The sequence below is a fragment of the Muscardinus avellanarius genome (genome assembly GCF_963383645.1).
Source record: "Muscardinus avellanarius genome assembly, chromosome: 6".
NCBI classification, from domain to species: domain Eukaryota; kingdom Metazoa; phylum Chordata; class Mammalia; order Rodentia; family Gliridae; genus Muscardinus; species Muscardinus avellanarius.
Genome location: NC_137791.1, coordinates 5470469 through 5614647, shown reverse-complemented (window position 1 = coordinate 5614647; position 144179 = coordinate 5470469). Strand labels below are relative to the sequence as shown.

The 144179-nt window shown below is 46.2% G+C and overlaps 4 protein-coding genes across 5 annotated transcripts in view; 2 read left to right on the top strand and 2 right to left on the bottom strand.

The window, feature by feature from the left end:
* Positions 1 to 10444: 10444 nt before the first annotated feature.
* Positions 10445 to 26532, top strand: PGRMC2 (progesterone receptor membrane component 2; the record flags this gene model as incomplete). The annotated part of the gene is made up of 3 exons (XM_080697989.1): positions 10445 to 10941; positions 24406 to 24561; positions 26435 to 26532. The coding sequence occupies exons 1-3, from the start codon at positions 10527 to 10529 to the stop codon at positions 26530 to 26532; spliced, it is 669 nt and encodes a 222-aa protein (XP_080554115.1). The 5' UTR covers positions 10445 to 10526.
* A 17817-nt stretch (positions 26533 to 44349) lies between these two features.
* On the bottom strand, positions 44350 to 87864 carry LARP1B (La ribonucleoprotein 1B; the record flags this gene model as incomplete). Its single annotated transcript, XM_080697146.1, is given in 18 exon segments — positions 44350 to 44592; positions 48108 to 48235; positions 48562 to 48671; positions 49819 to 49963; positions 50812 to 50972; positions 55455 to 55561; positions 56939 to 57033; positions 57036 to 57146; positions 68998 to 69391; positions 70134 to 70306; positions 76751 to 76925; positions 77949 to 78093; positions 80171 to 80333; positions 80517 to 80660; positions 81972 to 82112; positions 83055 to 83229; positions 86871 to 86930; positions 87811 to 87864. Coding segments are annotated over 17 exon segments (2652 nt in total). The 5' UTR covers positions 86913 to 86930; positions 87811 to 87864.
* Positions 87865 to 107623: 19759 nt separating this feature from the next.
* Positions 107624 to 127556, bottom strand: ABHD18 (abhydrolase domain containing 18; the record flags this gene model as incomplete). The annotated part of the gene is given in 13 exon segments (XM_080697830.1): positions 107624 to 107675; positions 109425 to 109587; positions 110705 to 111083; positions 112649 to 112750; positions 113324 to 113413; positions 115505 to 115643; positions 118704 to 118721; positions 120921 to 120931; positions 120934 to 121017; positions 121090 to 121168; positions 124231 to 124331; positions 126282 to 126366; positions 127465 to 127556. Coding segments are annotated over 13 exon segments (1395 nt in total).
* Positions 127557 to 136350: 8794 nt separating this feature from the next.
* MFSD8 (major facilitator superfamily domain containing 8) overlaps positions 136351 to 144179 on the top strand; it is a gene marked incomplete at both ends in the record, with an annotated part of 19699 nt that continues 11870 nt past the window's right edge. For both annotated transcript variants that reach the window (XM_080697315.1, XM_080697316.1), the window contains 3 exons: positions 136351 to 136415; positions 139138 to 139229; positions 141296 to 141339. In XM_080697315.1, the coding sequence (XP_080553441.1) occupies positions 136351 to 136415; positions 139138 to 139229; positions 141296 to 141339 (201 nt within the window). The remainder of the gene's footprint in view (positions 136416 to 139137; positions 139230 to 141295; positions 141340 to 144179) is intronic.

Below are 144179 nucleotides of genomic sequence, written 5' to 3'. Positions count from 1 at the left end.
ATAAAATTAACACAGGGCTCACGAGAGTGAAGACACGGATGTACGCTTTGTGGGTGGGGGGGGGGTACTGGGGATGGAACCCTTCTACCTCCGGGCTACACTCCCAGACCTATTTTATAGTTTATTTGGAAACAGGGTCTCTTAAGCCAGCGCGGCTGGCTTCGAACCTGCGTGGTGCTCCTGTCTCCACCTCCCAAGCGCGGGGATTACAAGCGTGCGCCACCACGCCCAGGCCAGACAGGCCTCCTTTAGTCTAGGTTATGTCATCACAACTCCCAGGAAAGGACAGATCCCAAGGAGTCTGGGAGGTGAAGCCAAGATAAAACAGCCAGAGACGAAAGTTACCAGAGCCCATTAGGCCCTCCAGGCAGTGTCTGGAGCATTCCAGGACTTAAAGGAGAGCTGCCTAGAACCCATCGATTTCGATAAAGTCAAACGCCATGAAAAAGAGACCAGCAGATTTGACCCCATGAAGATGAAATGTTTCAGCCCGGCATGGTAGCACGTGCCTCGCGTTTCAGTCCTTGGGCGGCTGAGACAGGAGGATCACAGGTTGCAGGAGAGCCCCAGCAACTCAGAGTGCCTCCGCAACTTCACGAGACCCTGTTTCAAAGTAAAGAATTAAAAAACAAGGTTGGGGGTGTAGCTCGGAGGTAGAATGTCCCTGGGTTCCATCCCCAGTACCGCAAAAATAAATAAATAAATAAATAAATAAATAAATAAATAAGTAAATAAGGCTGGTGATGTAGCTTGAAGGTAAAATGCCCATGGCTTCAATTCCCAGTATCACAAAAAATAAAAATTAAAAAATAGGGCTCGCGGTGTAGATCACAGGTGGAATATCCCTAGTTTCAATCCCCAGTACAAATAAGTAAATTAATTAAGTAAGTAAATGTTTCTAGAAGATATTCCTGACAAAAATCAAAAAGCCAATGAATATAGATGAGGAGCAAATAAAGGGTCAGTACTGTTTACTATCACCATAAATATTCCCAACACCCTCCACCAATGGGATCAAAGACAAGCAAACCAACAACAACAAACAGACCGGAGGGGAAATAATAAACAAGCACATCATGGGAGAGAAAATGTGAGCGCCCTAGAAGCACACACAGAAATGTTCAACCTCACTCGTGGTCAGCAGAGATGCAAATCAAAAAAGGCATTTAGTGTTTTTGCTGATCACACTGCTGAAAACAAAACAACTAAGTCAGGCGTGGCGGTGCACACTTGTCATCCCAGCATTTGGGAGTCTAAGATGGGAGGATCTCGGTTCGAGGCCAGCCTCAGCTACTTAGTGAGGCCCTCTGCAACTCAGTGAGACCCTGTTTCAAAATAAAGAATAAAAAACAGGGCGGGGGGTGTAGCTTGGAGGTCGAATGCCCCTGGGTTCCATCCCCAGTACCGCAAAAAATAATAATAACTAAAATAAGCGTATCAGAATTTTCTGGGACTGATGAGAGCAAAGGAAACCAGATGCCATCCCATGTACTTGAAAGTTAAGACTGCTACAAAATCCTTGGGATATAATTTGGTATGTCTAATAAAAAAGTAGTTATGTCCTTTGACTTCAAATCTCACTTTGTAAAATTGCATATTGAGGAAATTTATGTAGTGGAGAAAAAAACTGACGTTCATTAAGTGGGGAAATGATTGGTTGAATTCTGAGCAGACATATGTGTAACGCTGAAATTGAGTTGGGGGTAACCAAGGAGGCAAGAACCAGCCAAGCTATGAAAGGCCTCTTTAATTAACTGGCACCCTTGGGCGAGGTCTGCCAACAGTGTGGGAAGGGACCGAGGACAGAGCAGCGGAGTCAGGGTCAGCAGAGACACGCGGCAGAGAGGAAGTCAGGGTATTTACCTCGGGGTGGAGCAAGCAGTGTGGGAATGCCCTCTCGCCACATCTGGAGTCTCGTGATCTCTGGAGTCTGCCCTGCCACGGGGAGATGTCGGGAGTCTCGCAGGGCATTTCTGCTCTGGCTTCTGGAATTCTGTCTCCTGTCCCTGCTGCGGGTTCTGTGGGGGAAAGGAGGGACTCAGGCTATCAATATGAGTATCGTATAGCTATTAAAAAGAACAAAAGTAAGCTGGTCACGGTGGCACATGCTTATAATCCCAGTACCTGGGAGGCTGAGACAGAAGGATTGCAGGTTTGAAGACAGCCTCAGCAAATAGTGAGGCTCTCATCAACCTGGCGAGACCCTGTTTCAAAGTAAGAATAAAACAGGGCTGGGGGTATAGATCAGAAGTAAAATGCCCCTGGGTTCAATCCTCAGAACCACAAAAATAAAAAATAAAAAAGAACAAAAGTAATGTTACCAGGCAGTGATTTCCTCAGTTCTTGTCTCCTGGAAAGAAAGGTTTCATTTGAAAGATACAGATAGGAAAGGCATAAAAGATTTACTTAGTAATGTGAGAATATAATTAAATCTTTTCTATTAAAGGATATGCTTAACACCAAATACCTCCCTTTTGTAAAACTACCATTTGGGAACCTTGTCTAAGATCCTGAAAACGGTAAATGTCAACCCCTTCCTCATTGGTTCCTTCTAGATGGAGTAGCCAATCAAGTAAGACTGTGAAACCTCACTCCCACCAATAGGAGTGCAGTGCAGATGTCAGCCTTAGCTATAAAATCCCAGCTGACTTAAGGCTCAGTGTGCTTGCTTACCAGGCCTTTGTTGGTGCCACACCCTTTTTGCAAAAAGTAAAAATGTGCTTTGCTGAGCAAATATTAAGTGTTTCTATCCCCAGTTCTCATTTCCCAGAGTGAAGGGAGTGGACGGTATTAGGTGAGGAGGGAATAGAAACCAGGCGTGGCGGCGCTCGCTTGTAATCCCAGCATTGGGGAGGCTGAGACAGGAGGACCACAGGTTTAAGAACAGCAGCCTTGGCAACTTGAGACCCTGTTTCAAAACAAAAAAAAAAGGTCAAGCAGGGCATGGTGGCGCACGCTTGTTATCCCCACGCTTGGGAGGCTGAGACAGGAGGATCGCACAGGTTCGAAGCCAGCCTCAGCTACTGAGTGAGGCTCTCAGCAACTTAGTGAGACCCTGTTTCCAAATAAAGTATAAAATAGGTCTGGGAGTATAGCCCGGAAGTAGAAAGCCTCTGGGTTCCACCTCCAGTACCACCAAAAAAAAAAAAAAAAAAAAGAATAAAAAAATCAGGCTGGGAGTGGAGCTCAGAGGTAAGATGCCCCTGGGTTCTATCCCTGGTACCAAAAAAAAAAAAGGTCTGGGTGTAGCTCAAAGGTAAAATGTCCCTGGGTCCAACCCTCAATACCAAAAAAAAAAAAAAAAGCAATATCTGGCTATAAAGAAGGTGGCTTCTGGGCATTTATGGGGCTCGCCATCACCTAAGGTGGGGTGATTTTCCGTCACTCCCAGCAGAGCATACTTTAACCCCACCACTTGCAGATATCTGCCTAACTCCCCAGTAGCATTATTTGGGAGACAGGCTAGAACCATGGCAGCCCTTTGGACTCAGGAGCCAGTCTGGCCAAGTTCACACTGCTGATCCCACAGTCAGGAGCCTTGTGACCGTTCGCGAATTAATCTCAGCTCAGCACCTACTCCATATGATAGCTGTGGGGTAAATGAGATAAGGCCCAGCGCCTGACTTCCAGCAGGTGCTGGAGCAATGTCCATTGCCGGGGGAGGGGGAGCACAAATGGACTAGTACAAACCCATCTGGTGTGTTTCATGCTGTTTGGGAGGGGGTATGCAGGCACACACACGTGATGGGGGGGAGTAGAAAGCTTTATTTTTTTCCACATCTGTGTGTGTGTTTGGCTTATTGCAAAGAACATGTACCTCTAGTGCAGGGGTTAGCAAACTATGGCTGACTGGCTGTTTTGTTCCAACTGAGGGTGACATTCTTAAATGATTGGGGGGGAAAAATCAAAAGAAAAATAAATACTTCATCACAACTAAAATTAGCCAACACTGTCTGCCATAGGAAGGAAGGCTTTTTCTCTTATACCCTTAATGAGATGTCTCAAGGTCTTCACAGCTAAAGCCCCACCCCTCAGAGCTCTCTGCTAGACTATATTCTTGTAAACACCCTGAACCGGTCTAGGAGGGAGTTCTTTCTTTTTTGCCCTGAGATGATAATCTCTCCCAAGAGAACGCTCCAGTTTGGAGTCCTGCAGTACCTTCCTAACTGCTAGCTTGGTCTCAGTCTTCTTCCACTCCATTCCCACCGGAAGGGACAAACCCTACACTCTTAGCCCTTTCGCTCAGACCCCAATCTCAAGGCGATTTAGAGAAGACAGCTCAAGAAAGCTCAGTTTGCACTTGAGGGTCTCCAGAAATCCACATGGCTTGCTTTCCCCTTCCTCTGCAAACTTAGTCCCTCAAGCACCCTCCTTGCAGTGGTCTGTCTCTCCTGACAGTACCTGGTTCCAGGCCTCCCACTTGCTGTATTAATTCTCCACCCAAGACTTTACTCAACACTCCTCCCTCCCCACGGGCCCCCAAGACAGGACAAGGTGGGAAAGCACTCCCTCCTGACCCTCAGCCTACAGCTGGGAACTACATCTCCACACTCCAAGCCATAGATATTTGGGGTTGTTGGTGTCAACTCTTCTAATGTAACAACTGGTATCAGACACAGGGCACCACTATAACAAAACCTCAAGTCGAACGCATCAACAGAGATACCAGGCTACGGGTGTTAGTGCTTGGTTATTAGGCAATGTCCAACTCTGATTCCTCACGAATCTCCCAGGGAGCCTGTCCTGGAAGAAGACCTATTTCCAGAAGAGGGTTCAAGGCGTTCCCAGAGAGAGGGCTCTCAACTCTGCAGCAGCGATCCTTTGATATACGTGAAGGAAAAGGATTCCAATGTATATCGAGGGGCACAGAAATTTGTTTGGGCAAGAAAGGACTCAACGTTCAAGGGAGACTGTGGGCCGTCTCCAGAGAGAGAAAGGGGTGTGTGAGGGTCCATAGCTTTTATTTATTAATTAATTTATTTATTTATTTATTTATTTTTGGTGGTACTGGAGGTGGAACCCAGAGGCTTTCTACCTCTGGGCTATACTCCCATACCCATTTTATATTTTATTTGGAAACAGGGTCTCACTTAAGTTGCTGAGAGCCTCACTAAGTAGCTGAGGCTGGCTTCGAACCTGCGCGATCCTCCTGTCTCAGCCTCCCAAGCGCGGGGATTACAAGCATGCGCCACCACGCCCGGCTCTATCTATTTATTTCTTGCAGTGCTGGGGATGGAACCCAGGGGCATCCTATCTCCAAGCTACACCCACAGCCCTATTTTATTATTTTATTTTGAAACAGAGTCACTAAATTGCAGAGGGCCTCACTAAGTTGCTGAGGCTGGCCGAGAACCTGCGATCCTCCTGTCTCAGACTTCCAAGTACTGGGATTAGGAACGTGCACTACCACACCCAGTTTATGGCTCTCTCTTTTTAAAGAAACATGGTAAGGGGTGAGTATGGGAAGGTACCTGAGAATGACATCAGTCCAGTGATCACGGATGGCTTATGGTGATCTGGTCATATTCTTGATGCTTGACATGGTGTCCATTATCTGATCAAATCCTGGAAAGTTCTCTACTAAAAGGTTCCTCTCTTGCTTAAACTATGTATGGGAGCCGGGCATGGTGGCGCACGCTTGTAATCCCAGCATTCTGGAGGCTGAGAAAGGAGGATCGCGGTTCGCGGACAGCCTCAGCTACTTAGTGAGGCCCTCTGCAACTCAGTGAGACCCTGTTTCAAGATAAAGAATAAAAAAATAGGGCAGGGGGCATAACTCGGAGGTAGAATGACCCTGGGTTCCATCCCTAGTACTGAAATACACACACACACACACACACACACACACACACACACATATATATACATCCTAATATATAATATATATATATTATATATTAGGAGAGTTAATTAGCAGTGGTGCACGCTTGTAATCCCCGCGCTTGGGAGGAGGAGACAGGAGGATCGCGCAGGTTCAAAGCCAGCCTCGCTGGCTTAAGAGACCCTGTTTCCAAATAAAAATATAAAATAGGTCTGGGAGTGTAGCCCAGAGGTAGAAGGGTTTCCAGGAACCGGTACCACCAAAAAAATATATAGTAATAATAAATAAACTAGACGTTTCTACTTGTAGTTAGAACTGTTCCTGTCTGATGTTGTGTGGGTTTTTCCAATTAGCCACAGTACGATCTGGAGTGGGTGGGAGGGTACCTGTCTTTTAATAAGAAGGAGGAAGAATAACTTTTAAAGGGAGCTGGAAAATAGAACTGATGTGACGGCTCAGCCTCAGTTACATCTCAGGCAGCTCCATCTGGGGGAAGAGTAGGCAGAAGCTGAATAAATGGAATTGATTTCCTTAAAACTCTGACCAGCTTGGGAGACCAGAAGATTGCAAGTTCAAGGTCAGCCTCAGTAGCTTAGTGAGATCCAGTTTCAAAATAAAAAATAAAAGGCTGGGGTATAGCCTAGAAGTAGAGCACCCCGGGTTCAGTCCCCAGTAGCGCACACACACACACACACACAAAAAAAAAAAAAACCACAAATCAAAACAAAAACAAACCTCTCTGGCTGGGCACAATAGTACACAGCTGTAATCCCAGCTACTCAGGAGGCTGAGGATGGGTGCCAAGTTCAAGGCCAGCCTGGGCAACTTAAGAGGACCCTGTTTCTTTTTTTCGTTTTGTTTCATCGGGGGTGAAGAGGCAGCGCTTCAGCCTGTGCAGAGCTGCAGGTGCACAGCACAGTCTTCCAGGACCCACAAGCCTTAGCCTGGCACAGCTGTTGTGAAGAACCTGAGGCCGGGGCAGGGTGCAGGGAGAAGGCTGCAGACAGGGCTCCTGGGCTTAGCTTTTGGACTTTCTCCCGTGAGAACCAAGGGGGGGCGCTGGAGTTTTCATTTGTCAGGGAGGTGGAGTCCATCTTCCTGGTTGCCAGAGGGCAGCCACGGCTTTCCTGTCTTTCTTTCACGGGAGTAACATCCGTGCTCCTGTTCCACGAGCACACAGCCCTCCCCCTACTGACCCCCCAGCTCGGTTTGCTGTTCTCCACCACGCTCCTGCTGGCACCCTTACCCGCCCACTTCCAAAGCACAGACTGAGTTCTCTTCTTGGCACGGCATCCTGCTGCGTTGCCCAGACTGACCTTGAACTCCTGGGCTTAGGCAGTCAGTCCTCCTGCCTCAGCCCCCAAAGTGGCTGGGACCACAGGAAAACACCGGGAGGTACAACCAACACTCCTCGCCCCAATTCCTGGACAGTACAACTTTTATATATGCTCTTTCTCGCTTTCTTCCAAACCAATCAAAGAAGAAAAAAAGGAAACACCTGCACACACCTAATTCAGCTCCAGGGTTAGCAGTGGTTCTCAACCAATCCCTCTAGGGACACGTGTGTTGGGTGGGTGGGGAAAAAGAGGGTTTTTCTCAGCGTCACAAGGTGATGCTGATAATTACTGAGAAAAGCCATTACGTGCTAAATGTCCACAAATTCACGGCAGAACAGTTGTGCCCAAGAACTCCCGAAGCCGGTAACACCAAACAATCATGGCGTGCCGTGTTCCTTGTGAGTTACAGCTTCGGGCTAGCTAGTGACAGGTCTGACAAAGATGTGTCTTCCTATCAATGTTACCTCAGTTGCATATGAAGCTTGGAACTGCCATGGCCATCTTGACCCTGAGGCCAGGTTCTTCTCACTTTCCCTATTTCCATCACTGGTACCTCCATTTTCTGTGACCAGGTACCAAAGCAATTTTCACTATTTTTTTTTTTTTTTTTTTTTTTTGTGTGTGTGTGTGTGTGTGGTATTGGGGATTAAACCCAGGGGCATTCTATCTCTGAGCTACACTCCCAGCCCTGTTCTTTATTTTTAGTTTAAAACAGGGTCTCACTAGGTTGATGAGTCTCAGTACTTGCTGAGGCTATACTGGAACCTACGATCCTCCTGTCTCAGCCTCCCAAGTCCAAGTACTGGGATTACAAGTGTGCACCATACCTGGCTAGCGATTTTCTTTTTTTTTCTTTTTTTTTTTTTTTTTTTGGTGGTACTGGGGGTGGAACCCAGAGGCTTTCTACCTCTGGGCTATACTCCCAGACCTTTTTTATATTTTATTTGGAAACAGGGTCTCACTAAGTTGCTGAGGCTGGCTTCGAACCCGTGCGATCCTCCGGTCTCAGTGTGATCCTCCTGTCTCAGCCTCCCAAGCGCGAGGATTACAAGCGTGCACCACCACGCCCAGCTAGCGTTTTCACTTTTAACCCTTAATCTATGTGTGTGTGTGTGTTACTCGGGACTGAAGCCAGGGGCATTCCACCTTCAAGATATATTCTCATACTTTTTTTTTTTTTAAACAGGGTGGGTCTTGCTAAGTTGCTAAGAGCCTCACTAAGCTGCTAAGGCTATCCTCCAACCCACCATCCTCCTGTCTCAGCCTCCCAAGTACTGGGATTACAGGCCTTGACCATCACACCTGCCTAACCTTTGATGTGACAATTCAATTAGGTTTCCCTGTGAGGATCTGACTTTGCTCCGATACTCCCAGTGTAGTGATTAAAAAGTACCCACTTTCGCTTCCACAATTCTTCTGTTATTGGGAGCTTTTTTGTTTGGCTGTTTGATTTTGGTATTTGTTATTGCTGGGGCTTGAACCCAGGGGCATTCTACCTCTAAGAATCACCCCCAGGCCCTTTTATTTTGAAACAGGGGTCTCACTAAATTGCTGAGGCTAGCCCTGAAACATCAATCCCCAGCTCAACCTCCCACGCGTAGGATCACGGGCTTGTGACACGATGCTTTGCTCCAAACGTCTTCTATATTGTAGGATAGATTACCCGCTCACTTAACCCCAACTGAGTCCTGTTTACTCTGCCTCAACAAGTTTCCTCTACGCAGGAGCCAGCAAACTGTGGCCTGCGGGCGGTTTTTGTACCAGAAGGCTAAAAACTGTTGTTTACATTTTTAAATGATTGGAGAAAATCAACAGAGTACTATTTTGTGGCAACTGAAATTATCTTTAATTAAAATTTCGGTGTCCAGAAGGTTTCATCGGAACATAGGCAGTTCGTTCGTTCAAGTATTAAACAGAGCTTTCTCTTTTCAAAGCGGAGTTGAATTGTTGGGATACAGACATGATGGCCCACAGCCCCTACAATATTATCTGGCCCTTTACAGAAAATCTTCGCCAATCCCGGAACTACCGCAACTAGTTCACACACCAGCCTGCTTACTGGTTTCCCCTTCGTTTATCTCTGCCAACCATTACACACCTGGCTGCCACATACTCTCTTAGGAAGAGTTTCATTTGCCCCATCGGTATCTTCAAGGTTCCACCCAAACCCAACAGTACTACCCTATTCCTTCACCCTAAAGGCAAGAACCTACTTTCCTAGACCTTGCTCCTCTTCACTTAAAACCAGAATGGCCGACCTTGTTTCCCTAGCAAGCGCGCCTTGGCGCACACCCGGCCACTGCTGGCCCTGGCTCTGCTCCACTCCACGGTTCCTCCAACTTGCCACGTTAAAGGCTCACTCCCTCGACCCGCCGTCGTTCACCCGTCCGGGAGAGGGGAGCTCGGAGACACAGCCCGGCGGCGGGAGGAGCGAGCCCGGGGACGCGGCGCGGGCGCCCGGCAGCGCAGCTTGAGCGCGCGTCTCGGCTGGAATGCTCGGGACTGCGCATCCAAAGCTCGCCCAGATGCTTGCAGCAGGTGCTCCTACAGCGAACAGGACCACAGGGCCGCCTCATCCCATCCACGCCCCTAGGGCCGCGGACACGGCCCGGAACGCCGCGACCTCTGGCCTAAATCCTTTAAGAGAATCCTACAGCAGCAGCCGCGGCCCCAACCACCGCGAGCGCAGGGCTCGGTGCCGGGCACGGACACCGCCATCCCGGGGTCCAGGTGCGGGCTCGGGGCCCGGGGTCGGGAAGCCCAGCTCGCCCGAGGGACTGGGGGCTGCGCGGCCCGGCGACCTGGGGAGAGAAGGAGGGAGAGACGGCGGCCTGCAGTTAGGACGACGACGCGGCCCCGCACCTGGCATCCCTGCCCGGGAGCCTGGCGCCCGAGAAGCTCCCGGTCGCAGCAGCACCGCCAAGGCGGGAGGCTACCGGCACCAAGCCGGGACCAGCCGCGAAGCGACTACACGGCGCAGGCGCGCTGCGGGGACGGGGGCGGAGCGCGCGGCGCCCGGGGACCCGCGCACGCGCCGTAGCGTCGCCCCGCCTACCCCGGCGCGTGCGCGCGGCCGGCGCCGCGTCCCGGCCCCGCCCACTCCGCTCTTCAGCCCCACGAGGCGCGCGGCCGCAGCGGGGAAGTGTGGGGCGAGGTGGGCGGGGCGTCGGGCGCGCGCGCGGCCCGCCCAGGAGGGCGGGGCCCGAGCGAGCCGACACAACGTTACCGCGTCAGCACCCAATCCGGAGCCGGCCCGGCCCCGCCCCCTCGGCTCACGCGATTGGCCGGGAGGCCCGGGTGGGCGGCGCCCGCCGTGGGGTTGGGGAGGGCAGGGGGCGGGGCGGAGAGGAAGGCGCTGGCGGGCAGTGATGGCGGCGGGTGATGGGGACGTGAAGCCCGGCACCCTGGGGAGTGGCAGCGAGGGCGACGGCGGCGGCGGGAGCCCGGGCGGCGCGGGCGCCGGGGCGGCGGCGGCGGAGGGGGGCGGCTGGGCGGCGGCGGCGCTCCTGGCGGGGGGCGGGGAGATGCTGCTGAACGTGGCGCTGGTGGCGCTGGTGCTGCTGGGGGCCTACCGGCTGTGGGTGCGCTGGGGGCGGCGGGGTCTGGGCGCCGGCGCGGGGGCGGGCGAGGACAGCCCGGCCGCCTCGCTGCCGCGCATGAAGAAGCGGGACTTCAGCTTGGAGCAGCTCCGCCAGTTCGACGGGTCCCGCACGCCGCGCATCCTGCTCGCCGTCAATGGGAAAGTCTTCGACGTGACCAAAGGCAGCAAGTTCTACGGCCCGGGTGAGGAGGAGGAGCGGGAGCGGGGGCCCCGACGGGAGCCGCGGGCGCCGGCCCGCCTCGTCGCCGTCGCCTGCCGCCCCCCTGCCGGTCGCAGCTCGGGGGGCTGACATTTTCAAATTCAGGTTCACAGCGGCCAGTCACGCCGGCTTTCCACCTTGGCTGAGCTTTCTGATTGCTGGGGTGAGCAGGGGCAAGAGGGAGGGGCGATGTCTAAAGTAGGGACCGAAAGTTTTAGGCCTTGTGATTCACAGCTTCCTTTTATTTACAGCCCTTTTCTCCTATCTTTCCTTCTTTTTCTTTCTTTCTTTAAACCACGCATCCTCCGTTTCCCTCCGTGTGCAACTCCCCATAAGGCCACGTTTAGGGACACGTAGTTCCAAGCCCCAGCCCTCCAGTCTGGAAGTCCGGGCGTACAAGCAACACCTTGGACTTTTTTTTTTTTAAAACCAGTTTTGGTTCGAAGATGCTTTCCAAGATTAACACTGTATGTGGGATGAGGACAGACCAGAATGCAGATCTTATTAAAGACTGCCAAGGATATGAGCCCTGAGTGTGGGGTGGAGCTCATCCACCCGGCAGGCGTGTCTGTCTGGTTTCTTTTTTTTATTGTTTTTTTCCTTTCTCTGCCTCTTTTTACTAGTAGAAAGGCAAGTTACCGATACGGGTTGATAACGATTTGTTTATTTTGCACTTAGAGCTGAGGAGAAAAAACTTAGGAGAGCTATAAATTACGCACACACACACCCACCACCAGTTCTGCAAGTTACGGATTTTTAAAAGTTTAATTTCAGAGACCTGTGTAGGTAGAGCGGTTTTTTTAGAAGCCTGTCTTTGACGGTATAGTTGTAACATACATTTCAGATTATGCAAACTTCAGACTCATGGAACCTGTTAGTATCCCATAATATTGAGCAACATGGTGCATCACGGTTGTACCGTGATTATAAGCTTTAAAAATGTGGGGGCTACAGTAAGAATAATAAAGTTAGAGGCCTAAAGTGACCTGTGATCGAGTCAGGGGGTGGGCCGTCGGGAAACAACTGGTTTCCTTCTTGATTTAATCTGTTAGTACATGAGAGAGTTACTGACACTTGCAAATATACGCTTCTGATTTCAGTGCTTCATGGCTAGGTGATATTTTAGCAGTGCTGTGGTTTGTTGTTTGTTCATTGGAATGCAGATAAGAAATTGGGGGTTGCAGTTGTTGATCTATTTCATTATTTCTTGGTGGGTCGTATTTCTGTGTAGATATAGGTACGTTCGTCCAACCCAGTCATAGATAACTTGTAAGGTATTTATTTCTGGCTCTCTAAATAAAAACACCAGATGTCTCCTTGCCTATATCAGCTGAAATGGTTAATACTTTTTGTTGTTTATTTACTTAAGAGCATGTGGGACCAGAGAATAGGGCCAAAGTACAGTATTTAAGCAGACCAAATTAAATAATTTTTAAGTCAAAGACTTACACAGTACTGTGTACGTAGTTGAAGCTTTCCCCCCATTGGTATTAAAACCTGTGTTCAGTGATTAGAGTTCTTAATATAGAAACTTTTTAATATAGAACTTCATTAAAAGCTCTACCTTTGTACCCCATGCCTAAACTGACTGAAACAGAGTACCAGTACAGAATCCTACTAGTCCTGACATATTATGCCGTGGGACCAGCTGAAAGTAGCTAGGAGAATCACAGACATCAGTTGGCAGCCTCCAGTGGTAAATGTTCTGTGACAGAAAGTAAAAATTAAGATAACAGTGCTGTATAACGTGGATTGGCTTCGTGTGGCGTGAACACTGAGGCGGTCCCTCGGCCATCAAGGGAAAAGTCAGTTTTAAGTGGGCTGCCCACCCGTTGTCAAGTTCTGATGAACTGCCTGAGAATATGTTGATATTTCACAGAAGTAGAAAATGTGGTAGCACTTCCCAAAAGCCTTAAAATCAAGTTCCTGGCTATCAAACAAATATAAGTTAACTGTTGCTTTTCACTTCCATCCATAAATAATTTGGTTGTGGAAACAGTAATCCTTATCTAAAATTCTTGGCAACTTTGAAAGAATGAACTTAGCGAGTTAGAAAACCTACTTTTTATGCCTAGCCAATAACTATTCCCATTTCACAATCCTAGTTTTTAAAGATTATTTTGTGAGATTGTTCCATAACGTTGTACATATTTATTTTCTCTTAGTCATACATTTTTAAAATTCTGCTTCTTGTAAATTAAATAAAAATATGGTATTGACAAATGTAGTTAATACCAACTGTTTGCCAAAATGTGTTAACTACCTTAGTCAATATTAAATTTAGTAACAGGTCAGGCACTTGGCCAGCATGTGAGGAAAGTGTGATCATATAAGAAACAATAAGTAGAGAAAAAGAAAGGAAACCAGAATTGTTAAGCTCTCTTATCGGATCCATTCATTTGTACTCTCCTTAGTTGGTCCTTAGAGTTGCTAAACTTTCCTGCCTTGCCATATAGATGAGGAATCTGAGGTTTAGGTAAATTGGCTTGGGTCACACAAATATATATGGTAAATCAAGATATATTTGAAGCCAGGCATGGTGGTGCATGCTTGTAATCCCAGTACTTGGGAGGCTGAGACAAGAAGATTACAGGCTCCAGGCCAGCCTCAGCTCCTTAGCAAGGCCCTCCACAATTTAGTGAGACCCTGTTTTAAAATAAAGAATAAAAAATAGGGCTGAGGGTATAGCTCTAAGGTAGAATGTCTCTAGGTTTAATCCTCAGTATCACAAAAAAAAAAAAAAAAGGTACATTGGACCACAAAATTCATCTACATTATCTAGTGAACTGCATTGGGGATAAATTTGTAGGGATCTTACTGTTGTCTTTATTTATACCTTCTCTTGGTTCCCCTAAGGATTAAAGCTTCAAACAACCTTTCCAAAGTTGTGCATGTCTATAATCCCAGCTACTTTAGGCTGAGGCAGGAAGATCACAAGTTCAAGGCCAGACTACACAACTTGATAAGACCTTGTCTCAAAATAAGAAGGGCTGGCAGTGTGACTCCATGGTGAACACCACTGGGTTTAATCCCCAATACTACAAATAAACTTTCTGTTATGCTGTCCAGTATGGGAGCCACAAGCCAGAAATTGCTAAGTTAATATAGTTAGAAATTGAGCTGGGCTTGGTGGCACATGTCCTTAATCCCAGTGCTTGGAGGCTGAGACAGGAGGGTAGCAAGTTCAAGACCAGCCTCAGCAACTTAGTGACCCTGTTTCAAAACAATAAAAAAAAAAAGGACTGGGGGTGTAACTCGTAGTGCTGGGTTCAATGCCCAGCACCACAGAAAGAGAGAGGAAGGGAGAGTTCTGTGTAACACTAGCTGCAAATCAAGTGCGTGGTCGCATGGCTTCCACGTTAGATAGCCACTTTATCATAGAGTACTGTATTCCATCTTCCCAGAGAGCTCTCTTGAGCAGCAGTGATTCTAGAGGTCAGAGAAAGAGGAGGAGAAAGCCCTATTTCTGGAGCTTGTTTTCTTGTTTAATTCTCAAACAGCCCTAGAGACAGATAATATTCTCATTCTGCACTTGTGAAAGCTGAAACTCGGCGAGGACTTGCTGAAAGTCATGCCCAGTGAGTAACAACACAAAGCACCAGGTCTGCGCAGCTTAGGGGTCTCCCTTTCCCGGTGTCACGTTTTCTGTCCAATCCCACTTGCTTATAGTCTTAATAGATTTTTTAATGGCACTAGAGGCTGAACCCGGATGCATTCCACAGGGTTCTACTTTTATTTATTGTTTTGAAGCAGAGTCTTGCTTGGTCCCTGAGAACGTCGCTAAATTGTTAAGGCTGCTCTCGAACCTGTGACCCTCTTATCTCAGCCTCCCAAGAACTAGGATTATTACAGGCATGCACCACCAGGTCCAGCCATAATAGACTTTGAAGACTCAAGCGAGTAGTATAATTTCAGGTAATAGTGCTTCAGAGGAACTCTGCCACTACATTTTATTTATTCTTTGGAATGACAAAAAATTATTCACTCTGCCTTGTGGTTTACCCTGCATCCCCTGAACTTCAAATATCATCTCCCCTATTCCTGTCCATTCTCCAGCATATATAAAGCCATATCCAACTTCTCACAAGATGCCTAATATTTAGAACATTGAAAAGGAAAATATTCTAGACTCTCCTGAACGAATTGATCATATTAGAAGGTCCTACCGCCTTTATTGGCTCTGACCTGACCTCAGCCATTGATTGCTATCAGATAGCTCATTATTCTTAGTCCAGCCCTTTCTTCTCCACCAGTGTGTGTGATGTTTTTATTTTCTCTTACCACCAACCATTTTTCCTCCATTTTCATTATATTAGTTTTTACTTAATACTTTTGAAATTGCAAATGTAGCAAGAGTTGCAAACGTCACAAGGCCTTACGTACTCCTTCTGGATGTCCTAAGCTGGACTCCTCAGGTGTCACCGCAGCTTCTCGCTTTGAGGCCCATGGGGCCTGTTTTTTGGGCTAATGTCCAGATACATCCATTATCTACCAGTAGGTAAAATAATCAGACACGTTTCTGAAAAATGTTGGTTGTTTGTACATTATCTGCTCAGTTGGCCCATTCAGCATCATTCTGTATTTTTATCCTTTGAGGGAATTGCATGTCTTTAAACACTAAAGCAAATTAATAAGAAAGCCTAGCTTAAAACGAGTATGAGACCAGAAGGTGTTCTTCAGGATAGTGACATCTGGGATTCATCGTTCAGATTCTTGTAATTGTTCTTTAAATGTTCTGCAGCACATACCTTCTGCTGGGTACCCTAACAGACATAACTGGGTAGCTCTTGTAATCCTTTGGACCCCGTGGCCTATCTTGAATCTTTACTGTGTAGGCTTTCAGGTCCACTAAGAAGGAATTCCCTGGATTTCATTACAATAAAACCTTAAATAAGATGTGAGAAAGAGTGTTAACTGACTTGGAAAATACGTCCCTACCCTTGTGGAGTTAAAGGCCTATTGAGGAAGACAGGTGGTAAACAGGCTTTTCAATACATAACTAAAATCTAGAATTAAATATGCTACGAAGAACTAATAGGATTCATAAGAAAGGATAACTAGGGTCACTTGCAAAAGTACCTTCTTTATACTTGTTAAGGAAAAAAGTCAACATTTAAACAGAAATCTGAGGCAGCTGACCACACAAAGATTGAGTGTGAGAATATTCTGAAACCAGATTGTTACTGTGCTTAATATTCTACGACTCTCCTGATCGAATTGATATTAGAAGGTTCCTTATCACCTTTATTGGCTCTGACTGACCTCGCCATTGATTGCTATCAGCTCATTATTCTTAGTCTAGCCCTTTACTCTCCGCCAGTGTGTATTTGTTTTTATTTTTCTCTTATGAACAGCACATACCCGGGCGTTTTGTTGTTGTTAAATACCACCCTTTGTCTCGTGTTGTCTCCGTGCTGGTGGAGTTGAGCTTGTGATCTCTCTCCCTGGGCTCCCAGGCTCCGCGCTGTGCAGTGGTGTGAGTACTGGTGTGAGTACCGGTGTGAGTACCGGTGTGAGTACTGGTGTGAGTACCGGTGTGAGTACTGGTGTGAGTACCGGTGTGAGTACCGGTGTGAGTACCGGTGTGAGTACTGGTGTGAGTACCGGTGTGAGTACCGGTGTGAGTACCGGTGTGAGTACCGCAGGAAGCAGCGCCTCGCGTTGAGGCACGTTCGCCGCGGTGTCGGGGGAGCAGAGGCCTCGGCCCGGGCCGGGCTCCAGCGGCCCTGCCGGCCCTGGGCCGGCGGAGGCGGAGTGAGCGCTTTTGCTTTCCAGCAGCCTGTTTCTGATGCGCTTCTCGGGACGCAGCCCGCAGTGAGCGGAGGAGCATCATCCTCGCTGCCGCGCGTTCCTTCTGCCCTCTCCACTGACTCGGGCGCCTTCTGCTTTCTGGCGATCGACCTTCCCATCCTCTGGAGCAGAGTAAGGCGTTTAGCCAACCATCATTTGCGTGGAGGAGAAAACGCTGCCTCTTTAAAAGGTTCTTGGCCGCCATCGGGCAGACATGCAAAGCTAGCATGACGACGCGCGGGGGCAGGATCCCCGGCCTCGGGTAGTGCGGAGCCATGTGTCTTGCCCCTGGCTACAAGGGCTCATCAGCGGCCCTCGCCTACCCTACTGACCTCAGGATCACCCTTAACCTCCAGGTTCAAGTGCAGCTTTTAAACACATCCCACCCCCAGCTGGCGCATACCTTCTTTTGGTCTCTGTGTCACCGTCGTGGTGGCCTCTGTAAAGCATTACTGTTTCTTGCATCTCCCCGTTGTTTAGAGTTCAGTCTTCATCTACTGAGGGATCTCTGTCCTCTGGTTCTTCTGTCTCTGCCCCAGGTTCTGTTCTGTGGCATTTCTCCGGGCTGGATTTGGCCTCGGTGGGTGCTGGCTCTACTAACCCACGGATACCTGTCGTCCATTATTAAACAACCTTCGCCTCCCAGGCTCTGCCCCTCTGGGGCTCTTAGGGACGTGCACTACCTGTTCAGTCTGCACTTCATGTCTCTTCCCTTTTCCTTCTTCCACTTTTTTCTTTTTCTCTTCCTTCTTTGTATGCAGGGGATTGGACCTGGGCCCCGCACATTCTAGGCAAGCACTCACCACGGAGCTCCAGCGCCAGCCCCATTCCTTAGTTTTGACAGTTTGCGTCCGCTCTGGGCCGCTCTGGGCAGGTGTGTCTGTGGCGCGCTTGCTCCGTGTGGTTGGTCTCTTCGGGTACTTTGTCTTTTGTATTGTGACGGCATCTTCAGCAGTTGCTGCCTTTGTGCTTCTTGGGTTTCTTAGAATATTCCATAAGCCTTAGGTGCAGAAGTATTCTATAGAGTACTTTAGAGATTTTTTTTTTTTTTCGGGTCTGGGGATGGAACTCAGGGGCATTCTACCTCCGAGCTACAGCCCCTGCCCTATTTTGTATTCGTTATTTTGAAACTGGGTCTCACTGAGTTGCGGAGGGCCTCACTAAGTAGCTGAGGCTGTCCGCGAACCACAATCCTCCGGTCTCAGCCTCCCGAACGCTGGGATTTGCGCCACCACGCTGAGCTTAGAGTATGTTTAAAAACAAGGCCTAGTACAAGTTTAAAACATGGTTTTTTAATTAGGTAATACATGCTTAAGGTAGAAAACTTAGAAGGAGACACAGTGAAAAATAAGTCTGCTTTCTGCAACCCACATCCCACTCCCAGAGGCAAAGGATGAAGGTTCGGTGCTGTTCCCGAGCTAGTCCGCAAAGTAAAAGCGCCTAGATAGGAACCGTATTCTCCCCGACTGACCAGAGCAGACTGTACGTACCGTTAGCAATATCCGACTTTCTCGGGAGCTTTTCAGACCCTTTAGAGCTATCTCCTTAGCAGTTCACCATTAATGAACACTTGTTCCAGTCTCTCATTACATGATGCTGCAATAAATACTCATGTACATGTCATTTACATGTGTTAGTAAAATTACTGAGGCCCATAATACTGGGGATGGAACCCAGGGGCATTCTACCTCCGAGCTACACCCCCAGCCCGATTTTTTATTCTTTATTTTGAAACAGGGTCTCACTGAGTTGCAGAGGGCCTCACTAGGTAGCTGAGCTGGCCCTGGACTGCGAGCCTCCTGTCTCAGCCTCTCGGATTCTGTGATTACAAGTGTGCGCCACCATGCCCTGCTCTATTTTTATATTTTATTTAACAGGGTCTCACTAAGTTGCTGAGAGCCTCACTAAGTAGCTGAGGCTGGCTTCAAACCTGCACAGTCCTCCTGCCCCAGCCTCCCAAGTACTGGAATTACAAGCATGCGCCACCACACCCGGCTAAAAAATTTTTTAAATATATGAAATAAGAATCCAAGCCGGGCGTGGTGGCATACTCTTGTAATCCCAGCATTCGGGAGGCTGAGACCAGAGGATCGCAGTTCACGGACAGCCTCAGCTTTTTAGTGAGGCCCTCTGCAACTCAGTGAGACTAGGCTTCAAAATAAAGAATAAAAAATAGGGCAGGGGGTGTAGCTCAGAGGTCGAATGCCCCTGGGTTCCATCCCCAGACCCGAAAAAAAAAAAAAAAAAAAAGAATCCAATATTCTGTAAGGTTATTTTGTTTTGCTTTTAATTGACTATTCCCAGGTCCCAGTATCATTTATAGAATAATCCTTGTTACCGCCAACACTTAAAGTATTATATTTGCTATTTAGTTTCTCCAGATATTTGAGTCCTTGCTGTTTTTTCCCCTTAGATTCTCATTCCTCCGGGTTGGGTGCAGGTGGCACCGCCGGCTTCTTTCAGTTCTCTTTTCCCGTCTCTACCGTGAGCCCGAGGCCGAGGCTGTGAGCTCAGCCATGTGTTAGCAAGCTTCTGGTTTAACTTTTTTTTTGGTAGTATTGGGAATTGAACCCAAGGGCACTCTGCCTCCGAGCTACTTCCCAGCCCTATTTTACTCTTTATTTTGAAACAGGGTCTCATTAAGTTGCAGAGGACCTCATTGAGGCTGGCCACCCACCTGTGATCCTCCTGTCTCGGCCTCCCAAGTACTAAGATTACAAGCATGCGCCACCACCACGCGTGGCCTGGTTGAAAAGACTGGCTCTTCAGTCCCTTGTAGAATCTTTCTATTGAAGAGGTGCTGTAGTTCAGCTCAGCCTTTGGCAGGTAAGGTAACGTCCCTATCTTCTGTGGGCCTATGAGGGCTGTGGGATGGGGACGCACCAGCACACACTTGTTGGGATGGGTGCTCTAGACTGCAAGTGTCTCATTTGTTGTCCTTTTTGTTTTGTTTTGTTTTCCTCTGATACTGGGGATTAAACCCAGGGGCATTCTGCCTCTGAGCTACACCCCAGCCCTATTTTATTTTTTACTCTGAAACAGTGTCTCACTAAGTTGCTAAGGCTGACTACAAACCTGCAATGCTCCTGTCTCAGCCTCCCAAGTTCTAGGATTACAGGCAGGTGCCACTGAGGCCTCAGGATCCCATCTTCTTGGGAAGGATTTGAGCTTTACCATACTGTTTCTAAGTCTCGGGACTTCTTGGACTGGGCCCAAGAATGTATACTTAAAATATATACCCAAGACATATAAATATATACATATGGGGATCAGTTTGACTGTCTTCATTATTTTTATATATTGTTTGTTCCTAGGACCGTTATAACCTTTGATGTAAGTTACCAAGTATTAATAGATATAAAAAAGACTTATAGAGCCGGGTATGGTGGCGCACGCTTGTAATCCCCGCGCTTGGGAGGCGGAGACAGGAGGATCGCGTGGGTTCGTAGTCAGCCTCGCTGGCTTAAGAGACCCTGTTTCCAAATAAATAAAAAAATATAAAATAGGTCTGGGAGTGTAGCCCGGAGGTAGAAGGGCTTCCAGGAACCCCAGTACCACCCAAAAAAAAAAAAAAAGACTTATAGAAACAGGCCAGAACACCAGACTATTGATAAACTTTGATGAATTAAAGTTTGCCTGTGAGAGCTATGGTTTTAGCCCATAGACATAAAATATCCATTATGGAATATTTTTCCTCTTTATAAATATTTTATTCTCTATGGTTTTTTTTTTGGGGGGGGGCAGGTTGCCGATGGAACCCAGGGGCAGTCTACCTCCGAGCAACACCCCAGCCCTCTGTTTTATTCATTATTTTAAAACAGGGTCTCACAGAGTTGCAATGGGCCTAAGTAGTAGCTGAGTCTGTCCGAAAACCGCGAGCCTCTGGTCTCAGCCTCCTGAAGGTTGGGATTATAAGTATGTGCCACCACGCCCAGCTATAAATTTTTTATTCTTTCATGAAATATTTCTTCTCATTTTGTAATCCTCATTATCATCATCGCAGAAGTACCCATTATTGCATATTCTGTTCTTCCTGGCACTTTCTGTTTGCTGTTACTCTTTTTTTTTATTTTATTTATTTATTTATTTATTTATTTATTTATTTATTTATTTTTTGGTGGTACTGGGGATGGAACCCTTCTAACTCTGGGCTACACTCCCAGACCTATTTTATACTTTTTATTTGGAAACAGGGTCTCTTAAGCCAGTGCGCTGGCTTCTAACCTGCGCGGTCCTCCTGTCTCCGCGTCCCAAGCGCGGGGACTCCATGCTCGGCGCTGCTATTCTCTAAGACGTTGTCCTGTCCTGAGCACACATTGCTCTCTTTACAAAAGTCCCCTATTCTACTCGACTGTACTAGAGCGAGCGGTTTAGGGTAGAGAAAGAGTAGGTTTATTGATTATATACATGCACTTAAGGGAATCTGCCTTTATCTCTGATAAAGTGATATTTTAATTCTCAATTTACCATGAGGTTACAACCTGACAAATTGAAAAATCAAGTCCAAATGCATTTTCTATATTCAAACCTACCAGACATCATAGCTTAGCTCAGCCCACCTCAGATGTGCTCAGAACACTTACATCAACCTCCACAGTGGACAGAGTCATCGACCAATGCCTATAAATACTAAGCTGTCCACCGTCCCACGTAGCGAATGGGATTCCTCAGCCCAGGGAATGCTGCCCTGTGGAGCGAGGCTTCCTCCCCGCAGGGCTGGCTGGGAGCTGCAGTGTTGACACTGCCCGCAGCCGAGTGCGCACCACCTACTGCTGGTCCCAGGAGAAGCTCTACTCAGAATATAGTTCCACCATCATAAAGATGGAAAATCTGGGGCCAAGCCATTGTTAAGTTGGGGACCATCTAAATAATGTCAAGTGAGTTGCCAGCCAAAAATAACCAGGTTAGTTAATATAAGCTAGCTTTAACTTTCTTGGTAAGTTGTACTATATCTAAGGACAATGCTATTTCAGGCTTGCTTTCTTCAGGTGGCTCCCTCTGACAGCTTATTGGGATATTAGACTTGGTAATATTTGGTTTTCTGTAGAGGAGAGAGGAGTGGGAAGATGTGCTGATTTCGCAGGTTGCTTCTGGTTGTAGGGTAGGTACGGGGAGACGCCCTTTCATTAGACGTCACAGCCTCCCTTTGTCGGGACAGCCTGTCTAATCCAACTCTAGTTCTTAATCTCGGTGTTAAGTTCTTTAGTGGTTTTCTAGGAAAGCAAAAGGAAACCAAAAAGACCTTTTCACAAGGAAAATTCTAAACATAGATTAGATAGCTCAGTATGATTTGGGAAATGAGGGAATATGTTAATCACTGAATCATTCTTTTCTGTTGAAGAGCTAACATTTTGTGTAGAAATTGGCTTGGATTAGCCCGGCGTGGTGGTGCACACCTGTAATCTCAGTACGCGGGAGGCTGAGACAAGAGGATCGCAGGTTTGAAGTCAGCCCTCTGTAACCTGTTTCAAAATAAAAAGTGGATCTGGGGATGTACCTCAGAGGTGAACACACCTGGGTTCAATCCCCAATGCAGACAGGTGAACAGACAGACAGACAGAAGAAGGAAGGAATGAGCTTGGATTATCAACTGTTGATTAACGCCTGCCCTTACCAAGATGTCTGAAACCGAAAAAAATAACATGTATAAAATTTTGTTTGGTTTTTCTATTCATTGATGTTGGGGAAGGTTGAAATTTACTAGAGAATGCACTGGTGTATGTTAACATGCACAGAGATCGAGGGTTTTCTGGTGTGTGTGTGTGTGTGTGTGTGTGTGTGTGTGTGTGTGTGTGTCTGGGGATTGAGCCCAAGCCTAGGTTGAAATTTACTAGAGAATGCACTGGTGTATGTTAACATGCACAGAGATCGAGGGTTTTCTGGTGTGTGTGTGTGTGTGTGTGTGTGTGTGTGTGTGTGTGTGTGTGTGTCTGGGGATTGAGCCCAAGCCTTGGCTCTTTGCTATTTGATCTTTCCTTTGTATCATTTGAATCTGTTTTATGATTTAAACTCTGAAGGGCCTGACGTTAGTTTTGCAGGCCATGGAGGTACAAACCCACACAGAATGCTAAGGAAAGCTATTGATATTTATGGCTTTTTGTTCCTTCTCTTCAATTTTAATTTAACAAGTATTCTAAAACTCCATTCCCCTGAAGCGTCGTAATTAGTACAGTGCCCCAGTTCTCAGGGCGGCCGCTCCATCTTTGGGCTGTGGGTCCCCTGTGTGTTTTCTTGGAATACAATGTTTGGAATAGCTAGAAAGGTGGAAGAGAGTGCTTCCAGTTCTGTCGGCAACTTTAAGCAAGTCATGAGTTCCTCTGCTCCCGCTTTTCATCTGCCAAGTGAGAACGAAGGCAAAATCTGTACCTTCCGCTTGTGACTAGAGAGCAGTGTGGTTGCTGAAAATTCTTTAAAAAGTGCCCATCGTTCTCTCTCTATGGACTGGTACGGATGTGGCCCGTTTCATTTTTCTTTCTGTATGTTTCGCTCATCGGTTGGCATTGTCCAGTCAGCCTTAAGAGGCTAGAAATTGTGTTTGTAATTTTGGGGGTCGATCATTGTTCTTTGTGTGTGTGTGTGTAGTACTGAGGGTGGAACCCAGAGGCTTTCTACCTCCAGGCTATACTTCCAGACCTATTTTATACTTTATTTGGAATCAGGGTCTCACTAAGTTGCTGAGAGCCTCACCTAGTAGCCGAGGCTGGCTTCGAACCTGTGTGATCCTCCTGTCTCAGCCTCCCAGCACAGGGATTACAAGTGTGCGCCACCACACCCTGCGATATTACTGTTTTAAACATCAAAAACATCCTTTTTTTTTTTTTTTTTTTTTTTTTTGCTTTTCTTTTGGTACTGAAGATTGAACCTAACAGTACTCTACCTCTGAGCTGCGCTCTCAGCCCTATTTGTATTTTGGAACAGGAGCTCACTAAATTGCAGAGGGCCTCACTAAGTAGCTGAGGCTGGCCACAAACCTGCAATCTTCCTGTCTCCGCCTCCCAAGTACTAGGATTACAGGCATGCGCCTCCACACAGGGCTCTAAGTATCTTTTTTTATCATAAGTGAGTCAGCTTAGGGGTCAGAATCTTGAGTTTCTCCTTGTTTGAAACTACAACTAATTTATTTGAAAGAAATGTATTATGTTCCTCCTTCAGGCCAGACCCGGTGAACCTGTTCTGGGCTTTTTTTTTTTTTTAATTAAACCCAGGGGCATTCTACATTCTACATTTAAGCTATACCCCCAGCCCTATTATTTTATTTGGAAACAGGGTCTCGGTAGGTTGATGAGAGTCTCACTACTTGCAGGCTCACAGTGCGCCTGGACGTTCACAGTTCTCTGGGGCGTTTATAGGTTGCACCTCACATAACAGCAACCAGCAAAGTATGTTTTCTCAAGCCGACTGGCTGCTAACCCTTAATTCTTAAGTTTCCTCCGTCCTAACTGCCTTACAGTCTTCATTTTGAATGTAAGTTTGGGAACATCCGAAGTCATTGAAATGTAAAGTTTTAGTCCAAGGGCAGGTTTCCAACAAATTCTTTCTTATCTAGTATGCGCGTATTTTGAAATGAAGGCTGAGTTCCAGTATGAGTCATGGTGAGGCTTTTATTGGAGCTTCTGAACTATTGCTTGGCTGCTAAATGGTCTCTCTTCTTTTGCAGCGGGCCCGTACGGGATATTTGCTGGTAGGGATGCCTCCAGAGGACTGGCAACGTTTTGCCTAGATAAAGATGCGCTTAGAGATGAATACGATGATCTCTCAGACTTGAACGCAGTACAGATGGAGAGCGTTCGAGAATGGGAAATGCAGTTTAAAGGTACCTTCATTCTGCTGGGGTCTTTGGAAAATTAAGTCCACATTCAGAGAAAGTGTAGACTGTCTCGTGCTTTAACACTACGGATGTCATCCTTTAGGGCCATCATTATTAGATATGTTAAGGATAGGTAAATATTCATAAGACTGTTATATGCAATAATTATTTTGAAAGTCCACATTTTACCATTGACTTGTCGCCAGACGTGTGCATTTGTAGGCCCAGCTACTCAGGAGGCTGAGGCAGAAGGATCTCATGAACCGAGGAATTGGAGACCAGGCTGGGCAACCTATGAAGACCCCAACTCAAAAAAAAAACTTGTTACAAATTATGAGTCTCAAAGAATGTGATACTTTTTAGTCTCTCAAAGACTTTCTCATTAAGGTCTAATGTTTTTGTTTTTTTGCTAAAAGCAGGCTTGGATTTAAAACTGAGCTGAGGAATGCATGGCCCAAGGGTAGATCACATGCTTAGCCTGCTTGCAGCCCTGAGTTCAAGCCCTGGCGCCACCAAAACAACAACACTGAAACCCCTGAATTGACCAGAGATGTTTATCCGAATGCTTTTGTCCCTCTGACCGAGCGATACAGAAGGAGAACGTGGCTCCTCTTTGCCCCTCTGGTGTCAGTGCCTGCCACCCGTGTGCCCTGTGCAAGCTCTTCCCTGACTGACCCTTGGAGTCCTTGAAACCGCTTTTCTTATATCTTGGCACTTGTACTGGTTCTACTATAGGAAGTAGTCCTTTATCTAATCCTCTTAATAGCTGGTTGACTTAACCTGGGTTGTTCTTTTTGTTTTGTTTATACTAGAGATTTAACCCAGGGGCAGGCAGTCTACCTCCAAGCTACATCCCCAGCCTGATTTTATTTCTTATTTGGAGAGATAAAATCTCACTAGGTTGCTGAGAGCCTCCTAAGTTGCAGGGGTTGGCTTTGAACCTGCGATCCTCCCGTATTTTAACCTAGGTTAAACAAGGAAAGTACTAGATCTAAGAAGAAGTCTAGAGAAAGGAAATGATAGTGTTATAGGGGCACACTCAGGCCTCAAAAAAGACAGGGTAACAAGCAACAAATTTTTATTTCCTCATTTGGTTTCTTTTCTTGAGGACTACTAGATCACATTTTCTCCCCAAGAATATGTCTCAGTTGAGTCTGCACACACGTGACGCTCCAGCCCCCACCGCCTTCCTCCGCCCAGCAAAGTCACTGTTTTGTTTTGTTTTTTTTTTTCATGGTCTCTACTCTAAAATACTAGGTTTTTTCCATTACACTTCTAGGCAAAGCCCAATATATTTATAGATCTTAGATAATTGTTAGAAATTCCCCACATTGCCAACTCATTTTTTAAATGATAGCATTTGGAGCTATTAAAAGTTTAAAAAATGGACTGGGTGAGGGGGTACAGCTCAGTGGTAGAACGCTTTCCCAACATTCGAATGGCCATGCATTCAATTCCTAGAACTGTAAATATATATTTACAGTAAATATATATATTTACAGAGATAAAATACTATCTGAGACTCACTGCATATTAGACTCACTTCTGGGTGCACGTCTCCAGGCCTAACCCGAGGGCCTGGGCTGAGAAGGGTCCTGTACATGAATATTTTTAAAAAGATGCGCAAGCCATTCCAGTATGGCGTCTTGATTAAGAACACTGATAGGAGCACTCTTCTCAAAGGAGAATCCCCCAGCCCGTGAGCCCCGCCTGCTGCCTCTCTTAGCCGAGGCTTTGCGTGTGTATAAAGGCCCACCGTGCTGACGCACTGGGACACTGAGCGTATTCTGAGTCTAAAGGAGGCGAGCGCCTTCCCTCTGTATAATGAATATCCAAACCAATTTGACCATGACTGATTGTCTTTTGATGTATCTTTCAGAAAAATATGATTATGTAGGCAGACTCCTAAAGCCAGGGGAAGAGCCTTCAGAGTACACAGATGAAGAGGACACCAAGGACCACAATAAACAGGACTGACCTTGTAAAGCACCAGTCAGGGCCTCCAGCGCGACTGTCACTCCCTCCACAGAACGTCCAGTGTCTCTGGGTTTGATTCACCTGCTGCGAAAAACATTCAACAGATGTGCATAAGATACTGAGTCTCACTGAAGATCTGAATACTAGGCATTATGCTGCCAAACTCGTTTGTGATGTCTGGTGGGGCTTCAACATCCTGAAAAGGAGGAGACAGGGATTTTTAAACTACAGGAAAGTCACAGGTTACTTTTGCTTTCTGTCTCTGTCTGTCTGTCTGTCTGTCTCTCTCTCTCTCTCTCTCTCCCCTCTCTCCTTCTTTCTCTCTCTTCTTCTCTCCCTCCCTTCTTCCCTCCCTCCTCCTCTCCCTCTCCCTCTCCCTCTTTTTCTTTTCTTTCTTTTTAAAAATATATCAGAGACAACCAGATACGTATTTTCTACTCAAGTGTACAAATGTCAACAGACAGCAAGGGCCCCCGTTTCACATGCTATGTTTGTATTTTAGCATTGAGGAGGGAGGAGACCTGGCCGGGGAGGTGGGAGTTACACATCGGCGTAGTTAAGGCTACTGAAACGTTCAAATGTGAATTCCTAAACTCGTCTTTTTGGGCTTTGTCAGGGAAAAAATAAAAGCTAATTTCCAAGGAATCTTTGGAAATTAGAATGAGTTTCAAGTGGATTAAAGTCAAAGCAATTCTCCAACTAAGATCATTTGAAACTAGTTGTATTTCTTCCCTTCCTTCCACTAGGTCAAATCAATATTAATTGTGCCTTATTTCACTTCCATAGACTTGAATTGTTTTTAGGGTAAGCCCCTATACGAATTCAAAAGTCACTACAAGCAGCATTGAGACTGAAGTTGGAATATTCTGTTGACCACAAAACCTTGATGTCATTCTGTGTATGTAGAATGTAAAAGGAATATTCAGTGTTAACTGCCATATATGTTCATGTACACAAACTCAATTAGCAAAGTAATGGCCAAATGCATTCCCCCATGCTTTTCTCTTTAAAAAACAAAAATTGAAAAATCAACAATTCTTACCCCCAACAGCTGCCTAATTTTAGGAGTCTGACCCTCACGTCTCACTGGTGGGGTGCATGGGGCCGTGGTGCGGATGCCTGTGTGGCTGCGTCTGGGCGTGTGAGAGGACCTTGGAAGGGACTCTTTCTGCAGATATTGTAAATACAAGTACCGTTTTAATAAAGCATGTACAATAAACCAAAATAAGCTGGAGTTGGACTTTGTGTGCAAAGTAAGCCAGTGCGCTGTGACGGGGCGATCGAGTTGCGCCTTTGATCACGATGGGGAGAAGTCTTGGAAAGGAACAGCACTGGCCCCACAGCACACATGTCCCACGTTCTACAGAAGGTGAAGACATCCGCTCTTGTGAACGTCCTCGAGAGAGGCTGCTCCCCGCAGCGCACACATACCATTCTGTGTAAGGTGACGAGATCCACTCTTTGGAACGGTCTTAAAAGAGCTGAGATTATTCAGGTAAGAAGAGATTATTAAAGTAATAGTTTTACTTTATATTTTGATGGGAACTGATTATACTGGAGGTGGTAGCTCTCCAGGCCTTCATTTTGAACATGAAACAGTGAGGGATATTGTACTGATCGGTACCAAGTTACTGGGTTGAGAATGCCCTTACCAAAGCCCCACCTAGGTCAGTGATTTGATTCATCAGGACTAGGTTTTTAGTTGGGAACAAGTTATATACACACACAAACTCTATTTAAATCACTAAAGAAAAAACTTCTGCTTAGTGGTACAATAATGCAGAATCCATCAAAGAAAGGGGAACTTTTAACTGCAACCATAAGCTTAAAGTATATAAAACTACATTCTGTTCAATCTTGGAATATTTTGTAGAAAGTTATGATCTCTGGCCAACTCTTGGCTAAAAAATACTTGAAGACTGAAGAGTGTTGGTAAATGCTGTGTGTGTTTCTATGTAAAATATTTTCTAAGCAGTTGTTAAAAGTGCGCACCCTCTATACACCAGTATGCACATATGCACATACGTCGTTTGAGCCTAATTTCTGTCCTCTGCACTTGTGAATAGAGAAACCCTGAGTATTCATGCAGTAAAATGATGCGGTCTGTAACCAAAAATGAGTGATGTTGTGTTTGGGACTTGGAATAAATGTTCTATAGACGATTCCTTAATTCTAGTGGATGGTTCTCATTCTCAGGACGCGAGGCCGGCAGCCCTTTGAGAGGGAAATGCGCACTTGGCGGCCCCTCTAATCAAAGTGGCAAAAACCAAAGGTAGCCGTTGAGCATGTTCCATGTAGGATCATGCTGTCAGTTTGGTAGGTGATCGTAAACCAGATTATGATTGGCTGTGGCAAAAAATAAAATTTCAAATAAAACCCAATCTGTTTTTCTTTTTTGGGGGGTGGAGTGGGGGAGTGGTACTGGATATTGGACCCAGGGACATTCTAACTCTGAGCTACACACAACCCCCAGCCCTGTTTTTAATTTTGGAGCAAGTTCACACTAAGTTGCTGAGGCTGGCCCTGAACCTGCAAACCTCTCGTCTCAAGTCTCCCAGGTTCCAGGATGATAGGCTGCTCCACCACACCCAGCTTGAGTTTTGGAGCAGAATTCTCAGGCCATGTCACAAGTTCCTGTACCTCCTCACCACACTCAGGGGAGGCACATTAAGGAAGCCCTGGGGGTGACAGCAGCTCCCCGCGCCTCCCACCCTCATGAGCGAGTGGGCGCCGGGCCACCTGGGGCTGCCCAGCGTCACTGTCCACCACCCACCTAAGCCGTGTCGTGAAGCTTGGTGTCACGGCCTGCTCGTATGCCTGCTGACACTTGAAAACATGGTTCTCATGGCTGCAGAATATTGCTCCCAAGTAGAGAAAGACGTGGAAGTGCAGGCTTTCCTACACAGGGTAGCCCAGGTTTGATTTTAAAAGAAAATAAGAAAAATCTCTAGAAGATAAATATAAAATATGCTCTTGCTGGACATTAAAGATACACATATGAGTTGATCAAACATCACAGTTAAGCAGGTAACATTGTCTAAAGCCCCTTTTAACCCCGTGCATGTGGGTTATTCTCTTATTCCAAGGCTTCAGGCTCAGGACACCCATCCAGGCTTACTGGACATCTCTGCCTGGCTCTTCTGGAACCTCAGAATGAATGTTATCCTCCCTGTGAACTTGCTCCTGCCAGGAGTGAAGGTCTCACGATCCTCTGCTGCACTAAAATTTGGGAGACAAAAGATTGTGAAGAAAATGGGTTTTTTCAGAGCCGGCCATGAGGGAGAAAGGATCTTCAAGGAGCTCAGGCGCCTGAGCAGCTTTTGTAAGAGGACAGGGGGGCTTGGTGCAGCCCCTGGGCTCCCTCCCTCTGCAGGAGGACACGCCAGGCCAGGAAGGCAGCTGTCAGGCTCTTCAGCCCCTGCTCGCGTCCTCTGCCAGACCCCGACCCCAGCCTCCCCGTTGTTCTAGGGAATCCATTGGCTCTGTCGACCATGAAAGCCCAGATTTGGGCACCCACTCTCGCCCTTGCCCAAAGGCCGTCTCTGGCTTGTCCTCTAAAGAATCATGACACACCAGGCCCTCTGCTCCTGCCTCTGCGATCCCCACCTAACTAGCTGCTACCTACAACTACTTCCAGTTTAATGGGGTAGACAGACTTCCAGACAACACCCCAGCTACTTACCCATTCCATTTATCAGCCTGGGCTGTACGCTTCTGCACACCCAAGTAACTGTCCTGCTAGCTGAGAGCTCAGCCTGACTCGGGGCTCCTCAGTACTCCGACCTCCTAGGGAGCCCCCACCCCACGCCACCAGAAGATCAGGGGCAGTTTTATCATTGACTCTTGTCATCTGTTTCTCCTGATAAACCAGGGGCCAGATTTTCAAGTCCTGTTTTAGGTCCAATGTTTTCTCCTCTTGCTACTCTGCTACTACATAATCATTGCCCAGCGCGTTCCTGTCGAGTGAATCTGAAAACAATATAAACGGGGGCCCCAAGGACGCGTCAGAGCCTCAGGAGACTGCCTAGGAGCTGGGTCACAGCACTGCCTAGTCTCTGTTTATGGGGCTTGCGACTTTTGAAGAGTTTTGTGCTACCAAAAAGAAAGAAAACATCAGAAAACCGCGAACAAGCCAAACATGCGAAGGAGGGAGGGGGAGGGAATGGGTGGGAATTGGGGAAGGGCCCAAAGAGTGGTGTGCGCATGTGTGCCTCCACCATCTTCATTAAGATGTGTGACTACAGTGCACCAATAATTTAAAAAAAGAAAACCGTGAGACCAGATGATTGCTAGTACCCTTTCAGTTGATGACTCCAAAGGTGGCCCTCTGGCCTGGCTATATAACCCAAGAACACACATTTGTCTTCCACACAACTGTGAAGGTGGGAGCGCCTCAGCCCAGCACCAGCCTGGTGCCGACGTGACCAGATTCTGCAGCGATCCCCGCAGGGAAGGACAGAGCGTGAAGTTGTCCTTATAACCAAAAACACTCAGCAGCCCCTTAGAAATCTCACCAGGTGAGCGCCTGCGGGGAGTCCGCCCCAGACCCATCACTGACCACTCCTCGCAGGGCTTTGTCTGTGTCCAGGGTAACTTAGAGAAAGAAGTTAATCGTCTAAATTCGGTCTGCCCAAGAACAAATGATAATAGCCCAATCAAATGTGCTTTACTGGGAAGGCATGCCTCTCTGGGGAAAGACCTGTGCCCTTAACAATGGCCAAAAGAGAAGTAACTCTTCTTATGGAAGAAATGCAGGAGCGAGAGTTTTCCCTCCTGTTTTTCTGAGCAGGTGTCTGCAGGGGAAAGATTAGTTTTGGAGGGGATCAGCTGCTCTCTGTTGAGCCTTAACTTCTGGGCCTTGCTTTCCCTGGGTGTAGAAAGGGATTGCTGGTAAGCATCTGTAAGTGGCATATAATTTTCTTTTTCTTTTTTTTTTTTTTTTTGTGTGCTACTGGGGGTGGAACCCAGAGGCATTCTACCCCCAGCCCCTTTCTTTCTTTCTTTCTTTCTTCCTTTTTTTGTGATACAAGGGGTGGAAGCCAGGGGCTTTCTACTTCTGGGCTATACTCCCAGACCTATTGTATTCTTTATTTTGAAACAGGGTCTCACTGAGTTGCAGAGGGCCTCACTAAGTAGCTGAGGCTGTCTGCAAACTACGATCCTCCTGTCTCAGCCTCCCTAATGCTGGGATTACAAGCGTGCCCACCACGCCCGGCATGATTTTCTTATTTAAAGTAACACTCTCAGTAATACTGTTAAACTGTATATACTCACATAAGATCAAACAGCAAAGCTCGGTGAATAATGCTGGGAGACTGCTCCACGTGTAGTAACATGCGCACTTGCGCAACTCGTGAGGACTCCGGCCTTCTGGGGCTCAGCCCGGAACCCTTTGCCGATGGCGACGCTGTGGGCGAGATTTCAGACAGAGCTGAGCAGTTGAATGGTGGCGACACCTGATGGGCGGCCATCTTCGCTGGAGAACAGCAGAGACCCTGGGCGTGTTAACCACCATGCTTAACCAGAGCAAAAGCAAAAATGCCAGGAGGTGGCCGGGCGCTCCTGGCACCTCTCTTGAGCCTCACAGACCCAGCTGCGTCCTCACAACGACCTTCCAACTGCCGCAAAATGGCTGACAATCACTGCTCAGCTCAAACCGTGTGGAGCAAAACTAGTGATTAGAACGGCTAGGTCCATCGCGTGTGTACTGCTCAAAGATTTTCCTCAAGTGATAAACCCAGCCTCGTAAAGCAAATGGAAGCCTGTCTCATCCTAAATCTAAACGTCAGTCTCACACATCTGCAGCATATTTAGTTCAAATTGGAATCTATCCGTGATGGCTGTTTTTATGTTGATTTGACCATGACGGGGACATTGGTCAGACACTAGTCTAGACACTGCTGTGGAGGTCTTGTAGAGGCGGTTAACATTTATAACCGGCTGACTGTCAAACAGATGGCCCTTCTTACTGTTGGTCGACCCCATCGGATCAGTTAAAGGCCTTCAGAGCAAGACGGTTTCTAAAGGAAGCTCTTCTGCCTTAAGACGTCCACAGAGAAGCGCTGCCTGTCTTCAGCCGCCAGGCTCGCTTTGCAGACCTAGGACTGCAGCCCGCGTGGTCAACTCCTGCCTAAATTTCTAGGCTGCCAGGCCTTGAGATTGCACACTTCACAGAAATGGAAGCCAAATACTTAAGAGTCCCCTTCTCTCTCTCCCCCCCCCCCCACTGGTTCTGTTTCTCTGAATACCTTTACCAACCCTGTTACTTTCTAATTATTAGTATTTTATGAGGCTTTGTGGGGGATTGTTTTGGTTTCTGTTTGTTGGTGCTAGGAATTGGACCCAGAGGTGTTCTACCTCCAGCCCTTTTTATTTTTTAGTTTTGAAACAGGGTCTCAGCTGCTTGTAATCCCAGTACTTGGGAGGCTGAGGCAGGAGGATGGCAGATTTGTGTCCAGCCTTACTGTGCAACTTAGTGAGACCCTGTTTCAAAATAAAGAATAAAAAATAGGGCTGATGGTATAGCTCTGAGGTAGAATGCCACTGAGTTCAATCCCCAGTCCCACAAAAATAAAAAATAAAAGAGAAAGAAACAGTCTCACTAAGTTGCCCCAGCTGTCCTCGAACCTGTGTCCTCCTCAGTCTCCCAAGTGCTAGGATAGGATCACAGTCATGCACCACCACACCCATCTACTTTATGAGATTTTTAAAGTTTTAATTCATATTTTAATTAAGTAAAATTAAAAAAAAACTCTTCTTGCCAATTCAGGGCTTAATATTTGATCTGATATGGCCCCCGAGCTTCCTTTTTTGAACTCTGCCCTGCGTTTTAACCTTGAAATAATACATTCGCCAACATACCTCCCATTGTTCCTGATAAAAGTAGAAATAACTCTTCATCTAATCTCTGAAATAAGATTTCATCAGATGTCATGAGACTGGCCAAGAGGAAAAATGAAATGGTTATTCCCTGAGATCTCAGTGACTCCAGAGTCAGTGTGACAATCAGGTTGACAAAAATAACCTAGTAATTTTATTAAGAATCGCTTGCATGGACCCAACATTGATTTTTTTAAAACATCTAAAAATTATTTATAAATATATTTAACAACGGGAGTAACATGAAACCATTCTCTGGGAGTGAAATAAGAGAAACCTCCGTGACTGTAACTAATGGAATGTCCGATTGAACCTTGCCCCAATTCCAGCTCCTAGAACTCTCCAGAGATTGCCGCCATTTTCCGTTTAGTTTATACACTTCTGTCCTTTTTTCCAAGCACTTATATTCATATAGCTGTACCTGTGGACATACAGAAGAGGTTAAGGGCCAGAATCTATAGACAAACTGCCCGGTTTCAATCCTGACTCCAAGCCGGGCATAGTGGCACACACCTGTAATCCCAGTGCCAGGGAGGCGGAGACAGGAGGATTGCAGATGTGAGGCCAGCCTCAGCAACCCCGGAAGATTCTCAGTAACCTAATAAGACTGTTTCAAAACAAGCGATCAGCCAGGCATGGTGGTGCATACTTGTAACCCCGCGCTTGGGAGGCTGAGACAGGAGGATCACACAGGTTCGAAGCCAGCCTCAGCTACTTAGTGAGGCTCTCAGCAACTCAGTGAGACCCTGTTTCCAAATAAAATATAAAATAGGTCTGGGTGTATAGCCTAGAGGTAGAAAGCCCCTGGGTTCCACCCCCAGTACCACCAAAAAAAAAAAAAAAAAAGACTGGGAGTATAGCTTAGAGATAGAATGTCCCTGGGTTCAATTCCCTGGGCCACATTAAAAACAAATAAATAGCCGGGCGTGGTGGCACACCCTTGTAATCCCTGCGCCTGGGAGGCGGAGACAGGAGGATCGCGCTGGTTCGAAGCCAGCCTCACTGGCTCAAGAGACCCTGTTTCCAAATAAAAAAAATATAAAAATAGGTCTGAGAGTGTAGCCCAGAGGTAGAAGGGTTTCCAGGAACCCTAGTACCACCAATTAAATACATAAGTAAATAAATACAAATTATGACTCCACTGTTATTAAGCTCTGTGCCATTAAGCCAAACACTTAAGTTCTCCGTGCCTCAGTGTTCAGACCTGTCAATTGGAATAGTAATAGTACCTGGTTTATAGGGTTGTTTTGAGGATCAAGGGAATACCCCGTTATGAACCACACACTCTGGTGGAGAGTCAGCACTGGCTGTTACAATTACCCCCTCTGCCTGCGCCCTTCTTTTCTCTAACTTAAACAGCACCCTGCTAGATACTATTTGGCAAACTTAACTCATTACCTTGGCAATCATTCCATAGTATTGCAGAGAAAATCGACCTCTCCCCACCCCCATACACTCCCAACAATTTCAAGTCTTATTTTCCATGTGATTTCTGTCTTTATTTATTCATTTATTTTTATTTATTTATTTTGCAGTGCCGGGGATGGAACCCAGGAGCATTGAACTGAGATACACCCCCCCAGCCCTATTTTTTTATTCTTTATTTTGAAACAAGTTTTCACTGAGTTGCAGAGGGCCTCACTAAGTTGCTGAGGCTGCCAGGGAATCTGCGATCCTCCTGTCTCAGCCTCCCAAATGCTGGGATTACAAGCGTGCGCCGCCACGCCCAGCTCACTCTATGATTTTTTTTTTTACTATGGATTTATTTATTTATTTATTTATTTTTGGTGGCGCTGGGGGTGGAACCCAGGGGCTTTTCTACCTCCAGGCTATACTCCCTGACCTATCTTATACTTTATTTGGAAACAGGGTCTCACTAAGTGGCTGAGAGCCTCACTCAGTAGCTGAGGCTGGCTTCGAACCTGTGCGATCCTCCTGTCTCAGCCTCCCAAGCGCGGGGATTACACGCGTGTGCCACCACGCCCAGCTTCACTCTATGTTGATACTTGACCACCAACATAATGGTAGTAAGAGGTGAGGTCTTAGCAGGGGTGACGACACCCCCATAATCCCAGTATTTGGGATGCTGAGAAAGGATCAGAGGTTTGAGGCCAGCCTCAGTAATTTACAGATTCTTAGCAACTTACTGAGATCCTGTTTCAAAATAAAAAGACTGGGGCTGTAGCTTGGAGATAGAATGCCCCTGGGTTCAATTCCCAATATCCTCCCCCAAAAAAGAGGTGAGGCCTTTAGGAGGTGCTTAGGTCAAAGGGGATCTGCCCTCCTGGTGGGTTTGTGCCTTTTAAAAGGGCTTGAGGGCCGGGCGCGGTGGCGCACGCTTGTCATCCCAGCATTCGGGAGGCTGAGACAGGAGGATCACAGTTTGCGGGGAAGCCTGAGCTACTTAGTGAGGCCCTCCGCAACTTAGTGAGACTCTTTCAAAATAAAGAATAAAAAAATAGGTCTGAGGTGTAGCTCAGAGGTAGAATGCCCCTGGGTTCCATCACCAGTACTGCAAAAATAAATAATGAATAAATAATAAATAAATAAATAAATAAGTAAATGGCTTGTGGGAGTGAGTTCACAGTGCCACCTATGAGCAGCAACCTTCACAACACCCCCAACCTGCTGGTGACTCGGTCTTGGAACTCCAGCCCCCCGAAACACGAAAAACTACGTTTCCTTGAGAGCTCGTTTGGAGGCGGTAGCCGGGGAGCGCAGCTTCTTGTTACCTTGACCAAAGACCAGTTCTCCCCTATTCGGGAAGGTCGTCCTCTTCTAGGGAGTGTGCAGCTCCAGGACAGATGCGCGTGTGAGGGAGGACGGGGACACCCGGCGGCCAGGCTGGACCAGCCGAATCCACCCTGGCCATCAATGGGGCAGATGTCGCAGCCAAATCGCCCTCACATCCAGAAACTACATTTCCAATCCGTAAAAACCTCCCAGTTTCAGGTCTTCTGCTCAAACAGCACAGAGACCGAAATGGCATTTCTGGCCAGGCGTGGTGGTGCACACCTGTAATCCCTGCACCTAGGAGGCTTCGAAGCCAGCCTCAGCTACTGAGTGAGGCTCTCGGCAACCTAGTGAGACCCTGTTTCCAAGCAAAATATAAAATAGGTCTGGGAGTATAGCCCGGAGATAGAAAGCCTCTGGGTTCCACCCTCAGTACCACCAAAAAGTAAAAAATAAAAATAAATAAATAAAATGGCATTGCTGGCCCCGAAGACGGCATCTGCTCCCAAATATTAGTACATGAACAAATGACCTCAGCTGACTCCGATCTGCCCTGAAGCCTCATTGCTAGATTAGCCCCAGGTGCTCCATGAGGCAGGTGACCGAGGTTGAGGCCGGCAAGCTTTCCCGGGGCGAGCCCACCCTCGGTCACAGCCAGGCGCTGAGTCCTTAGGAACCAGGCAAGGCCGACCACTGCGCCACCTCCCCCACCCGCCAAGCAGACCGCTCATTCGGCACTGGCGCCTCTGTTGCTGGCAACCACGCGTCCTGGCTGAGGCAGCTGTGTCACAAAGGTTATAGGAAGAAAGTTGCTGGCATTGTCTCCGCAAGGGCCAGTGCCTGCTTTCTGTTTCTGAGGCAAAGGTTCTCACAATAACCGGCCCTGTCAAGAAGCATCCACAGCACAGCTCACTGCCTGGGCCAGGAGCAGGAGCGCGGTCAGGGCGCGAGGATGGCCGGGGATGACAGCTCAGCCAGCGTGCTGCAGCGGCAGGAGCCCAGAGGACAAGCAGCTCCTTGTAAAAAGTGGAAATGGAGCCAGGCCTGGGGGCGCACGCTTGGAATCCCAGCATTCGGGAGGCTGAGACTAGAGGATCGCGGTTCACGGGCAGCCTCAGCTACTTAGTGAGGCCCTTCGCAACTCAGTGAGACCCTGTTTCAAAATAAAGAATAAAAATAGGTCTGGGGGTGTAGCCTGGAGGTAGAATGCCCCTGGGTTCCATCCCCAGTACCACAAAAATACATACATACATACATACATACATACATACATACCAGGAACGAGGAGAGTCCGGGAGAGCTCCAGCGGGTCCCAGGGCTAAATGAGCATACACCGCTTCATCCCAGCCCACAAAGTTCAGCAACGAGATGGCGCATTGCACTGGGCCCAGCCAGGACATTGAACTTCCCACTGTGATGAATGGTACCATGGGTGGCAGTTAAGAGCTCGGGATGGAGCTGGCGTGCTGGCACACACCTGTCCCCCAGTATTTGGGAGGCTGAGACAGGAGGATGACATGTTTGCGGCCATCCTTAGAAATTTAGTGATCTGGCAAGACTTTGTTTCAAAATAAAAATAAAATTGGGCTGAAAGTGTAGCTCAGAAGTGATATGCCCCTGGGTTCAATCCCCAATGCCAAAAACATTTTTTAAAAGTCCAGGATAAGCCTATAATCCCAGAATTTGGGAAGTTGAGAGAGGATGGTCACAGATTAGCGCCCAGCCTTGGCAAAGCCCCTGGGGTTCCGTCCCCAGCACCACAACCAACCAATAAATAAATAAATAAATAAATAAATAAATATGAAATAAATAGGGCTGGGCACGGTGGCACACATTTGTAATCCCTGTACTTGGGAGGCTGAGATAAGAGGATCACAAATTTGCTGTCAGTCTGAGCTACCTAGTGAAGCCCTTCACGACTTAGTGAGACCCTATTTCAAAATAAAGAACAACAACAAAAAAAAAAAGAACTAGGAGTATAGCTCAGAGGTTAAATGCCCCTGGGTTCCATCCCCAGCACTGCAAAAAAAAAAAAAAAAATCAATAACTAGTAAAATAGGGTTGGGGTAGCCGGGTATATTGGCACACATTTGTAATCCCAATACTTGGAAGGCTCAGAGGTAGAATGTCCCTGGGTTCAATCCCCCGTATCACAAAATAATAAGTAAATAAATGATAGATATAAATAGATAAATAAGGCTGGGCTGTAGCTTGAAAATAGAATGCCCCTAGGTTCCATCCCCAGTACCAAAAACAAATATCCATGAATCCTCTTCTTCGATTATAGAGGATATCTGAATGCCAGACGTAAAATCACGTGTTAAATTCTTTCCTGCTCAACTTCTACAAAAGTCCAGTTGAAGAAAACATACAAGAATATTATCTTGTAGGCCAGGAGCATAGGAAGGCACTGGAGATTGAACCCAGGAATTACAGCTCTGCCACTGAGCTATATCCCAAGTCCTGTTTGTTTGTTTGTTTGTTTGTTTGTTTCACTTTGAATCAGGGTGTCTATAAGCTCCTGGGGCCGGCCTTGAACCTGTGATCCTCCTGACTCAGCCTCCCCGGTATTGGGATCACAGGTGTGCGCCACCACATTCGGTTTACAAGAGTGTCTCTCTGGTCGCGTCCCCGGCTCCGCAGTCGGGTTTTTTGGTTCTGAAGGGTCACAGAGGGCTCCGAGGACCATCAGGAGAATTTACTACATGTCAAGTTTACTATCCCATCTCTCCTGGCATCTGCAACCAAGAAGCCATGCTGAGACACTTGCTGTGTGACCTCTGCTTCTGTCAGGTCACAAGGCCAAGTGGGGAGGGAGGGGAGGCCCTGGGGATGGACCGCACAGGCACCTGGGAGAATCTCTTCTCTCTCCTGCACCTGGAAGGAAGTATACTAATGTAGGTTCATTCCTGTGACTGCAAAATTGCCAGGGCTGATCACCACAAAGTTAAACCAGCAACGCACGCAAGAACAGCTCCCCACGAGCTGTTTCCTCGCTCGGGGGCGATTTTGATAAAATTCACACGCCATCCACAGAAGGTAGAAAGAAATCTCCCCACCTCTGCATGTTAATTAAGGAGGACAGATGGCCCTGTGATTATTCAACCATATATAGGTCAAAACCAAATGAATTAATAAGCAACTTAATTCTCAGCCGCCTCCACCAGCTTATGGGGCATCTAGGAGCAAACAATTGTCCAAGTCTCCTGGGTAACAGGCGACGGGGCAGGGGGAGATTGAATTCCCCTCGCCGCAGACCGGTTGCGCGCCCAGCCAGGGACATCTCAGCCCTGCCTCAGCTCGGTGTTTGAGGTATGATACCTGGGGGTTAAAATGAGGCACAAGTCACACATTTGAATTGTCCAGGTATAAACTGTATAACTGCAACCCACAGGGTCTCCTTTAAAAAACAAAAAAGTGAGCACGCCTGTAATTCCAGTACTTGGGAGGCTGAGCCAGGAGGATCGCGGTTCGAGGACAGCCTCAGCTACTTAGTGAGGCCCTTTGCAACTCAGTGAGACCCTGTTTCAAAATAATGAATAAAAAATAGGGCTGGGGTGTAGCTCAGAAGTAGAATGCCCGTGGATTCTATTCCCAGTGCCACGAAAGAAAAAGAGAGAGAGAGAGAGAGAGAGAGAGAGAGAGAGAGAGAGAGAGAGAAGGAAGGGAGGGAGGGAGGAAGGAAGAAAGGAAAGAAGAAAGGAAAGAAAGAATAAAATAGGGCTGGGGGTGTAGCTCAGAGGTAGAATGCCCCTGGGTTCTATCCCCAGTGCCGAGAATGAAAGAAAGAAAGAAAGAAAGAAAGAAAGAAAGAAAGAAAGAAAGAAAGAAAGAAAGAGAATAAAATAGGGCTGGGGATGTAGCTCAGAAGTAGAATGCCCCTGGGTTCTATCCCAGTACCACATACAAACAAAAATGTTAAGCTTTCCTTGATTGGTCACTCTAGGTCTAAACACCAAAGGAGGCAGGTGTGGTGCCACCAACCTCTAGTCCTCCCAGTACTTGGGAGCCTCAGACAAGAGGATCACAGGTTCGAGGCCAGCCTTGGCAACTTGACAACTGTTTCAAAACAAAACAAAAATAAAAGGGGGTATAGGTCAGAGATAGAATGTCCCCAAGTTCAATCCCCAATACTAAAAACAAAACAAAACAGCAAAGGAAATGGTGGCTTAGAGATATAACCAACCACAAACAACAAAACCTAACACAAAAAGCACGTGCTGGGCCTGAGGAGGGGCCGCACGTGTTCTAAAAAAATTAAAGGAAGCCAGGCACAGGCGGTGCACACCTGTCAGCCCAGGACTCGGGACGCTGAGACGGAGGATAGCAGGGGCACGGCCAGGGCCCGCAATTTAGCAAGACCCTGTTTCAAAATAAAAAATGCGAGTCAGGTGCGGTGGCACCCGATTATAATCCCAGGATTTGGGAGGCTGAGCCAGGAGGGTCATAGTGTTCAAGGGCAGCCTCAGCAAGTAGTGAGGCTCTCAGCAGCCTAGGGAAACCCTGTCTCAAAATAAAAATTAAAACAGGGGTGGGGGTGACGTCCAGAGGTAGAACGCCCCTGGGTTCAATTCCAGTACTGCAAAAGAAAAAGTCTAAAGCAACAGGGGTCTGTTGCAGATGGCACTGCCAAAGGCGCACATTTGTAATCCCAGCATTGGGAGGCTGAGAGGAAGATCGTGGCTCGCGGACAGCCTCAGCTACTTAGTGAGGCCCTTTGCAATTCAGTGAGACCCTGTTTCAAAATAAAGAATAAAAAATAGGGTTGGGGATATAAGTCAGATGTAGAACGCTCCTGGGTTCCATTCCCAGTACTGCAAAAAAAAAAAAAAATCACTAAAGTTAAGTTGTGAGTTTTTTGTTGTTTGTTTGTTTGTTTGTTTTGTGGTATTGGCAATGGAACCCAAGGGCATTCTACCTCTGACTTATACCCCCAGCCCTATCTTTTACTCTTTATTTTGAGACAGGGTCTCAGTAAGTTGCAGAGGGCCTCACTAAGTAGCTAAGGCTGGCCACAAACCACGATCCTCCTGCCTTAGCCTCCTAAGTACTGGGATTACAACCGTGCGCCGCTATGCCCAGCTGAAGTTAAGTTTTAGAGTCAGTGTCCACGTGTCCCTGGATTTCTTTTTTTTTTTTTTTTTTTTTTTGTGGTACTGGGGGTGGAACCCAGGAGCATTCTACCTCCAGGCTATATACCCCAGACATATTTTATATTTTATTTGGAAACAGGGTCTCACTTAAGTTGCTGAGAGCCTCACTAAGTAGCTGAGGCTGGCTTCGAACCTGCGCGATCCTCCTGTCTCAACCTACCAGGCGCAAGGATTACAAGCGTGCGCCACCACGCCCGGCTGTGTTTCTGTATTTCTCACTGTTAAAGAACAATCCAGGGCCTGGGCGTATAGCTCAGTGGTAGAGTGCTTGCCTTGCTCGGAGGCCCTGGGTCTAATTCCCAGCACCAAAAAGATAAAGAAATCTGACCAAAACAAAGTGCTTGGGCTTGAGCCAGGCGTGGTGGCACACCCTTGTAATCCCAGCACTTGGGAGGCTGAGACAGGAGGACCACACAGGTTCAAAGGCAGCCTCGGCTACTAGGTGAGGCTGTCAGCAACTTAGTGAGATCATGTTTCCAAATAAAGTATAAAATAGGTCTGGGAGTATAGCCTGGAGGTAGAAAAGCCCCTGGGTTCCACCCCCAGTACGACCAAAAATAAAAAAAAATAAAAAATAAAAAAATGAGCTCAGGCTCCGGGCCAGAGTCGTGGGGCTCAAATCCTCACTCAGCCGCTCAGCCGGCTGCGCGGCCATCTGTCCAGGGATGGAGCATCTTTTCGCTGGGTTTCTCGTGTTCCAGGAGGGGTCGGTTCGCCAACCTGCTGCGTGGCCTAGGTCAGCCAGACGGCTCAACAGCTAGAGTGATAACCTGCGTGCTTGTCTACACCCCGGCGAGTTCATCACAGGCTTTGAAGTGAGAGGAGAAGAAGGACCAAAGCAGGGCGTGTGCGCCGCTCACCGCACACCAGTCTATGGCTGTCTGTCGCTGCATTCATTCACTAAGCGCCAAATAACGAGTGCTAATTTACTAACAATTAGGACGTGCCTAAGAAGGACTGAGACGAGGCCTACTAGTCAAGGAACTCGAGTCTTTTATATTATTCTGCGATCCGACCACTAGATGGAGCAAGAGGTCAACAAAACGGTCGCTGCTTTCCTGCTCAGAACGCAAATGCCGTCCAAAATCCATAGAGCTGACTTGTTCTATTCTGCCATCTAGTGGTCAGAAAATTAGGGGTTATCCTGTTGAACCGGTCTCCTATGCAAGAATCAAATAAAAATGTTTCATAAAAGCAGTTGAAGGTAGCCGGGCGTGGCGGCTCACGCTTGTAATCCCAGTGCTCGGGAGGCTGAGAACTTAGTGAGGCCCTTTGCAACTCAGTGAGACCCTGTTTCAAAATAAAGAATAAAAAATGGGCTGGGGGTGGAGCTCGGAGGTAGAATATCCCTGGGTTCCATCCCCAGTACCACACACACAATAATAATGAGGAGGAGGAGGAGGAGGAGGAGGTGGAGGAGGAGGAGGAGGAGGAGGAGGAGGAGGAGGAGGAGGAGGAGGAGGAGGAGGAATAAAAAATAAAGGTAGGGCTGGGAATATACTTTGGAGGTGGAATGCCCCTGGGTTCCATCCCCAGAACTGGGGGAAAAAAATGTACAATCTAGAGTCAGGTGTGGTGGCGCACACATGTAATCCCTGTACTTGGGAGGCTGAGCCAGGAGGATCACAAGCTCACAGGCAGCTTAGTGAGGCCCTCCACGACTTAGTGAGGTTCAAATTAGAGGATGTAAAGGCTGGGGTGTAGTTTGGAGGTAGGATGTCCCTGCTTTAATCCCCTTTACCCCCTATATCTATCAGTAATTTGATTATAATAATACTTTTTGCTTCTCAGTTTAACAAAGAAAGTTATTGTTTTTATTTTTGTTTTGGTACTGATGAATCTCAACCCCAATAAGTTAAAAATGTAGGTTATAACTCTGTATGTAGAGCATGATACCAATTTTGGTTTTTTCTTTTTTAAAAAAGGCACTTTATTTTCTTCTTTATGCTTTTCTAAAGTTCTCAATGTACACGTTTGGTTTTATCATCAAAATATGATAAATTGCCCAGCGTGGTGGTGCACGCTTGTAATCCCCGCACTTGGGAGGCGGAGACAGGAGGATCGCGCAGGTTCAAAGCCAGCCGCACTGGCTTAGGAGACCTTGTTTCCAAATAAAATATAAAAAATAGGTCTGGGAGTGTAGTCCGGAGGTAGAAAGGTTCCATCCCCAGTATCACCAAAAAATAACAAAACAAAAAAACTGAAACAAAAAGAAAAAAAAACTAAATACTCCCTTTAAATTAATGATAATCCTCCTGGTTGTGAAATTCCCACTAATAGATGTACAAACAGCAGATGCATTCAAACAGAGATTTAATTTATTTAGGACAATATTCCAACTAATCCCTGTGCAGTTTTCCATAGAATCACAAAAGGAAGCCTCTCCTGGTGTGCATCGGGCTTACACCACTTCAGAAAACGTCACGCCAACACAACAAACTGAGGACCATGAGGCCGGACTAAGGGGAGGAAGCAAACCTGCTACCAACGATCGGCAGCACCCGCACTGCAGTGACTGCAATCCTGCTATATTATGTATTCCTACTTTGCCTTAAAATAAAACATTTCCTTTAAACTATGAGGCTAAAATAATAGTAAATATGTGTATTTTCTACTCTTTTTCTGAATTAAAAAAATATATAAATATATGTGACCTTCTGTTTTTTATCAGTTCAAATAAAAATGGGGTCGCTGGCTTCTTTAAGAGCTCTCTGGAAGAGATGAACACCACATACAACATCTTTAAGAATTTTGAGCTAAAATGCTAAGCATTCTTTGTGTTGTTTTTAATGGACCTAAGGAAGGCTCTCCTTATCAACAGCGGCTTTATAGAAATTCTGAGACCAAAACGCTCTCCTGGAGGCTATCACAGGTCACCCACACTATCCTCGTTCGGAAGGTCAGGGGGAAACCTATTTAGGATTTATCTTGCTAGAAAAAAATGCTACTACTCCGTTTTTCTCTTTTCTGATTATCACAGTGAAACAGAAGACTTCTCCCAAAGCAATCCCGATGTCATCGCTGGTTTCCAGGGCGCAACTCCCAGGGTCACCTACTCCGCGGGCCTCCCGCCCCTGGCAACGGGCCGGGGGGCGCTGCTCCCCCGTGGGCAGCCGCGGGCTGCCCGGCCCGTGAGCCTTCTGGAAGGGTTGCCCGGGCCCCCAGGCGGACTGGCAGACGCAGGCTTCTCAGCGCTGGCAGGCGCTGGGGAAGAATCAGGTGGAAAGCGATGACTGTGCTCCTCGCCAGAGGCAGATGAATGTCTTTTTCTTCCAAATACCTCACAAATAGGGGGCTGCAAATCATGAAAGACAATTTGATTACTTTTCCTCCTTCCAGATGTAAGGCCAGAGCCGGGCGTGGCGGGCACGATACCTGGGAGGCTGAGACAGGAGGATCGCAGGTTCGTGGCCAGCCTCAGCTGTTTAGTGAGGCCCTCTGCAACCTAGTGAGACCCTGTTTCAAAATAAAGAATAAAAAATAGGGCTAGGGTGTAGCTTGGAGGTAGGAGGCCCCTGGGCTCCATCCCCAGTACCGCACATACACACAAAAAAATTAAAGCCAGACTTGGCCCATGGGGGGATGGAGGGGGATGTTCTGTTAGCATCATGAAAACGTAACAGCAACTTAAATGTCCTCCCTGAGTAGGCCAACCTCCCAGTGTCCACTCATGGTCTCTTCTTTGGGCCTGAGCTGCATCGTTGGGGATCAGCACAGGCTGGTCCCTCGCCTCCCAGAAAATGTTTCTGCAAGACGCTTTTTCTTCCTGAGTCAACTTCCATCAACTATGAAGCATTAATCAGCCTCCGTCTGTAATTCTAGTCCCCTCCTCAACACTGAACTCCAATCCTAGGCTTATAAACTCCGATCCTAGTGTTAGAAGGTTCAAACAATGGAGCGGTGAGGACGAGCAGGCGGGGAGAGAAGTCAGATAACCTTCAGCAACTCTGGAGTTTGAACCAAGACTCCTCTGAGTAGATGAGCCAGTACTGTGACAGCTCTGCGTTCCAGTCTCCAAATCCACTCAGGCTGCGAGCAGGAAGGGTGGACAGGGAACCCTCGCTGTATTTAAAAGGGGTCACAGGCCTGCTCAGCTGCAGAGACTTGGGAGCCCCAAACTACACGAGATAGGCTAACATTTCTATCTGGAGGTGAGTTGAGACAGGAATCTTGTCCAGTCTTATCTTGCATTTAACAGAGAGGGTCTGATTGTCTTACATTGACACAGGGCGAGGGCCACGATTATAGAGCAAAGATCTCTCTCTACCTCTCCTTCTCTGTCTGTCTGTCTGTCTCTCTCTCTCTCTCTCTCTCTCTCTCTCTCTCTCTCTCTCTCTCTCTCTGTCAGAATTAGGCCACTCTAGAGTAACAGCTCTTAATTCCCGTGACAGGCCACCTCTAATCCATTCCTCTCACTCCATAACCACATACACAAACATAGAAGAAATGGCTAGACTAGGCAGGACACAGCCTTCTTTATCAAGCCTTCAACCATCTTTCTTTCCTACATTTTCCTTTTGCAGTGCTTGTGCGTGCGTGCGTGTGTGTGTGTGTGTGTGTGTGTGTGTGTGTGTGTGTGTTGCTGGTAGATGTCCAGGGGAATTCTACCTCTAAATCCCAGCCCTATTTTATTTTTATTTTGAAACAGTGTCTCAAGCCAGGTGTGGTGGTGCAGGCTTGTAATCCCAGCACCGGGGAAGCTGAGACCGGAGGATCGCAGTTCAAGGACAGCCTCAGCTACTTAGCGAGGCCCTCTGCAACTCAGTGAGACCCTGTTTCAGAACAAAGAATAGAAAATAGGGCTGGGGGTGGGGCTCGGAGGTAGAATGCCCCTGGGTTCTATTCTCACTACTGCAAAAACAAAAAACAAAAAGAAAAGAAAAAAACAGGGTAGCTGGGCATGGTGGCATACGCTTTCGAGAAATCCCAGCTTTCAAGAGGCTGAGACAGAAGGATCGAGGTTCACGACCAGCCTCAGCTACTCAGTGAGGTCCTCTGCAACTCAGTGGGACCCTGTTTCAAAATAAAGAATCAAAAATAGGGCTGAGGATGTAGCTCTGAGGTAGAATGCCCTGGGATACAGCCCCAGTTCTGCCAAAAAAAAAAAAAGAAAGAAAAAAAAGAAAAAAACAGGGTCTCACTAGGTTAATGAGAGTCTCATGACTGGCTGAGGCCCTCCTCAAATCTACGGTCCTCCTGTCTCAGCCTCCCAAATATAGGGATTACAGGTGTGCACCACTACGCCTAGGTTTTAAAGTTTTCCTTTGCCTCTTGATATCAAACGGATTAAAGTCCTCTCTCCTGCCTGCACATATGAACATAACATTATTGTCTTGATTTTATTATCAAGAAACCCCAAGCCAGGCATGGGGGCATGTACTTGTGATCCCAGTACTTGGGAGGCTGTGACAGGAGGGTAAGAGGTTTGAGGACAGCCTCTAAAAGTAGTGAGACTCTCATCAACCTAGCAAGACCCTGTTTCAAAATAAAAATAAAATAAGGCTGCAGACATAGCTCAGAGGTAGAATGCCCTGGGTTCAATCCCTAGTACAAGAAAAAAAGAGAGAGGGAAAGGAAGGAAGGAAGGAAGGAAGGAAGGAAGGAAGGAAGAAAGGAGAGAGAGGAAGAGATCCTAAATTCACATCAGCATGCTACAAAAGTTAAATGGAAGCCAGGCATGGTGGCACATGCTTATAATACCAGTATTTGGGAGGCTGAGACAGGAGAATCGCGGGTTCAAAGCCAGCGCTCAAAAACCTAGTGAGACCCTGTTTTCAAATAAAGAAATAAAAGATGGAGCTGGGGTGTAGTTTGGAGGTAGAATAATGCCTCTAGGTTTAATTCTCAGTGCCAAAAAAATTATATAGATAAAAATACATTAAAAAGTAAAAAGTGGACAGGCATGGTAGCGCACACCTGTAATCCTCGTACTTGGGAGTCTGAGACAGGAGGATCGTAGGTTCAAAACTGGCCTCGGCACTAGGAAGACTGTTTCAAGATTAGAAATAAAACGGGAGCAAGTGCAGTGACACCCTGCAATCCCAGTGCTCGGGAGGCTGAGACGGGAGGATCGTAGGTTCGAGGCCAGTCTCAGCAACTTAGAAGACTCTGTTTCAAAATGATAAATAGCACAGGCCTGAGGTGTAGCTCTGAGGTGGCATGCCCTGGGTTTAAACCCCAGCACCACACACACACTGTGAAAATGGGCTGGGGATGTAGCCCATCTGCCTGGCAGGTGTGAGGCCCTGGGTTCAACTCCTTGTACAAGGAAGGAAGGGGGGAGGAGAGAGAAGGTTTCAGTGTTAGCGAGAACGTAGGAAGTCTTTACTGACAATGGCATGTCAAAATTACAGTGAACGGACCGCTGCAGTGGTGTTACATAAATGTTCACATCTGGGCAGTGTGAGTGAGGACAGTACATGGTCATTTTCTGACTTTTTAAATTTTTCTTTCTTTCTTTCTTTCTTTATTTTGGGGGTTCCTGGAAGCCCTTCTACCTCCGGACTACACTCCCAGACCTATTTTATATTTTATTTGGAAACAGGGTCTCTTACGCCAGCACGGCTGGCTCCGAACCTGCGCGATCCTCCCGTCTCCGCCTCCCAAGCGCGGGGATGACAAGTGTGCCCACCACGCCCGGCTCTGGCCTATTCTTTTGTTCTTGCTTCTAAGTTTGATTTCAAAACAGAAAAGTTAAATGTTCAGAATAAAATTTAAAAGACCGAAATTTTAAAATGAAAGCAAATTCAGCGATGAGAGATCAAAATGAAAGAGTATGATAAGAAAGTACGGAAAGAATTTCGGACTCACATCCGTGCGGAAGTCTTCTAAGGTCTTGAAGCTGCACAGGTATCTCTGAAGCTTTGGGTCAATAGATCGTGTCAGAGACCGAGAATATTTCAAATAGGCCCAAAACTTTTCTAGCCCATAGAGCTGACCTAATAACAGAGAAGAATATACTATAAAATAAATGCTTTTTTTTTTTTTCTGTGTGGTACTGGGGATGGAAGCCAGGGGCATTCTACCTCCGAGCTGCACCTCCAGTCCTATTTTTTATTCTTTATTGTTAAAAGGGTCTCATTGAGTTGCGGAGGGCCTCGCTAAGTAGCTGAGGCTGTCCGCGAACTGCGATCCTCTGGTCTCAGCCTCCCAAGCACTGGGATTAAAGCGTGCGTCACCACGCCTGGCTCTTTTCTATTTATTGGCAAATTCAAGTTTACAGTTTCTAAACACAATAAATTGGCTTTTGGGTTTTTGTTTTTACCAGATTCGTAGTCTTTTTTGGTTTCTTCTTGGAAATCCTTAAAAATTTCTTGTCTGAATTTTTTTTCCAGTCCATAACTATAAAACCTGAACAGACACTCTAATCCATACCTATAGAAAAGAAAGCAAAAGGTTTTTAAAATAAGGTTTCTGCTACAATAACACAAACATCTCTTAGTAGCATTAAGATAAGTAAAAATGGCACAAATAATTCTAAACAAAAAATGTGTTTGAGCATGCAGATTTTTTTTTGGGGGGGCAGTGCTGGGGATGGAACCCAGGGGCATTCTACCTCTAGGCTACACCCCCAGCCCTATATTTTATTCCTTATTTGGAAACAGGGTCTTGCTAAGTTGCAAAGGGCCTCACTAAATAGCTGAGGCTGGCCTCGAGCCTCCCGTCTCAGCCTCCCGAATGCTGGGATGACGAGCGTGCGCCCCACGCCGGGCTGTCCTTTCTTAGGTCACGCTCTCTGGGTGAAACCACAGTGTTGCCCATTACGCCACGGGAGGCTGCTGTGGCCAGGGACTGAGGCCTCTGTTGTCAGCCCTGTAAAGAATCCTGCAGGACCCTCGCAGCCTGGCCAAGGCTTCTAGAGTCTCCACCCTTAGACGCTGTGAGCTAGTGAAGGCTTGGGGTCTGACGCTCCGGAGTTTTGGGGTCATTCCCTGAGCGGGGAGAGGGAGTGAACAGAGCCCGGCCTCCCGGCCTGCTGGACTCTTCACGGTTCAGAGTCAAGTTGCTTCAGGACTTGTTTTCAAAATCATTTCTTTATTTAATTTTTTTTTTTTTTTTGGTGGTGGTGGTACTGGGGGTGGAACCCAGAGGCTTTCTACCTCTGGGCTATACTCCCAGACCTTTTTTATATTTTATTTGGAAACAGGGTCTCACTAGGTTGCCGAGAGCCTCACTAAGTAACTGAGGCTGGCTTCGAACCTGTGCGATCCTCCTGTCTCAGCCTCCCAAGTACTGTGATTACAAGCGTGCGCCACCACGCTCGGCTCTTTATTTAATTTTTATTAATTAATTTGTTAAATTCTGTGTGCGTGTGCGCACGTGCACTACTGGGGATGGAACGCAGGGGCCTTCTACCACCTTCTACCTCCCAGATCTATTTTATATTTTGTTTGGAAACAGGGTCTCACTAAGTTGCCGAGAGCCTCACTAAGCAGCTGAGGCTGGCTTCGAACCACCCTCAGCTTCAAGATCATTTCTGAAAACCTCTGTCCGCGTGTAAAGATATCCGAGAGCGCGTGACCTGTAGTTTTCTTCTGCGTCTTCCCAAGCAAGCTGCCTGAACTCCTCATACATCTTTTTATTGAAGTGATCTCTGAGGAAAAAGGACCAGAAACGAAAGAGGGTATTCATTTCTTGGGACTGTCCAATTCCCAAGCGTTTTCTCTCTGAAAAAAAAATTTTAATATTAAAACATTTCTGAGCCGGGCTTGGTGGCGCACGCTTGTAATCCCAGTGCTTGGGAGGCTGAGACAGGAGAATCCCGCAGGTTCGAAGCCAGCCTCAGCTACTTAGTGAGGCTCTCGGCAACTTAGTGAGACCCTGTTTCTAAGTAGAGTATAAAATAGGTAGCCCGGCCGGGCGTGGTGGCGCACGCTTGTAATCCCCGCGCTTGGGAGGCGGAGACAGGAGGATCGCGCAGGTTCGAAGCCAGCCGCGCGCGCTGGCTTAGGAGACCCTGTTTCCAAACAAAAATGTAAAAATAGGTCTGGGGGTGTAGCCCGGAGGTAGAAGGGCTTCCAGGAACCCCAGTACCACCAAAATAAATAAAAATAAAAATAAAATAAAATAAAATAAAATAGGTAGCCCGGAGGTAGAAAAGCCCATGGGTTCCACCCCTAGTACCACACACACACACACACACACACGCACACACACACACACACACACACACACACACACACACACCACTTTTTTTGTGTGTGTGGTACTGGGGATGGAACCCAGGGGTATTTGACCTCAGAGCTACACCCACTGCCCTGTTTTTTATTCTTTATTTTGAAACCGGGTCTCACTGAGTTGCAGAGGGCCTCACTAAGTAGCTGAGGCTGTCCGCGAACCGCGATCCTCCGGTCTCAGCCTCCCGAAGGCTGGGTCTTGCTAGGTTTATGAGGGTCTCCCTACTTGCCGAGCTGTCCTTGAACCTGCCTCAGCCTCCAGAGAACTTGGATTATAAGTGTGCACCCCTTGCTATTCTAGTTTTAACCTCTAGCTGAGGAAGGGACAAGAATCTCACCATTTAGACACCTTCGGTGGTACTTGTGATACCCGTGCTGGGTAAAGCCGTTTTCCTTCAGCAGTTCGTGAGAAGGGTGCTGGGACCTGGGGAAGGGCTGTGGCGCACGCCTGCAACTTCCCAGCAGCGCTGCGGCGGGCGACGGGGAAGCGTGGCGGCTGCTGTTGGACGAGGGAGAGACTTGTGCTGAAATAGCAACAACCGAGCGCGCAAAGCAGTCTGTGCTGTTCCCTTTATTACTGAGTAACTCGACAGCTGGGAGAGCCAGGCCCAGGCCTGCACCGATTGCCTGTGGAGGCCCTCCGCAACTTAGTGAGAACCTGTTTCAAAATAAAGAAGAGCAAACAGGGCTGGGGGTGTAGCTTGGAGGTTGAATGCTCCTGGGTTCCATCCCCAGTACTGAAAAAAAAAATGTATTCTTACCTAAATGTCAGAACGAAATGTTCTAACTAAATGAAACTAAATGGTACTGACTTAAACGCTTTTTACTACTATCTGTTGGTTTTTTGTTATTGTTGATCTTGAAATAAATGCTCTAATAAAAGTAAAATACTCCAAGCCGGGCGTGGTGGCACATGCTTGTAATCCCTGTGCTTGGGAGGCTGAGACAGGAGGATCGCGCAGGTTCGAAGCCAGCCTCAGCTGGCTTGAGAGACCCTGTCTCCAAATAAAATATAAAATAGGTCTGGGAGTGTAGCCCAGAGGTAGAGGGCCCCTGGGTTCCACCCCCAGGACCACCAATAAATAAATTAAGTAATTAAGTAATTAATTAATTAAATAAAAATACTCCAGCAAATAAAATCAGTTACAACTCAAAAATAGCTTACTGTATCACTCATATGAAGAAGATCGTAATGATTTTATCTTAGGGTAAAGATATGTAATGAGAACAACATAAAAGTTTTTTAAACGATGTCAATGAAAACACAGATTTCAAGATTTGGGGGATCTGAATTTATCAGACCATAATAAATCCCATAATAAAAGTATTTCTTGAACCAGGCATGGCAGCGCACACTTGTAATCCCAGCATTTGGAGGCTGAAACAGGAGGATGTGGTTCGCAGACAGCCTCAGCTACTTAGTGAGGCCCTTTATGAGACCCTGTTTCAATTGAGACCCTGTTTCAAAATAAAGAATAAAATATAGGGCTGGGAGTGTAGCTCAGGGGTAGAATGCCCTTGGGTTCTATCCCCAGTATGACAAAAAAGAAAGAAAGGAAGGAAGGAAGGAAGGAAGGAAGGAAGGAAGGAAGGAAGGAAGAAAGAAGGAAAGAAAGAAGAGAAGAAGAGAGAAAGAAAGGAGAATTTTTTTTTTAATTTTTGGTGGTACTGGGGTTCCTGGAAGCCCTTTTACCTCTGGGCTACACTCCCAGACCTATTTTATACTTTTACCTGGAAACAGGGTCTCTTAAGCCAGTGAGGCTGGCTTCGAACCTGCGCGATCCTACTGTCTCAGCCTCCCAAGCATGGGGATTACAAGCGTGCACCACCACGCCCAGCAATTTCTTTTCATAAAATTAATCCTTCCCTTCTAGTAAGTGGTCAAAAATCTTTTTTCCTAAAGTTTAGAATAAAAAAAAACTATCAGATAAATACTCTGAAATACATACACAATATATTGCTTTGTGGGGAGAGGGTACTAGGATTGAACCCAGGGGTATTCTACCTCCAAGATACACACCCAGCCCTTTTTACTATTTTTTTTTTTTTTTAATTTTGAAACAGGATCTCACTAAATTGCTGAGGCTGGCCTCGAACCTGTGTGATCCTCCTGCCTCAGCTTCTCAAATACTGGGACTATTGGCATGCACCACCACACCTGGCTCAAAGCAGTTTGTTTTTTTGGCAGTACTGGGGATGGAACCCAGGGGCATTCTACCTCCAAGCTACACCCCTAGCCTTATTTTTTATTCTATTTTGAAACAGGGTTTCACTGAGTTGTGGAAAGCCACACTAAGTAGCTGAGGCTGGCCTCGAACCTGTGATCCTCCTGCCTTAGCCTCCCAAGTACTGGGAATACACGTGTACCACCACATTCAGCTCTCACAGCGGCTTTTAAAGGAACACACACCTCCGAGGCCTGGATTGGAGCCTGCCAAAGGGTAAGGCCGGTGCTGGGGCGAGTGGGCCGGGATCAGAGCCTGCCATGAGGCAAGGCCGGTGCTGGGGCCTCCGAGGCTGGGATCAGAGCCTGCCAAAAGATTAGGTCAGTGTCGGGGCCAGCAAGGTTGAGATTGGAGCCTGCTGTGAGGCAAGGCTGGGCTGGGGCCTCCGAGGCTGGGATCAGAGCCTGCCGAGGGGTAGGCTGGTACCGGAGCCAGCAGTCGGCATCAGAGCCTGCCTTGAGGCAAGGCCATTACTGAGGCCTCCGAGGCCGGGATCCGAGCCTACCGAGGGGATAGGCCAGTTCTGGGGCCATCGAGGCCGGGATCAGAGTCTGCTGTGAGGCAAGGCCGGTGCTGGGGCCCTCGAGGCCTGGATTGGAGCCTGCCGAGGGTTAAGGCTGGTGCCGGGGCCAGCGAGGCCGGGATCAGAGCCTACCATGAGGCACAGCCACTACCTTAGGCCTCCGAGGCTGGAATTGGAACCTGCTGAGAGGGTATGCTGGTGCCGGGGCCAGCAAGGCCAGGATTGGAGCCTCCCATGAGGCAAGGCCGGTGCTGGGGCCAGCAAGTCCAGGAGCGGAGCCTGCCATGAGACAAGGCCAGTGCTGGGGCCTCCGAGGCCAGGATCGGAGTCTGCCAAGGGGTTAGGCTGGTACCGGGGCCAGCAAGGCTGGATTCGGAAACTGCCATGAGGCAAGGCTGGTGCTGGGACCTCCAAGGCCAGGATAGGAGTCTGTCGAGGGGTTAGGCCGGTGCCAGGGTCAGCGAGGCTGGGACAGAGCCTGCCTTGAGGCCAGGCCAGTGCTGGGGCCACTGCAGCCGGGATCGGAGCCAGCCGAGGGGTTAGGCCGGTGTCGGGGCCAGCGAGGCCGGTGTCGGGGCCAGCGAGGCTAGAATCGGGGCCTCCCATGAGGCAAGGCCGCTGCTTGAGCCAGCGAGGTCTGGATCAGTCCACCGGGTAGCCAGGCCACTACTGGGGCCATCAAGAGTGGGATCGGTACTTGCAATACGGCATGCACAGAGAAATATCGAATAAAATTAAAACCAGATGCTTCCCCTAATCAGCAATAACTAGGAGGAAAGGGGCAACAGGAAGTGGTCGAGTTATAGAAAGGGCCCTATAGTAAAGCAATTAAGGTGACCAATCAGAGGGTATGGAATAGGGGAGGATGAAGCCTCTTTAAAACTCAGGAGGTACATAAACATATGTATCAGAGTTATTCACCAAACAAGCATGGGATCAGGGAGGGGGAGGGAATGGGATGGGGGCTGGATGAGGGCTAATTGGATGATGTGTGCTTGTATATCCTCTCAAGTCTTGTACTCCAATGTGATATATGATTACAATGCACCAATAAAAATAAAAAATAAAGAAAAAAGGAACACACACAAATCCCCTCTGCATCCCCTCTACAGGATGAAACAGACCACCCTGTTTTGTATGTAACTGGCCCTCTAATGACTTGCTCTGTTATTTCTTTTGAGTTAAATAAATCTCTTTAAGGTGGGTGTGGTGGCGCATGTTTGTAGTCCCAGTATCGGGAGGCTGAGACAGGAGGATCGCAGGTTCGAAGCCAGCCTCAGCAGCTTAGTGAGGCCCTCTGCAACTTAGTGAGACCCTGTTTCCAAATAAAATATAAAATAGGTCTGGAGGTGTAGCCTGGAGGTAGAAGGCCCCTGGTTTCCAACCCCAGCACCACTAAATAAATAAACAAATAACTCTCTTTAAGAGAAATAAATACTGTCCAAAGAAAAACTACTTTCTGCTCATAATGAGTTAACCTAAATCATTTTCTCAAAAAATAAAAAAGATTAATATGTTTTATCTCCATGTTATTTCTATAGTTTCTATTCTCTCTATAGATTCTTTAGCACATTAATTCCCCCATACATTTCTACTAAGAACCTGATAAGTGACACTAAGAGTCTGGGATATGTCCGAAGTTTCATAGACCTATGGAGTTTATAAATCTAACCATTCTCATTTGTAAAAAATAACTTAAATGGAGCCAGGTGTGGTGGCGCACGCTTATAATCCCAGTACTTGGGAGGCTGAGACAGGAGGATCACAAGTTCATGGCCAGCCTTAGCTACTTACTGAGGCCCTCCACAACTTAGTGAGACCCTGTTTCAAAAGAAAGAATAACAAATAGGGCTGGGGGGTGTAACTCAGAGGTAAAATGCCCCTGGGTTCAAAATTAATAATTAATAGGGTTAGGACCAAATTAATAATAATAGGACCAAATTAATAATATTAATAATATTATTAATAATAATAATTAATAGGTCCAAATTAGGACCAAATTAATATTAATAATAATAATAATAAATAGCAACAACTTAAATGGAAAACAAATTGTCCCACTGAATTATTTCCCCATTGTACTTACTATAAAACTGTCCTGCTCATTTCCCATTCTTTTGATTCCTTTTACCATTTTCATCATTCTCTACTTGCCTACTATATTACATTTTAAATATTCTTAAATACCGAATTAGTAGCCGTTTCAACAACAAATGTGTGATACACACGGTACCTGACAGAGGCTGTTCTTGGCCCGTGGTCTCTGGAATCCATCACCCAACCAACATGATACTCTAGAAGGGGGTTTGTACTGCGTCTTGGTGTTCTCTTCCTTGGGCCCTAAGGAAAAAGAAGTTAAACATTGCAATTACTTTTGGTAGTGTGAAGTTCGTAAGTACATTCAAACCCTCTGACTGTAAAGCAACTCAAACATTTTCATCCTGTGAATGACATATTATGAAATCACACGAAGTCACAAAACTCAAACATCTGATTCACCAGTTGCAAAACCTGGCAAACAAGACCCTTGGCTAGGTTTGTAACGCAAGGGTCAAGAGAAATACCACTTAGCATGCAGATTCCTTATTACATTAGTCTTTTTCTTTTGGTGGTTCTAGAGATTGAACTCGGAAGCTTTCTACCTTTGAGCTACACCCCCAGCCTGATTTTATTTCTTATTTGGAAACAGGGTCTTGCTAGGTTGGTAAAAGTCTCACTACTTGCTGAGGCTGTCCTCCAAACTACTATCCTCCTATCCCAGCCTCCCAAGTACGGGGATTACGGGAATGCAACACATCACCTGGCTTTGATTCTTTATTATAACTCCTGATCATCTTTAATTATACGACCCAATTATAAACAAGTTATTTCTTTTGTGTGTGTGTTGGGGGGGTACTGGGGCATTCTGCCTCCCAGCTACATGCCCAGCCCTATTCTTTGTTTTGAAACAGGGTCTCACTGACTTGCAAAGGGCCTCACTAAGTAGCTGAGGCTGTCCTTGAACCACAATCCTCCTGTCTCAGCCTCCCAAATGCTAGGATTACAAGTGTATACCACCACACCGAATTTAAGAAGTTCTTTCTTTCTTTCTTTCTTTCTTTCTTTCTTTCTTTCTTTCTTTCTTTTTTTTTGTGATACTGGAGGTGGAACCCAAAGGCTTTCTACCTCCGGGCTACATTCCCAGACCTATTTTATATTTTATTAGGAAACAGGGTCTCACTAAGTTGCTGAGAGCCTCACTAAGTAGCTGAGGCTGGCTTCGAACCTGTGCGATCCTCCTGTCTCAGCCTCCCAAGCGTGGGGATTACAAGCGTGCGCCACCACGCCCGGCTCAGAAGTTATTTCTTAACACAAGAAAACATTGCTATAGTAAAATAACCATTCTTGAATGAATTTTTATCATTTAAAAATATCTTCTTTTTTTTTGCGGGTTTGGGGATGGAACCCAGGGGCATTCAACCTCCGAGCTATACCCCTGCCCTATTTTTTATTCTTTATTTTGAAACCAGGCCTCACTGAGTTGCAAAGGGCCTCACTAAGTAGCTGAGGCTGTCCGCAAACCGCAATCCTCTGGTTTCAGCCTCCCAAATGCTGGGATTACAAGTGTGTGCCAGCACACCCGGCATCTTTCTAAAATGTGACAGGAAATAAGAACTCTCTTTCATAATGCTAAAGGATACACCATTCTGGCTTTATACTGTAGATTGTTTTATGTACCTTTAGTTCAGTAGCTTTTGGTTCTTTGACAACACGATAAAATCTTGGGGTTTTGTTAGGATCTTGAAACCTGGGTGTTCGGGGTGTTTTAGCATCCTGGTTGGATGAGTCCTAAGAGATTCTGGAACTGTGGTAGGAAATGAACGAGCCATCATTGCTGGAGTTATTTCTGGAATAAACAGCTTCTGAGTTGATTCATCAGTTAAATCTGCAAAATTAATAGCTCTTAAAATTATCCAGAAGTTAGGAAAATATTTTGAGGCTCTTTTGTGTGTGTGTGTGTGTGTGTGTGTGTGTGTGTGTGTGTGTGTGTCTGGTGATGAAGCCCAGGGGCATCTGACCTCCGAGCTACATACACCCCCTGCCCAATTTTTTATTCTTTATTTTGAAACAGGGTCTCAGTGAGTTGTGGAGGACCTCAATAAGTAGCTGAAGCTCTCCTTGAACCATAGTCCTCCTCTCTCAATTTCCCAAGTACTGGGATTACAAGTGTGGGCTACTATGACCAGCCTGGTTTTATTCTTTCTGATATATTTGAAATGTTTCCAACACAAAATCATTTGTGGAGCTGGCCGTGGTGGTGCACGCTTGTAATTTCAGCATTTGGGAGGCTGAGACCGGAGGATCACGGTTCGTGGACAGCCTCAGCTACTTAGTGAGGCCCTCTGCAACTCAGTGAGACCCTGTTTCAAAATAAAGAATAAAAGAAAGAATATATATATATATATATATATATGTATATATATATATATATATATTTACAGGAACTGGAGTTCCTGGAAACCCTTCCACCTCCAGCCTACACTCCCAGACCTATTTTATATTTTTATTTGGAAACAGGGTCTCTTAAGCCAGCAAGGCTGGCTTTGAACCTGTGCGATCCTCTTGTCTCTGCCTTCCGAGTGCAGGGATTACAAGCGTGCACCATCACGCCCGGAGAAATATATTTTCTTATCTCTCACCCCCTTAGATCCCAAGAACAAGTCGTATCAGTCCTATGACAGCAACAACCACAATCTCACTGAACACCAGCACCCGTCATAGTGCCTAGTAAAAATATATTCTCTCCAAAGGAATGTCAAACTAGTTGTGTCAAAAAGGCTTTCTTCATACCAAATGATACACAATATTGAAAACGTGAACATATGCTAGCATATGAACAAAAAAAAAACGTGAACAAAAGCTAGCGCTTTTGTAAAGGACATAGACAAAGATCTGTGAACACCAGCCTGCGGAAAGAGTGAGCTCGCTAGCACTGGTAACAGGCAATAAACTCCATTTTCCACTGAGCAGGTCACTGCAAAGAAACAGTCTACGGCACCAAGATCTGTGTGTGTGTGTGTGTGTGTGTGTGTGTGTGTGTGTGTGTGTGTGTGACATGCCACAGCCTAGCATGATGGGAAATTTATTTTTTATTTATTTATTTGCGGGTCTGGGGATGGAAACCAGGAGCATTCAACCTCTGAGCTACACCCCCTGCCTTATTTTTTATTCTTTATTTTGAAACAGGGTCTCACTGAGTTGCGGAGGGCCTCACTAGCTGAGGCTGGCCGCGAACCGCGATCCTCCGATCTCAGCCTCCCTAATGCTGGGATTACAAGCCTGCACCACCATGCCCGGCTTTGATGTAAAATTTATAATGCACCAAATTAAAAAAAGAAATAGCTGGGCATGGTGGCGCACGCTTGTAATCCCCATGTTTGGGAGGCTGAGACAGGAGGATCGCACAGGTTCGAAGCCAGCCTCAGCTACTTAGTGAGGCTCTCAGCAACTTAGTGAGACCCTGTTTCCAAATAAAATGTAAAATAGGTCTGGGAGTGTAGCCCGGAGGTAGAAAGCCTCTGGGTTCCACCCCCAGTACCACCACCAAAAAAAAAAAAAAATGTTCAGACGGCACCTCAATATACGGGCTCTCCAAACATCACCTCTATATTCCTTTACCCATCTTTAGGATTAAGTTGTATTCATCACCAATTTTAGGACATGTTCAACAACTTATTGGTTGCACGGAATTGACAGCTTGCAGTAACCCACCCATTCACGTGAGCGTGTGCCTGCTTTGTGGCAAACAGCGCAGGGAGCTGGGGATGTCCACCCTGGCTGAGTACTGAGAATGAGCCTCTAGCAACCCCTGATGGCAGTGGGGGTGGCGGGGGGTGGGCTACAGGACAGAAAACCTGGGCAGTGGATAGGTGTCCTACCCACCGTTGGACTTAGCCAGGAGGCTCCTGCTAAACAGGAAGGAAGCCGATGGCCGCGTTATCTCAGTAGAATAACTGAGAGGAGGGAGCTGAAGGAGCCAGCGATGAGCAGAAATGAGTGTTCACTGCTAAATGTACATGAATTATAGCACTCAGATGTTAGCTTGGAATCAAGTATTGGAGAAATGGCAGTCTCTCCAAACATCACCTCTATATTCCTTTACCCATCTTTAGGATTAAGTTGTATTCATCACCAATTTTAGGACATGTTCAACACCTCTAAAAGAAACTGCATAGCCATACGCAGCCACTCACCACGACCCCTATGAGACAACCACAAACCTATGTTTGTCTCCATGGTCTATTCTGTACGTTCCATATAAATGGACTCATACGTGGTCCTGTGTGCCTGGCTCCTTCTACTTACTATTTCAGGATGTTTTCATATTGTAGCATATCAGTACTTCACTACCTTTTTTTTTTTTTTTTTTTTTTGCGGGTCTGGGGATGAAACCCGGGGGCATTCAACCTCCAAGCTACACCCCCTGCCCTGTTTTTTATTCTTTATTTTGAAGCAGGGTCTCACTAAGTTATGGAGAGCCTCACTAAGTAGCTGAGGCTGTCCGCGAACTGCGATCCTCCTGTCTCAGCCTCCCGAATGCTGGGGTTACAAGTGTGCAGCCATACAAGCACAACCTTCCCCCCATCGACAAGCTGTGCCAGAATGATTGACATATCGACTACAACTGGTGAAACAAAGTTGACAGAGTTTTGTCACCTAAGATCCACAGCTCACATGAGAGCGCACTCAGTGATGGGCGTTCTACGGGCGTTAGCAAACATAACATCATTATGATATCATAGTTTCACTGCTCTAAAAATTCTGAGACGGGTGTGGTAGCATATGCTTGCAATCTCAGTACTTGAAAGGCTGAGACAGGAGGATCACAAGTTCAAAACCAGGCTCAGCAACTTAGCAAAACCCTATTTTGAACTAAAAAATAAAATCAGAATAGAGATGTAGCTCAGAGGTAGACCACCCCTGAGTTCAATCTCTCACACACACACACACACACACACACTCTATTGTACCTATTCATCCTGCCCTCCCTGCAGTCCTTGATCCATACAATGCATAGCCACCCCCCTTTTTGTGGTGCTAGAGGTTGAACCCGGAGTCATTCTTCCTCTGAGCTACACCCCCAGCCCGATTTTTTTTTTTTTTTTTTTTTTTTGCGGTACTGGGGATGGAACCCAGGGGCATTCTACCTCTGAGCTATACCATCAGCCCTATTTTTTTTTTTTTTGGTGTTTTTTATTTTTGAAACAGGGTCTCACTGAGTTGTGAAGGGCCTCGCTAAGTACCTGAGGCTGTCCACAAACTGTGATCCTCTGGTCTCTACCTCCCAAATACTGGGATTACAAGCGTGCGCCACCAAGCCCGGGAATGTGTAGCCTTTTAAATTGGCTTCTTGCCTGCAGTAATACGAGCTTAAGGTCTGCCTGTGTCTCTCCATGGTTTGACAGCTCATTAACTTACAGCAGTGAATAACAGTCCATTGTCAGGATGTTCTGGTTTATCCATTCACCTCCTAAAGAACTTCTTGGTTGCGTCCACGTTTCCACGTTTGGTAATTATGAATGAAGCGGCTTTCAACATTCATATACAGGCTATCGTGCGGCTCAGTTCCGACTCGTTTGGGTGACTGTGCTGATTGGTTTGGAAGGAACCGTCCGACGGCCTTCAGCGTGGCTGCGCTATCTTGCCTTGATACCAGCAGTGAACTGGCCCTACTGCCCCGTCTGGTTTGGACAGGATCTTGTGCTCTGGCTCTCCCAATGGGTGGACAACTCATTCTATTCTTTTAAGTTGTAGTTCCCCTGTGAAGTCTGCTGTCAGCACCTTCTCACTTTATCATTTGACAGGTCTCACCAGGTTGCCAAGGCTGACCTAGAACTTAGTTTTCCTGCCTTTGCCTCCGGAGCTGCTGGGATTAGGTGCCACTGCACCTCTCCTATGGGTGGGTTTGTTTGTGTGTGAGGTCCTGGGGGTTGAACCCAGGACACCACCTCAAAGCTCTACTCCCAGTCCTTTCTGTTTGCCTGTAAACAGGGTTCTCACAAGGTTGCGGAGGGCCTTTTAAGTTGCTGAGGCTGTCCTGGAACCTGCAACCCTCTGGTCTCACCCTCCCAAGGACTGGGATCGCAGGCGTGCGCCACCGTCCCTGACTTGAGTTACGTTTTTAAGTTTGATGAGGTCTAGCTTAAATCAATTTTTATTTCTGTGTCATGCTTCGGTGTTGCCTAAAAAGTTGTGCAAAGTCCCAGGTCACATGGATTTTCCCTCAGGTTATTTTCTAGGTGTTTTACAGTTTTGATTTATATTTAGGGGTAGGATCCACTTGACTTCATTTTCGTGAGGTCTGGATCTAGATGATTTTGCACATGGATGTCGTTTTTCCAGCACCATTTGTTGAAACGCTACCTTGTCCTCACTTATTGTCTAGCCCTTTGTCAAAGATAAGCTGGCAGGGCTGGAGGAGCTCAGCCCCACGGAGCGTGGCAAGCACACAGCCCCCGGAACCACAAAACGACAACAAAGTCGAGAAACAAGAGCTGCGTGATTCTTGCTCATATTCAGTTTATTTTGTTTTAGTTTTTTGTGGTATTGGGGATGGAACCCAGGGGTCTTCTACCTCTAGGCTACACCCCTAGTCCTGTTTTATTTTTTATTTGGAAACAGGATCTCAAACCTGTGATCCTTCTGTCTCAGCTTCCCAAGTCCTGGGATTATATGCATGCTTTTGCCTCTGTTTACACATTTAATTCTTGATTTCTTATGTGGCGTGAAATGGGGGCCCATCTTCAACCTTTTACATACGGATGCCCAGTTCGCCCAGTACCACTCACTGAAAGAACTATTCTTTCCTGTCTACTGCCTGGGCACGTTGTTGAAAATCTGTTGAGAACAGACACATGGGTTTATTTCTGGACTCTCGATTCTGTTCCATGGATCCGTCTTCCTGTCTTAGTCATTATCGTAAGCTTTGAAATAAAGTATAAGACCTTCAACTTTGCTTGTTTAAGGATTGTTTTGACCTCTGGAATTAGTTGGTGTCTACAAATTTTATGGTATTTATTTTTCAATCTCCTGCTTTTTTTATTTTTATTTTATTTTATTTTTTTGGTGGTACTGGGGGTGGAACCCAGGAGGCTTTCTACCTCCAGGCTACACTCCCAGACCTATTTTATATTTTATTTGGAAACAGGGTCTCACTAAGTTGCTAAGAACCTCACTAAGTAGCTGAGGCTGGCTTCGAACCTGTACAATCCTCCTGTCTCAGCCTCCCAAGCACGGGGATTACAAGCATGCGCCACCACACCTGGCGCTGCTTTATCTTTTTTTTTTTTTTTTGCAGGTCTGGGGATGGAACCCAGGGGCATTTGACCTCCAAGCTACACCCCCAGCCCTATTTTTATTCTTTATTTTGAAACCGGGTCTCACTGCGTTACAGAGGGCCTAAGTAGCTGACGCTGTCCGCGAACCGGGATCCTCTGGTCTCAGCCTCCCGAATGCTGGGATTACAAGCGTGCACCACCATGCCTGGCTTGCTTTATCTTTTTGACATGACATTTGTAACCCTGATAATCTATTTACTTTGGATAGCTGTATATTTGAGTTTGAATATGGCACATATTTTTGGTACTGTAAGGCCTCTCTGTCCTCCCTCCCCAGCCCCGTTTTTGGCAGTGATGGGAGTTGAACCCAGGGTCTTGCCTGTGCTAGGCAAGTATTCCACCACTGCGCTATATTTCCACCCTCTTTCTTGCATTTTGCAACATTTTTTCTCTCCTAATTTCAAAGTTATGTTCTCTATTTTTAAAATTGGGGATCCATCAAACTGCAGCATAAAAACTTTAAAAACTTTAAAATTAATTACTACCAAGCCAGGATCGCAGGTTTACAGACAGCCTCAGTTACTTAGTGAGGCCCTCTACAACTTAGTGAGACCTGGTTTCAAAATGAAAAATAGGGCTGGGGTGTAGCTCAGAGGTGGAATACCCTTGGGTTCAATCTCTAGTTCTGCAAAAATAAAGTTTAAAAACTAACAGCTTTTTCTGGATGTAAGTATCCATAAGCAGGAAATTCATTTCCTGCTCTGGGTTAATATTATATTATTAAGTCTGTAGGCAGTATTTTGTTCAATATTCATTTAGGCTTATTAACATTTATCAGTTTTTCTGTTCTAGAGTCCTTCTAAATGTCTGGTAGCTGGAATCGCTTATTCTTTTTTTAAATTGTGGTGCCAGGGATTGAACCCTTGACCTTGCACCCGCTAGGAAAGCCCCTACGGCTCTGCTGCATCCCCAGTCCTTTTTATTGTCTTTTGAGACAGTCTGTTGCTCCGGCTTGTCCTTGAACTTGTAGCCGCCTTGCCTCAGCCTCCCCAGTAGCTTAGGTACAGGCACGGATGAGCACACCCAGCAATTATCCATCCTCCTTCAGTGAGACTTTGCTCGTGATGCGTAACAATTTCTCATAGTTTATCTTACTTGGAAGGTGCTGTCCTACGTTGAGTTGACAGCTACTTGCCCCTGGTGCCCGCTGGCTCCCTCTGCCGCAGCTGGGAAGCGGCTGCTGGCTGCCAGGTACGCCTTCTTTCATTGAATGCAAACTGTCCTCTGGCTGTTCGACTCTGGCATTAGTGTACTCTCCTCAGATCTGAAAAGGTTCTAATTATTACCTCTTAAAATATTTACTGAGCTGGGTGTGATGGCCACGCCTGGAATCCTAGTACTCAGGAGGCTGAAACAGGAAGATCCAGGTTTGAGGACAGCCTCGGCAAGTAGTGAGACTCTCACCAACCTAGCTAGACTCTTCCAAAATAAAAATAAAACAGGGCTGGGGTGTAGCGCGGAGGTAAAAATGACCCTGGGTTCAAACCTTAATACTGTGAAGATAAAAACAGCTGGGCGTGACGGTGCATTTGAGAGGCTAAGACAGGAGGATGACACAGGTTCAAAGCCAGTCTCAGCTTAGTGAGACTCAGTGAGACCCTGTTTCCAAATAAAATATAAAATTTGTAGCCAGGCGTGGTGGCGCACGCTTGTAATCCCAGCATTCGGGAGGCTGAGACCCGGAGGATCGCGGTTTGCGGACAGCCTCAGCTACTTAGTGAGGCCCTCTGCAACTCAGTGAAACCTGGTTTCAAAATAAAGAATAAAAAATAGGGCAGGGGGTATAGCTCGGAGGTCAAATGCCCCTGGGTTCCATCCCGAGACCCACAGAAAAAATAATAAATAAATAAAATTTGTCAGTAAGTGTAGCTCGGCAATAGAGGGCCCCTGGGTTCCATCCCCAGTGCCACAAAAAGAAAAGAAATAAAAAAAAAAAAAACATAAAAAGCCAACAACGTACTCTTCTCTAGTCTTCTTTCTTCTACAACTCTGGACATTTACATCTTCTCTATCACTCTATATTTACAGTTTACTGCTTGCTTATTTTTTGTGTGTGACTTTAAGTTAAATTATACAAGAGATTTGAAATTTATAAATTAAGAGCGAAGGACTGTGGACATCAGTCGGTTCCTGCTTCTCATGTACTGTCTCCTCTCCTTCCTTAATTCTCAGTGTCTTGTGAAGTCTTCACACACTCATTAGAATCTGTTAGCCGGGCATGGTGGCGCACGCTTGTGATGGGAGGCTGAGACTAGAGGATCACGGTCCGTGGACAGCCTCAGCTACTTAGTGAGGCCCTGTTTCAAAATAAAGAATAAAAAACAGGGCAGGAGGTGTAGCTCGGAGGTCAAATGCCCCTGGGTTCCGTTCCCCAGACCCCACCACACACACACACATAGACACACACAAAGAATCTGTTAACTCCTTCCATTAATTATATCCTAATTTTCAATCATATTTTTTTTTTTTTTTTGCGGTACTGGGGGTGAAACCCAGGGGCATTCTATTTCTGAGCTACACCCCCCAGCCCTACTTTTTATTATTTGGAAACAGGGTCTCACTAAGTAGCTGAGGCTGTCTGTGAACTGTGATCCTCCTGTCTCAGCCTCCCGAATGCTGGGATTACAAGTGTGTGCCACCACACCTGGCTCAATCATAATTGTTTTTATTTCCAGAAAGTCTATAACTATTTCCTTGGAATTCCTTCTTCTCTGAACCTATTTTTGTTTCTGCCAATGGAGTAAACATAGGTGTTCTATGTTGTTTAATAATCCCACTCTCGCCGGACGTGGCGGTGCACGCTTGTAATCCCCGCGCTTGGGAGGCAGAGACAGGAGGATCGCGCAGGTTTGAAGTCAGCCGCGTGCGCTGGCTTAGGAGACCCTGTTTCCAAATAAAAAATATAAAAATAGGTCTGGGAGTGTAGCCCGGAGGTAGAAGGGCTTCCAGGAACCCTGGTACCACCAAAAATAAAAATTTAAAAAATCCCACTCTCACTTATTTTAAGGTACGGTCTTGCTGGCTGTCATTTTTATTCATTTTCACGTGTAGTTTCTTCATTTTCTTTTTGATTACTAGCTGTGAGCTGCTCAATTTCCTTATAAAATACTTTGAGTGCATACCTTGTGGTAGAGGACAAAGGTGAGTATCGATCTCCACTATGTCAGGAGTCTGTAAGCTAACAGGTTACAGCCGCTCTCAACTGACAACTCACGGCTACTGCAGTGGCCCCGGTGGTGTGACTGTGGGCCACACAATTATAACTTGTAGTCTGACTTCCCCTCCCTTTCCACTCAGCGTGATCAGAGAACATCCCTCAGAGTCCCCCAGAGGAGTAAGTGAAAGCAAATTAAGTCCTCCCCAGGGCAGGGGACTCCTTGGGCACCACCCCAGGGGGGAGGACTCGCGTAGTGCCCCCCGCTTTGGATGCTCCTGGATGCGCGTCTTGTACCCGTTTGGGCTGAATTCCTTAAACACCCCAAATTCCACAAAGGTTTTCCTGGCAAACTGATTTTCCTCTTACCTTTTAGATATTTGGAGATTTTACCTGGACGTTTTCTCATCTATTAGACAGCCCTAGTATGTGTTGTTTTCCGCAGTAGGGACATGCCAGAAACAGAAAGCTTCTTCTTCCTCTTTATTTATTTATTTATTTATTTTTTGGTAGTAGGGAATGAACCCAGAGGCATTCTACCTCCAATCTACACCCTCAGCCCTTTGCCCTTTTTATCTTTGTATTTTTTGTATTTCCCTTTGTGTGTGTGTGTGGGAGGGGGGGGTCTGGGGATGGAACCCAGGGGCATTCTACCTCTGAGCTACACCCCAGCCCTATTTCGTAGTCTTTATTTTGAAACAGGGTCTCACTGAGTTGCAAAGGACCTCACTAAGTAGCTGAGGCTGTCCGCGAACCATGATCCTCTGGTATCAGTCTCCGAAATCCTGGGATTACAAGTGTGCGCCACCATGCCCGGCTGTATTATCTTTTGTACAGGGTCTTGCTAGGTTGCCGAGGCTGGTCTCAAACCTGCGATCCTCCTGACTCAGCCTCTTAAGAACTGGGTTTACAAGTATAGCCACCACACCCAGCTTCTTGGAGCCATTTTAGGCTGCCAAAATACCATACATTGGTATTCAACTCCCCCCTTTTTTTTAAAAAAAGTTTTGTTTTATTTTTTCAGTACCGCATTGAACTCAGGGGCATCCCAGTTTTGAGACACATACCCCATATCCTATTTTTTTATTCTTTATTTTGAAATGGGCTTACTAGGTTTCCGAGGGCCTCACTAAGCTGCTGAGGCTGGCTGTGAACCTGTGCTCCTCCTGTCTCAGCCTCTCAAGTACCGGGATGGCAAGCGTGCGCCACCACGCCTGGCCCTGTATAACTCCCATATGACTGTGCACCAGGGCTCAGACCTCAGCGTTTCCACTGCCAGCAGTTCCCTTGCACTACCACACCAGTCTCCTGAGTACAGTGGTTCTCAAGAGCCTCCTCGTGGGATTTCTTTTGAGCACTGTTTCCCCATACAATCCATTCTCTGTCATAGCAAGCAAGTTATCTTTTAAAAATAAAAATTCTGTCAGGCGTGGTGGTGCACGCTTGTAATCCCTGCACTTGGGAGGCAGAGACAGGAGGATCGCGCTGGTTCGAAGCCAGCCTTGCTGGCTTAAGAGACCCTGTTTCCAAAAATAAAAAAAGTATAAAATAAGTCTGGGAGTGTAGCCCGGAGGTAGAAGGGGTTTCAGGAACCCCAGTACCACCAAATAATAAAAAAAAAAAAATAATAATAATAATAATAATAAATAATAATATAAAAATTCTAGGCCAGGTGTGGTGGTGCACGCTTGTCATCCCAGCATTTGGTAGGCTGACACCAGAGGATTGTGTTTCGAGGCCAGCCTCAGCTACTTAGTGAGGCCCTTTGCAACTCAGGGAGACCCTTTTTCAAAATAAAGAATAAAAAATAGGGTAGGGATGTAGCTTGGAGGTAGAATGCCCCTGGGTTCCATCCCCAGGACCGCAAATAAAATAAAATAAAAAATAAAATGGCAATGGCTAGAAGGTTGGAAGTAATGACGGCAATGGAAGAGAGGAAAGAAAGAAAGGAGGGAGGGAAGGCAAGGGAAGGGAGGGAGGCCAGCGGGGCACACTCTTGCTGCCCAGCTGCAGCCCATGGACTGACGCCCTCCACCCAGCCACCCCACCAGCGTCCTTTCTAAACTGTTAACCATCCTGCCGTCAATCACTTTCCTGTTTACTCAAACTTCCCTCATTATGTTATCCCCAAAACAAGTATTTGCCTTTGGGGCTTTTCTGATAAGTGTAATGGCAGAAGAAAATCCCTACCCACACCATTATAATTCACAACATTAGCCGGGCGTGGTGGCGCACGCTGGTCATCCCAGCATTCGGGAGGCTGAGACCCGAGGATCGCAGTTCACGGACAGCCTCAGTCACTCAGCGAGGCCCTCTGCAACTCAGTGAGACCCGGTTTCAAAATAAAGAATAAAAAATTGGGTAGGGGGTATAGCTCAGAGGTCAAATGCCTCTGGGTTCCATCTGCAGACCCGCAAAAAAAATAAAAATAAAAAAATAAATGAACACCATTATAATTCACAACAAAGCAATGATAACCAGTAAGTACTCTAGATATCTCTTGCATTTTACCTCAATAACCAGGAGAGGCCAGGATCTGGGGTGGAATGCAAAGAATAAAATTAAGCAGGGTGTACCAACGCATGCATGGAATCCCAGTACTCGGGAGGCTGAGACACCGGGATCGCAGTTTCGAGGAGACTCAGCGACCTAGCAAGACCTGCTTTCAAAACCAAAAGTAAAGTGGGACTGAGGGTGTAGCTCTGAGGTGGGATGGCCTTAGGGTCCATCACTGGTACCTCCGATGAAGAAAAAAAAAAAAAAGAAAGAAAAAGAAAAAGAACTAGTATCCCTGTCTTATCTCCTATACTCTACCCCCGACCATGTCTACATAGAGCATGCACCACAGACCAAGATGAGCGGGACAGAATGAGCTCGCCCTAGGCCAGCAGCACACAAGCTGGAGTGACCGCCAGGTGGGCATGGAGGGAAACAGCCTGTCCAGAACGGCTTCAGCCTGGATGCCAGGGCACTGCCCCGCGGCTCAGTGGCAGAGCCCTCGCCCACATATATCCTGGGGCCGAGTCTCAGTGCTGGGAGGAAAGAGCCTAGCAAAGTAACTTCAGTTTTAAATCCCTTCATACATATGAGAGAGGGCCTTATCATTTTCACTAGAAAAAGCAAGGGTTTCAGTCAATGAGTGCCAATCATTTTTTAAATTAAATAATTTATTTATATCCAAATTTTCATAAAACAAAGTCAAGTTTAAGAAAATATAATAAGAGAAACATACAATCAAAACAGACCATTAGCAGGAAGATGCTGGCCAGAAACGATTACCTCCACGGCCGGGCGCGCGCGCTCACCTTCTGTCCACAGGTCCTGCTCGTAGTGGCACAAGCCCTCGTTGATGGCCTGGGCAAGCTCCGACGTGATTCTTGCCCGGGACGTGTGGCCGCCTGCGGGGCCTCCTCCAGGACGCTCTCTCAGATACGGTGGCGTCTGAGTTACAATCAGAATCTTATTTAAATCCTGGTCATCAATTTCACAATCCGAGTCACTATCGGACCAATCAGTAAATGTGTTTTTCCTTCCTTCTACTTGGTCCATCTCATCAAATAAAAAATCAAGTTCTTCTTGTTCCTGTTCTTCTGGAACACCGAGTGGACTTGATGTCTCTTCACACACAGATACGGAGTCCTGAAAGAAATGAACGCTTCATCGTTTGAGCCCAGCCTCAGGAACTCAGCGGACTCTCAACAATTTACACAATGGAATTCTATTCAGCTATAAAGAAAAATAAAATAATAGCATTTGCAAGAAGATGGAAGGACCCAGAGAACATTATGTTACGTGAGATCAGTCAAGCACAGAAAGGAAAGGGACATGTGTTTTCTCTAATATACCCAAGCTAGGGAGCAGTGGTAATACCAGAGGGACTCCACATGATGGAGGGGAAATCTCAGCAAAGCTTGAACGGAAGGACAGGAGAGGAAGAAAGCTGAGGTTGTTCAGTGGAGGAGCTACATACGAATATGTGTAATAGCATAAATACAGCATGATTAACCTGGACACTCTCTATTGGGGGGAGGGGAAGGGAGGGGGAAGGGCACGAAGCACAATGGAAATGTACACCACTCTCAATATGTTCCACTTATAAAAAATAAAAATTAAAGAAAAAAATAAAAAATAAAAAATAAAAAGGACTGAGGTATAACCTAGAGGCAGAATAACCCTGAATTCAATCCATATATATATATTTGAAGACCAAGTAAAATTTAAGACTAAAGAACACAGCTGGACGTGTGGTGCACGCCTATAATCCCAGTACTCCAAGCCGGGTATGTCCCATTTCTCTTGGTTTGTAGTATCATGGACCTAACGATTGCCAGGGCACAGCCCATGCACTTGGGTGCATGACAGTTCACTTGTAACATCTTACCTTGAATTTCACTGGGGATAGAAGATGCCTCTTCTTTACTTCGAGCCACGGGTCTGAGTCCAAGTCAGGTAAACTGGTAGACAAACCTCCAGCCATTGCTTGAAGATTACTTATTTCAGTGTTTTTCTTTGGGCTCAATGAACTTCCAATTCTTGGAGAATTGGGGGCAGACCCTAGAAATTGTAAATTAATTCTACAGTTAACACAGTATCTCTTTCTTTCTTTCTTTCTTTCTTTCTTTCTTTCTTTCTTTCTTTCTTTCTTTTTTTTTTTTGTGTGTGTGGTACTGGAGATTGAACCCATAGGGATTCTACCTCTGAGCTACACCCCCAGCCCTATTTTATGCTTTATTTGGAAACAGGGCCTCACTAACTTGCAGAGGGGCTCCCTGAGTTGCTGAGACTGGCTTCGAACTTGTGACCCTCCTGCCTCAGCCTCTCAAGTACTGGGATTGCAAAGTGAGCCATCTCACCTAGCTAATCGGAATTCTCACAAAATACAATTTTTCCTTAACTTGGTTTGACATTTTTAGTAGAAACATGATAATGTCTCCAGTGATGCTCAAACATAAGTGCTTACGAGATTTATTTAAGGGCTGAGATGCAGCCTGGTGACTTGCCCAGGTCACCAGATTGTCTTTGCAAAGACCTGGGTTCGATGACCACCACCACACACACAAAAATTATTTAAAGACAAAGCCACTGAAAAATAAAATAAACCACCACCTCATTCAAACTGCTCAAGAGTATCGGTGTGCTGGGCGTGGTGGCGCACGCTTGTAATTCCCACGCTTGGGAGGCTGAGACAGGAGGATCGCACAGGTTCGAAGCCAGCCTCAGCTACTTAGTGAGGCTCTCAGCAACTTAGTGAGACCCTGTTTCCAAATAAAATATTTAAAAAATAGGTCTGGGAGTATAGCCCGGAGGTAGAAAGCTTCTGGGTTCCACCCCCAGTACCACCAAAAAAAAGAAAAAAAAGAGTATCAGTGTGAGTCTCTTACGATGGTAAATCCCTTGTGGAAGCAAGGAATCTGTCAAATCTCAGACGGAGCTCTGCGAGCAATAATTATTACACTATTCAAGTGCTATGAAGCCACGGCCAGTCTCATGCAGTACGCCCCATGGAAGGAGTCGCTCGTGGCGCGAGCGGCATCCAGGCTGAAGCAGCCTGGCCACCGCCTCCCATACTTCCTTGGCTCGACAGTCTGTCTGCGTGGCTAGGGGCAGCGTGTCCACCTAACGGCAGGACTCGTGCCGAGTACTGCAGAGCACACTACGTCACAGGGAAGCACACACCTCCAAGAAGAACGCTTCAAACATTTAAAACCACAGTCACTTCCTCCGGCTCATTTTTAATCAAAACGATTACAGTTTATAAGTAAAATTCACGTTGCTTAAGTGTTTTAAGTCACATTTCATCCCTAGGTGAGAAGATGCCCGGAGCCTTGCGATGAACAAAGACACAAACTGTGAATGTGGAAAACTTCAAACACATTCCTGAAAATTCTAAATATCACTGTCAAGGTCAGTTTATTAAAAGCATGACAAGGTGAAAAGTTACATGCAGAAAGCTAAAACGAATGACCACAACAATCCTTTGAATCGCTAACTTAAATTGTACCAAAGGTATTATTTCCATCTGCATGAAAGAACGCGAGGGCTTCAGTGTTCCCCCATGGACACGTGGATTCAACCCCTAGACTGCTATGACCCCGCACTCTAACTGTGCTACTCTGTACAACAGGCACCTGTCACACTGCTTCTGAGCATCTGCAACGTGGCTAGGGCAGAGATGTGCTCAGGACAAGCGTAAAATACACACCAGAAGAGATCTGTATCCACCCCTTCACAAACAGCCAAAACTCGCCAAAGCTTTACATCAGGCATATGTTGTAATATTAGGTATATTCAGTATTAAAAATGGATTGAAAACATTAAAACCAATTAAATGCTTTGTAGTTTTAGGACTACTGACATTTTTAGAATTACATGTATTTTTTTTTTTTTTTTTTTTTTGCAGTACGGGGGATGGAACTCAGGGGCACTGTACCTCCGAGCTACACCCCCAGCCCTAGGTTTAGTCTTTTTTATTTTTGAAACAGGGCCTGAGTTTCTAAGGGCCTTGCTAAGGAGCTGAAGCTGTCTATGAACAGCGATCCTCCAGTCTCCGCCTCTCAAATACTGGATTACAAGTGTGTACCACCACGCTCGGCTCCACAAACTTCTATTGGCTGCTGCTGCTCTATAATTTTCTAACTAATGGTTCATCAACCCCCCAATCCATTCACAGAGGGACTGCATGTGAAACGTGGGGACTGACAGAGCTGAAGAGGTGAGAAAAACACCAACTCTAGAGAACCCTCACAAGAAGTAGACAACCACTATTCCACTGTTCAGGATGGACCCAGTTTTTTATAAAGCTTTTGTTGAGAATTAACTAAATTTCAACTTGGAGTTCATGTATAAATGGAAACAGCACCTGGCATATACTAGGGAAATCGGTAGCTATTTTTTTGTGTAGAAACTAAATTCTTAACACCAACTCTAACAATCCTAAGTCTGAATAATGCAGAAGCATAATTCATAGCTCACAGCATAAATGCTTAGAAATGGAATATTAAAACAAAAAAATTGAAGACAAAAACAGCCTTAGAATAAAACTTTAGAAATGTTTTATGTGTTCATTTTGCCATAGTGGCACACGACTATAATCCCAGTACTTGAGAGGCTGAGACATGAGGGTCACAGGTTCAAGGACAGCCTCAGCAAGTAGTGAGACTCTCATCAACTTTACTGAGACCTTGTTTCCAAATAAGAAATAAAATCGGCTAGGGGTATAACTTGAAGGTAGAATGCCTCTGGATTCAAATCCCCAGGACCACATACACATAAAAAGAGTGTCTGCTAAGCTGGGCGTGGTGGCCCACACTTGTCATCCCAGCACTTGGGAGGCTGAGACAGGAGGATCACACGGGTTCGAAGCCAGCCTCAGCTTCTGAGTGAGGCTCTCAGCAACTTAGTGAGACCCTGTTTCCAAATAAAGTGTAAAATAGTTCTGGGAGAGTTGGGTGTGGTGACACACACTTGTAATCCCAGCATCTGGGAGGCTGAGACTGGAGGATTCCGATTCATGGACAGCCTCAGCTACTCAGTGAGACCCTGTTTCAAAAATAAAAAATAAAGCTGGTGTGGTCACGCACGCTTGTAATCCCAGTATTCGGGAGGCTGAGACCGGAGGATTTCGGTTCTCGGACAGCCTCAGCTACTCAGTGAGACCCTGTTTCAAATTAAAGAATAAAAAATAGGACAGGGGGTGTAGCTCGGAGGTCAATTTCCCCTGGGTTCCATTCCCAGACCCACAAAAAACAAATAAACAAACAAAAAATAGTTCTGGGAGTGTAGCCCAGAGGTAGAGAAGCCCCTGGGTTCCACCCCAGGACCACAAAAAGTGTCTGTTTTATTAAGCTGTGCATTGGCCCTGCAATAGTTCCTGCACCCATTTATTCTTTTACAAAGAAAAAAGATTTCAAACTATATATTAGTAAAGTTTAAGGACAACAGCAAAATCTTAATATCCCAAGACAAAAAGAATTGAAGTATGACTTGGACTACCACTAAATTTACTTACATGCATACAATAATTATTTCATTACACACTTTAACACTTAGGCTGTATTACAGTTTCTGAGAATAGAGAAAATTCATCTTTGCTGATGTATTAAATGAAAATTGCCAAACTGGGCATGCTAGCACATGCAGTAATCACAGTACTTGGGAGGCTGAAACAGGATCATAGGTTCGAAGCCAGCCTCAGGTTTAGCTAGGCCCTCAGCAGCACCTATTTGTAATCTCAGCACTTGCGAGACTGAGACAGGAGGATCCAGGTTCATGGTCAGCCTCGGCGACTTAGTGAGGCCCTACACAACTCAGACCTGTCTCAACATGAATAGGGCTGAGGCAGAATGCCTCTGGACTCAACCCCCAGAACCACAAGGAAAAAGACAATTGCAGCTCGGGTTTTTAAACATAAATTATCATTTATGCCCACATCTACCTAGTATTACTCAGTCTTCCTCCCATGAAGCAGCGCAGCTCTGGGTAATTATAGGGATCCTTAAAGGTTATATATATTTTGTGTGTGGCACTTTCCAAGTTTTCAGAGGCAGCAGCAGCTTATTCAATAATTATTACCTCGTCCCACACTTCTTTAGATTTTGAAACTGTTTCACTAAGTTGAGGTACCAACCCTGAACATGGTCCTTCCACGCAGACTCCCTAGTAGCTAGGATTACAAGCATTTGCCCACCACGCCCGTCTTCACACATTTTTTAAAGCAAAAAAAAAAAAAATGATTTGTCAATTTTGATGAATAAAATTCTTTTAAAAAAGAGTAGATAGTACAATACCATAGCCATAGCACAGCAAAACCTACATTTCAAAAGTAATCTTACCATTCTCATTATCAACCTTTTATGGTGCACTAAGGTCTTCTGTTCAGTGCAAATGTCAACCCGTTACACAATTCAACCTCCAAGGAGGAAAAAATAAAAATTTCATTTCTTTGATAAAGAATATCACTTAAATATTTCACCAAACTCCTCAGAAAGCATACATCAAAGGTGGTTTTTAAAATTTAAAATGTATTAGGTTTTCTAATTTGAACTTAAAAGGCTATAGATAAGTAGGTATACACAAAAACAGTCAACACTCCTGACTTCCACTTCAAACCTTTGGTAACACACAAGCTCTCATGGACTTGGTGAAACCAGGCTTATCACAAGGGGATGATCACGGTGGGAAGAGACCTGGGCTTGGGGGAGAGAGGGTTCACGCTATCACTGCGACAACATGACCGGCGTAAGGTAATAGCACTGCCGTTTCCGCTCATTTACATCTAGCTTCTGATGCAATAAAATTTAGGACACTTGTGTACATACTGAGTTGTTTGTACAGACAAGCATGTATATGCAGGTATCTGAGTGCATGTTAAAAAACACAAGATGTACAAAACAGTCACTTTATTCTTATAATTTTATTAATAATGCATAAATGGTTAATGGACAGGCATCACCAACTCGACTGACCTATCTTAGCTGTCCCGTGGGAAAGGACTTTCTATATTATCCAACTTAGCAATGATTGTTCATAAGCTGGTTAAAATTATCATCTTGGACCCCAAGTTCACACAAAAATAAATCTAACATATACAATTAGCCGTTGTATCTTTAAAAAACAAATGAACAATGTCACCTTTCTCCAACTTTTAAATACTTGCCCAGGCTGCTTGCTGGGGTGGGAAGCAGCTGAGATAAAGAGCGCTCTGTGCGCTGACGGGAGCTTCCCGAGCCCAGGGCGCGCACGGCGTGCCAGAACACTCTAAAGAGCAAGGGGAGATAGCCGTTTTGCTTCAATCTCGTGTCCCTTGGGTATGCACAGTGGTCAATCTTGGAGTCCACATACAGCACCACAGCTTGAGAGTCAGGGACGTAACCATGTGGGTGGACAGGTCACACAGCAGAGGCCCGCCGTCCACGCAACGCCACGCAAGCCTGCCTTCTGCTTTACTGACCTGGACACACGCACACATGCCTGGAAACAAGACAGCATCTCGCAGGACCCGTACAATGGTAATAATGAACTTTCCCACCGTGGATCAAAGTAGCCCGTGCAGTAGTCCAGTTACACAGAACGATGCTCCCGCGCCGGCGGCGGCCATCACAGAGGCGTAGCTCCACGGCAGTATTGAGCAGTATTGAGCTCGGAAGGCAGTCTGTCACTTCACTTCTGGGCGCGGTGTGGTCCAGTATTTACAAAGGTTTCCGCGAGTCACCTGCTCCACTGCACACTCCGATCAGAGGGCATCCAAGAGCGTCAGCAGATCATCACCCTGACTGAGAAAAGGTTAAGCACACATTCTTTTCCCCAAGAGGGAATATCTTAAAAATGATACAGGAAAAAAATTTGGTCGTTTTGGGGCTTTTTTTTTAGTACCAAAGATTGAACGCAGGGGCGTTCTACCTCCGAGCTACCCCCCAGTTCTATTTTTTATTCTTTATTTTGAAACAGGCCCTCACTAAATAGCTGAGGCTGGCTGCAAACCCAGATCCTCCTGTCTCAGCCTCCCAAATACTAGGATTACAAGCATGTGCCACCTCACCCAGCTGAAAAAATTCTTAACCCTAAAGCAGTTTGGAAAATTCTCAACACAACCAGATTAAAAAGAACATCGATTCTGCTTTTAAATGGGTGTCCTCTGATCTTTTCAAGACAAAGCTAAGCACAGTGACAACAAGATTAAGAAAGACTTCCCTGCTCCTGAGTGGACAGCTGTTGAGACTCTTCCAGATCTACAGGGGACATTGGCACAATATGTCTATGACCATTCAGTGAAAGTATACAAGGAGAAGACACGTAAAAACTTCATACATGACAAAGTGCAAACATTTAATTGTAAGATCAATAAACCTCCATAATTCTCAGATCTCTGTTTAAATAAAGCTCAGTGTGGGGACAATATAAATAGGATTTGGAGCATCAAAAGGGATGTAAACTAAAAAGAGGTGAAATGGATCCAGCACCTCACGGTTACCCTGTCTGCTCTAGAAGCAAAGCTGTTACCTGTCTGAGAGCAAAAGGCCTGGCCTGGCACGAACTCTGGACAGTCGATGAGCTGAGAGAAGTCTGTGTGCGGGGCGGCTCGGGGGGGAGGGCCCGGGACCGGCCACTTCTCAGGCTCTACCTTCTTCCTCATCTTCTCATCCACCACTTCCACTTCCGTGCTGTCCTTCAGTGCCTGCCAAGAGGAATTCCGAGCTACTGAGAAACGGACCCAAGAGCGTTTCCACTGCATAGCTCATATTTCTAATAACCTAAAAACTGCAAACCTGAATTTCACAGATTTTATTGCAGTCAATGGATCTACAATTATCCATGCACTGGATAATCCAAGAGCAGAATGATCTTAAAATCATTGGCTCCATTTATTTATTTATTTATTTATTTATTTATTTATTTATTTATTTATTTATTTATTGGTACTGGGTGGAATCCAAGGGCTTTTCTACCCCCGGGCTATACTCCCACACCTCTTTTATACTTTATTTGGAAACAGGGTCTCACTAAGCTGTCGAGGCTGGCTTCGAACCTGTGCGATCCTCGTCTCAGCCTCCAGAGCATTGTGATTACAAGCGTGCGCCACCACGCCCGGCTCATTTGCTCCTTTTAAGTGACAAATATCCCAACTTACCACAGATTTACCTTGAAGCATGAGTTACTGAAACAAATAAGCCAGGTGCGGTGGTACACGCCCGCAATCCCAGTACCTGGGAGTCCAAGGACAAGAGGGTCACAAGTCCCAAGGCAGCCTGAGCAATATAGCAAGATACTACTTCAAAATGAAAAATAAGGCCGGGCGTGGTGGCACATGTTTCTAATCTTAGTACTTTGGAGGCTGAGACTAGAAGACTGCAGGTTTGAAATCAGCCTCAGTAAGGACCCTTGTAACTTAGAGAGATCCTGTTTCCAAATAAAAAATGAAATAGAGCTGGGAGTGTACGAAGCTGAGACTGGTCTTGAACCTACGATCCTCCTGTCTCAGCCTCCCAAAAACAGAAACTTGAGATGGGAGACTCCATATGTTGCCAAGGGTGGTCTCAACCTCAGAGGCTCAAGCGATCCTCTTGCCTAAGCCTCCTGAGCCGCTGGAAATACAGGCACACCACCACCCAGGTTACTATTTTATACTTAATGTGAAGAGCAGATTCAGATTCACAGAAAAATTGAATGAAGAGTAGAGACTGTGTTTAAGTGAAGTTACCTCTAGAATGAGGCTGAGGTTGGTGGTGAGAGCCTGCACACGGTGAAACCCAGCAATAAGGGATATGGGCAGGAAGCCCTGTGCATCCATCTTCCTCCGGAGAAAGAAATCACGCTCCAGATTTTCTGTACTGAAATAATACTCACTGAAAAGAGAAATTAAAAACACATACATTTCATCTAGCCTTATCAGGACAAAATAAATATCCATTGCTAGCCGGGCATGGATGGCGCACGCTTGTAATCCTAGCATTTGGGAGGCTGAGACAGGAGGATTACGGTTCACAACCAGCCTCAGTTACTTAGTGAGGAACTCTGAAACTCAGAGAAACCCTGTTTCAAAAAAAAAGAATAAAAAATAGGAATGGAGGTATAGCTCAGAGGTAGGATGCTTCTGGATTCTATCCCCAGTTCTGCAAAATAATAATAATAATAATAATAATAATAATAATAATAATAATAATAATGAAAAAAAAGAAAAAAAGAAACTGGGCATGATGGTGCACGCTTGTAATCCCAGCACTTGAGAGGCTGAGACAGGAAGATTGCACAGGTTCAAAGCCAGCCTCAGCTACTGAGTGAGGCTCTTAGCAACTTAGTGAGACACTGTTTCCGAATAATATAAAATAGGTCTGGGAGTATAGCCCGGAGGTATAAGGCCCCTGGGTTCCATCCCCAGTACCACACAAACACACACACACACACACACACACACAATTCACAGCTTACATATTACCAACTGCTATGAGGGTACCTTAATTTGGCTAATATTATTTCACACCATAAATATAGCATAGATGGCCTAATACAATATAAGGCAGATACAAAATAAAAGCAAAAAACCATAAAAATCATAATTTCACATATAAATGAGAATTTGCAAAATAGTAACATCAACTTTTATTTAGGTTACCTTCACCTCAGTGCAGAGAACTAAGAGCTCAATCTTACTGTATTTTATATATACATATATATGTATTTTTTTTTAGTACCAGAGATGGAACCCAGGGCATTTTACTGCCAAGCTACACCCCCAGCTTCTGTGTGTGTGTGGGGGGGGGGTACTGGGGTGGAACCCAGAGGCTTTCTACTTTCAGGCTATATTCCCAGACCTATTTTCTCTTTTTTATTTGGAAACAGGGTCTCACTAAGTTGCTGAGAGCCTCACTAAGTAGCTGAGGCTGGCCTCCCAAGTACTGTGATTACAAGTGTGCGCCACCACCCCCGGCTCCTATTTTTCATTCTTTATTTGGAAACAGGGTCTCACTGAGTTGCACAGCACCTAAGTAGCCGAGGCTGGCCAGGAACCGCGATCCTCCTGTCTCAGCCTCCCAAGTGCTGAGATTACAAGGGTGGGCCAGTACACCCAGCTCTCATCTTACTTTAAAATAGTTCAATAATGAGCCAGGGGCAATGGCATGTGCCTGTAATTCCAGATCACAAATTAGAGGCTACTTAATGAGATACTGTCTCAAAACAAGATAAAGACAAAAAGGCTGGAGGTGCCTCCGTGGTAGGGTGCTTGTCTAGTAGGCACACACGCCTGGATTCAATCACCAGAGCCAACCAAACAAAACCAACCAGTGTTTGCTTCTTTGTGGTACTGGAGATTGACCCCAGGGGCGTTTTAACTCATTTATTTTATCTTATTTTATTAATTTTGAAACAGTAGCTCAGAGGTAGAATGCCCCTGGGTTCAATCCCCAGTATCACCCTCACACACACAAAGCGGTATCTGCCACCATTTTTATCATATATGGTCACTGTAAGTTCTAATATAAACATCTATTTTCAAATAATGAGCCAAGTTTCACCTGTTCCATTTCAAATAATATATTTATATAAGTTTTATATTGTCATATTATACAGTGACTTTTTTATGGTACTGGGGATGGAACCCAGGGGCATTCTACCTCTGAGCTACACCCCCAGTCCTGTTTTTTATTCTTTATTTTGAGACAGGGTCTGAGTTTTGGAGAGCCTAAGTAGTGACCTGTGATCCTCCTGTCTTGGCCTCCCAAGTAAGGGGATTACAAGCCTGTGCCACCAGCCTGGCTCAATGACATTTTAATTATCATCCCGTAAGCACAGAAATATCTAAATGGTAAAGAGGTGCTATGTAAACATGAAGTAAATACAACTTTTTAAAAGTACTAGTCTTTCCTACAAAAACACAGTCAGCGCTCCCCGTCTTACTGTAAGTACTTAGGGCTGCGCACTCACATCTGCCGCCGGATGTACTCCTTGAGCACCGCCTCCTCCACGGGGTACACCTGCAGGCCGGCGTCCGCGCAGTAGTACACCACGCCGCCGCCCAGCTCCGCCTGAAGGGGCTGCTCGGTCCTCTCAGCGTGCTCTCGGTAGCCATACGAATAGTCGAAGTTCACTGGATGGAAATATAAGAAGTGATCAGTGAAAAGGGAAGGAATAGTTACCATGAAGAAATCCAACGTGAAGTGTTTCAAGGAGTACCAAAAGCACCGGCGTGAAGGATAGCATAAAAACAACCCGTGCTCACGTTCCCCAAGCTCGTCTAATTGAACAAGGCTGCCCGGCCTGGTCCTGGTACCTCGAGGGTTTCCTCGGCCGCGCCCGCGGCCCCGCCCGCGGCCCCGCCCGCGGCCTCTAAAGGCGCCTCGGGCGCTGCCGCCCTCGCTTCTCACGCTGGACACCTCATCCTCATCATCCCTCTTTTCTCGATCGCGCCTCCAACCTTTAAAAAAAACACACATTTCATAAACTTCAGCTTGCACAAGAGCGCACGATCATCTTTATGAGAATATGGTGAGCACCGCCCCGACGGCGTAACAGGTGCAGTAGCCAGGCAGTCAAGAGACACACTAAAGAGACCCGGCAGAGCCGGGCGTGGCGGCGGCTCCCACCCGTAATCCCAGTAATCCCAGTACTGCGGGGGCTGAAACAGCAGGATCACGGGTTCAAGAACAGCCTCAGCAAGTAGTGAGAGTCTCACCAACCTAGGGAGACCTCATTTCAAAATAAAAATAAAATATGACTGTGTATCGCTCAGAGGTAGAATGTCCCTAGATTTAATCACCAGCACCATAAAAATTAAAAATGTCATAAAGGATAAAGCCAAAGAACTGTTAGAAAATAATTAAGGCTGGGCGTGGTGGTGCATGCTTGTAATCCCCATGTCTGGGAGGCTGAGACAGGAGGATTACACAGATTCAAAGCCAGCCTCAGCAACTTAGTGAGACCCTGTTTCCAAATAAAGTAGAAAATAGGTCTGGGAGTATAGCCTGGAGGTAGAAAGCCTCTGGGTTCCACCCCAGTACCACCAAAAAAATAAAAAAAATAAAAAAATTAAGACATAAAAAGAAATAAAAACACCGGACATGGTGGTGCACACTTGTAATCCCAGTACTTGGGAGGCTGAGACAGGAGGATCACAGGTTCAAGAACAGCCTCAGTAAGTAGTGAGAATCTCATCAACCTAGCGAGACCCTGTTTCCAAATAAAATCAGGTTGGAGGTGTAGCTTAGAGGTCTGGGTTCAATCCCTGGTACCAAAAAATAAAAAAATAAAAATAAAAGAAAATAAAAGAATAAAAACTAAGCCAGAAATGGTGGTGCACACTTACGCCAGTACTAGAGAGACTGAGACAGGAGGATCACAGGTTCCCAGCCAACCTCAGCTACAAACTGAGGCCCTTTGCAACTTAGACACAATTCCAAAATAAAGAATAAAATATAGGGCTGGGGTATCGCTTGGAGGTAGAATGCCCCTGGGTTTAATCCCCAGTATGGCAAAAAAATAAAAAGTAAAAAATAAAAGCCCTGTGATCCCAGACTAGATCCTAGAAAAAAAGTATGAAGTGTGGACAGTCGCACCTATTAATTTTAAGCCTGCCTACTGCCTGGTGGCTACACTGTTTCTTATGAAAGAGACCCCTGAGATTTAGGGTCAGGGAGGTAAAGGACCACTGTGAGCAGCTGCTGGGGCTCAGACTCTGCAGTGAGGTGGAGAGCCCTGCCCGGCCCCTGCGCCTCGAGGACCCACTCACCCCGTGCGGCGCTCCTCCTCGGGGCGTGCACTGATTTGTCGGCTTCCGCTTGGCACCTGGAGCTGTTCCGGGACCCGGGTCTCTCCTGACTCTCTGGTCTCACATCATCTAAGTGGAGTGGTACCCACTTGTGCTTATTAGCTTGACGAAAACAAGGTAATTTAATGACAAAGTAAAATCTTCACTGAAGTGCTGCAATTCTGAAAGCATTGTGAATTTTAACGAAATAAATGAAAGACAATTTGCTTCTATAAAAATATTAATTTTTTCTTTCACCGTGTAATTTTTCTTTCATTTTGGTGCTGAGGCTAGAACCCAAAGGCATTCTACCTCTGAGCTATAGCCCTAGTCCTACTTTACTTTTTATTTTGAAACAGGGTCTCACTAAGTAGCTGAGGCTGTTTGCAAACCATGATCCTCTTGTCTCAGCATCCCAAGCACTGGAATCAGTGTGCGGCTCAAGCCTGGCTTCACTGTGTAATTTTTACAAGGAAAAAAGTTAGCTAAAATTGTCCTCACTTTTCTCTTAGAGAAATGAAGTATTGCAAATTGAGCGCGGTGGCACAGGCTTGTAATCTCAGTACTTGGAAGGCTGAGACAGGAGGAGCACAGATGGCAGACAGCCTCAGCAACTTAGTGAGACCTTGTTTAAAACAAGGAATAAAAATAGGGCCAGGCATGGTGGCGCACACTTGTAATCCTTGCATTTGGGAGGCAGAAACAGGAATATCACAGTTTGCTGGACAGCCTCAGCTACTTAGTGAGGCCCTCTGCAACTTAGTGAGACCCTGTTTCCAAATAAAATATAAAATAGGTCTGAGAGTATAGCCCAGAGGTAGAAAGCCCCTGGGTTCCACCCCCAGTACCACACAAAAAAGAGAACACTTACACAATATACAAAAAAAAAACACACACAAAAGCCTAATAGTTCAGAAACGTTACAAAAGCAAACCAGTGTACTACTACAGTTTATCCTGAAAAGGTACAGAATGCACACGGATAGCCCTTGGGGACCCGGGGTCAGACCCGGCGCCTCGTGGGGCCCGGGTGCAGATGGGCGCAGATGGGATGGGCTGGACCGACCTTTCCTGCGCTGGCTGCTCGCCTGGGCCTCGTCCTCGCTCACGGCCTCTACAGGACCCTCCGCTTTGGCTTCCCGGTGCTCCTTGCTCTCTCCATTACTTCTCCTTTCAACTTTCTCTTCTTTTTCTTTTCTAGTTGGTGGCTTCTTATTTCCTTGGCTGGTGACACTCTGAGACTGTAAAAAGGTTTTCTGAATAAAGTAGTATTCCTTAATATTTTCACTAACAACCAAAAACTGTGGCAATGTACCTTGCCTAAATATCATAAATTACAAATACTTTTGTAAAAACTACTAATCTAAACACAATGTTAAGCCGGGCGTGGTGGCGCACACTTGTAATCCCCGCGCTTGGGAGGCTGAGACAGGAGGATCGCACTGGTTTGAAGCCAGCCATGCTGGCTTAAGAGACCCTGTTTCCAAATTAAAATATATTAAAAAATTGGTTTGGGAGTGTAGCCTGGAGATAGAAGAGTTTCCAGGAACCCCAGTACGACCAAAAAGATAAAAAATAAAAATAAAGACAACATTAAGTTTAAAAGTCAAGCTTCACACTGGGAAAAAATATTTGCAAATTACCTGATAAAGAACTTATATTTAAAATGACCTTCAGCTGGGCGTGGTGGCGCACGCTTCTAATCCCTGTGCTTGGGAGGCTGAGACAGGAAGGATTATGCAGGTTCAAAGCCAGCCTCAGCTATTTAGTGAGGCTCTCAGCAACTTAGTGATACCCTGTTCCCAAATAAAATACAAAATAGGTCTGGGAGTGTAGCCCAAAGGGAGAAAGCCTCTGGGTTCCATCCCCAGCACCACAAAAAAATAAAATAAAAAAGACCTTCAGCCGGGCATGGTGGCACACGTTTTTAATTCCAGCATTTGAGAGGCTAAGACAGGAGGCTGTATGCAGACAACCTCAGCTACTATTTATTGAGGCCCTGTGCAACTCAGTGAGACCCTGTTTCAAAATAAAGAATAAAAAATAGGGCTGGGGGAGTAGTTTGGAGGTAGAATGCTCTAGAGTTCCATCCCCAGTACCACAAATAAAATAAACATATAAAATTACCCTCAAAACTTAATAAGAAAACAATGCATTAAAGAAAATGGGCAAGTGTCAATCAAACACTTCATCACAAAGATAGACTGATAAGCTGGGCTGGGTAGTGCAAGCTTGTAATCCTCGTGCTTGGGAGGCTGAGACAGGAGGGCTGCAGGTTGGAGGACAGCCTCAGCAACTTGGCAAGATCCTATTTCAAACTAAAAAAGAAAACAGAGCTGGAGGTGTAGCTCAGAGGTAGAATGCCCACAGGTTCAACTCAAAGTACCATAAAAAAATAGCAAATGTGTATGAAAAGATGCTCAACATCTTTAATCTGAGAAATGCAAATTAAACCATCTGGTGATATGACCCCAGCCCTATGCCTGTGAATATACTGAAAAAATTATACATCAAAGAAAACTTATATAGCACAAATTCTGAATCATAAAATGGGCTTCAATAAGACACACTAAAAATTAATCCCAAGAAGGGCATGGTGGCGCACGCTTGTAATCCCAGCATTTGGGAGGCTGAGACAGAAGGATCGTTGTTCACAGAGAGCCTCAGCTACTAGTGAGGCCCTCTGCAACTCAGTGAGACCCTGTCTCAAAAAATGAAGAATTAGCCGGGCATGGTGGTACACGCTTGTAATCCCAGCATTTGGGAAGCTGAGACCAGAGGATCGCGGTTCGCGGACAGCCTCAGATACTTAGTGAGGACCTCCGTAACTCAGTGAGACCCTGTTTCAAAATGGAGAATAAAAAATGGGGGGCTGGGCGTGGTGGCGCACGCTTGTAATCCCAGAATTTGGGAGGCTGAGGCCGGCGGATCGTGGTTCGTGGACAGCCTCAGCTACTTAGTGAGGCTCTCTGCAATTCAGTGAGACCTGGTTTCAAAATAAAGAATAAAAAATAGGGCAGGAGGTATATCTTGGAGGTCAAATGCCCCTGGGTTCCACCCCCAGACCCCCAAAAATAAATAAATAAATAAATAAATAAATAAATAAATAAATAAAAATAAAATAAAAAATTGGGCAGGGGGTGTAGCTCGTAGATCAAATGCCTCTGGGTTCCATCCCCAGACCCTCAAAAAAAAAAAAAAAAAAAAAAAAGAAGGAAGGAAGGGAGAGAGAGGAGAGAAAGAAAGAAAGAAAGGAAGAAAGAAAGAATAGCTGGGCGTGGTGGCTCACACTTGCAATCTCCGCCCTTGGGAGGCTGACACAGGAAGATGGCGCAGGTTCAAAGCCAGCCTCAGCTGGCTTAAGAGACCCTGTTTCCAAAAAATATATAAAATAGGTCTGGGAGTGTAGCCTGGAGGTAGAAGGGCCCTGGGTTCCATCCCCAGTACCACCAAAAATAAATAAATAAATAAATAAATAAATAAATAAATAAATAAATAAAGGGGGAGCCAAGCACGATGGCACCCGCTTGTGATTCTAATACAGGAGGATCACAGGTTCGCAGCCAGCCTCGGCTACTTAGGCCCTCTGCAATTTAGTGAGACCCTGTTTCAAAATAAAGAATAAAGCCGGGCGTGGTGGCACACGTTTGTAATCCCTGTGCTTGGGAGGCTGAGACAGGAGGATCGCACAGGTTCGAAGCCAGCCTTAGCTACTTAGTGAGGCTCTCAGCAACTTAGTGCGACCCTGTTTCCAAATAAAATATAAAATAGGTCTGTGAGTATAGCCTGGAGATAGAAAGCCTCTAGGTTCCACCCCCAATACCACAGAAAGAAAGAAATGAAAGATAGATAGATAGATAGATAGATAGATAGATCGGACTGAGGGTGTAGCTCAGAAGTACAATGTTCCTGGGTCCTATCCCCAATACCACACACACACACACACACACACACACACACACACACACACACTAATAATAATAATAATAATAATAATACCAGATATAATAATAATAATAATAATAATAATAATAATAATAATACCAGAGCCGTACGTGGTGCCACATACCTGGATTCCCAGTATTTGGGAGGCTGAGACAGCAGGATTCCAGGTTCAAAGCCAGCCTCAGCAGTTTAGTGAGACCTTGTTTCAAACTAAAATATAAGGTAAGGTTGAGGGTAGAGCCCAGATGCAGAACACCCCTGGGTTCAGTCCCCAGTACCACACACACACAAACACTCGTCGGGCCAGGTGCGGTGGCACCTGTCTGCACCCCAGTTCGGGAGGCCGAAACAGGAGCTAGGTATTTAACAACAGCCTCCCCATCAATGCGGTGAATCTAGCAACCTGGAAAGACCCTCTCAAAACAAAACTGAAGAGGGCCAGGGTGTAATTTGGAAGCAGAATGCCTCTGAATTCAATTCCCAGGAGCACAAATAGAGAAAAATTCATCTCAGCTGGGTACAGGGGCACACACCGGTACTTGGGAGGCAAGACAGGAGGACTGCAGACTCAAAGGCTAGATTCGGCAATTTAGTAAGACTCCAGCAACTCAGTCAGACCCGGGCTCTGAAAACCTCAAAAGCGCTGGGCTGCAGCTCAGCGGCAGAGTGCTTACATGTGATCCCCAGGGCTCCATCCCCGCACGGTGACAACAGCAGTAACAATACTTATAAAATATACTCATTATTATAGAAATAACAGTATGCTTACAGTAGATAAGGTTTTACAAATGCGATTGGCAACACCAAAGGATGACTGCAAATTAGTAAAAAAGCAATCTCGCTGATAAATCAAGTCTGTAAGTATGTCCCTCGTGGCAATTATTTCTTAGATTTGAGAAAGGTTAATTCTGCATACTGAAGTGAGAATGTTACTTACGCCAGTGTTCACTAATTCACCTGGTGTTGGCCAATTTGCCATATCGCTGAAATCACTGGCCTAAAAGGTAATTAATAAATGTTATGTCTGCAAATTAGTTTTAGAATCTTTAAACAAAAAGTATTTGCTAAAAGCTGGTAGCCATTTTAGAAACACAAATATTTAACTATATGCAGATATTTGCCAAATTAATTAAAAAGCTTCTTCAAACAACAGAATACTTTGAAATAAAAATGCCTTAGGCTAGCTGGGCATGATGGCACATGCTTCTAATTCCAGTGCTTGGGAGGCTGACAGGGGAGGATCCCAAGATAGCAGCCAGCGCCAGAAATTTAGTGAGACCCTGTTTCCAAATAAAAAATAAAATAGAGCTAGAGATATAGCTCAGAGGTAGAATGCCCCTGGGTTCAATCACCAGTATCAGAAAAAAAAAAAAAAGAAAAAAAAAAAAGCTTGAGTCTTCTGGTCAGACATTGAGTACTACTAAATGACGTTCAGACACACATGCTGGGCGTGGAGGCACACGCTGTCATCCCAGTATTTGGGAGGCTGAGATAGGAGAGTCACGCTTCGCGGCCAGCCTCAACTACTTAGTGAGGCCCTTTGCAACTCAGTGAGACCCTGTTTCAAAATAAAGAATAAAAAATAGGGCTGGGGTGTAGCTTGGAGGTAGAATGCCCCTGAGTTCCATCCCCAGCACTGCAAAAAAATATAAAAAAATTTTAAAAAGAATTTTAAAAATGAGGCTGGGAATGTAACTCAGAGGTAGAATGCCCCTTGGTTCAATCCCCAGTACTGCCAAAAAAAAAAAAAAAAAAAAAGTACATATTACCTTTAATATTAATGGTACAACTAGTAAAAGTATTCTTAGAATACTTCTTCAATTTCCAACAACAATCTGCAAAATCAGTATAGTTAAATTCTTTTTGTAAAGACATACCTTGTTAGATTTCTTTGTCTTGAGTTTTCCTGCTTTTATAATTTTGGGGGAACTGAGCTCTAAAGAAAATATACAGAATTGTTTTATAACTATTTAGCAGGATAACTATTATTAATTCAGTAAGTCTGTGTAGTCACCACTCAACAAAATCTCTAATTTCCAAACTCGAATTCCTAGGAAGAAATCAACTACATTAGTATTTTGTTTGTTTCTATTTTGTGTATGGGGGTACTGGGTATTGAACCCAGGCGCATTCTATACCTAACCTACACCCTCAGCCCTGTTTTTATTTCTTTATTTTATTTGCAGTTCTAGGGATGGAACCCAGGGACATTCTACCTCCAAGCTATACCCCTGACCCTATTTTTTATTCTTTATTTTGAAACAGGGTCTCACTAATTTTCGGAAGGCCTAAGTAGCTGAGGCTGGCCCTTGTGACCCTCCTGACTCTCTGCCTCCTAAGTACTGGAATGACAAGCCTGTGCCCACACTGGGCTGCTTAAATACATTTGAATGGTAGGCTCAAACTGGCCTTGATATAATCAAGAAGTGGGAAATAGGGCATGGTGGCACACGCATGTAACACCCAAGCTTGGGAGGGAAGACAGGAGGATGGCGCAGGTTAGAAGCCAGCCTCACTGGCTTAAGAGACACTGTTTCCAAGAATAAAAAAAGTATAAGTGTGGGAGTATATCCCAGAGGTAGAAGGGCTTCCAGGAACCTCAGTACCACCAAAAAAATAAATAAGAAAAGAAAAGAAGTGGGAAATACCAAGTTTACTTACACTGAACTAATAAGCCAATCCTTGCCTTAACTGAACACATGTTAAAATTAGAAACAAAACTTTGTGCTGGCATGGTGACCCACACTTGTATCCCAGCATTTGGGAGGCTGAGACAGGAGGGTCATGGTTTGAAGATGACCTCAGCTGCTTAGTGAGGGCCTTTGCAACTCAGGGAGACCTTGTTTGAAAATAAAAGAATATGCTTGTAATCCCAGCACTTGGGAGGCTGAGACAGGAGGGTCTCACGGGTTGGAAGCCAGCCTCAGCTACTGAGTGAGGCTCTCAGCAATTTACAGAGACCCTGTTTCCAAATAAAGTATAAAATAGGTCTGGGAGTGTAGCCTGGAGGTAAAAAAAAAAAAAAACCCTGGGTTCCACGTTCTACCCCCCAGTACCACAATAAATAAATAAATAGATAAATAAATAAATAAATAAGAAAGAAAGAAAGAAAGACAAGAAAAGAAAGAATAAAAATAGGGCTGTGGATATAGCTCAGAGGTAGAATGTCCCTGGGTTCCATCCCCAGTACAAAAAAAGAAAAAAGAAAGAAAAAGAAAGAAAACTTTGCTATGAGCTGGGTGTGGTGGGGCAAGCCTTTAATCCTAGTACTTGGGAGGCTGAGACAGGAGGATCACAGGTTCCAGGACAGCCTCAGCAAGCAACCTAGCAAGACCCTGTTTCAAAATAAAAATGAAAAACAGGGCTGGGGATGGAGCTCAGAGGTAGAATGCCCTTGGGTTCAATGCCCAGTACCCCGCCATGCACGCAAGCGCGCGCGCACACACACACACACACACACAAAACTTTTGTGTTTGTGGATTAAGGATAAAACCCAGGGTCATTTTATCTCTGGGCTATAACCCCACCCCCATTTAATTCTTTATATTGAAACAAGGGTCTCTCCAAATCACTGAGGCTGAAGCCGGGTGTGGTGGCACACGCTTGTAATCCCAGCATTCTTGTAATCCCAGCATTCGGGAGGCTGAGACCGGAGGAAGGCGGTTTTGTGGACAGCCTCAGCTACTTAGTGAGGTCCACTGCAACTCTGTGAGACCCGGTTTCAAAATAAAGCATAAAAAATAGGGCAGGGAGTGTAGCTCAGAGGTCGAATGTCCCTGGGTTTCATCCCCAGACCCCCCCCCCAAAAAAAAAAATCACTGAGGCTGGCCGCAAACCTGTGATCCTATGTCTCAGCCTCAGTACGGGGATTACCATGCCCAGCTTATAAAACTCTGTGGGGAGGGTATACTGGGAATGGAACCCAGGAACATTCTAACTGAGCTAGACTCCCAGCCCTATTTTATTTTTTGTTTTGAAACATGGTCTCAGTAGGTTGCTGAGAATGTCCTCAAACTTGAGTTCCTCCTGTCTCAATCTCCCATGTACTAGGATTACAGGTGTGTGCCATCCTACCTGGCTCTCATAAATATATTTTAAGCCAAGTGTGGTGGTGTCACACCCCTATGATTCTAGTACTCAGGATGTTAAGACAGGAGGATAGCAGGTTCGGAGCTACTGAGGGAGGTCCTCCCAACTTAGTGAGACCCTGTTTCAAAATTTAAAAATAGAGCCAGGCTGGGTAGCACACGTTTGTAATCCCAGAATTTAGGAGGCTGAGACAGGATTGAACAAGTTCAAAGCCAGCCTCAGCTACTTAGTGAGGCTCTCAGCAATTTAGTGAGACCCTGTTTCCAAATAAAATAGAAAATAGGTCTGGGAGTGTAGCCTCTGGGTTCCATCCCCAGGATCACAAAAAATAATTAATTAGTTAATTAAACAGGGCTGAGGGTATAGCTGAGAGGTAGAATGGCCCCGGGTTCCAGCCAGGCGTGTGGCACACACTTGTAATCTCAGTACTTGGAAGGCTGACACAAGAGGATCAAGGTTCAAGGACAGCCTCAGCATGTGGTGAGACTCTCTTCAACTTAGAGACTCTGTTAAAAGTAAAATACAGGGCTGGGCGTGTAGGTCAGAGGCAGAATGCCCCTGGGTTCAATCCCAGTACTAGACACACACACACACACACACACACACACACTCACTCACACACACAATGACCCCAGGTCCAATCTCCAATGTCTGTCTCTCTCTTACACACACACACACACACACACACACACACACACACACACACACACACACAAGCATGTTTTAAATACAGTGAAGTGCAACTCAGTTTCTCCCATCCAAGTACTAACCAGGACCAACCCTGCTTAGCTCCCGAGATCAGATGAGACCAGGCGTGTCCGGGGAGGTATGGCCACAGACTCAACTCATAGACAAACTCAATTTCTAATAGGTTGAGCTTTTCTATACAATTAATGCATCCACAAAAGAGCATTCAGAAAATAGGTCATAAGACTTCAAACAATTTGTCCTAGGAAACAAACAGGTTTGACAGCCCTAAGAGGTTGTACCTAGATTCAACCCATAAAAAAGAGATTAACTAGTCTATATAAATGTGCCTAAGACCATCACTGGATCACTTGTCCTCAACCTCAATAAAACCACAGTGCGAGACGTTACAAGCCAATAGAATGCCTCCAAAAGCATGTACACTACCTTTAAGTGTGGTCCATTACCTAGTAAGATGATCATATGGCATGACCATTCAGCTACTGGGTTCAATACCCAGTACACACACAAAAGTAAAAAATAAAAAGGGTTGGGGGCGCTGCTCTGAAGCGAACGACTGGGTTCAATCCCCAGCACAAAAAAAGTTAGAGAAATTAGATCCGGCTGAGGTCACACAACCCTGTAATCCCAGCACTTGGAGGATGAAACAGGGATGGCAGCCAGTCTCAACAACTTAGCAGGACCCTGTTTCAAAATGAAATTACAACAGGTCTGAGGGTGTAGGTCGGGGCAGAAAGCCCCTGGATTCCGAGGAGCAAGCATGCCTGCAATGGAGGCCAACCTGGGCAACACAGGAAGAGCCAGTCTCAAAAAAGAAAAACAGGCTGGGGGGTGGTGCACTGGCTTAGGAGACCCTGTTTCCAAATAAAATGTATAAAATAGGTCTGGGAGTGTAGCCCGGAGGTACCCCAGTACCACCAAAAAAAAACAAAAAAAACAAAAAAAACAACGAAAACAACTAAATGCAGTAGGAAAAAACAGCTAAAACAGACCCCAAACTGGAAGCCCGTGGGACAGGGAAAAATAAAGGAAATCACTAATAAGACATGAGCATTACCTAAAAATTGAAATATGGTCTATGAACATACACATTTATGATAAAAGCTACAGTGTGTGATTTTCAAACAACTTCTTCCTCAGCAACATGAAATACCCGCTCCAAGCTACTACCGAGGCGCTGGCAAGGAGTGCAGGATCCGCCACTCAGTGAGGCCCTGCTTCAAAATGGAGAATAAAAGCCGGGCTGGGGTCAGCTCGGAGGTAGAAGGCCCTGGTTCCATGCCCAGAGATGGAGTGTAGCTCAGAGGCACAACGGCCGGAAGTTCTACTCCCCCACATATTAAAATAACCTCACATTTATGTTCAAGCCATTTTAAGGTACTACTAGCTCCTAGTATATACAAGCACACATGAACAATTTGTGACCTACAGATCTCTATTTTTCAAACACTGCTGGTAAGATATCCTTGAGCTTGACATTTTTTTTTTATGGTACTGGGTGGAGCTCCTGAGTGCCCCGCCTCTGAGCCACACACCCCAGCTTTTCTTTATTTTGAAACAGGATCTCAGTAAGTTACTGAGGGTGTCATTAAGTTTCTGAGGCTGGCCTTGAACCTGCAGTCCTCCTTTCTCAGCCTGCAGGAATATGCCAAGCTTCAATGTTTTTATAATAGCATTATTTATGTAAAATTACACTAGAAGGGTGTATTCATTTCGAGTCACCCTCCATGCCAGTCTGGTATGGAGCTGTATTTCTATCTTTCTAATAAACTTCTTTAAATCTTCAAAAAAATTAAAATAAAAAAATAAAATTACACTAGAAGGCTGTGTGTGTGCTACTGCGGACTGAAATCAGGGACATTCTACAGCTCAGCTACACTCCTGGTCCTAGTCGTGGTCCCCCACCCCGCCAGGGAGCTCCACCTGAAGCCCTATTTTTATTCTTGATTTTGAAACAGGGTGTCACTAAGTTGAGGAGGGCCTCACAAAGTGGCTGAGGCTGCCTGTGAACCCCTGATCCTCTGTCTCAGCCAGTGCCACCACGCCCAGCTGTTTTTTGTTTGTTTGTTTGTTTAAACAGGGGTCGGGCTTGGCTGAGCCACCTTGAATTTGGGATCTTCCTGCCTCAGGTTAGCTACACTGTGATTTTTCTTTTCTTTTTTTTTTTTTTTTTTTTTGCAGGTCTGGGGATGGACTCAAGGGCATTCAACCTCTGAGCTACAGCCCCTGCCTATCTTTTAGTCTTTATTTTGAAACCGGGTCTGAGTTGCAAAGGGCCTAAGTAGCTGAGGCTAAGTAGCTGAGGCTGTCCGCAAACTGAGATCCTCCTGTCTCAGCCTCCCAAATGCTGGGATGACAAGCGTGCGCCACCACGCCCAGCTACACTGTGATCTTAACTAAGGGCCTCACCAGGCATGGTGGCGCACGCTTGTCATCCCAGCACTTGGGGGGCTGAGACAGGAGGATCCCAAAGGCTGGAAGCCAGTCTCAGCTACTTAATGAGGTTCTCAGCCACTTATTGTTTCCAAATAAAGTATAAAAAAGTAGGTCTGGGAGTATAGGCCAGAGGTAGAAAAGCCCCTGGGTTCCTCACCCTCAGTACCACAAAAATAAAAAAAAAGAAAGGAAGAAAGGGCCTAACATTAATACTACTAACGCAAGGCTCTAACACAGTTTGGGGAAAGGTCTGGCAGGCAGGCCATTACTCCAGGCACCCCAGTATCCCTGGCTGAGGAGTGTGTTTGTTTCTGTTTTTTATGGTACTGAGCTGGAACCCAGCAGGGGCATCCTACCTCCAAGCTACATCCCCAGTCCTATTTTATTCTTTATTTTGAAACTGGGCCTCACTATGTAGAGACTACCTGTGAACCCACAATCCTCCTGTCCCAGCCTCCCAAATGCTGGGATTACTAGTGTGAGCCACTTGTCAGGCTCTTAAGAGTTCTTTATCTGCCCAGATAAAGCACTAAACACACTAAAGCACCACCCTAGAAGTGGAAGTATCTCAAGGGCTGAACCACCAAGGAATCTGCCTCTTTTACTCTTTTATCTGCAGATTTTGTTTCTCTTCTTGTGTACTGGGGATTGGACCCAGAGGCATTCTACCTCCTAGCTACAGGGGTCTGGCTAAGTTGCCAGGGCCTCACTAAAGTAGCTGAGGCTGGCTGAAAACCCATGATCCTGTCTCAGCCACCCAAGTGGCTTACAGGTGTGGGCGCCCACGCCCACCTTATCTGTAGAAGTTAAAGTAATGAAAAGTCATGACCCAAGTCCTGAAGTACTCACAGGGTTCCTAGGTTTCTAACTCTGATGGTAAGTTTCCTGGCAAAATTTTGCGGGTGGGATTTTATCTCATTAATGGAAAGACGGTAAGTCCAGGTTTGGCCAGCATACACCTGTTATTACAGAATAATTAATATCCTTCCCTTTCCCTTTCAAGCATATCCTGTTTCGTAGAATAAATTATCCAGGCACCCTACTAATAGATTACTAATTGAACACTCCTTGGTTTGCACACTCTGAACCCTAAATGATCTCTGAACCTTTTTTTTTTTTTTTTTAAGACAAGCGGTGGCACACACTTGCAACCCCAGGACTTGGGAGACTGAGACAGGAGAATGAGGATCACAAGTTCCAGAAGAGCCTCAGCAAGCAGTAAGACATTCAGTAACCTGGCAAGACCATTTCAAAATGTAAATACGTTATCTACACATATATACTGATATATGGAGACACAGCACGGGCCGTAGCTCAGTAGAATGCCTGAGTTCAGCCCCAGCACCACCAAGTTCAGACGGTCTCCCTATGCTGCCCAAGCTGTCTCAAACGCCTGGGCTCAGAGTCTTCAAAGCTCAGCCTCTTGAGAGATTATAATAAACACACACAATTCTACATAACATTTCACATAACTATCTAATTATCCTTGAAGTCACAGTTTTGCTCAGGAAAACAGAACATCAAGGCACCTGGGCTTTACAAAAACGCCACACTAGTATGAAGAATTGGAAAAGACAAGCCCATCTATTTGATTTACAAGACCCAGAAATCTTGCCAGAGTCATCCACCTAGTTAACACCTTCACTCGAACCCAGTTCTCTCAGAACTGTGCTTCCCTGAACCCCAATCTGCCACCTAAGTTATTCAACTCCAAAAGAAGTTGTTGGAAAACAGCAACGTGGGGTTGGAAAGAAGGTATTGTCGTTATACTGCTCCAGGACTAAGGAAAGGTTTCCTTCCCTGCAGGTGCAGAATGAATTCCAAGGACAGTCGCCTACACAGACACACCAGCAAAACTGAAATTCCCTTGAACGCACCACACAGCAAACACCACCTTGCTGTTGACCCCCAAAGCATAATGGAGAATGAAGGCACCAGTTTAAAACTTTTGAGTATTTTACCAGGTCATTTAAAATGAAAATACCCGAGTCTCACCTTTTACCAGGTCATTTAAAATGAAAATACCTGAGTCTCATCTTGAAAGGCTTTAAAGTTGTTGGTGTGTGTGTGTGTGTTACTGCAGTAGAACCCAGGGCCTTTTCTACCTCCAGGCTATACTCCCAGACTTATTTTTTATAGTTTATTTGAAAATGGAGTCTAAGTTGCTTAGAGCCTCACTCAGTAGCTCAGCGATCCTCCTGTCTCAGCCTCCCAAGTGCTGGGATTACAAGTATATGCCACCACCCTTGGCTCAGGCTTTAAGGTTTTAAGTGGTGGTGCAGGTTTGTAATCCCTGCGCTTGGGAGGCTGAGACAGGAGGATCGCACGGGTTCAAAGCCAGCCTCGGCTACTTAATGAGACCCTGTTTCCAAATAAAATATAAAATAGGTCTGGGAGTATAGCCCGGAGGTAGAAAGCCTCTGGTCTGGGTTCCACCCCTAGTACCACCAAAAAAGAAAAAAACGTAAGACCTTAAAATTGGTTTTATAACCAACAAAAAGCTCGTGTTTTGGTAGCTCACTGAATACCATAATGTATAATTGCATGTCTCAAGGTAGTGAGGTAAGAAAGTCAATAGTCAACTAGGGCTTTCTGTGCTGAATCTTATGGCGACTTTACATAAAGCTGTTTTCTTCAGTTAGTAATAATAAACAGGTTTAATACTTAATATAATAACAAATAGGTTTTTGGATGTGCCAAATTTACCAAAAAATGAATTTTGAGTTTCCACAAAAAAAGCCAAAGAATTCAACTGACTCAACATTTAAATCTCTCTTTTGCCGGGTTACATTTTTTTTCCTTTATTATTATTATCATTTTTTTTTTCCCTTTGCGGTACTGGGGATGGAACCCAGGGGCATTCGACCTCCGAGAGGCACTCCCAGCCCTCTTTTTTATTCTCCTTATTTTGAAACAGGCTCTCACTGGGTTGCAAAGGGTCTCAATCAGCTGAGGCGGTCTAAGAACTACGATCCTCCAGTCTCAGCCTCCCAAGTACTGCGATTACACGCGAGCGCCAACACTCTCTGTGTCAAGGGATCCTAAGCAGCACAAGGCCGGCTCCTACCCGTCCCCGGGCGCTCGCTCCGCGGCCAGCACCGCGTGGGCTCCGGGGGCTCCAGCTCCCTCTCCACCGCCGACCTCCACGAAAGCCCAGAAACGTGCAGACAGACAGCTGTGAACGTCAGATGAAATTCCCAGCCAACTAGAGCCAACTCAATGTAGAAAGCAAAACTAGGAGCTACTGCCTGGGGGTGGCGGGGGGGGGCTTCCCTTAACTTAGCATTTTCCCTCTTAACCATAAAAATGATAACGCAAAACTGAACCCGGACCGCCGCGACCCGGCGCAGCGGCGGGCTGCGGTGTCACCTAGGGGCGCGCCGGCCCCCGCCGCCCGGGGTCCCCGTCCCGTCCCCGACCCCGGCCCCGACCCCCACCTATGGGCGCGCCGGCCCCCGCCGCCCGGGGTCCCCGTCCCGACCCCGGCCCCCACCTAGGGGCGCGCCGGCCCCCGCCGCCCGGGGTCCCCGTCCCGACCCCGACCCCCACCTAGGGGCGCGCCGGCCCCCGCCGCCCGGGGTCCCCGTCCCGACCCCGACCCCGACCCCGGCCCCGGCCCCCACCTAGGGGCGCGCCGGCCCCCGCCGCCCGGGGTCCCCGTCCCGACCCCGGCCCCCACCTAGGGGCGCGCCGGCCCCCGCCGCCCGGGGTCCCCGTCCCGACCCCGGCCCCCACCTACGGGCGCGCCGGCCCCCGCCCCGCCCGGCCCACCTGGTCCCGGCGCCGCCTCCCGCTCGGCCGCGCGCGTCCCGCCGGCGTCGGGGGGCGGCGGCGGCCCCCGGGCCCAGGGGTTCTCCGCGGGCGGCGGCGGCGCGGCCTCGGGGCCCGGGGCGGCGGCGGGCGGCTCCCCGCGGCCCGGCTCCCCCTGCCCGCCCGGCCCGCCCGCCCGCGCCTCCCCGGCCCCCGGCCCCGCCGCGCGAGCGCTCATGGCCGGCGTCGGCCTCCGCCGCTGCCGCGTCCGCCCAACCGCGCCCGGGCCGCCGCCGCCCGCGCCGCGAGCCGGCCGGTAACTGCCCCGGGCGGGGCCTGCGAGCGCGACGCCCCCGCCGCCGCCCGCGCGCCCCGGGGTCAGGGGGCGGCGCCGGGGTCAGCCGCGAGGGCGCCCCCCCCCCCCAGCGGCCAGGGCCGGGGGCCTGGGGCTGAGCCTGAGCCCCAAAAGTCACACGAAGTGGGGCTGGGGTCGCAGGGGCCTGGGGCTGAGCCTGAGCCCCAAGGTCAGGCGGGGCGGGGCTGGGGTCTCAGGGGCCTGGGGCTGAGCCCTGTATCCCAAAGGTCACATAACATGGGGCCAGGGACACAGGGGCCTGGGTCTGAGCCCTGTACCCCAAAGGACAGGGGAGGTGGGGCTGGGGTCGCAGGGGCCTGGGTCTGAGCCTCACCCCAAGGTCAGGCGAGGTGGGCCTGGGGTCGCAAGGTCCTGGTTATGAGTCCTGTACCCTGAGATCAACCAGGCGGCCCCGGGTCACAGGGTCTTGGGTCTGAGCCCCATACCCCAAGGTCAGGCAAGGTGGGCCTGGGGGTCGCAGGGTCCTGGTTATGAGCTCTGCATCCCGAGATCAGCCAGGCAGGCCCCAGGGTCCCTGTGCCCTGCTGCTGAGTCCAGTAACCCGACGCCAGGCAGGCAGGCAGTGCGGGTGGCCCTGGGGTCGCACTGCCCCGGCCCTGAGCCCTGCACCCCCAGATCAGGCCAGGTGAACTGGTGGGGGGGGGTCGCAGTCCCGGAGTTCTGAGTCCAGCACCCCAAGGTCAAACCAGGAAGGCCCTGGAATGGAGATGCCCTGATTCTGAGCCCCGCACCCAGGCCAGGGAGGCGGTGCACAGGGCCCCGGGGCTCATTGCCCCGCCCCGAGGCCCAGCACCCCAAGGCCAGCGAGGTGGACGGTCCAGGATGGCCCCAGGTCCCAGACCGGCCATCGCCCGGCGAAAGCTTCCCACCTGCGCTCGGGGCGCCGCGCTCACTGGAAATCCAGAGCCAAGTGGCGATGCCAGGGCTGCCGCTCTCCGTGGGCAACTGCACCTTTGCCCCAGCGGGGGATGGAGCTCACTGCCCCGCCCCGTCCCACCCACAGGCAGACACATTTCTAAAGTGCTCTTAAGCAAATAGTTAATATTTCTCCGGCCTTTAAAATCTTTCTTTCCTATTCTTAATTTGGGAAAAGAGCACTTGATTGCCAAGTGAGTTGTGTTACCCGTATATGTTGTCTTAGAAAGGCTTTTAAAAAGCTAGAATGGAAGGAGAGAAGGCTGAGGTTGATCAGTGGAGGAGCTACATCAGAATATGTGTACAGGTGTGAATGTAGCATGGTCAGCTGGACACTCATCGCTGGGAGGGGAGGGAAGGAGGGAGGGCACCAAGCACAGTCTGAATGTATGCCATTTTCAATATGTCCCACGTGAAAATAAAATAAACAAAATACTACATATATATTTTATTCTTTTTTGCATTACTGGGGATAGAACCCAGGGGCATTCTACCTCCAAGCTCCAGCCCTATTTTTTTTTTTTTTTTTTTTTTGCAGTACTGAAGAGTGAACCCATGGGCATATTAAATACCTCTGAGCTACATCCCCAGCCCAATTTTGTTCTTTATTTTGAAACAGGGTCTCACTGAGTTGCAAAAAGCCTCATTAAGTAGCCGAGGCTGTCCGCGAATCGGGATCCTCCTGTCTCAGCCTCCCAAGTGCTGGGATTACAGGTGTGCGCCACCACGCCAGCTCTATTTTTTATTCTCTATTTTGAAAGAGGGTCTCTCTAGGTTGCAGGGCCTCACTAAGTAGCTGAGCCTGGCTGGGAACCTGCAATCCTCCTGTCTCAGCCTCCCAAATGCTGGGAGCATTCTACCTTCAAGCTACACCCCTGGTCTTATATTTTATTTTGAAACAGGGTCTCCCTGGGTTGATGAGAGACTCACCACTTGCTTAGGCTGTTCTCCAACTTAGGCTGTTCTCCAACCTGCATTCCTCCTGTGTCAGCCTCCTAAATACTGGGATTACAGGCCTGCGCCACTATGCCAGGCTTTTTTATTTTTTTATTCTTATGTGATACTGGAATTGGAACACAGGAGCCTTCTATCTGAGCTACACCCCCAGCCCTATTTTATATTTTATTTGGAAACAGGGTCTCACTAAGTTGCCGAGAACCTCACTAAGTAGCTGAGGCTGACTTCGAACCCGCGCGATCCTCCTGTCTCAGCCTCCCAAATGCTGGGATGACAAGCGTGCGCCACCACGCCTGGCTTTATTTATTTATTTACATTTATTTATTTATTTATTTATTTATTTATTTATTTATTTATAGAACCTCACTAAGTTCCCGGGGCTGGCTGCAAACCCGCAGTCCCGTTTTAGCCTCCCAAGAACTGAAGTTCCAGTTTGAGTTCCAGCCTTGAACTCCCTTTTGCAAAGACCCAGCAACAAGATCACAGTCCAGTGACGCAGAGAACGCTTTCACTTTCTCTGTCCTCTCTAGCCAAGTGCACTTGAATTAAAGGCTGAGTCAGCTGAGAAAAAGGTAACAGGGAATGTTTCTCTGAAACTTGATTCCTATGAACTACCCTGGTTCCCTTGCTTGTCTTTTTTTTTTTTTTTTTTTTCTCTTTTTTTGGGGTGGAACCCAGAGGCTTTCTACCTCTGGGCTACACTCCTAGACCTATTTTATATTTTATTTGGAAACAGGTTCTCACTAAATTGCTGAGAGCCTCACTAGGTAGCTGAGGCTGTCCGCAAACTGCCATCCTCCCGTCTCGGCCTCCTGAATGCTGGGATTACAAGCGTGCGCCCCCGCGCCCGGCCGGTGTTTTATTAAGGACGCGCTTCATTTCCACTAATAACCACATTTGCAGTCAGACTTTATGAACTTGTTGAGCACTGGCACTTTCAGTAAATGTACAAAAAGTTAGCAGAGGCTCTCTTCCTTCTCTTTTTTCTCTTCTGTCTCCTCCCCTCCCCTCTTCTCTCTCCCTCCCCTCTCCTCTTGTCATCTATCCTCATCAGTCTTGCTCTAGGCGCGCTGCTGAGTTCCAAGGTAGCACAGACGTCCTTGCCCAGGCCCGCGCTCCTCTTCTGATAAGTCCAAAGTCTCATCGCATCGGGGCCAGACGTTTAAGACTAAGTTACCCTCACTTCCGGAAACTCCAACTGCTGTAGCTGGGTCAAGTTTTTCATCCTCTTAATGCCTCTTCTTCTCTCTGGGATAATGAGGGTGAGCAAAGTCCCAACACCTTCTGCAAAGCCTTTCCACGATCTGCCCGGAGGAGCATCTTCACCCTTCCTGTCTCACGGTGCTGAAGGGAATGGCGTATTCCAGATGCCCGGGGAAGGGTCGGGCAGGCTATAGCCCCAGGGCGATCCGGTGTTGCAGCTCAAGTCTGAAGTCCTGCTTGACGTGGGGAGGTCAGTCTTGTTCCACTAAGGCCCCTTCAGTCCTTGGGTGAGGCTTCTCCACATGCTGAAGGACAATCTGCCGGTCGCAGAGGTTTCCGTCCAGAGGGCTAGCTCCAGGGAATCAAAGTCAGGGGCTGTGGTGTCGCGAGCAGGAGGGCTGCCGCTCCCATACACGGAGGACAGAAGCCGCTCTTACATGGTGGGGTCCAGGACGGAAGCTGCTCTCACATCACGATGACGGCAATCACCATCGCCCCGTGGGGGCTGAAGCTTGCTCTCACATCCTGGAGGGCGGAAGCCACATCCAGATCATAGAGGCTGAGAACCGCTCCCATATCATGGAGGACGGAGGCTGCTCTCAAGTCATGAAGGCCGGAAGCTGTTCTCACACCATGGAGGCCCCTATTTTATTTATTTATTTATTTACTTATTTACTTATTTATTTATTTTGCAGTACTGGGGCTGGAACCCAGGGACATTCGACCTCTGAGGTACACCTCCAGCCCTATTTTATTTATAATTTGCGTGTGTGTGTGTGTGTGTGTGTGTGTGTGTGTGTGTGTTACCAGGAATGGAACCCAGGGGCTTTCTACACTCCCAGAGCTATTTTATATTTTATTTGGAAACAGGGTCTCACTAAGTCGCTGAGGCTGGCTTCGAATCTGTGCAATCCTCCTGTCTCAGCCTCCCAAATACCGGGATTATAAGCGCGCAGCACCACACCCCGCTATTTTATTTATAATTTTGAAACAAGGTCTTATTAAATTGCTCATTCTGGTGCTGACCCTGAGATCCTCCTATCTCAGTCCCCCAGGTACTGGGATTACAAGCTTGTACCACCACTCCCGGTTTATATTTCATCTGTGAAACAAAGTCTCACTAAATTGCTGAGGCCAGCCTAAAACCTGTGATCCTGGTCTCGGCCTCCCAAGTACTAGGATTATAAGCGTCCCGCACCACCCCTGGCTTTTATTTTTTTCTTGGAAACAGGCCCCCCCCCCCCACCTTGTGAAGCCAGCCTTCAACCTGTGATGCTCCCGTCTCAGCCCAAGTACCAGGATGAGAGGCCTGTGCTACACACTGCCAAGCTTTATTTTTCTTTTAAGCCAGGTCCCTGTCTTTGGCCAACCTGTCGGTTATTTACCCTTGCATAGGCATGATTGGACCTGGCCTAAAGGGACACTACCATCTAGGCCTGGAAGCTGGGTGTGAGGGAATTTGTTTTTCTTTTTTTGCAGGCCTGGGGATGGAACCCAGGGGTATTCAACCTCCGAGCTACATCCCCTGCCCTATTTTTTTATTCTTTCTTTCTTTTTTTCTTATTTTTTGTGGTACTGGGGCTGGAACCCAGGGGCATTCTACCTCCAAGTTATACCTCCAGCCCTATTTTTTATTCTTTATTTTGAAACAGGATCTCATTGAGTTGCAGAGGGCCTTGCTAAGTAGCTGAGGCTGTCCCTAAACCACTAGCCTCCTGTCTCGGCCTCCTGAATGCTGGGATTACAAGCGTGAGCCACCACACTCAGTTTTTGTTTTTTGTTTGTTGTTTTGCTGGGAATGGAACCCAGGGGCATTCGACCTCCAAGCTACACACTCAGCGTCCCAACCCTTATTTTTTAAAATTATTATTATTTTTTAATGTGGTACTGGGAATGGAACCCAGAGGCATTCTACCTCTGAGCTACATCAGCCCTATTTTTATTTTTTATTTTGAAACAGGGTCTCACTGAATTGCAGACGGCCTCATTAAGTAGCTGAGGCTGTCTGCAAACCGTGATCCTCCTGTCTTAGCCCCCCAAATGTCGGGATGACAAGTGTGCGCCACCACGCCCCGCTCATTTTTTTTTTTTTTTTTTAAACAGGGTCTCACTGAGTTGCAGAGGACGTTGCTAAGTAGCTGAGGCTGGCTGAGAAGCTGCAATCCTCCAGTCTCATCCTCCCAAGTACTGGCATTACAAGTGTGTGCCACCATGCCGGCTGAGGCTGCATTCTTCGGGTTCTCTTAATTTCTCAGTCTGGGTGCAGGGTACTGCATTCTAGCCTAGGAATTTCAGGAGGTACCTTTCACACACCCCCTTCCCCTACTAAGCTAGTTCATTCATTTGCAAATATTTCCCCAGTGTGTGCTGGGTCCTTCTGCATGTTAGGCGAGCTCTATACTACTGAACTACATTCCCAGTTCTCATTTTTTTATTTTGAGACAGAGTCTCCCTAAATTGCCCAGGCTGGACTCGAACTTATGCTGGAATTACAAGCTACACCCCCGGCCCTGCTTTGTTTTTATTTTTTAGGTCAGTAGATTTATCCAGGACAAGTGACCTTAATTAAGCTACTGAGCTTATGGGTCTTTTTTATTTTTTTCTTCTCCTCCCTTGTAAAGGAACAATTCTGATCTGGAGAACAGGTACAAGGTGATTTTTTGAAAGGGAGGATGGTTCTCTAGGCCATTGAAAATTATGAAACACATAAAGTTATTCTTACACAATCTTGATGATCAGATGGTTCAAATAAGACTTGAAAGGCGAATCCTGTTTTTCCTGTTTAGAGTATGCTAATGTACCTTCCTTCAGATGACTGAGCCTGGTCCTCCTCCTTTCCCTGGCATTTGGGGAAAATTATTCAAGGTTCTTGGAAGCCAGTAACAGCGGTGCACACCTGTAATTCCAGCACTTGGGAGGCTGAGACAGGAGGATCCCAGGTTCAAGGCCAGACTCCACAACTAATCAAAGCCCTGAGGAACTTAGTGAGACCCTGTTTCAAACTAAAAAATAAAAAAATAGGACTGGGAATATAGCTCAGAGGTAGAATGCCCTGGGTTCAATCTCCACTACCTAAAAAATAATAATAAAGAATAAAAAATGGGGCTGAGGGCTGTACCTTGGAAATACAGTACCCCTGAGTTCAATCCTCAGCACTACAAAAATTAAATAACACTATATGAAATATTTCCTTAAATAAAATGTTTCTGGAGCAGAAGCAAGTTTATTCCTTTACGTATATGGTCTGGAGCTGCGTCCACATTACAAAAACTGAGCTAAGTAGTTGCATCAGAGGCCACATGTGGTTCGGCCATCACTTTGTACTGCCAGAAAGAGGCCACACGCAAATATCAAGAGAGGAACCTAAAGCTGGGCCTGGAGGCGCACGCCAGTCACCCCAGCACTCAGGAGGCTGAGACAGGAGGATTCGGTTCACAGCCAGACTCAGCTACTTAGTGAGGCCCTCTGCAACTCAGTGAGACCCTGTTTAAAAATAAACAATAAAAGATAGGGTAGCCAGGTGCGGTGGCGGCACACTTGTTTTCCCAGCATTTGGGAGGCTGAGACAGGAGGATTGTGGTTCAAGGACAGCCTCAGCTACTTAGGCCCTTTGCAATCTTCCTGTCTCAGCCTCCAAGTACCAGGATTAGGTGTGTGTCTAGCCATTTCTTCTTTTTCTTTTTTTTTTTTAAATGGTACTGGGGATTGAATCCAGGAGCATTCTAACTTTGAGCTATCCTTCACCCCTATTTTATTTTATTTTATTTTTTGTGGTACTAGGGATGGAACCCAGGGGCATTCTACCTCCAAGCTCCACCCCCAGTCCAATTTTTTATTCCTTATTTTGAAACAGGGTCTCACTGAGTTGCAGAGGGCCTCACTAAGTAGCTGAGGCTGCCTATGAACCGCGATCCTCCGGTCTCAGCCTCCCACGTGCTGTGCTGGGATGACGAGCTGCCACCGCGCCAGGCTACTTTAAATGTAGTCACAGCCAAGATTGAGCGAAACACTCAGAGAACCACGATAGGCCAGATTGCTTGTTTCTCTCACACCACACAGACCTTGGGGAAAATCTGGCTCTTAGATATGTTCTGATAAAGCCCCCTCCATTTCTGCCTTTCTATGTTGTTAAAATAACTAAGGGGAAGAGGTATAGTCAATTCAAGTTTGAGTATATTAATCAAATTGTAACATCACTTTCTGGATTTGGAAAACGACTTCTCAAGAAAAACGCCCAAGCAATTAACTTTTAAAATACTTTTATTATTAAATATAAAACATTTGGAAATCATTTTTAAAATTTCATTTACAGTGTTAACAATTCAATCATCTTTATGAAAGCACCACGTTAAAAAGATATATTCTTAAGAACCATCTAAAATGCATATGCTAAATTGGTATAAGAGGAACAATTACAACATTAGCGAATCATGACACTCAGAAGCTTTTTTCCCTTTTTTTGCGGTACCGGGGATCGAACCTGGGGCTTCGTACACGCTGGGCGAGCGCTCCTTCCTGAGTGCCCCCGGCTCGGGCTGCAGCACGCTCTCCAAGCACACGGCTGAGCAGGAAGTGCTGAGCAGAGAAGTCACGAGGACCCCCGCTCAAGCTGACAAGTTTCAGCTTCAAACGCTATGGAACATACGCACCTCGTAAAACAACTGTACATCACACCTGCCTGCGTCGACTACCAGCTCACAGCTGTGTTCTAAGAGAATACCTAGTGTTTTATGTGCCTAGTTCTCAAAATGTAGAAAAACAGCAGAGAGCACTTCTCAAAGAATACATTGTGTGTGTGTGTGTGTGTGTGTGTGTGTGTGTGTGTGTGTGTGTGTGAGTACTTAGGCCATATTTGGGGAGGGACTAGATTAAAACATCTGGCTAAGAGATGAAATTCTTAAAATAGCCTTCTTTCATATTTAATTTGGGAAAAGTCAGTTATGCCCAAGAGTTCATTAGAACTGTACCAAAATTGCATTCTTTTACCTAAAGAAAAGTCACACCCCATGGTATGTTATTGCTTAATGAGAAGTGCTGATGTGGACAAGAGGAGTGTTGGCTTCACTAAGCCACTGTCCAGAAAGCATCTGCTGGCGTCACCTCGCGGTATACACAACACCACTTCATGGAGAAACAGGGACAAAGTCTTCGAAGAGGTGGCAAAGGCACCTAATAATTCACCTATTTCTAGCAGACAAAGAACACACATTTTAAAATAATTCATGAACAGCACAGATTTCAAACAAGTAAAACTCAAAATATACTGACTGTAAACCTCCATGCAATGCCCAACATTTTATAACTTTTTTTTTTTGCAGCCATGGGGATGGAACCCAGGGGCATTAACTAAGTTTTTTGTACGATAGCGTTTCCATGGCGCCCACTGATTTCACTGCGGCTATCCCATGTTGAAATTATAAAGCCAAGTCTGTGGTGTGCTTTGGACAAGGTCAGCAAATCCGAGAGTGGTACCCAAGAACACATTAGCCACAGACCCCATCAATTAATGCAAGAGGTCTGCCATTATTTCTATTTTTATGAAATTTTTTTTTGTACATTAGGGATTGAACCCAGGGGACGCACTACTGTTGTCTGTTTTCTGTAATACTGAAGCTCGAGCCCAGGGGCACGCTACCTCTGAGCTGCGCTCCCAGCCCTTCTTACTCTTCATTGTGAACCGAGGGCTCACTCAGCTGCTGAGGCTGTCCTTGAACCAACCCGATCCTCCTGTCTCAGCCTCCCAAACACTGGTATTACAGGCGTGTGCCTCTGTGCCCCGTAGTGGCACTGTACTATGGAACTACATCCCCAGCCCTTTAATTAATTAATTAATTAATTAATTAATTTTGTGGTAGTGGGGATTAAATCCGCCGGCATTCTACCTCTGAGGCACATCCCCCTATTTTATTTTTATTTATTTATTTTTCATGGCACTGGGGATTGAGCCCAGAGGCTTTCTACCTCTGAGTTATGTCTAAGGACCTATTTTACTTTTATTTGGAAACAGGTCTCACTCGGTTGCTCAGAGTCTCACTACCTGCCATGACTGTCCTCAAAGCCGCGATTCTCCCGTCTCAGCCTCTCAAATACTAGGATTACAGGAGGGTGCCACCACGCCCGGCTTCAGCCCTTTTATTTTTTTTATAGTGAGATCAGGTCTTGCTAAATCGCCGAAGCTGGCCTAGAACTTGCAATCTTCTTGCCTCGGCCCCCAGAGTAGTTGGGATTACAAGAATACATCATCATTCCCAGCATACAGTTAAGTAGAAAAGATATGTTTGGCTTTTGTTTTTGTACTGAGGTTTGAACCAAGGGCATTCTCCTTTTAAGCTATACCCTCAGCTCTATTTTACTTTTAGTTTTTAAAACAGGGTCTTGTTAATAACACATTTTTCTAACTTAATCCTTGATAAAAATTTTAAAGTCTAGCCCTGTTGAATTCATTGTCTCTTATTTTATTTTTTTGCGGGTCTGGGGATGGAACCCAGGGCCATTCGACCTCCGAGCTACACCCCCTGCCCTATTTTTTTTTATTCTTTATTTTGAAACCGGGTCTCACTGAGTTGCAGAGGGCCTCACTTAGTAGCTGAGGCTGTCCGCGAACCGCGATCTTCCGGTCTCAGCCTCCCAAGTGCTGGGATTACAAGCGTGCGCCACCACGCCCGGCTTCGTCTCTTATTTTAGCACTTACTTTAGCTATTAAAAGCACTTATCTACAAGGCAGGATTAGAATTCAAAGTTAACACTGATTTTTACATCTTATAAGTATTTCTATGGCCGAAAATTAAAGTTGAAAAAAGACTAAAAAGTCACCACATCCACAAGAGAAGCACACACATTTCTTAAGTCACATTAATAGCAGAAATATCTTATAAAGGTATACAGTACAGGCTGATGTTTTACAATCTCAGGGTTTTTTTTTAGCAATTCCACTAAAACCCCGTAGGTTTCCATGAACACATTCATTTTCCATTAATAAATTATTCATAATTTAAAATGTAAAGCTTCATAAATCATAACAACAGACTAGCTATTGGATATATGGGATTCTCATAAAAATAACAAAATACTTCAAGATCATTTAACTCAGGTATTGTTTTAAAATTACTGAAATGAGTTCACGGTTTATGACGGGTGGATGTGTGGCACTGAAATCCACACTAAACCGGCCGCAGGTGGACGCCACAGGCTGGCCACTCTTCCCCGTCCCCGCAGGATGGCGGTCCTGGAGAGGAAGCGCGCCGGCTCACGGCCAGCTAGTTGGCGTATTTACGGAGGAAGCGCTCAAAAGCATCGTAGATGGCGCGTCTGAAAGTAAATATGGGAGAGAAGCTGTAAGTCATTGGCAGAAAGGAAGGGGAGAGACAGTTCTTTTACTGCAAGGATTTCCAGGTGGATCTGTGGCCTGCAAGCCTGCCTCCTCTCCCCAGAGCCAGGACCCGGCGGCGTCCGCACCCAGGTCCGTCCAGGTCCCACCTCCACGTCCCAGAGAAACCGCGGCTGTGTTTCCACTGGGGAAGGAAGCAGGATCGCCTTTTTCTTTTTTTATTTTGTGGCACTGGGGATGGAACCCAGGGTATATCTACCTCCCTCAGGGCTACACTCCCAGACCTATTTTATACTTTATTTGGAAAGCGGGTCTCGCTAGGTTGCTAAGAGCCTCACTAGTAGCTGAGGCTGGCTTCGCACGTGTGCGATCCTGGTGTCTCAGCCTCCCAAGGACTGGGATACAAGCGTGCCGGTGAGGAGCCTTTTTGAAGCACATTCTTGCATTCCTGTGTGTGCACACAGAGTGTATAAAATGGCAAGGAGCCCTCAACTTGTCACTCTGCTGAGATTAACTCTGTGACTTGTCGGGATGGGGATTCAGTCTATCTCTCAGATCCACACAGACGCTGATTTACTAACAGCAGGTTCTTGGCAACTGAACGTGAAATCAAAAGCCCTCCTTGTAATCCCAGCACTTGAAAGGCAGCTATGCACACTCCATACCTCCAGTGCCGACTAAGCCCAGTGCTTGGGAGGCTGAGACCGGAGGATCGCACAGGTTCGAAGCCAGCCTCAGCCACTTAGTGAGGCTCTCAGCAACTTAGTGAGATCCTATTTCTGAATAAAATAGAAAATAGCTCTGAGAGTGTAGCCCGAAGTTAGAAAGCTTCTGGGTTCCATCCCCAGCACCACAAAAAAAAAAAAAAAAAAAAAAGAATAAAAATTGGGCTGTGGGTATAACTCGGAGGTAGAATGTCCCTGGGTTCAAACTCCAGCTACACACACACACACACACACACACACACACACACACACACGCACTTTTGAGTTTTTACATCTGTCTTTGTATGCAATGCCTAATGCGTTTCATCTATGGTCCCATTAAGATAAAGAAAAGAGTAAAAGAAACTGGATACTGGTCGACTAATCAGGGAGAAACGTAGGTCCTCGGCATTCGCTTATATAACAGGACCCAGCCTCTTCCTAAACCAGCCGAAGTTCTCAGTGTTTGTTAGTTTGCTTTAGGTCTGCTGGGTCAGAGGGCCACTGCAGTACTGGGCTAGTGGTCTGCTCACTCACCAGAAGGGATTCAAGTGCTAAGTACATCTGTAAAAAAAATCATGCCGGGCGTGGTGGTGATACTTGTAATCCCAGCACTTGGGAGGCTGAGACAGGAGGGTTAGGCAGGTTCGCAGCCAGCCTCAGCTACTTAGTGGGGCCCTTTGCAATTCAGTGAGATCCTGTTTCAAAATAAAGAATAAAAAAAAAAATAGGGCAAGGGGTGTAGCTCAGAGGTAGAATGCCCCTGGGTTCCATCCCCAGCACCAGAAGAAGAAGAAGAAGAAGAAGAAGAAGAAGAAGAAGAAGAAGAAGAAGAAGAAGAAGAAGAAGCCGCCTGCCTATCATATCCTCGTCCTACACCTCCAGAGGCAGGAGAGGGAAAACTACCTCAGCATGAGGAAAACCAAAGATTAAAACATAGATGAATCTTCTCTATTTATAAAGGTGAAAAATATCCCCAAACCAAACAAACTACACATAAATATTTGTTTAGACAAATCATCTTACCTGAAGATTCCTTGTTTGAACAGATAAGCACTAATGTGACCGCCTTCGAGGTAACGGATTTCACAACCGGGCCAAATTTCCTGCAGACTTCGAACTCCCGTTCGTGGAATATAGGCGTCTTCTTTGGCTTGTACCACTATAATGAGGCTTGGGTCAACTGGAACTAATTATAGGATTTTTACATGTTAAAAGTCTTCAAGATTTTTCTATAAATATTGAAAATCATATTAGAAAATAAAAACACTACACAATACAGTAAATGAAACTATTTGTCAAACTTGAAACTTTTGATGAAGCAAGCTAAATTATTAGCTAAAATATACCATATATGATATATTTTAGTACCCTAATATGAACATTCAAAAGATATAAAATTTATTTATTGATTTCTTAAGTATTGATTGATTGATTGATTGATTGTGGTACTCGGATTGAATCTGGGGCAATCTACATTCAAGCTACATCTCCAGTCCTATTTATTTTTTTATTTATTTTTGCAGAACTGAGGGTTGAACCCAGGGACATTTTTACCTCCAAACTACACCCCTGGTATTTTTTTTTTTTTTTTTTTTTTGCGGTATTGGGGGTGGAACCCAGGGGCATTCTGCCTCCAAGCCACACCCCAGCCCTATTTTTTTATTATTTATTTTAAAACAGGGTCTCACTGAGTTGCAAAGGGCCTCACTAAGTAGCTGAGGCTGGCCATGAATCAAGATCCTCCTGTCTCAGCCTCCTGAATGCTGGGATTACAAGCGTGCGCCACCACACCCGGCTCTTAATTTTTTATTCTTTATTTTGAAACAGGGTCTCAGTAAGTTGATATGCCTCTTACTACTTGCTGAGGCTGTCCTCAAACCTGCAATCCTCCTGTCTCAGTCTCCCGAGTACTGGGATTACAGGTGTGCGCCCCTATGCCCAGCTGTTTTATTATTATTTGGTGCTGGAGATTGAACCCAGAACCTCATGCATGCCAAACACTTGCTCTAGCACTGAGTCACACTCAAAGTCCCTCCAATGGATTTTTTTTTTTTGGTAGTACTGGGGATTGAACCCAGGGGCATTCTACCTCCAAGCTATACCCCCAGCCCTATTTTTTACTCTTTATTTTGAAGCACAGGGCCTCAGTAAGTAGTTGAGGCTGTTGGCAAACCTGCAATCCTCCTGTCTCAGCCTCCCAAGCACTGGAATTACAACCTTGCGCCACCACATCTGGCTTCCTAGATATACTTATAAATATTCCCCCATCATCAGATGTTCTCAATGTTGTCTACAATTAGTACCTGAGAAGTTTGCCACGTGAGTGCACTCATCCATAACTCCTTTCATGAATATTAAAGATTCTTTTTGAAGGCTGCTTCTCCTTTGTCCTTCGCTGAGTAGGCGGCAGGACCGAGGGCTGTAACCTGCATAGCCACTCTTGCTGGCCGAGATCGTTTCATTCAGGCGGTCTACCTTGGCAGTATCTTGCAACAAGAGTCCTTCTGATGTAGAACTGATGGATGTTTTACTAGAGTTGTGGCACTCGGAAGCTTTCTGGGAGACTACTTGGTTGGTCACATCTAAATTTAAAGTTCTGGGAACCAGATTAAGGTTGGCTAGCTTGTCTGCACCGCTAGGGAAGCGTTTCACAAACTCTTGTCCCATTTTGAAAGAATCTGTCTGAAGATATGAAAAAAAAATTTAATATAAAACCAAGCTTTATTTAACAACCTTTGAAAGAGAAAGGACAAATACCCATCAATGGATATACAAAGTGCGGTATTCTAACCATGTAACAGAACAACGCCTGGCAAAGGAATAACATTTTAAAGTTTTAAACTCTATTTTGAATATGCAAAAGCTAGGGAGAAAATGGGTCATAGAACTCTAGATGAAGGAGATACTACAGATAAGCTGAGGGGATGGGAGGGGGAAGAGGGACGTTCTCAAACGTTCATGACATACATTCACAAACATATCAAAGTCAGTCACTAAGCCAAACGTGAGAAGGAGGCCGGGGGAGGGAGCGGGGCGGGCTGAATGAGTGGCGTGTGCACGGGCGCCTCCACCGTCCTGTACCCCATTAAGATGCATGTCCACAGTGCACCAATAAAAAGTGAAAAAAAAGGAATTCCGTTGTAACACTGAAGACATATGGCAGGCGAGTCGGATACAGTGAAACGATGCTCTAGTATTCCGCCTTACGAGGGCGCCCGGCTGCCAGGGAGAGGAGGAGGGGGTAGGAAGACACGGAGTCTGGGAAGATGGAGAGGGATGTGGTGACGGCTGTACAGCAGTGACTGTGCCCCACTCCACGTCACTGAATTGCACAACTAAACATGATGGACAGCCGGGCGTGGTGGCGCACGCTTGTAATCCCAGCATTCGGGAGGCTGAGACCGGAGGATCGCGGCTCGCGGACAGGCTCAGCTACTTAGTGAGGCCTCTGCAACTCAGTGAGACCCTGTTCAAAATAAAGACTAAAAACTGGGGCTGAGGGTGTAGCTTGGAGGTACAATGCCCCTGGGTTCCATCCCCGGTACCACAAAAAAGGAAAAAAAAAAAAAGACTAAACATGATGGAAACAGCTACTTATGAGGCCCGCTGCAACTTAGTGAGACCCTGTTTCAAAATAAAGAATAGCCGGGTGTGGTGGCGCACGCTTGTAATCCCTGCGCTTGGAGGTGGAGACAGGAGGATCGCGCAGGTTCGAAACCTGCTGTGCTGGCTTAAGAGACCCTGTTTCCAAATAAAAATATAAAAAATAGGTCTGGGAGTGTAGCCCAGAGGTAGAAGGGTACCATCCCCAGTACCACCAAAAAACAAACAAACAAAAAAACAAACAAAAAAAAAATAAAAAATAAAAAATAGGGCTGGGGGTGTAGCTTGGAGGTAGAATGCCCCTGGGTTCTATCCCCAGTACAAAAAAAAAAAAAGCTATTTTCTTTAAAGATCTGTATCGTGTGTGTGTGTGTGTGTGTGTGTGTGTGTGTGTGTGTTACTGAGGAAATGAACCCAGGGACGGTCTCTGAGCTATACTCCCTTGCCAATTGTATTTTTTATTTGGAATCAGACTCTAAGTCGAGGAGGGCATCTCTTAGTTGCTAAAGCTGGCCTTGAACCTGCGATCTTCCTATCTCGACCTCCCAAGTGCCAGGATTGCAGGCATGCACCACCACACCTGGCTTGAATCATCAAATATACAACCAACTCCCCCCAGGTTATGTGGGAATTAAAGTACTTACTCCGCAGTATTCAAGCATATGGATGATTTCTTCTTCATAAACTGTCTGCGTATAATACTGCTTTTCCAGCTCTCTCCAATTAATGGATTTACTCAGCACACCCTAAAATAATAAGTTAAATCATATGATACCATATGTTGCTGAGTATTTTTACTTGCATTATTATTGTGTAACGGAGCTACCACAGCAGGCTTGGGACGGCCTGTACCTAGAGAGGCCTGTGCCCTGGAGTCCGCGCTTGGCTGGTGAGCAGCCTCTGCGTCTGCACGCAGCGCTCTGAGTGCGAGGGTGGATGGCTGCCTACGCTGGCTAGACCAGCGGAACTCCTGCTGAGCACACCTCCTTCCTGGATTCTGGCACCTGGAGGCGAAGGGAACTGTCACGCCCTGGACTGGATTAGATCCCGGGTGCCCTAGGCGCGGGGGAGGCAGGATCTCACACATTTCTGTCCCAACGAAGCCTCTGGGAAGCCTGCCCCATGGGAAGCCTGCGCCGCTGCCCTCTCCCCTCCGGCCGGTTCTGTGCTGCGTCCTGTACAGCTAATTCTTAGTCAGGAGCACAAACGTGCTGAGTCCCGTTACTCCTCCCAGTCAGCCCTCTGATGTGGGGCCGAGTCCCCAAAACAAGCACCTTTAATTATAGATGTATGGGTTTCTAAATCTTATTTGTATTTACCGTAGTGAAGACCCCGGACGCCGTGGACCAAGACAGACACGGGATCAGAGGCATCGGCTTGGGCCAGTTGGACACCGCTAAGGAGGCCATCTGTAACACAGTAACGGGCAGCTCAAAGGGCGTCTGTCTAATTTCCCTACTTGTTAAAATGAAAGCATTTAACACTAAGAAGCGCTCTGTAGTAAGCAGCTGATGTGATCAGACGTGAACACGGGTCTACAGACTCCAGTGGGCTGCCTGGTGACCTAGTGAAACCCTCCAAATCACACTCCTTTGAAAGCAACGACGTGTAACACAAGGGTTTGAGCGCTTCAGGACCTTGGGGAGAGCTGCCTCCTTCTAGGTGGGAACGGAACAAAGGTGCGGCGCTGCGGGGGCCAGAAGCAGCGGAGCCGCAGCGGGCAGCCTCGCTCGGAGGTGACTGTGGCGCCAAGGACTCGGAGCCCTGCAGAGGGGTGCACAGCCATGGGCATGGAATAGCAGAAGCGAGGGTTTCAAGAAGGGAGCAGCTCCTTCTGGCTGGAGGAATTAGAAAGGCTTTAGGAAATGGCTGAGTCTTGTAGGCAAGTTAAGAGGGTCTGGAGATGGAAGGAGGCAAGGAAGAAGGCGGGTCTGGAGGAACAGCCAATACGCCAGGTTTGGCTGGGCAACAAGCGGGTGCGGAATGGGTGAGTGCATGGGTGGGACTGCAGTGTGACCGGGTCCAGGCAGAGATCGCACACCTGTACCACCGAGGGGGACAGGATGGGTGGGACTGGAGAGTGCTCAGGGTCAGGTCAGAGATCGCACACCTGTAACCCAGTATTTAGACGCTGAGACGGGGAACTGCAGGTTCAAGGCCAGCCTCAGCAAGTGCAGAGACCTAGCAAGACCATTTTAAAATAAAAATAAAAATACAATAGGGAGCCACGCCTGGTGGTGCACACTGGTAATCCCAGTACTTGGGAGATGAGACCCTCCCAAACTTGGTGAGACCTGTTTCAAAATAAAAAATAAAAAAATAGGGACAGAGGTGTAGCTCAGAGACAAGAGTGTCCCTGGGTTAATTCCCCAGCACCACAAAATAAACGAATAAGAATAAAACATAAGGCTGGGGGGGTGTAACTCAGGTAGAATGCTCCTGGGCTCAATCCCCAGTACCATAAATAAAATAAAATAAAACAGAGCTAAGCATGGTGGAGTAAGCTTGCTATTCTAGTACTGGAGATGCTGGGACATGAGAATCTCAGGTTTGCAGCCAGCTTAGCCAGCTTCCGCAACTTAGTGGAGCCCATCACAACTTAGTGAGACCCTCTTCTTTTTTTTTTTTTTTTGGTGGTACTGGGGATGGCACCCTTCTACCTCCGGGCTATACTAACAGACCTATTTTTTATATTTTGATTTGGAAACAGGGTCTCTTAAGCCAGTGAGGCTGGCTTCGAACCTGTGCGATCCTCCTGTCTCTGCCTCCCAAGCGTGGGGATTACAAGCGTGCGCCATGACGCCTGGCTTATTCTTTATTTTGAAACAGGGCCTCACTGAGTAGCTGAGGCTGGCTGCGAACCACGATCCTCCTGTCTCAGCCTCCCGAATGCTGGGATCACAAGCGTGCGCCACCACGCCCGGCTTAAACTTAATTTGACAATGCAAGTCACCTAGAGAAACTCCATATACTTGTGGCAGCCGGGGTAAGGGGCCGCAACGGGGTCCTGCTAGGGGTGAACGCAGGTACCGGGCAGCTTTTGAGTAGAGAGGGAGAGAGCAGGTTCAGACAGATGCTCTACCCGGGGCGCACGGGAACGGCTATAAATGAGAGAGGGGGACACAAGAGCCCAGGCCGCCCTGGAGGAAGCCAGCCCGTGCTGGCGGCCAGTGTGAAAAGGCTCTCCTAGTCTGCTCTCCCGGCGCGGGAGGGCAAAAACTGCACAGTCATATTGACACCTGAAAAGCTAGAATTTATACTCAGCTTCGAACAGAACCTGAAATCCAATATCTGCGCTAGTACTATGGAGCACAGCAATGTGTACATAAACCACACAGGAGATAGCATCATCATTTCTTCACTGGAGTAAAAGCGTAGATTCTGTTGCTGCTTCCTGATACCAAACGAAACACAATTCTGTATCGGAAGGGAATTTTGAAAATAACTGTATTTTCTAGACCTGATCACCCTAACAGAACCCAGCCGAGTGGGAGGCTTACGTGTCCGCCCATGGATATTCCCGTCATTCCTAGCGGTCCGTAGCCTTCCCGCTCCAGCCAGTGCAGGAGAGCCGCAGACTCCAGAACAAGCGCTCCTCCCATCACAAAAAGGTCAGACACGTTCTTTAAGCTGGACCTTCTGGCCTCACAAGACAAAATAGGAAAACCATTCATTTTATGCACTTACTTTTAATCTATGCAGATTTATTCCAGAGAGCCATATTTCATGTTTTTTTTTAGGTTTTTTTTTGGACCTGGGGATGGAACCCAGGGGTATTCTACCTCTGAGCAACACCTCCAGCCCTATTTTTTATTCTTTATTTTGAAACAGGGTCTCACTGAGTTGCAGAGGGCCTCACGGAGCTGTCCTCGAACCATGATCCTCCTGTCTCAGATTTTCATATGCTGAGATGACAAGCGTGTGCCACCATGCTGAGTCATGTTTTTCTATTATTATTATTTTTTTTATTTTTATTTTATTTTATTATTATTTTTTTGTGGTACTGGGGTTCCTGGAAGCCCTTCTACCTCTGGGCTACACTCCCAGACCTATTTTTTTTATATTTTTTATTTGGAAACAGGGTCTCTTAAGCCAGCACGGCTGGCTTCGAACCTGCGTGATCCTCCTGTCTCCGCCTCCCAAGCGCGGGGATTACAAGAGTGCACCACCATGCCCGGCCATGTTTTTCTTTTACAGGATCAGACAGCTAAGTAAAACAATGGAATAAAGATTTTATAACTGCCCTAGAGCATATAATCTGCCGATTTTCAACAGCCTTTTTTTGGTGTGCACACAGGGAACTGAATCTGGGGGCTCTACCACCGTTACATACACACCTCTATCAATCTATTTATTTATCTAATATATCTGTTTGTTTGATTTTTATGTGTGTGGTTCTGGAGATGGAACCCGGGGCATTCTACCTCTGAGCTACTCCAACAGCCCTATTTCTAACTTGCCAAGGCTGGTTTTAAACCTCCAATCCTCCTGTCTCAGCCTCTCAAGTACCAGGATTAAAAATGTGTGCCATCACGCCCGGCTCACAAATAAAGTATATTATACTTTATTTGGAGACAGGGTCTCACTAAGTTGCCCGGGCTGGCCTAAAACTCGCAATCCTCCCGCCCAAGTAGCAGGATTACATGTAAGACCCAAAGCCCGGTGGCCCTTCGTAATCGGGCCCTTGCCTGCTGCTCCTGGCCCTCCTCTCCCACTGCTGCCTTGGGCTTTGGGGCTATAATCCCTCTTCTAAAGCCAGGCGCGGTGGTGCACACTTGTAATCCCAGTAGAATGCCCCCGGGCTTCATCCCTAGCACCAAAAAAAATAAATAAATAAATAAATAAATTCCTCTTCAATTAACCTGGACAGTCATGATACCATGTCTCCACAAATCATTCATTCCTACACTGGAGCCCCCAGGCTGCCCCTCTCCCCTGCTTTATTTCTTCTCTTCCATTGAGGAATGTAGGAGATCATCTAACATCACACCATTTTTACTATTATTTGTGCACTTGGGATTGAACCTGGGGACTCACACCTGCTGGGCAAGCATGCCACCGCTGAGCTACACCCCCAGCCCTGTAATTCAATTATTCACTCTGGTATTGGGGATTAAACCCAATAGCATTCCACCTCTGAGCTACACTCCCAGCCCATTTTATTTTTTATTTTGAAACACTCTCACTAGGTTGCTAGACTGGCCTCGAACCTCCTGTCTCAGCCTCCCACACACTGGGATTACATGTGTGCCCCTCCATGCCTGTCTAAGAGTACTGCTTAATTACATAAAATAAAATGCACTTTAAAAAGGAAAAAGCTAGCTGGGCGTGGTGCGCACGCTTGTAATCCCCGCGCTTGGGAGGCGGAGACAGGAGGATCGCGCAGGTTCCAAGCCAGCCGTGCTGGCTTAACAGACCCTGTTTCCAAATAAAAATATAAAATAGGTCTGGGAGTGTAGCCCTGAGGTAGAAGGGTTTCCTGGAACCCTAGTACCACAAGAAAAAAAAAAAAAAAAAAAAGAAAAAAGTTTAGCCGGGCGTGGTGGTGTACGCTTATAATCCTAGGATTCGGGAGGCTGAGACAGGAGGATTGTAGTTCGTGGACAGCCTCAGCTACTTAGTGAGGCCCTCTGCAACTTAGTGAGACCCTGTTTCAAAATAAAGAATAAAAAATAGGGCTGGAGGTGGAGCTTGGAGGTTGATTGCCCCTGGGCTCCATCCCTAGTACTGCAAAACAAAACAAAACAAACAAACAAATAATAAAAAATAAAAAGGAAAAAGTTTTGGCTGGGCGTGATGACATACGCTTGTAATCCCAGTACTTGGGAGGCTGAGACTGAAGGATTGTGTAGGTTCAAAGCCAGCCTTGGCTATTTCCTGAGGCTCTCAGCCACTCAGTGAGACCCTGTTTCCAAATAAAGAATAAAAAAATAGGGCTGGGGGTACAGCTCAGAGGTAGAGTGCCCCTGGGTTCCATCTCCAGTACTACCCCCCCCAAAAAAAGAAAAAAAGAAAGATATATATGATATAAATAGATATATGTATTTTTTGGTACTAGGGATTGAACCAGGGCACTCTACTTCTGAGTTACACTCTCAGTCCTATTTTTTAATTTTTATTTTGAAACAGGGTTTTGCTAGATTGAGAAGTGCTACTTGTGAGGTTGTCCTCGAATCTGCGATCCTCCTGTCTCAGCCTCCCAAGTCCTGGCAATCCAGGGATGGGCCACCACACCCAGCTTCAAGCAGGAAAGATCTTAAGTGAGCCTGCTGAAACTTTTGACTGTGTCTCTTTATTAGACATTAAAATGCAAGAATTGTAAAATACCCGAGCATGGTGACACATGCTTGTACCTAGGAGGCTGAGCGGGAGGATCGTGGGTTTGAGGATGGCCTCAGCAAGTAGTGAGATTCTCTGCACCTGGCGACACCCTGTTTCCTAATAAAAGTAAAATAGGTTTGGGGACACAGCTCGGAGGTCAAATGTTCCTGGACTCACTCCTCAGTACCAAACACACACATCAAAGAAGACTAAAATTAGAATTAAAGTCAACATTCCTAGCACAGTTGCATATCTATATAATTATAGTGCATGAATATTAAACTTAGAAATAGTTAACTAAAAAGCTACCAAACTTTTTAATGTTGCTGAAAATTTGGTATAAAGACTGCAAATGTGCAGCTCACGACTTATACTCACACTTGATCCTTGGGTTTCCTGCAGCCATTTAGGAATATGGGTCAAAGAGAAGAGTTTTAAAATGATTAGGAATATTTGTCTCAAACATTACCTTAAGCAAAACAGTTAAATTTGAACACAGTACTAAAATATCTTCTATTACCTCAATCAGCTCTTTATAAGTTCTCCAGATTTTCAAAGTAATTCTTTCCCTTTAATTTAGAGTTTTTCTTTTTCTTTCGTGGCACTGGGGATTGAACTCGGGCATTCCACCTCTAAACTACACTCCCAGACCTATTTTTTATTTTTATTTTTGGTACTAGGGATTGAAACCAGGGGTTTTCTAAATTCAAGCTATACCCCCAGCCCTATTTTATTTTTATTTAATGTTTTTTTTAAATTTTATTTTTGTGGGAATGGGGATGGAACCCAGGGGCATTTGACCTCTGAGCCACACCCCTTGCCCTATTTTTTATTCTTTATTTTGAAACCAGGTCTCACTGAGTTGCAGAGGGCCTAAGTAGCTGAGGCTGTCCGCCAACTGCGATCCTCTGGTCTCAGCCTCCCGAATGCTGGGATTACAAGCGTGCGCCACCAGGCCCAGCTATTTTATTTTATTTATTTATTTATTTTTGGTGGTACTGGGGTTCCTGGAAGCCCTTCTACCTCCAGGCTACACTCCCAGACCTATTTTATATATTTTTTTAAATTTGGAAACAGGGTCTCCTAAGCCAGCGTGGCTGGCTTCGTACCTGCCTGATCCTCCTGTCTCCACCTCCCAAGCGCGTGCCACCAGGCCCAGCTATTTTATTTTTTAAAGAGAGTTGGTAGGCTGATGAGAGTCTCACTACTTGCTGAGTAGTGAGTCCTCTCGTCTCAGGCTCCCATGTACCGGGATTCTGGGGGTGCGCTACCACACTCAGCTAATTTACATTTTTATTGAGATTTAATCACATACCATATAATACACCCATTTAAAGTATTCAAGTTTAAGCTGGAGATGGTGGTGCACCCTTGTAATCTGAGTACTTGGGAGGCTGAGACAGGAGGATCGCAGGTTTAAGGACAGCCTCAGCAAGTAATGAGACTCTCATCAACCTAGTGAGACCTTCTTTCAAAATAAAAGTAAAATAAGGTTGGGAATGCCTCTTGATCCATATGGTAGAAATGCTTTCCCAATGACTGGGATTCTTTTTCAGGCTTTAGAAATGAGAATGCCCATTTCACAATAGCCTCCCTGGCACTGTGTTTGATTTTTTAAAATCATTGGATTGGTAATTATCGTTTCAACTTTATATTTCTTTTATTATCAGCAATGTTGAACATTTCTTTAATCTGTATACCAGTTTCATTTCTTCTTCTGTAAATAGTCTGACATCATCTTGAGAAATAAGTTAAGAACTGTTCTAAACCTCCACTGTCGCTATAAATAAACTTAAAATGTGTTTCCTTAATTGCAAACATCTGACTTGTGGTGTTAACCTCCAGCATGAGAGCTGGGCGTGGTGGTGGCCCGTAATCCAGCACCTGGGAGGCCGAGACGGGGACCGCGGGTTCAAAGTCAGTCTCAGCAACTTAGGGAGACTCTCGGCACCTTAGCAAGACCATTTTCAAATAAAAATATCAATTCTAGCATAAATATACCAAGAAAAAGAAGCATAATTTATCCTTATATAATAGAAATAAAATCCTTAGGTTGGTCCGTTGTTTTTGTGCTACTGGGGATCTAACCCAGGGGCATTCTACCTCCTAGCTACACCTGCAGCCCTTTTTTATTTTTTGTCTTAAATAGGGTCTTGCTAACTAGACGTGGCTGGTTAGGGAGGCCCTTTGCAACTCAGTGAGACCCTGTTTCAAAATAAAGAATAAAAAAATAGGGCAGGGGGTGTAGCTCAGAGGTCAAATGCCCCTGGGTTCCATCCCCAGACGCGCAAAAAACAAGAAACAAAAACCAGGGTCTTGCGAGCTTGCTGAGCCTAGCTACGCCTAGCTACGCCTAGCTACGCCTAGCTACGCCTAGCTACTTTGCTGAGGTTGTCCTCGAACCTGCGATCCTCCTGGCTCAGTGCCCCAGGTACTGGGATTTCAGGTGCTTGCCACCACGCCCAGCTTCCATTCTTGTTTAAGTGTTTTCTGAACTGATGAGTGAATTAACTGGTCAGGAAGAGCTGGTTCTATCTGTCGTTCCGTGCGATGACCGTGTCTCCAGGTAAGTAAGAGGCCCTATTTCCTAGGTACTCAAAAGGATATAATAAGGGTTCTCTAATAACAAGGAAGCCATCCGGGCCTCTTTGATCATGGGTCGGGCCATCAGTGTCCGCCGCCTCCAGTAATGCTAAGGAGAGAGAGGGACAGACTCAGGGTCTGAGGAGAAGGGCTGCGCGGGCCGAGGGGGAGCCGGCCTTACGTGGTCGCCCGTGCCCGCGAGGTGGATGCACACGGGCCTGTGCTCGCTTCTCCACTCTCTGGGCACAATGAACTGGAACCTGTGGAAAGGACAAGATTCTCTTTAAGAGGCTTTCCGCACATGCTTTCTGTTCTTAAAAACTTTATAATTATTTGGGAGAAAATATCGATTACAATTTTGATGTTCAATGTGTAATTTGACTTCCAGAACCTACAAAGAAATTGTAAATTTGCCTTCTGTTAAGACATTAAAATATTCAATACAACATAAACACAGAATTTATTATAAATATCCTTTACCTAGGTAAATAAATGAAATAGGGCTGGGAGTGTAGCTTAAGAGTCAGAATGCATCTAGGTTCAATCCCCAGTAACACGCACACATGCACACGCACTCACACTTCCGTGCATACACACGCGCATGGGCATGCACACAATTAAGCCCTTAGGGATGGTTCTGGCTTTTTTTCTGCAGGGAAAATGCGCGGCTGTTGAAGCTATGAATGTTTCAACAAAATAGTTGATAATTTTGTTTTTTCTTTACCCTTTAGTATATGATATGACCCGACTCATTAATATACTAATACTTGAAGTTAAGGCCCATCCACACCAGAAAAAACACAGTTTTCTGTTTGATTTTCTCTTACTTATGCTTTATTTTCCAATGTGACTTTTCTTTCTTTTTCTTTTTTTCTTTTTTGTGGTCCTGGGGATTGAACCTACCCTCTACCGCTGAGCTATACCCAAGCCCTTTTAATTAATTAATTAATTAATTTATTATTATTATTATTTTTTTTTTGCGGGTTTGGGGATAGAACCCAGGGACATTTGACCTCCGAGCTACACCCCCTGCCCTATATTTTTAATGCTTTATTTTGAAACCGGGTCTCACTGAGTTGCAGAGGCCTCACTAAGTAGCTGAGGCTGTCTGCGAACCGCGATCCTCCAGGTCTCAGCCTCCCGAATGCTGGGATGACACGCGTGCCCACCACGCCCAGCAAGCCCTTTTTATTTAGAAACACGGTCTCCCTAAGTTGCCCCGGTGCCCTCAAACCTGAGATCCTCCTATCTCAGAGATTACTGAGGTTACAAGCATTCACCATAACACTTGGCTGATTATTATTTATTTATTTTTTATTATGGTAAGATATACAAATTTAACAGCCAGGTGTGGTGGCACACTCTTGTAATCCCAGCAATTGGGAGGCTGAGACGTGAAGATCGTGGTTTGTGGCCAGCCTCAGTTACTTAGTGAGGCCCTTTGAAACTCAGTGAGACCCTGTTTCAAAAATAAAGAATAAAAAATAGGGCTGGGGGTGTGGCTCAGAAGTAGAATGCCCCTGGGTTCCATCCCCAGTACTGAAAAGAAGAAAAAAAAAAGAAAAAAAAAAACTTTACAAACTTAACTGGTGGTGTTATTTTGGCAGTGGGAATTGAACCCAACAGTATTCTAGCTACAAGCTCTGCCCCCCAGCCCTCTTTAATTTTTTATTTTGTTATAGCATCTCCCTAAGTTGCTGAGGCTGGCTTTGAACCTTCGATCTTCCTATCTCAGCCTCCCGAGTACTTGTTCATAGGCTGAGCCAGGACACCTGGCTCCGTCTCTCTCCTTTCAGTCTGCGCTACCCTGAGCTATGCCCACCGCTCCTGCCTCTTTCTTTTTCTAATATCTATGTAATTTTCCAAAGTAAGTGGAGCATCTACAAGAAGAGCATACAGTTCTACAGAGTGAACTCACTACATAGAAACCTCATATGGAACCGGGCGTGGTGGCGCACGCTTGTAATCCCCGCGCTTGGGAGGCTGAGACAGGAGGATCGCACGGGTTCGAAGCCAGCCTCAGCTACTGAGTGAGGCTCTCAGCAACTTAGTGAGACCCTGTTTCCAAATAAAACATAAAATAGGTCTGGGAGTATATTCTGGAGGTAGGAAAGCCCCTGGGTTCCACCCCCAGCACCACAAAAAAAAAAAAAAAAAGAAAGAAACCTCATATTTATTTTCCTTCACAACCTTTAGCCCATAAGCTCAAGAGCGACCCATTTATTTAATCCTTTTATGTTCCCTGCACGTGATCTTCACTCCTATTTCATTTATTCCTTTTATCAACACTGTAAGTATTATTCCTACTTTCTAAAGTCTGGTTGAGATTAAGTAGTTGACCAAAGGTCATTATGCCAATAATTGCCAATAATTAGTGGAGCCAGTTTTCAATCCCAGATCTGTTTAATTCCAATACTCTGGTTCTTTCTATTACATATTGTCTCCAAGCTATACCTTCGGGCCTATTATTTATTTATTTATTTATTTATTTATTTATTTATTTATTTTTGTGGTACTGGAGATTGAACTCAGGAGTATTCTACCTCTAAGCTACATCCCCAGTCCTATTTTTTATTCTTTTTTTAGTACTGGGGATTGAATCCAGGGAATTCTACCACCTCTGGCTACACCTCTAGCTCTTTTTTTTTTTTTTTTTTTTTGGTGGTACTGAGGGTTGAACCTAGGGGCTTTACCTCCAGGCTACACTCCCAGAACTATTTTATATTTTTATTTGGAAACAGGGTCTCCTAAGCCAGTGTGCGTGGCTGGCTTTGAACCTGCGCAATCCTCCTGTCTGCCTCCCAAGCGTGGGGATTACAAGTTTGTGCCACCACGCCTGGCATCTAGCTCTATTTTTTAATTCTTTGTGTGTGTGTGTGTGTGTGTGTGTGTGGTATTAGGGATTGAACCCAGAGCCAGTCTACCCCCAAGCTATACTCTAGCCCTACTTTTTATTCTTTATTTTGAAACAGGGTCTCACTAAGTTGCAGAGAGCCTCACAAAGTAGCTGAGGCTGTCCTCAAACCTGTGATCCTTCTGTCTCAGCCTCCCAAGTACTAGGATTACAGGTTTACATCACAACACTGGGCTTTTTTATTCTTTCTTTTTTTGTGTGTATGGTACTAACAATGGGCATTCTACCTCTGAGCTCCACCCCCAGCCCTATATTTTATTCTTTATTTTTGAAACAGGATCTCACTGAGTTGCAGAGGGCCTCACTAAGTAGCTGAGGCTGGCTGTGAACCATCACCATGCCCGGCTCAGCTATATTTAATGAACATAAATAAAGTACTAATTTAAATTTCTGAATAGAAATTCTTACCTTGCGATAACAGATTCGATTGGCATGATATCCGGCACACAGTGGGCCATCGGGGAAACAAAATGTCCATCGAGGATCCTACAGTCTGACTGCTCTTCAATCTAAAAGAAAAGAAAGCCCAAGATGTACACAAGTAGAATAAGATATTTTGGTCTATCATGGATGTTTTTCTTTTCTTTCTTTTTTTTTGGTGGTATTGGGGATTGAATCTAGGAGCATTCTACTTTTTTTTTCCTTTCAGTATTGGGGATGGAATCCAGGGACATTCTATTTCTGAGCTACGCCCCCAGCCCTATTTTTTATTTCTGTTTTGAAACAGGGTCTCGCTGGGTCAATGAGGATCTCAGTATTTGCTGAGGCTGTCCTCAAACCTGTGATCTTCTTGTCTCAGCCTCCTAAGTACTGGGATTACAAGTGTGTGCCACCACACCCAGCTCACGATGGTTTCTCCCAGCTCACATAGCTTCTACTTACATTTATAATAAAATATAGATATTCTATATCCTATAATATAGTCCAGTTTTGAATATCAATAATTTTATTCATACACTAACAGGCAATGAGTCTAAAATACTAGTTTTGAGAATTCAACAGTATTGAACAATGTAAAAATAATCACAGAAGACTATTTAGAAGTGGGTGTGGGGCTTATAAACTCAGCTACTGGGAGGCTGAGGTAGGAGGATCACAGTTCCAGGTCAGACTCGGTGAATTTAGGGAGAGTCTGTCTCAAAATAAAAAAAATCAAATGGCTGGGGATGTAGCTCAGTGTTATAGCATTCCTGAATTCAATCCTGATATCTTGAAAAAAGAAAGGGAGAAAGAAAGAAAGAAAGAAAGAAAGAGCCCTCAAAATATCTAAAAATATTGCTTCTCCAAAGAAGAAGTAATCTTTCTTTCTTTCTTTCTTTTAGGAAGTATCAGAGATTAGAGGAGATTTTTTATTTTTACTGGTATGCTTGATCCCTCCCTCTGTCCCTTCGTTTCTTCCTTCCCACTGAGGATTGAACCCAGAGGCATTCTACCTCTGAGCTAAACCCCCAGCCCAAATTTATTTCTTATCTGGAAACAGGGTCTCGCTAAGTTGTTCAGGCTGGCTTCGAAACTGAGGTCCTCCTGTCTCAGCCTCCCAAGTACTGGGATTACAAGCATGTACCACCACACCCAGCTTAAATTTATTTTAAACCAAGAATATATTTTTAAGAAAAAATAGAAATTTCAAAATTTAAGAGCCAGGGAGAAAGGAACATCTGTAATGTAGAGAAATTTTCAATTTATAAATTAAAAAAATTTTTAAAAAAGGACCTAACAGTATGCAATATATAAACCCAGGGATGTTTTACAGAAACAGCTAGTTGCTTAATAATCATCTTCTTTAATTTTATAGCTCCTTTTTATATTTGTGTATGATACTGGAGATGGCACCTAGGGCCATTCTACCTCTGAGCTACAACCCAGCCCTATTTTATTTTTATTTTGAAACAGTTCTCTAGATTGATAAGGCTCACTATTTGCTGAGGTTATCCTTGAACCTGTGATCCTCCTGTCTCAGCCTCCCAAGTACCAGGTTTACAGGCGCTCACCGCCATGCCTGGCTATTCTTTTATTTTGAAACAGGGTCTCACTAAGTCATTGAGGCTGTCCTGGAACCTGAGGTCCTCCTGTCTCAGCCTCCCAAGTACTGGGATTATAGGTGTGCACTCCCATGCCTGGATGCACTGATGGGTTTTTTGTATGTATGGTACCGGGGATGGAACTGGGGGGGTCTTCTACCTCCACATTATACCCCAGACCTATTGTATTTTTTATTTGGAAATAGGGTCTTGCTAAATTGCTAAGAGTCTAAATTACTGAGGTCAGCCATAAACCTGGGATCCTCCTGTCTTAGCCTCCCAAGTACTGTGATTACAAGTAAGTACCACAGATAAAAGCACCCAGATACGCTCATGTTTTAGTGTTCACTGTTTATTATACTCTAATATTCAATGTGTCTTGGCACAGATGTATGCTGAATTAAGATCTCCACAGACACATTTCTTTCATTTCAATACCTTATCAACGTATACTGGATAGTCACGTGAAACCAGATTCTGGCATCTCTCTCGATTTCCAATCATTTTTCTGAATTCGAAGAGCCTAATACAGAAAAGACAAGAAAGTTAACCTTCATATCACTATTATACCCATTATACTGAGACTGATGAATATTGATTAAAAATAGCAACTCTAGTTCATATGCCATATTAATATCTAATTATTGTCACTAAAGGAAAAGAGAAGATTGCTAGTTTTTCAAACTGGGTACTCTTCTCAGAAAAAGAGGAAATACAACACTGTTCAAAAAATAATTAGCACATATAAGACTCAAGATTAAGCTGGACCTGGTGGCGCACATCTGTAATCCTAGTACTTGGGAGGCTGAGACAAGAGGATCACAGGTTCAAGGACAGCCTCAGCAAGTACTGAGACTCTCATTAACCTAGAGAGAACCTGTTTTAATATAAAAATAGAACAGGGCTGGGGGTTAAGATAGCTCCAGCTACTTAGTGAGGCCTCTGCAACTCAGTGAGACCCTGTTTCAAAATAAAGAATAAAAAATTGGGCTGGGGTGTAGCTCAGAGGTCGAATGCCCCTGGGCTCCATCCCCAGTACCGCCAAAAAAAAAAAAAAAAAAAGTCTTATAATGTTATAAGCTAAAAGTCAAGAGAAATAAAAGAGAAAAAAATTATACTTTTAATAAAATTTAATTTTTAATATTCTGGGTAATCACTCTGTATTTGAGAAAAGATAATTTTATAATTGAAATAAAATTTTATTTTATTTTTAGACAAACATTCTAAATTTTAGAGAAAAGGATTTCATAACTGAAATAAAATTCTTTTTTTTTTTTTTTGTGGTACTGGCGATGGAACTCAGGGGCATTCTACCTCTGAGCTACACCCTCAGCCCTATTTTTTAGTCTTTTAATTATTAAAAAAAATTTTTTTTCCTGTGGTACTGGGGGTGGAATCCAGGGTTTTGTTTGTTTGTTTGTTTGTTTGCTTTACCTCCGGACTATATTTGGAAACAGGTTCTCACTAAGTAGCTGAGGCTGGCTTTGAACCTGAGCCATCCTCCTGTCTTAGCCTCCCAAGCACTGGGATTGCAAGCATGCACCACCACGCCTGGCTAATAAAATTCTAAATATTTACTAAAACAACAAATCCCAACAGACGCTGAGGGGAGACTGCTTACCTTTTGAGGTCTTCTGGCCTCCCCCATCCTCTGATGAAAAGCTTCGTGAGGAGAAGTCTCCGGTAGAGGATATCTAATTTGCTCACACCCATCTGTAGACGGCATCTAAAGGGACCTAAAGTGACTTTAAAATAAGAGATGGGATTCAGAACTCTGATTAAACACCTCCCTCCATCTTTGCAAACTGCAAGGTATCACTTGGACTTGCTGTCAAAACCTGTTTATTCTACGTAGATAGGGGGATTGAGACCCCGGAGAGCGAGGCCCTCTAAGCGGGACTCGCTCAGCGCCACCCCTTCCAGGGGAAACAAGCTCTCAAGTCGCTGCGCCCCATTTTCCTTTTTCCCTTTAGACCCAGTGAGAAAAGAATGGCAGATTTAATTACTGGTAATTCACAATAATAGTTAAGGATTACCAATAACTATTATCTATTGCTTCAAAATGTTTTTCTTTTGGCGGAACTGGATGGACCCTAGAGGCATTCTACCTCCGAGCTACACCCCCAACCCTATATTTTATTTTTTATTTTGAAACAGGGTCTCACTAACTTGCAAAGGGCCTTAGTAAGTACTGGCTGAGGCTGGCCGCCAACCATGATCCTCCTGTCTCTGCCTCCCAAATGCTGGGATTACAAGTGCGTGTGTCACCACGCCTGGCTTTGTTTGTTTGTTTATTTATTTTTGCAGGTCTGGGGATGGAACCCAGGGGCATTGGACCTGCAAGCTACAACTTCAGCCTTACTTTTTTTTATTCTTTATTTTGAAACAGGGTCTCACTAAGTTGCAGAGGGCCTCACTAAGTAGCTGAAGCTGGCCGTGAACCATGATCCTCCTGTCTTAGCCTCCCAAATGCTGGGGTTACAAGTGTGCGCCACCATGCCCAGCTATCAAACCTGTGATCCTTCTATCTCAGCCTTCCAAATACTAGGATTGCAGGCGTGTACTGCCAGACCCAGCTTACATTTTTTAAAAAACCCTACTCATGCCAGGCATGGTGGCACATGTTTGTAATCCCCGCGCTTGGGAGGCTAAGACAGAAGGATCGTGCAGATTCCTGGCTTAAGAGACCCTGTTTCCAAGTAAAAAATATAAAATAGGTCTGAGAGTGTAGCCCTGAGGTAGAAGGCCCTTGGGTTCCATCCCCAGTACCACCACCAAAACAAAAAACAAAGCCAAAAAAACCCTACTTGTTTTTCTTTGGATCTATTTCCATGTGTTATCCAATTATTCTTGAAGAAAATTGGGTACTGGCAAGGTGTGGTGTGGCGGTGCATTTCTGTAATCCCAGTACTAGGGAGGCTGAGACAGGAGGATCTCAGATTTAAGGATAGCCTAAGCAATTTAGTGAGACTCCTATTTCAAAATAAAAAATAAGCCGGGCATGGTGCTACACGCTTGTAATCCCAGCATTTGGGAAGCTGAGTTAGGAGGATCACAGTTCATGGATAGCCTCAGCTACTACTTAGTAAGGCCCTCTGCAACTCAGTGAGACCTTGTTTCAAAATAAAGAATAAAAAATAGGGTGTAGCTCGGAAGTAGAAGCCCCTGGCTTCCATCCCCAGTACCTCAAAATAAATAAATAAATAAATAAATAAGTAAATATTAAAATAAAATATAAAATAAAAATAAAATGGGGTTGGAGTATAGCACAGGGGTAGAATACTTCTGAGTTCAATCTTCAATACCATAAACAAACACAAAAATTAGATGTTCACATAAAGTTACAGAAAATATTGTACTTAAAATGCTTTTTATATCATTCATACCTGCTGCTATAGATTTTTAATGATTAGATTCTTATGAATTATCATAATCATACTTGAACCATTCCTGTGTGGCTTAATAAAATTTCACGTTTCTGAACTTTTAAGGAGTATTACATTTTTCATTCAACAAATATGCATTAATATGTATATTTACATGTATATAATATGTATATTTCTATAAATTTACATTAATATGTATATTATATGCCCATCACTATTTTAGGTCCTGTGCTACAAGGACAATCTAGACATATCCCTGCTCTTGTGGGTATTATTATTATTATTATTTTTGTAGTGCTGGAGATTGAATCCAGGGGCATTCATTCTCTCTGTGAGCTAAAACCCCAGTCTTACTTTTATTCTTTACTTTGAAACAGGGTCTCACTAAGTCTCAGAGGCCTCACTAAGTAGTTGAGGCTGGCTGCGAACCTGCGATCCTCCTGTCTCAGCCTCCCAAGTACTGGGATGACAAGCGAGCGCCACCACGCCCGGCTTGGGTCTCCCTCGCTCTCGCTCTCGCTCCTCCCTCGTCCTCGCTCCTCCCTCGTCTTTCTCCTCTGTCTCTTTTCCATCTCTGCCGAGGTGCTCCTCAGCCCCTTGGCATTTCCTGAGTTGGGAGCCGCATGTCAGGCTGGTGAGGTGCTCACAGCGGGCCTTCAGATAGTTTCAGGACTGGGCTGAACTCTGAGGTTGGGCTGGTCTCTAGAAAGTGGAAGTGCATGTCAGAAGGTTAGAACTTTGTACCAGCCTGACATGGAGGGAGCTGACTGCGCTCAGCAGCGTCCAGGACTGGACCAGGCTCACTGTGTAAGGCCGCTGGCCTTCGGTGGGGCCTCCTCCTCTGGCTGTTTCTGAGCTGAAACCTTTACAATGAAGCTATAACCCTCAGTACTGTACGGTGATTTTCTGAGTGCAGTGAGACACTTTGGCAAATTGTTGACCCACAAGAGTCTTAGAAACGTCTAGATTTGTAGCACAGTAGGTCAGCGGGGTGCGGGGCCTGGAGACCCTGGGAGAGCCGTGGAGTGCACCCCTCGCCTGCAGCGCCTGCGCAGCTCTGGGGGACACCACCCCTGAGCTGAAGCAGTCCGGGGTGGACCCAGAACATCAGTTTATTCTTTACCCCAGGAACACAATTCTGGAGACTTTTACATTGCAAGTAAAAGGCCAACTCTCTGGTATCATCGGGGAGGGGAAGGGACGTCATTAGTAAGGAAAGGTAACCCAAAGTGACCAATGACCATTTTATTTATTTTACTCCTTCGGTCTTTATACAACTGCTAAAATATATAGCACAGATATGTTTCTGTGTATCTTTATTAAACTGCAGAAGACCGGCACGGTATAAGGCAGACTTCACTGTCTTCCGCAAGTATGACAGGCCATTTTCTTTCTCTCCCAAGACTGAAATTGATGGGGTCAAGGTTCTCCTTGTAACCTCCGATCCATGGCCTCAGGAGCAAAAAGCAGATCCATGCGAATCAAAAGATAAAATGAGCTCTCACCCTGGAGCTGGCCCTGGAATGTGTATACTCACTTTCCCTTAAACCTCTGCCTCTGTCTCAAAGAAAGAAAGATAAAATTAAAAACCCAACACATATATTCTATAAGGTAGGGAGACAAGTAGCGTACGATTCATTAGATAGTTCATCTCTCTAAACTTTGACAGTGAAAAGGATACTTTATTTTTCCAAGCTTCACCATTCTTTTAGATTGGCAGCAAATAAGATCAAAGTCAGCCAGGCGTGGTGGTGCACACCTGTTAATCCCAGTGCTTGGGAGGCAGAGGCAGGAGGATCGCAGCTTGGCAGCCAAGCTTAGCAACTCAGTGAGACCTTGTTTCATAATATAAAATACAAGAGAGCTGAGAAGGTAGCTCAGAGGTAGAATGCCCCTGGATTCAATTCAGTCCCCGGTAACACACACACACACACACACACACACACACACACACACACACCCAAAACCAGAAATAGCGATGGGAGCAAGAAAGAGCTTTTCAAATATTTTGTAACATACTATATTTATTTATTTATTTTGCGGGTCTGGGGTGGAACCCAGGGGCATTTGGCCTCCGAGCTACACCCCCTGCCCTCTTTTTTTTATTCTTTATTTTGAAACAGGGTCTCACTGAGTTGCGAAGGGCCTCACTAAGTGGCTGAAGTTGGCCATGAACCTGGATCCTCCTGTCCAGCCTCCCGAATGCCGGGCTTACAAGCGTGCGCCACCGCGCCAGGCTCCCGTGTCACTTGGATTCTCTGCCTAACAGGCCAGAGTCAGCACTCCAAATCCGGCCCCGCACATCCCTCGCTATAATTACCTGCTAGTCGACAGCTGACAGCGGCAGAAGCCAAGCAAACGTGCACAGAGCGGCTATAAGCTTGGCTCTTGGATTCCACACAGTACAGATCTGCGTGGATCCCACTTCAGCCCCAAGAAGAGAATAAAACGCCAGGTGCCTTGACCCTCCACACGGGTACATCTTTCTAGGCAGGGCTGGCTGTGTTCAGGGTATCGAGTGTCACCATAAACAGATAATAGCCCAAGCCCATCGTAAAGACAGCTCCAATTTACTGAAAGGAGCCACCATCAGGAGCTGCGCCAGCTGGAGAAAGCCCTTCATCGAGCTGGATGGGCACCAGCGAGCTTCTGCAGAAACACGACTCGCTTTGAAAGTATGGATCAGGCCATACACCCGCCATCTCTGTTTTTAAATAGCCAATGTGAAAGGGAAAAGCAAAGTGAAATAAAAATAGAAGTTCTGCGGCAGTGCCAAGAAGTGAGATGCCTTTCCTAGAAACGAGCTCTCTTGCTAAACTGCCGCTCAAGGCTTATTATGGCGTCTAGTACTTCAGTCGCCCAGCACTAGGGTACCTAGGAATTTAAACAACACGCTCCTAATATTTTCTGGGCTTTTATTCTGACATCATCTGTCTCTCTGTTTCCTTCCCTCCCTCTCCCCTTCTGTGTGTGTGTGTGTGTGTGTGTGTGTGTGTGTGTGTGTGTATGTATATAACATGTTTGTGTATGTGTATTTCAAAGGCATAAATGAAAAAAAAATTTTTTTTTTGGTGGTACTGGGGTTCCTGGAAACCCTTCTACCTCTGGGTTACACTCCCAGGCCTATTTTTATATATTTTTTATTTGGAAACAGGGTCTCTTAAGCCAGATCAGCTGGCTTCAAACCTGAGCAATCCTCCTGTCTCCGCCTCCCAAGCGTGGGGATTACAAGCATGCACCACCATGTCCAGCATAAATAAAAATTTTTAAGATACCACCGCATCTAAGAACTTTAGCCCAAAGAATGATCTTTTATTTTGTAACTTTACTTTTTTAAAAAATTTTTGCAGGTCTGGGGATGGAACCCAGGGGCATTCTACCTCTGAGCTACACCATCAGCCCTATTTTTGATTCTTTACTTTGGAACAGGGTCTCACTGAGTTGCAGAGGGCCTCACTAAGTAGCTGAGGTTGTCCTCGAACCATGATCCTTTGGTCTCTGCCTCCCGAATACTGGGATTACAAGCTTGCGCCATCACACCTGGCATGTAACTTTACTTTTAAATCACTTCTTTTTAATACCAGGTTAAGTAGGTAAGAAATGATGTAGCCCCATCAGATAGCTACTGTTAAACTTGACTACCATGTGCCCAAAGCGTAATTGCTTCTAATCTTACACTGGAGAAAAGTAGGAAATTTGTTTAGGACTGGGGGTGGATTATCTCATATTCTTGTATGAAACATTCGGAAATTTTTCTAATCTCTTTTTAGAAGGCACTTAAAAAATATTGCTTTTGCCGGGCGTGGTGGCGCACGCTTGTAATCCCCGCGCTTGAGAGGCGGAAACAGGAGGATCACGCAAGTTCGAAGCCAGCCTCGCTGGCTTAAGAGACCCTGTTTCCAAATAAAAATATGAAAAATATATTGCTTATACCAAAATGCTTACTAAGCCCGGCACAGTGCCGCAAACCTGTAATCCCAGCACTCAGGAGGCTGACACAGGTGAATCACAGGTAAAGCAGCCTTGGTTAATTTAGCAACTTGTGAGGCTATGTTTCAAAATAAAAAAAAACAAACAAACACAGCATGGTGGCACAGGCCTGTAATCTCAGTACCTGGGAGGCTGAGACAAGAATCGCAGGTTCAAGAAGAGCCCCAGCCACTTAGTGAGGCTCTCAGCCACTTAGTGAGACCTGGTTTCCAAATAAAAAATAAAATAGGGCAGGAGGGGGCGGGATAGCCCAGAGGTAGCAGGTCCCTGGGTTCGATTCCCAGTACTAAAAAAAGATTTGTTTGGACACTGGTGCTTCTGTGGACTGAAGCCATTGCTTGGGTTCAGCAGTGGAAAAGTCAGAATACCCGCGTCAGCCGGTGTGACCTTGAGCGGGCCACCCTAACTTGCAAACGGCAAGCAGTGCTTGGCCTGGTACACCACAGTGAGTCACTGTGTATGGAAGAACTGGGTGGCAGATCTGCCATAGCAAAAGAGGTAGAGGGGAGGATTCTTTTCCCAGGAGCCCTGGGGTGGAGAGTCCACACTTTACATTCAGGACCCTCGATGTTCTCCTTTACACTCTTGCTTGCCAGCTGTAGGATCACAGGCAAGTTGTTCTAATCACCCTGCCTTCAGCGTCTCTGTTCACTGGAGACAGTTCCCACCTCAGAGGGCTGATGAGGAAGGTGGGGAAGAAACGAGGTAATCCAGTACATTTTCACTCAGCTTATATATATACTCAGCAACCTTTCTGATGGTGTGTGCTACTGTTTAAAAAGTTCCTGCCAGGCGTGGTTGTGCACACCTGTAATCCCAGTACTTGGGAGGCTGAGACAGGATTGCAGGTTGGATGCCAGCCTCAGCAATTTAGTGAGACCCTGTTTCAAAATAACAAATAAAAACGGATGCCGGGTGTGGTGGCGCACGCTTGTAATTCCCCACGCTTGGGAGGCACAGGTTCGAAGCCAGCCCCGCTGGCATAAGAGACCCTGTTTCAAAAATATAAAATAGGTCTGGGAGTAGAGCCCTGAGGTAGAAGGGCTTCCAGGAACCCCAGTACCACCAAAAAAACAAAACAACAACAACAACAACAACAAAACGGATTGGGGGTAAAGCTTAGAGGTAGAACATTCCTGGATTCAATCCTCAGTGCTAAAACAAACAAACAAACACACACACAGTTCCTTTGCCCACGATTTAGGTGCCATACTCTATGCTAATCTTCAGGAATTAAGAAAAAATGATAAAACAGTAAAGAAACGTTATGGCTAAAAGATGCTAAATTTTTTACCTGTGTACCTTTTTGAAAGTAATCACTGGAATTTGGCATATTCTTCTTTTTTTTTTTTTTTTTTTTTTTTGCGGGTCTGAGGATGGAAGCTATACCCCCTGCCCTATTTTTTATTTGTCTCAGTCTCCCGAAAGTTGGGATTATAAGCGTGCGCCACCACTCCCGGCTTAACAAAACATATTTCAAGTTTAGTTGTTCACCAGTGGAATGTGCGGGGTTATTTACAGATAAGAAGTTCACGATTAGTGGGGCGTGGTGGCACATGCTTATAATCCCAGTACTTGGGTGGCTGAGATAGGAGGATTGTAGGTTAGAGGACAGCCTCAGCAAATAGCGCCACTCTCATCAACCTAGTGAGACCCTGTTTCAAAATTAAAATAAAAGGGCTGGGGGTGTACCTCGGAGGTGGAATGCCCCTGGGTTCCATCTCTAGTAACAACAACAACAACAACAAAAAGTTCACCAACAAAACAAAAACCAGAGGTGATGGGCACATCATACATAACATGTAACTGGCATAAAACCCAGCATCCGCGGAGCGCTTACAAATATCCCTTGGGAAGGATGAAGTCTGGGTCCCGGCCCGCCTCTTCCAGAGAGTGACTGCGGGCTGAGCTGACCTCTCTGGCCCTTCCTGCTCATTAAAACAGGAACTCGTCTGCTTTACCTGTGTCGGAGTGTTGGCTGTGATCAGATGAACTCACTAGCGCCAACAACACGTTACTTTATGGGCCACCATGGAGGACTGTTGAGGATTGCTGCCACCAATTGGCCCACAAGCTGACTGCGGGGCTGCAGTCAGTCTGTGACCACCTGGGGGCACAGCATCTGATCTCCTGAAAATGCCCTCGCCCCTCGATGCCGTCTCGCGTGGAGGGGCCGGGTGTGAGCAGCGCCGGGCCTCCGGAGCCCGGGCCGGCCCGCGCGGGCGGGTGTCCCACCGAGCCCCGCCGCCCGCCGCCCGCCGCCCGCCGCCCGCACGTCCGCAGCGCAGGCGGGGGACTCACAGGCCTCGCGCCGCCGCCTCGGGGCTCCAGCCTCCGCCGCCCTGATCGCCGATCGCCGCACCGCAGCCTCTCCAGGAACCGCGGGCCGGGCGGCGGCGGGCGAGGCACGCGCGGGCCGGAGGCTGGGGCGCTCTGGGGCGGGCGGGAGGCGGAGGCCCGGACAGGCCCCGCCCACCGGGCCCCGCCCACCGGGCCCCGCCCCCATGTGGCCCCGCCCCCGAGCCCGATGGGTGCGCCGCGTCCGAGCGGGGAGGACGAGAACGGTTGTGAGGCCACGCCCACTCCGGAGGCCCCGCCTTCCCGGGGCTCAGCTCCCAAGCCCATGGGCGGTCCCCAGCGCAGCGGGGAGGGGGAGACCCAGGACACATATAAAGCCCCGCCCACGCCCTCGGCCACGCCCCCATGGGCTCAGCTCCCAAGCCTATTGGCGGTCCCCAGCGCAGCGGGGAGGGGGAGACCCAGGACACATATAAAGCCCCGCCCACGCCCTCGGCCACGCCCCCATGGGCTCAGCTCCCAAGCCCATGGGCGGTCCCCAGCGCAGCGGGATGGGGGAGGCTGAGGATGCAGTTGGCCACGCCCATCAGAGAGGCCCCGCCTCGATGTAGCTCCGCCCCCGAGCCCGATTGGCGCTTTCCTGGGGGCAGGAGCGGAGGTGGAGGGTGCGGACAGGCCCCGCCCCCTCGGGTGGCTCCGCCCCTTGCTCAGATGGCTGGGTCCGCTTCCGGCGCCCGGTGCTTTCGCGCATTTGAGTGCCTGTCGCCCCGGTGGGTTGGGAGGGAGAGGGTGTCGCGAGAGCCGGCCCACGCCCCCTCCGGAGGGCTGCCGCCATGGCGAGCCTCGGGACTGAGGCCGAAAGGGAGCCTCTCCTGGGCGATCGCTCGCCCGGAAGCAGGTGAGCTGATGGCGGTAGAGCGACCCTTCACCCTCGGGCGCTGGGGAGGCGGCTCCTGTCTGGGCGTCGCCGGCCGGGCCGCCGCACCGACCCTGCGGGGAAGGCATCGCGCCCCCGGTGTGCTGACCCGTGGGCTCGGGCTCACCGCCTAAAAAGAAACCCCGAAAGACGGGATCTCTAGAATACAAGAGTTTACTTGGTTATAGAGGAGAACTGCAATATACGGTAGTGTGCTGTGCAAGCTATGGCGACCAGTAGGCGTACCCAGGAAGGTCTAGGAAAAGTGGAGTCTTAAAAACAGAGCAGCCGGGCGTGGTGGCGCACGCTTGTCATCCCAGGACTTGGGAGGCTGAGGCAGGAGGATCGCAGGTTCCCCGCCAGCCTCAGCTACTTAGCGAGGCCTTCTGCAACTTAGTGAGACACTGTTTCAAAATAAAGGGGAAAAATGGGGCTGGGGGTGTCGCTTGGTGGTAGAGTGCCCCTGGGTTCCATCCCCAGTACCACAACAACAATTTTAGATTCGATTTTCTCCAAGTGACTGCCTGATGCATATTACTATCCATCTAGAGTCAGATGTTTCTGTCCATAAACAATTCCTCAGATTGAGATTCTAGATTTAGCATCTTAAAGAGAGTTTCAAACCCCGCACAGAGGTGCACACCTGTAATCCCAGTACTTGGGTGACTGAGACAGAAGGATTGCAGGTTCTAGGCCAGCACACAATAGCTTAGTGAGACCTTGTTTCAAAATAAAGTGGGGCTGGAGATGTAGGGTAATGGTCAAAAGCCTTTGGGTTCAATCCCCACGAACACACACACAAACACACATACACACATACACCCTCTACACTCTTTTTGCCAAACTATGCCAAAGGAGCTTGCAGGCCAGGTGAGGTGGTGCATGCCTACAATCCCCTGGGAGGCTGAGAAAAACAGCAACCTAGCCGATCCTGTTTCCAAACAAAAAACAAATAAGCTGGGCGTGGTGGCACATAGTTTGTAATCCCAGTATGTGGGAGGCTGAGATAGGAGGATTGCACAGGTTCGAAGCCAGCCTCATCTACTTAGTGACACTCTCAGCAACTTAGTGAGACCCTGTTTCCAAATAAAATATAAAATAGGTCTGGGAGTATAGTCCAGAGATAGAAAGCCGCTGGGTTCCATTCCTGGTACCACAAAAAACAAATTAACAAAAAATAAATTAAAAGGGCTAAGAATGTAGCTCAGAGGTCGAATACCCCTGGTTTCCATCCCCAGTATTACACCCACACAGAAAGAGGTTGCAGACATTACAACACTGTATTCCAAGCACTTTATCACAGTCTGTATTTCCCAAAGAAAAAAAAATACATTGTTTTACACAACTCCATTGTTGTTAGGGCAGCTAGAAATAGAAAAATACCATGCAGTGTAGAGGGGAAGTTGTTGACAATGTGTGTATAAGAGAAAATGTAGTTGAATACACACAGTGGTGTCTCGCCCCGTGGAGGGAGGATGTCGACTTGGGATACTTGTCTTTAGTCCAGGTCGGAGACGTCCAGACTGGAGCATCATCGTGGTCTGTCTTTGGTGCCCTTAACAGGGAACCCGTGTTGGAGCAAAGGCAGGTCCGGGAGGTCCCAGGTCTGGTGATGTGAGAGTCACATCACATCTGCCCAGATCATCACTTCATCAGTTTTGCTGAAGTACCCAACTAAAATCGCCTCTTACAGCAAAGTTAGTTTGGCAGTAGAATGTGTCCATAATGATGATGGTAGCAATCTTTTAATATTTAGTACTTGTATGTCTCATCTGCGGAAGATCTAATTCTTCTTGTTCATTTGATTTGATATAGTTTGTTTGTTTTTTTGTTTGTTTATTTTGCGGTGCTGGGAAATGGAACCCAGAGGCATTCTACCTCCGACCTACACCCCCAGCCTTATTTTTTTTATTTCGAAACAGGGCTCACTAAGTTGCTGAGAGCCTCACTAAGTAGCCGAGGCTGGCCACAAATCTGTGATCTTCCTGTTCCAAGCGTGTGCCACCACGCTCAGCATGTTTTACTTTTTAATGTTATCTTAATGTTCCCAAATATCTACACAATGATGCATAAAGGCAGTCCATGGATATATTTTTTAAAAAGCTTATTTGTAGATGAACTAGTGTAGCAAAAACCAATCGGTAAATTGTACCTCTATCATATCATTTTCACAACTTAGGAAAGAGAAAATAAGATTATTAATGCATAAAGACCTGCTCAGCTGGGCGTGGTGGTTCATTCCTGTAATCCCAATACTTGGGGACTGAAATGGTGGGATCTCAGGAAAGCCTTTGATGCAAGCAGCGAGACTCATCAACCTAGCGAGACCCTGTTTCAAAATATAAAATAAAATAGGGCTGGGATTATATCTCAGAGGTGGAACGCCCCTGGGTTCAATCCTCAGTACCACACACTCACCTGCTCATGTTGAGATAAGCGATACTTGACGTGTATTAGTTTATCATTTTATCTTTAATGCAACCAGAAGTGTTTAAGATTTTGGACTTTTCTGCAATCTGGAATATTTGGGGGTAATTTTATACAACTTTTTAGTGTGCTTGTATTTTGACCGACCTGTCACATGAGAGCAGGTGTAGAATTTTCCACTGTGGTGTCATGTTGGTGCTCAAAAATCTAGATTTTGGAACATTTTGGATTTTTAAATTAGGGATTCTCAAACTGTTTTTTTTTTCTTTATATTTAGAGAATGGAACAGTATAGAAAGTGAAGAGCACTATAAGAGCCGATGGAGATCTATTAGGATTCTGTATCTTACTATGTTTCTCAGCAGTATAGGTAAGTACTAAAAAGTATATAAAAGTTTAAAAAAGCCAGACAAACCTGGGCATGGTGGCAAACACCTGTAATCCAGTACCGGGGAGGCTTAGATGGGAGGATTGCATATTTAAGACCAACCGCAGCACCTGAGTGAGGCTCTCAGCAACTAGGCAGGCCCTGTTTCCAAAGAAAAAATAGGGCTGGATATAACTTGGAGGTAGAACACTCCTGGGTTCAATCCCCGGTAACACACACACTCACACACACACTCAGGCAAAATGTCATATGCTAGCCTTGTTTAACATTGTAAGATTATCTTTTACTGTGATAAAAATACTTAAAATTTATTATCTTACCATATTTCTACATCCAGTATTAGTAAGTGTAATCATATTGTTGTGCAACCATTCTCTGGAACATTTTCATCTTGCAAGACTTTATACTCATTAGATAAATAACTTTCTAGCCAGGCCAGCCTCAACTACTTAGTGAGGCTCTCAGCAACTTAGTGACACCCTGTTTCCAAATAATGTGTTAAATAGGTCTGGGAGTGTAACCCAGAGGTAGAAAGGCCCTGGGTTCTATCCCCAGTAGCACAAAAACAAAAACAAAAGCTAGGGGGGAAAAGACATTGAAATTTATTTGATGTTAATTGTTTTTATGTGATAGGAAGATTTTATAGAAAAGAAGAACGTGAAACAGTGAAGAAGTGGTTAGACTTGTTACATACCATTTTAGCAAAGGCTAGTACACCCCCAGCCCTTTTTTTCTTTTTATTTGGAAACAGGGTCTCACTAAGTTGCAGAAGGCCTCACTAGCTAAGGCTGGTCGCAAATCGGAGATCCTCCTGTCTCAGCATCCCACGTACAGGGGTTACAAGCGTGAGCCACCACGCTGGGCTGCGTTTGGGTCTTTATAGATAAATAGATTGTGGGAAGGTGTCTAGAAATATAAAGGGGAGACCACTTAACTAGAAGGGTTATTTTATTTTTGCGGAGCTGGGAATGGGACCCAGGGGCATTCTACCTCTGAATTACACCCCCAGCCCTATTTTTATTCTTTATTTTGAAACAGAGTCTCACTAAGTTGCAGAGGGTCACACTAAGTAGCTGAGGCTGGCCGCAAACCTGCGATCGTCCTGTGTCAGCCTCCCAAGAACTGGGATTAGAAGTGTGCACCACCACACCCAGCTTGAAGTGTTATTTTATTAAAGTTTATTTGTGCAGACTTATCTCAGTGATAAAAGTATTCTCTCTCTGGTACCAGGAGAGGAATGTGCTCCTTACTTTTGAGTAGAAAGTGGGCAGACAATGGCCCCTCCTGCACCTGCCGTCTCTCATTTGCCAGTCATCCATCATCTGCCAGAGCAGCATAATTTGGGGTGACGTGTCTGGTCCCCTTGGTCTGTACCACATTTTGTTTGGCCATTCATCTCCGGTGAACATCTAGGTTTCTTCTATCTCTTGGCTGTTGGAATAGTGCTACCACGAGTGTGGGTATGCAGTGATCTCTTCAAGATACTGCGTTCAGCCCGGTGTGGTGGTGCATGCCTGCCATCCCGTTATTTGGGAGGCTGAGATAGGAGGATCATAGGTTTGAAGATCATAGGCTGAGATAGGAGGATCATAGGTTTGAGGACAGCCTTACCAAGTAGTAAGACTCTCATCAATCTTCTGAGACCCTGTTTCAAAATAAAAATAAAATAGGGCTGGAGGTTAAGCCCAGAAGTAAGAATGTCTCTGTGCTCCGTGCCCAGTACCACACACACACAAAAGATAGCGGCTTTCATCTGGACATGGAGGTGCACATCTGTAGTCCCAGCACTGGGGAGGCTGAGGCAAGAGGATCGCAGGTTCAGGGATAGCCTCGGCAAGTTAGCAAGACCCTTTTTCAAAAACAAAATAAAAAAGGACTGGGGGTGTAGTTTGGAGGTAAAATGCCTGGGTTCCATCCTCAGTACCAAAACATAACAAAGTCCGTATACACACACACACACACACACACACACACACACACACACACACACACAATATATATATATATTTATATTATAGCTATAAGTAACCAAATTTGCCTCTTCACAGGGTTTTCTATTGTGATAATGTCAATATGGCCGTATCTTCAAAAGGTTAGTACATTTCTATTTACTCTTCTCTTGAGTAACTGTAGTAGTAACTCTTACATTGTTAAGTGTTTTCAAGAGAGTCTCTTTGGTACTCAGTAGTTTGATTTCTCCTAGTAGTACTACCAGTAACTCCTCTAAAGAGGCTCATAAGTAGGCAGTGCGCCGGTGGATGGTGGTGTAAACGCATTTAAGTGAAACAGGGCTCTGCCAGGAAAGTCAGGTCCTTTTGGACATCCACAGGCAAGCAGATGGGTATGTGGTCGCCTACCCATGAGCTACCGGGGCACCGCATCACTACCACCTTCCCAGCAGAGGAGGCCACGCCGGGCACAGTGTGAACTCCCCAGATACACAGGCCACCTCTCCGAGGGCTAGTTTGATCTCTTTCCATAGAAGCAATTGGGGTTATCAGAAAACATTTTGAAAAGAGTAGGTAACATGCCGTTGCCCCTCAGGACTCCAGGGGCATTGGCTTCTGGGTTTATCAAGTTCCCTCTATAAGATGATATAATGTGTAATTTTTTTTGGTGGGGGAGTGCTGGGGATGGAACCCAGGGGCATTCTACCTCCGAGCTACACCCCCAGCCCTATGTTTTATTCTTTATTTTGAAACAAGGTCTCCCTGAGTTGCAGAGGGCCTCACTAGGTAGCTGAGGCTGGCCACGCACTGCAATCCTCTTGTCTCAGACTCCCAAATGCTGGGATTACAAGCATGCACCACCACGCCTGGCTACAATTTTTTTTTTTTTTAATTTTGAAACAGGGTTTTGCTGAGTTGCTGAGGGCTTTACTAATTGCTGAGGCTGGTCTCGAACCTGTCTCAAATTCTCAAGTCTTGGGATTATAAACGTGTGCCATCATTCTTGGTTTATAGTTTATGTTATTTTTTTGTAGTACTGAGGATTGAACCCAGGGGCATTGTACCTCTGAGCTACACTCCCAGTCCTATTTTTTTATTCTTTATTTTGAAACAGGGTCTCACTCAGTTGTGGAGGGCCTCGCTAAGTAGCTAAGGCTGGCTGCGAACCTACAATCCTCCTGTCATAGCCTCCCAAGTACTGGGGTTATAAGCATGTAGCACCATGCTCTGCTTTATTATTTTATTTTTATTTATTTATTTTTTTATTTTTTTGTACTAGGGATGGAACCCAGGAGCATTCTACCTCCAAGATACACCCCAGACCTATTTTATTCTTTACTTTGAAACAGGGTCTCACTCAGTTGCGGAGAGCCTCACGAATTGCTGAGGCTGGTTGCAAACCTGTGATCCTCCTATCTTAGCCTCCCAAGTACTAGGTTTACAAGCACAGGCCACCATGCCTGGCTCTATATTTTATTTTTGAAATAGGGTCTAACTAAACTGTGGAGATCCTCACCATAAGTTGCTGAGGCTGATCACGAACCTGCAATCCTCCTGCTGCAGCCTCCCAAGTACTAGGATTACAGGCATGCGCCTGGCTTCGAAAAAATTTTAAAGGTAAATTTACTTAGTGTATGAACTATACTGGCCTTCGGTAATACAAATATGACTTTTTGGCCAGAAGTTATGAGTTTTCTTAAGATTTCCTAATAATTTTGAGAACTTACTGTGTGCCAGGCACAGTAGTAAACCTTTCTCCTTTATCTTTTCATCTTCTCTGCAACCCCGGGAGGCGGGTGTCCTCAGCCCCGTTTGGCAGATGAACAACTCAAGTTGTCTGAGATCACAGACACCTGCCTGTCTGAAATGAGAGTCTGACTCTTAACCACAGATCTGTGTTACCTATTACCTTGAACATTTTTAATTCTCAAGGCTGTTGTCTCCTTTACGATCGTGCATTGCATAGCTTAAAAGCCATCCATGAGAGAAGCCGGGCGTGGCGGCACATGCTTGTAATCCCAATATTCGGGAGGCGGAGACCAGAGGATCACGGTTCGAAGACAACCTCAGCTACTTAGCAAGGCCTGTCACAACTCAGTGAGACCCTGTTGCAAAATAAAGAATAAAAAATAGGGCTGGGGGGGTGCCTTGGAGGTAGAATGCCCCTGGGTTCCATCTCCAGGACTGGAAAAAAAAATCCATGAGAGAGATAGAAACTAGGCAAAACTTTTCCCCCACAAAAAACCACATGCACACACACACACAAACACAAAACAGTAAATCCAGGTCTGAATATGTACTTTCCCGCCCTGGCTCAGAGACGGGCATCAGTGAAGTGATTCCTTTGACTGTATTGCCCAAAGGTGGGGTTGATCTCCAGGAAGACATATATTTAAAGTTCAGACTTAGGATGATAGGTTATCCTTTGTGCCAGGGAGTGGATGGGAGTACTCATGCATGGATTAGAATAATTAATAAAACTTGCATATTAGTTAAAGGAAATAATAAGAAATCCTTATTTTCATATTATATAATAATCGTTAAGTATATTCTCTATGTGGACATGCTTCTTAAGTACTCTAACGTATTGGCTCAAATAATGTTTATAACTGTGAGGTTATCCCCACTTAACTGATAAAGAATTCAAGCTGGAAGCTGGGCGTGGAGGCGCATGCTTGTAATCCCAGTACTTGGGAGGCTGAGACAAGAGGATCACTGTTTGCGGACAGCCTCAGCTACTTAGTGAGGCCCTTTGCAACTCAGTGAGACCCTGTTTCAAAATAAAGAATAAAAAATAGGGCTGGGGATGTAGCTCGGAGTTAGAATGCCCTTGGTTGGTTCCATCCCCAGTACCACACACAAAAAAATAATAATTAAAGATTAAAAAGAGACATAAAAAAACCGGGCATGGCAGTGCATGCCTATAATCGCAGTACTTGGGAGGCTGAGGCAGGAGGAATGCAGGTTCACCGCCAGCCTTGGC